The sequence below is a fragment of the Poecile atricapillus genome, chromosome 1, assembly GCF_030490865.1.
Source record: "Poecile atricapillus isolate bPoeAtr1 chromosome 1, bPoeAtr1.hap1, whole genome shotgun sequence".
Classification (NCBI taxonomy): domain Eukaryota; kingdom Metazoa; phylum Chordata; class Aves; order Passeriformes; family Paridae; genus Poecile; species Poecile atricapillus.
In genome coordinates this window covers 166,344,208-166,488,386 of record NC_081249.1, presented here as the reverse complement: position 1 = coordinate 166,488,386, position 144,179 = coordinate 166,344,208, and the positions used below count along the sequence as shown (strand labels likewise).

Genomic DNA, 144,179 nt, shown 5'->3' with positions numbered 1-144,179 from the left:
AGACTGCATTAATTTTGCAATGTTTGACCTCCATTTTGCACAGATTTTAACAGACAGGTCTCTCTGTACATTCGTTAGTCATCTGTCTCTGATGCTTTTGCTGTCAAGGACCTACCTGAGAAAAAAATATAATTCTGAAGTGTTTAGAGACAGCAGTACTGTAGCTGAAATCACAGGAGTCCTGACCTGAAACTTCCTACAGTCAGCCATAAGTGGGGATGGAGATTATCTGAGCAGTGCTTTTGTTTTGTATTTCCAAAAAGTCTGACCTGACATTCAGCAAAATTAAGGTTTTTGAGAAGCAATAGTGAATGTTGTAGGCAGCAAGCTGTCATATTTGAAACGTAATTTATTGCACATCAAAGTTCCTGTGAACTCTCTTATTTGTCTGAAATGCACCTATTGAAATAGGATCCATAAATAGCCACCAAATCAGAAAAAAGTATGAAAGAAAAGCACCATTGGCTCACATAAAATCATGTATTAAAAATGCACTACAACAGCTTCTTATGTTGGATTCTTTTTCTGCTCTAGGTTTCTTCAAGCCCCTCTTCTTTTTTTTTTTTTTCTTTTTTTTTTTTGTAGGGTTGAAGTGCCTTCCAGTTTACTAAATTATCACTTCTGCAACTGCCTTGCAAGGCAATAAATGCATCTGGGGTCAGGCCTATGCATTAAAGGAATTCCACAAGAGTGTGGAGAAGGCAAATGCCCTTGACTTGGTTAGATAACCAGGTACAGCTACCCCACTTGGCATGCATTATTTCTAGTAAATCTGGAGATCCTTGATGACTAAGAATTCAAGCAAAAATATTCTCATAAGCCCTTGGGAGAACTGCTGGCTTAGCCAATATCTATTACATGCACAATTACATGGATATTCTTGCCAGCTATATTTCTTTGAAGATGCGCCAGTACAGGCAGTATTAAAGGGGCACATCAGGTTTTTAGTTTTTTAAGACTGTTAACTCTTGCTAGCTCTGTTCATGTTTTCCATGAAAATTGTCAGTCCTCATTTGTAAATCTGTGAGTCATTAGGCAAGTATATCACATTTACATCAAAATTCTGCATGCCTACGTGCTGTGTGGATGTCAATGGGAGCTGAATTGATTGTGTGTACTGCAGGTAGGATTGATTTTAGCATCTAAATATGGCACTGAAAAAGGAAGCAGAAAACCACAACTTCTGTATAATTTAGGAATAGAGCCATTCCTTACAAAAATCTGCAAGGTCTGTGGTGCTCACTCATGTACAGTGAATTTACACTGCCCTTTTTCAACTCTTATTCAAGAATGAAGTGCCCAAAGCTGAGCACTATCTATTCTGTTCTGTGAGGGATACTCTGCAACCCTGGAAATTCACCTTAACATCTAAAAAATCAATACTTGAAGTGCTGTAAAAGTGCTGTGGAGGTTGAGAAAGTGGTCGAGCTGACCCTAATAGAGCAGTTCATATGGAAGAACCAGGTCCCCAAAAGAGCAGATGTCTTTAGGTCAGATTGAGCTGCAGATTTCCTTGCTAAAGGCCCAAGTGTGCATATGGATGTGAAAGTGATAAAGCAGTATCAGGATTCCTTCTCTCTGAGAGCATCAATTCTGAACAATTTCCCATCTTGCAGGCTGTTTGGTGTGAGAATTTTTGGTAGCCTGTAAGGGTTGTAGGTGGGGAGTAGGTTGTGTGAAAGTCCTCTCATAACTTTTAAATTAGTTGGATGATATCAACAATTCCAAACTAAAAAAACCCTAACCAACTCTCTTAAATAAAATTCTGACCACCTGTCACTTTCCCATCTACGTCCCTATCTCTTGCACTCCCTGTGCTATTACAAAAGGGAAGTGAATTAGATAAAAGCTAAACATGAGCCAGCTCTCTGACTCAGACATTGAACCACATATTGTAAGGGTTCAGGGGAAGAATTCTCAGTTGTACCAAGAAAAGAGAGAATTTATTAGTTTCTGCTGGTTTCCAAAAATGAGACAGTTTGATCTGGAACAGATCTGAAAGTCATGCAAGGGCCTCAGCAAAATTACAGAAACAACTAGAAAAACAATTTAGAAAACTTGCTTTCTTAAAACTGGAGACTTAAAGAAAATAATTTTCCATGCCTTTCACCAGAAATATTATTAGATAGTAAAACTTTCAGAGTACAAGTAATTATGAGTACTGCTTGGTGAATCCAGCCATCTGGTTACAGGATAAATATGCCATTGCAGAAACAGGATTTCTGTGGTCAAGAAAACCCTAAAACAAACCTGGCTAAACAGAGGTTCATTGAATATTTCCTAATGATTCCTCTTTTTCTTCATTTAGCTTCATTTTACACTGTTTCTCAAAGGTCTCATGAACAAAGAATTTCATTATAAAATGATTCAGAATCATGGCAAAATATCAGTTAAAGCCCAAATGAAGACCAAACTAAGTAAATATTATAGTTAGCCTCATAAGCACTGAGTGGCTGCCTGCCTGGGTGGTGAAATCCCATAGACATAGTAAATCTCTTGTTTATCTTACAGAAATGAAAATGTAGGAGGAATAGAAGGCCCTTTGGAATTACATGCTATAAAAACCCAGAAAAAATTCATTGGCATACAAATTTTTATTGGTTGCTCTGTTTACATACACTGGAGGCCAGAAGAGGACAAATGCCTTAACAATACAGATGTAGTCTGGTCTCTTGTTTTTCATACAATACTACAAGGGAAACACATCACTCACTCTTCTTGGAAAAAGCCCTTTAGCCTCTAAAGGTCTACTATGAAAGGGAGAAGTTCTTCTCCCCTAGTTTTACTTTAAGTAAATGGCATATAATTACTGAACAGCATATATGGAATGGTATGGATGCTAACTGTGAAACAGAGAAGCACAGTGCCTGTGTAAATTACAGGCCACGTAACTTTCTCAGTCTTGCCTGAGAAAGTGGCCTGGGAAATCATGAGGAGGATTTAAAACAATCCTCAGAGACAGAAAACAGCTTTGCAGGTGTTGTTTGTCTGTTCCTTGTTTTCTTTGCAGGAGAAAGTCGAGGGGTGGTGTGCCCCACTGACCAATGATGGTGATGTGTTAGTTTGCTAACGAATAAGAGTTTCCTTTCTGTACTTTCCACGTATCGGTCTATAAAAAAGACCTGAAGTAATAAACTGAGAGAAATTCTCCTGATCGACTCCTGAGAGAGTCTGTGTTGTTCATTTCGCCGTTCCTAATAGAGCGACAGAATGGAAGCTTTTTCTTCCAGGGTATTTCTCCCCTTGTGCTGTGACATCAAGGTTTACAATTCCCTCAAAGGTGGTAACTTTAGCATCTTGCATAATTGGTGGAAAGAGCACGGTGAATATTTCAGCATTTTCCCCAGACTGGTCATGTTTAAGGAGCCATTATACCTCAGCTGAAATAAGAAAATTTCCCTCTCTTCTTACCATAACAGAGCCTGATAATTCCTGCTCCACTATGGAAAACTATAATGGAAAATTATAAAACCGCCTACTTAGCTCCTTCTAAGGAGTAGTTTAATTGTGAAGTAGTAGTGTTTGGGGGTTTGTGTTCAAGAGAGATTTTGAAGGAATAATTAGAGAGATTATCTTAAAATAAGTTTGTAAATCAGTGAATAAGGGGTGAAACATAAAGTAATTTTCTGGCAGTACAAATTGAAATGATCATAACAGGTGACTAAAAAGTGGGAGTTGACCTATTCACACCAAATAGGAGACACTAGAAAAGGTCAGAGTTAGCAAAGAGTTTGGAAACAAAAAGAAGCAATTGCTAGTGCAGTAATCACAAAGAAAAGCCAGTCAAATCTTCAAAGGGTAAAAAAACCCCTTGGTTCTGAAGGGGTAAAAATGTATTTCTGAAGCCCAGGCAAGAAACGTGTGCCCCTCACATTCTGTTGATTTACTCATTTTCACAAGAGCCTGGCTGCTGGGTCCCAGGTGCAATGCCAGCCTGGGCTCCAGAGGGGCTGCCACAGGCACACAAAGGTCCCCAAAGCAGCGAGCACTGTGACGGAGTGGTCAGGACTGGAAATGCACGGCTGTGCGTGCCAGATCACACTGCTAAGACAGCTGAACTCACGAGTACTCCTGCACACGGACACCCAGGTTTCCCAGTCTCATACTGGATCACCCTAATTAACTCTGTGCTCTCTTAACAGAGTATCTGATATAAAACTCTTTACATTGCAGTGTGTTCTTGAGCAGTAAGTACCATCCTTGGGCAGCAGTTACCATGCCTGCTCCTCTGGGCTGGTCTTCCTCAGCTGGTCTCCAAGAGCTTTTACCACACCTTGCACTTAGTTTTGCTCTCTGTGAACTCTGGGCTGTTTCCTCAAAGTCTTCATCATGCTGAGCCCTATGGAATATAGGAAGAAAAATTCTTAGGGATGTTTTAGAGTGGGCTAGTCAGACTAAGTAACTCTAGCAATATTCAGTGTACTAAACATCATTTATCAATGTACCACCTAGATGCTTCCTATTTAGCCTTAACTGAAGAGCATCTCATCATGAAGCCTTTGATCTAAAGGCTTAATTAATCTTAAAACCACAAACTAGGAAGTTGTTCAACACTCAGATAGAAAATATACTAGGCATGATTTACTATTTGTGATCAGCTTAGTGTCTGTCATTAAGTTAATTCAAAATAGCACATAAAGTATGGCTTCAGCTTTGTAATTACTATCTTAATCAACCCTAATATTTCTCTATATTTGGAAATGTAGCTGACTGAAATATTCTCTTTCTAGTAATCAGACATGGGGAAGAGAATAAAAGTGACACAGCTTCAAAGGAGAGGTTAAATTTTCAAGCATGAAATACAATTTGGGAAAGGTGTCTCAAGAAGAAACGCTGCATCTGTCACATACAATTAGCACTATAACTTTTCAGGATTTATGAAGAAAACAACTTAATTTGATATGTCTGAATTTGGAGCGATGCTGATGTTGGCTTTCCTCTGAAGGACTTTGAATTAGAAAAGCAGGGGAAGGAGAGTACTTGCTGCATCCTACCAGCCTTTTGCTAGAGAAGTTGTGTGGAAGTCCCTTTGCCCTTCATTTCTGGCATGAACCTTAGGAGACAGTATGAAACAGCAGAGCCATTGGAACCCAGGAGCACTCAGTGTTATTTTTGCTCTCTTGTGCTGGCATGCAGCTGTGCCCACAAGAGCAATGTTGTCACTGCTTGCTCTACAGCTACTGTATAAACTTTATTTGCTGTTTAATGTATAACAGTGTGTTCACTGTGTAAACCTGTTCAAACAATATAAAGAGTACAAAAAGCAAGAAAGGTCAAATGGATGTGATGGGGTCCTTCTGAAAGTGCCATGGATACCATTAGATTTTAGTAGCTAAGGATATTAAACTCACATTAGCTATCTGTGTCATAGATTAACTCACTCAATTAATTAATTCATGCCCAGTTGATGAAGCTCATTCGGGCAATGACAGTCTACTCTGTACAAAGAAGCTCTTCTTTAGCCAGCTAAAAAGGCAAATTACATTTCTGCAACCTTGAAGATGAATTTTAATTAAACTTTTAAACTTTTAAAGAAAGCAATAAGGCAAACAAGGACCACTGAGCACAAATTATAAAAATATGTAGGATTTTTGGTAAGGTCTAATTCCCATCACTTGTAGATAACTAGGGTATCTAGTTCTTTGGTACTTAGATGGTTTCCACAGACTTCAGCTGTGGCATTCACAGAGCATGAAATAGATCCAGGAAGTCTCACAGCAGAAAACCTAAAGAGCGAATCGGGAAACTCAAAAGAAAATCTGCAGCTTCCAATGAATGTACATCCTTCCTCTGGCTGTTTTTGGGTCAGAGTGCAGGGGTCTGAGGGGCATGAAAGAATGTCGAAACTTATGATCAGGGCCTTTTCTGTGAAGGTGACGGAGAGATGGGGAGGGGAAGGAGAGGCGGGGGGAAGATGGAAATATTTAAGGGATAAAGATGCTTTGCCACCTCTGAGACCATTTAACCCTTCCCAGGAAGACCACCTGACACTGCAGGGGCAGCTCAGGTAAGAGAGAAGAGTTTCTTGCCCTGGGACACCTTCCTAAGGTTTCTGCTGCAGCTAAAGACTCCTGCCACAGAGCAGCTTTCACCTAGTGCCTATCTGCCTACAGTCACACACACAGATGCACACACTGCTCTCCTTAATACTTCCTCATTGGGTTCAGACCCACCAGCAAAACTGACCTGTGGTCCTTCTGACCACACCTCCCAGCTACCTTCTTATGCCTAGCTCAGAAGTATCCATCCTAAAGCCCCATCCTCTTCAGGATGAAAAAGAAAAGCTGCTCAGCAATAACTAATAATAAAAATTAATTCTATTAATTATATTACATATACATTCTATAATAATAATAATTCTTTTAAAAGAATGATGCATATAAATATCCACTTTCCACTCTCAATTTCTTTCATCATGTATCATGTGAATCTCGGATCACAATCTGAGAAGAATTGAGAACATATGGCATTCCTGGCTGTATATAAATTTGTGATACAGGGCACTACCAAGACAAAAGTCATGATGACAGATTCTATGATTGTTGCATGGGACACTACTGGTAGCTGCTTCCTTTACAGTTGTTATCTGATCACCTGTAGGTAGCTTCCCATTTTGTGCAACTCCACATAACCCTTCTACTGCAGGAATAATTATCTGCATTTGCACCCAGACTCCTTCACAATCACCTTTGCCTAAAGCTCCTATTCCCAATATCTGTGCATTAGTGTGCTGACTGGTCAAAACATGGAATATCTGGATAGCTGATCTGCAAATATTAAAGAACAGAGAGAAAATAGGAAAGAACAGAGGGAGCCTTCACTGGCATCACAACATGCTGGAACAAATACATGGAAATTCCTGATGGAGCTCAAGGTGAAAAGCTTGACTTTGTGGTACCCTCACTATTTGCAAATAGTACTAGGATGCTGCACTTTGCAATTATTCTTTACATCTTGTGCTTCTGGTAGGGAACAGAGTCCAAGTGAGCAAACAGCACCTCCAGGAGAAAGAGGGGTTTGTAGCTGACAGGTTAGAAGGTTGCCAGGTAAGAAAGCGCAGGGGATCCAACATGCTTTTTCTGCAAGGGCAAGGCAGCACTGCATGAATTACAGTTCCACTGGTCCTTCCCTTTCCCTTTGCTCACAACTCACCAACTGCAGGAACTGTAAAAAAATATTGTTTCATGTCTAAGGGCTACAAAGGATATCAATTACCTGCTTTAGACACCTACAGATTGCAGTCCATCATCTTACAGGCTATGTCTGGTTTCTTGTTGGTTTTCTTCCATTTCAGTTTTACTGGAAATTTCCCTTCTTGATCCTAACCAGAAACACAACCTTCTTCCTGCACTGTTTTTTCCAAATGTGAATTTAATTTATAGAGCAAACAACTGCACATTTCACATTACTAGATCACCTGCCTCTGCTTATGTTGCCTGAGTCCAAAAGACACGGGGCCTCCTCTGACTGACTGAGGTGACTGGTTTCCATCTCTTAGCTGGGACCAGCTGCTCATTCACACCCATCAATATTGTTCTCCTTAAACACACCTGAAGATAACAGAAAAAAACCCACCAAAGTGCAAACAGGTTTTGTAAGAATACTATTAGAAATATTTCACAGTAATTGATTACTATAATATAACATGCACCAATTTGTCAACCATTCCTTGCACTTTCATGGCATTCAGGAGTTTCAGTCCTCAGAAGCAGGACTCAGCTCTGCTGAAGTGAGTGTGCGTGGGATGGGAGCCTTTCCCCTTGGAGGCAGGTTGGTGCCTGTACATAGTCCTCCACACCCTTCCTTAATTCCCACTGGTCTCATCCCCACATCTGCTCCTGAGTGAATGAAACACCATGCCAGAACAATTCTAACAACTAGTTTCAGGTTTGCCTTTGGATGAAAAACGTTGTCAGCAAACCACTTTTCATTTTCTGAGTAAATGAGCTGAAAGTTTCTCCAAGAGATCAGCAGGTTTTGTCTGACCCCAGCTGAAAATTACTGAGCTGAGGCAGGTATTGTAAGAGTCAGACAATATTTTAAAGAAGCTTCTAAAATACTGATCCAGTTCAGAAACTATCAAAATAAAATGCTTTTGTTTTTCATCTAAAAAGTATTTGGGAAGAAACTATTCAGCAGATTCAGCAAAAGCTTCAGAAGTTGCTCTGGGCAACCTGAAACAACATGTCTGGATGAAGATGAGATTTGACAGGAGTATTTCACCTGTCAGAGGCTCTTCCCTCTTCACGATGCAGCTGACCTTCCCCTAACTAGAAAGTCTCTCTGCTTTTGTGAAAAAAGGAACGCAGGCAATATCTACATTATTAGCTGTTCCTCAGAAATTATTATCTGTACCTGATCTGGTTAATGTTTATGATAGAGTCTGGGTTTGTAACATTGTTCAACAGCTGAAAGAATATGAAGAACAGGACAGACTCTGTGCATTGGAGATAATTGACTAGACAAGGAATGAGTATCTCTGAAAAAAGGCTACATTTAGACACAGCTACTGAGCATCAGATCTTTCACAAACTGAAACCTTCAGAGCCCCAAAAACCTGACTTTTCCTTCTAGCTTGCCATCTCCGGTCACCTCCATAGCCACAATCTCCCAAAAGCTAGGTGAGTTTCTGAGGAGTAATAAAGAAGGTAGAAAGTAAAAATAAAACCATACAAGTCTCATTATAAGCAAAACAAGACTAGCAGTTAAACTTGGCATGAAAATGCATTTTTACAGTGTAAGAGATATTTCAAACTATTTTTCTTCACCAAAAGACATAGGGTAACTCCTGCCTGCTAATATCAGTGCACTATTTGGCCAGACTGTGTTGGATGTACCTGTACATGTCCAGCTTACTTGTGGTGATGGTCAAGACTAGCTAGATCTGTTTGCTACACATCCATGATCACCATCATGTAAATAGTTGCAAAGTATACTCAATGTCAGCTAAAAACTGAGCTAAATTAATGCTGAATTTACACAACTGGCTGTTTAAGTATTAGGAAATACAGAAATTCATGTGGCACTGACAAATACATCTCAAGAGCCTGTGTGCTGGTATCTTTATATTTTCCTTCAGGAAAGGCGTCATGTTGAAAGAAAAAAAGCTGGATATTTCTTCTTTCAAGTATATGAATATCTGTGCTTGGAAGTAAGACTGAGGCCTCAGAGTTTTACCTCTGGAGAAATGTAATGTCAAATCAGTGTCAGTGGAGCAGGACTTGCACCAGTCCCATCTTTCACCGAGAAGCACAGCACAGCCACCTTCATCCTGGCATTTCCTAACTGCAGGGGTTTGCAGTTAATGTGTCCCGCTGAGGCACCTGGCATGTGACAGCCCTTCCAAGAGCTCCAGGTTTTATCACCTGCAGTATCCCATTTCTGAGGTGTCTAAGTGCATAATATTCACTACATGTGGTGGATGAGACCAAAAAATGAGATTCTGGGGCAAGAGAAGACAGTGCAAATGCTGGAGATGGTAGATTTATGAGGTTTAAAATCAAGCTAAATAATAAGCTAGTTTTCAGCCTGCTGGGTATTTGTGTATCTCCAATTTCTGTAAATCTCCAATATCCTAGCCATTTCAGAGAAATCTGAAGGTGTCTGAGGAGAGGTGATGTGCTTTTTAAGGAGAGATTTCAAAGCAGAAGGTGTTTCCACAGGACATGTACAGAAGTTGATAACCCCTGAGCAGCTTCCAGAGCTTAAATCCCTTATGGACCATGTCTCACAGCTCAGGGCAGGAGGTGTACAGTCATTTTAAGCCTGCAGAAACCTAGGACCTCCTTTAGGTGAAAGAAGCAAGCATTACCAAAATAAAGATCTAACACTGAGTATGTTCAGACCACATAATTTTAGAGCATAGAAGCAACAGGTTCACTGAATCTTCATCTTTCCTATGGCTCTCCATAGGAAGCAATTGCAAAGAGACATAGAGAGGAGGGAGATTTCTCCACACATAAGATAAAGAACTGTCAACATTTGTTTCCAGACACACTTACATATATTGTGTATTCGTGGCTCAAGAAAGAAGAACATAAATGTAGTCAATAATAAATGTCTATGTGCAAGGCAAATGAGTGCATACTTGAACATTTTACAAACTGTGTTCTCCTATGATGATTTTATCACTAATCAGAGCTAGCTCTCCCCAGTGCAATCACACTTCATCTTGGGAGATGTCGCCCTGAAAACTCAGCTTCTGAGTTTGCTAACATGGTTTTCTAAGGATTTTCCCAGGAGAGTAACTGTAAACATAGATATGTGTACATTCTTTCTGTTACACGTCTTGTGATGGGCATCTCTCATGGCCAGTGCAGTGAGAAAGTGTTATCCTGACCACCCAATCCCTGGCTGTGGTCAGGAGCCTATAAATCCTGGGAGAAAAAATAAACCCTGCTCTTCCTTTCACCACACCTCGACCTGTGTCCGTGTGATTTATTCATCTTCAGCGGTAACAGGGAGATGCCTTAGCTTGTCCTGAGAGAAGACAGCAGACAGTCAGATCTGTTGAGACACTTGCAGTCATGCTTTTTGCACACATGCTTCTTGCACACTTAGAAAGTAAATTGAATTAAATCCCGGCTTCTTGACCCCCACTAAGGACATGTCTGAAAACTTGCCATCTTAATGGACATATGTGAAAGAAAATGGCCATATCAAATGCTTCTTTCATAGCAGCTTTTTAAATAGCCCATTCAAGTTCACCTGTTCCAAGGTTCACCAGTTTCTATCTCTCCACCACGTCACCTATTAGAAAATGTATCATTAGCAGGCAAGTATAGAGAAATCAAGGCAGCTACATGGATTCCTACTGGGATTCAATCAGTACTGGGAACTGTCAAAGCCTCTGAGGAGAAAAGCACAATCCTGTGCAGTGCTGCAATCCTGAGCACAGGCAGCACCATGGAGAGGTGTGAGCCACCTGCCATGGCTGTGGCGTGCTGGGAGCACGGCAGATGGCCCACCAGATTTGCTTGTTCTCAGGGTGGTTTTTGTGTGCTGTGGTCTGACAGAGCTGTGTCTGGGCAGCCAGGAGGGAGCCTGCCTGCTTCCCCTGTGCTGGCTCTGCTAGGGTGTGCCTGAGGACCAGGAAGATGACACCTTCCCAGGAACTGAGTGTTTCGGGGAAAAGCCTCATGTGGTGAGAAGCAGAGGGGAGTTTCCCTGAAGGATGAAATGCAAACCTGCAGCAAAACTGGAGACAGGGACTCCTGAGAGCATGGTTTCACAGTCATTTTTTGTTAGAAAAATAGAATAGTTTATGTTGGAAGGTCATCCAATCCCACCACCTGCTCACAGCAGCACCTGCCTGGAATCTAGCTCAGGTTGCTCAGGGCCATATCCAGCCAGGTTTTGGATGTCTTCAAGGACAGTATTTTCACAGCCTCACACAGAGATATGCCCTTGTATTTCACCTCCCTGTGAACACTCCTTCCCATAGACCTCATTGGCATTTCCCTTGCATCCCATGCCTTGCTCACTACCACTGAGCACCTCTGGCTCAGTGCAAGTGCAGTCTCTCCCTTCGCCTTCTCTTCTCCAGGCTGAAAAAGACCTGTTCCCCAGTTTCTCCCCACTTGTCTGGGCTCCAGAACCCAGAGGCCATCAGGCATCCTGGAGAGATGGCATGGATGCAGGGAGATGAGGCATCTCTGGCAGCAGCATCCTGTACTTTGCTCAGGTTAAAGCAACCATGCAACCACAGCATAAGAGAAGGAAGCAGAGTCCAAGCCAGATTTTGGAAGTGATGGAACATAATTCTCCTCGGGACCAAGAAGTTCTTCACTGCATTACAGAAAGAAACTGATGCTAGACTGGCAGTAAGGACAGGGACTCACTGCAGGTGCTCAGGGGACAGTACTGCGTGTGCATTCCCTCACTGCAGCTGGAATTCATGTCTGAGCAAGACATTCCCCCTTGGGATGAGCCCAGACCTAATGTGTGGGGCTGGCAGGGGGCAAGACCAATGCACAGCATGAAAACAAAGAAGGAACTTGAAGGTGAAGGTCTGCTGTATTCTCACTTGGAAGCACTGGAGAAGGCACTTGACACAATTGTACTTGATTTGTACTGATGTTTGTTCCAGCAGGTCACTACTGAACTGTTCCAGGTACACAGGACTGCCTTTCCTCTTGAAACACAGAGCTCCACAAATTAAATATAGCCTGGCAGGGGAGAGAGGGGTGCAGCTTTCACCAGCTCCCACACTGACATTTACTCTCAGCACTATTGTAGGAGGGACTCTGTGCTCTCTGTACTCCAGAGGGCATCATCAGAACAGCAACAACCCATTGTGTTTTAAAATGACTTTTAGGGAAATTAGTTACATATTTTAAAAAGATGAAAGTGTTTCTCTACTAGAGATGCAAGCATACAGTTCTTCTAATTTAAATAAATAAATTATTTTTGGACCACAGCCAGCCTGATTTCAAGAAAATTCATACTGGATGACTCTTGTTAAGGTTGTCAATTTACTAAAAAGTGAAGCAGTATTATTTAGACATAATAATAATAATAATACTTCTAAAATTCCAGAGTAACTTGGGTTTCAAAGCAATGACTCCTAATATTACAGACCAAGAGGACCAAATGGAAGGATTGCTGTCTTTCAGAATACCAGAGCAGTACCTACATAAGATTACTGCCTGCATAAAAAGAGAGCTACAAGTTCCTATGCAACATATTCTGACATCGAATATTGAAAGTCTCAGCAAATTTCAGGGTGGCTTACATGGTTGAATGAAACTGTTATATAGATGAGGAAAAAGAAAATAGGTATCACAGTGGGTATAACATTGGAGATTGATATAGATCAGTTTTATTTACTTCATTTTCCTTCTTGCAGTCCCATACAAATGTCAGCAGATGAATGGCATTTTCAATTGCAAGGATAAATTGCTCTTAAATAAAACCATATTAAGTTGATTGGTTTTTCCTTCACCTTTTTCGGTAACTTTACTCATGCCTGAGCTTCTGTGCTCTCATTTTGCTCTCAATGCATGTGTTATTCATCTTCAGTCTGAATATGTTTTAGGTAACTTCTGTAACCTCAAAGGTGATTTTCATTTTTTGTTTTACAGAAAAACAGGCTGCATGTGCCCACCTTTTTTTTTTCAGTCTGTAAACAATTCAAACACATATGCTAGCAGTCTGGATCAAAATTTCTACTGAAATACTCTGCTTACCTTTGCACAGGTAAAAGGAAACCACAGAAGAGAAAGAGGTAGAAGCCAGGAGGGTAAGGATTTCCAGGAGCTCCAACAGCTCTAAATGCATAGAACCCTCCATGTTGTACACATGTGCAGGCATACAGGGTGGAAAAGAGAGGAGAAGAAATGCTTGTATTCATTGCTAACCCCTGAGGAATGGCCCAGAGGAAAATCCTTCCAAAACATTCATCCTATTATTGTAAAGCTTTTCCTTCTGAAAGATCCCTTCTTTAACATGCACTACAAGAAAAGGCATTTTCTTTACAAGAAGAACATTGAGGTGCTTCAGTGTGTCCAGAGAAAGGCAATGAAGCTGTTGATGGGTCTGGAGCATGAGTTTTATGAGGAGCAGCTGGAGGAGCTGGGGTTGTTTATGCTGGGAAAAGGAGGCTCAGGGAAGACCTGATCACTCTCCCCAACTACCCGAAAGGAAGCTGCATCAAGGTGGGTGTTGGTCTCTCCTCCTGAGTAACAAGCGACAGATAAACAGGCAATGGCCTCAAGCTGGGCCAGGAGATATTCAGATTGGATATTAGGAAAAATTTCTTCACCAAAAGCATTATGAACAGTGGAATAGGCTGCCTAGGGAAGTGGTGGCATTACCATCATTAGAGGTATTTAACAGACGTGTAGATCTGGCCCTTATCATCAAGGTTTAGTGATGGAGTTCTCAGTACTGTTCAATGTTTGGACTTGATGATCTTGGATGCATTTACCAACCTAAATGATTCTATGACATATAGCACCTTTTCTCCTTGAATCCCCTACCTCCCAAGGGGATGTTCCTCCTGGATGGAAGGTGTTCACTGGGGCACTGCCCTGCAGCTTTTCCAATCCCTCAGTGATACCCACATGAGCACAGTCCCTGTGGCTGTGCCTCTGTGGGCGCTGCAGGAGCACACCCTCACATGTGAAAACAGGTGGCTCCAGGTCTGTGTGAAAGCAGGCTCTGGTGTCCTGGCCTGCCCTTCCCTGTCTGCCTTTTTGTGCCAGCCCACACCGGGAGTGCAAGGCAAGGGTTTGTCCTTCAGTCCATTGCTGTGTGGTGACAGCACTCTGGCTGAGGCGTGCTGATGCCATGGGGTTCTGGATGCACATCTCTGCCATCATCCTGCCATCCCTTCAGCAACCTCCAGCCACTACAAATGTCAGTACTGCAGCTTCAGTTTTAAAGGGGATGTCCCCAGAAATTTGCTGTTATTAATGGCGATGCAGGCAATTAAGAAATAGTGTATTGTTTAAAACAAATATGCCAAATAAAAACTATTAAAAATCTGACATAGAGGAAACAAAATACCTTATTGAAAAATACTTGATTAAGATCTGGCTGCAGCATGCATCCACAGCTGTCTTTTCCTTAGGCTCCTGTCTAGTATTATGTATATGTTTCATTTCACTCACTTCAGTTATTTCTACTGTATGAACTCATGTAGTTTACAGAAGTTAACAATGCATGTGAAGTATTTCCCAGAGTGAGTAGCTAGATTCCCATCAGGAGCATGTGTAGAAATGCAGGGGACTCAGGACTGTTCTAAGAAAAAGCCAGGTCTGGCCATGCATATACAGCAAAAATCAGGTGCCTGCCCAGAAAAATTTTCTTGACTGTTTACTCTGCACCGTTCCTAAAGTAATAATGCTTGTCTGTCCTGGTTAATGTTTTCTAGAGGACGTTTTGCTTTCATAATGCTGTTCAACTGTATAAATAAGAGAAGGAGCTGCAGGGCAGTCCTGGTGAAGACAGCAGGAGCCTTGGAAGCTGCTGTAAGTAGTGATTTTTTGATTCCTATTGAGACTTTAAAAGTGTCTCCTCTTGTTGAAGGCAATCAGTTTTAACTCTCTTCTAGGGTTGTATCTTATACTGAAATCTGTGCATATAATGAGGTTTTTATTGTGTCAACTGGATATAAAGGACAGAGGCATAACAATTGAGGCAATGAGCTGCCTACACATTGTCAGGTCACTGGAAGAGGTAGAAAGAATCTAAAAGCAGAGCAAGGTGTCTTGCCAGAAAGCAAGGTGGACTCTGGAGTCAAGAAATCCTAAAAGGGGGACTTCCCCTGTTATACCTCCTGCAAGGAATAGGCCCTGATTCATTAAAAGCCTGAGGATGGGTACCTCACACATTTTTTTAATGTATTAGTGCTTCCTTTTAAGTAATTCTGGTGATTTTTTACTGAAGGTCTACAAGAAATACCATTGCTTAGGGAATGGTGTATCTAATGTCTACTTCCATTTTAGACGAGACATTATTGAGGTAATCATCAGATTACAGGCCCATTGAGAGGGAAGTGGAGAAATTGGTGATTTTCACATGTTCAGAAGATCACAGTGAGGTTAACGTTTTTAAAGAGTCAGAAACCAGGCTCTGGTCAGGTGTCCAATGGAATGTAGAAACTGAGAACCTGGTCAGGTCTGTTCTTGCAGAGAGAAAAAATCCCCTCTATCCTAACCACTGCACTCACTCTTTTTTGTCTACTTTTTATTCTCTTGGCCTCAGTGATGCTTCATCCCTGAGTGTGTGCAGTAACTCAAGTTCAACAGCAAATACTCATGGTGGCCTGTTAGAGGAGTGAGAGCTCATGTTCACCTATTTCCAGGTAAAAGGAGGCTTTGAGGTGGGTGATGCCACTTTCTGGGTGAGTTCTCCAATGCTAAGCTGGCTCACAGAAGATAGAAAAAAGCACAAAACATCCCTGCTAAAGGATAATGTGAACTAGGCTTCCACATTTCTGCTGCAAAAGGAATTACTTTCAATTAAATATTCACAGTGGTTGGATTCTCTGAACAGGCCAATGCCCTTGGCTTGTGTTTGCAATCTCCTCAGGGGCTCAGGCACAGAGGTATCAAAACTCTGAATGACAAGAGAAGTGAATGTCAAAATGATCAGCCTGGAATAGGCTCTGGACCTGTTCAGGTGCATTTGACTAAATAAGCAGAGCTTTCTGGCCAGCCAGGAAAGCACACACGAGTTTGTGGTGCTCCTTTGGATAGGTGGTCCTGGACAAGGCTTCTGAGATCGTGTCCTCACACACAGATATAGCTAGTCAAGTCTTTCTTCTGTGATTTTTTTTTTGTGCTTGGGTGATTCTCTGCACAAGACTCTGAGTAGCTGATATTTAATTCAGAAGACACCACTGGTGGTTGTGGTGCTGTAACTTCATGTGCCCTGTGCCCTCACAGTGCTGCTTCCAGGAAACAAATTTCTCAGATTTCCTTCTTCAGAAACAATCAGGAGGGAAGCAGCACCATCTGGTGAGCAAACAGCTTTCCTATTTATGCCTTCATATGTTTTTGAGTACTGCAAACTTTCATGTTGTCTGAATGAGATTGTCAGGAAGGACCCCTTATGGGAATAGTATGGGATGAATTTTCATCTCCTGGAATATTACATGGGAATCTAGAGGCAGAAAGTTGTCTCCAGAATCTCTTCAAATCATAGAGACAGAAATCAGCCCTAAAATGGACAAAATAGCTATATCCACAAAGAAGCAAGTTTTGTCAGTCAGAAAACTCAGTCCAGCCCACTCCCAGGTTTTCTGGTGGAATTATCTAAGGTAACTAAGGTAACAGCTGATCCCAGTGCTCTCCATTTTCTCTCTGAGTTGCATGGTAGGGAATACTGTGTGCCAGGGAAGAGGAAATACATTCAGCAAATGTTATGGCCAAGTCTACTACAGATAAATTGCTGAAAACAGCGTCTTCCAAGTGCTGGCATGCTCTTGTATCATTGTCTGGTTTGATTGAAAGCTCTTCTTTAAAGCAAACTATTCTTGAACACTACAAATAAACGGCATTGTGTAACACACACAAAGAATAAGAGGCAGAGGTTAACGTGTTTCCTTCCAGGCTATTCAACAAGCCAGACTAGATTTGGAACTAGAATTGAAGTGCTTTTCATTTCTACTGCCATGTTGATGGATAAACTACTTTTTCTGGAAATTATAGAAGTCAAGGTCTTAAAGAAATTTCTGCAAACTTAACTCATTCAGTCTGGGAATTTCCTAAAGGCTTTACAGCACAGGTTCTCAGCCCTTTGCTTTTTAATAGATCATTAGCAACAATGCTCCATAGGAAAATCTGTCAGTCTTTAAGACCATATGAGAATTTGCATCTTCTCTTTCCTGCTGAAAGAGTGTTGTCAATTTGTCAACGGTTGATCACTTGCTAACCCAGAAGACACAGTAACATAAAATGAAAAAGTAAGTATCAAATATGAAATAACAATCCCCAATCACATTCTGAAGGTTGGAGGGTGCAAGTCTTATTATAAAAGTACCTTTAGGTTTCAAAACCAGGACTAATAAACAGGGTCACTCGTATCTTGAAGGCTTAGACAACAAAAAAAGACCTCTAAAAATCACAGATGCTAAGTCTTATAATCTTATGCCTTTAAAACTAACCATTACCAAGATTTTTGTAAGGTGTGAGTCATGACTCTTTACTGTTTGTGATTGGCCAGTACTAAGTAACAGATGGATGATTCAGATTCAGATTGTATTTAATTATCTGTGAATTCAGTGCTGTAATAAAATGAAATTAATTCCATGAAAGTACATAAATTAACCACAAAATGTGAACATGTTGTAACTACATAGAGAAAAAATACCAGGACAGAAAAAATTACCTTCAGAAAACTATAACTAATATCTTACAAAACCCTTACAGCAAAACCATTCTATATCCTTTCACCATAATTTTGAGGTCAAGTTATTTAAAATCCCTTTCTGCTTTGCATTCCAAATAAATAAAATTTGCAGTTTGAGGGGTACAAAGAAAAGCCTATCTATCAGGTGCTATATTTTGTAATAAATATTAAATGCGATGGGATAGAGAACAGGTGGCAACTTATGTTTAAAATGAAATGTTTCTCTTTTTTGGAATTCATGTTATTCTTAATAAATTATGACTGCAGCTGAGTAAATAGTTCATAGTAAATAATTTATCCACAGGCAGCTTCTGAATCAGCCTGCTGGATATGTGAAAATAGATTAGGCTTAGCTCTGATGCTTTTGTTTGGGAGTTGATTTCTTTTCAAAGTCTGACTAATACATTGGCTCACTGATAGCAGTTCTAAAAACTCAGAACTGGAGCTCTTGTACTGAGTTACAAGTATCTAGATACATCGAGAATTATTTCAATGTCAAAATCAGAAGAGACCAAACTATAATTTAGAACTACTGTGTACAGTAATTAAAAGTGTAGCTACCAAGAACCCAACCCTTATAGTTCTTACATTTTTCAGTAATGCTGTTATTGCAAATAGGCCTGCTTTTTAAGATAACTTATAATAAACATGTAAATGTTTGAATATTTGATTATAGCTTGAAAATGTTTTGTTGTTCTCATGAGTCTAACTGTAAGTGGATATACTAATACAAATTGCTCCCTCTGATGATATAGAGCAAGTAGGACCATAAGAACAGCACCTTCTGACAAGTCTCAAGTTGAGTCATGCCAGGGATGAAAGGTGCAATTGATGCAATATGTCTCCCTGTGCTCAATTTTAGCAAATCTGGCTTATTATCTCCCCAATCCCTGTGCAACTATTGCACCATTTCTTTGCCCTAGATTCCTCCTCAGAAATGAGGCCTCTTGGGACATTCATATCCCCATTTCCAAGGTCTCTTTTCAAGAGCTTATACAGTGCAGAGTGTCAGCTCTGCAATGAAATGTGGCTACCACAGCCAAGTGTAACACATTGATAAACGTTTCGCCCTTTGACCAGTGGAGCAGCTGATAAAAATAAGGCCTTGTTCTTTGTTAATGGCTTTGACTGCTTCTGCTGTGCTGAAAATGAACCCACTCCAATGGTTTTGTTGAAGAGACAGCGCCTTGTTTCAAGGTCTTATTTAAAACATTACATTCTTTCTATTCAGATAAAAACCCACCTATTCCTTAGAGAGGTAGGTGTTTATATCTGGTTTGCTACTGAAGAACAGCCCCCATTATTTGTCCTTTCTTTAAACAGGACACCTTATCAATCTGACCAAAAGTTTATTTAAGGATCTCCTGCCTGCCTGTTTGCTCAAATTCTGTTTCTATGCAGATACTGATTTCTGCTCACTTGCATGAATTTCCTCTTTCTCTCTGAACTCAACAAAACACCCAGACTTCTATGATGAACTTTTAAGGAATTATTCAGACCATTAGTGTCAAAAGCAGAGGTATGGCAGCCTTTCAGCTATTAGCCAAGCGGTGTTTTCTGATGAGATATGCTCCATTCTGCAGCCTGCTGAGGGTGCTATATATTCAACTAATCCATGCTAAATTTTGTCTTTGCAGGTATTTAGGGTGGGGGTGGCAGAAAGGGTTGGCGGAGGCTTGCCAGGAGGCCTGGGAAAATAAAAAAAAATTCTGGCAAGAATTGGAGAACATGGAAACTGAGGACAAAAGAAAGAGATAAGACTTTTTAATTCAGTGGTAATGACAGAATAACTCTTTCCACTTAATTAATTTACTTACCTCAGAAATATAATTTTTTTTTTTTTTTTTAATAGGATTTTAAAACGAGAACATGAAGGCCACGTTCTACCTAAGTTTGTTACTGGCTGGGTTTCACACTGCTGCCCACAGTCAGCTCCCACCCAGCGACCACAACGATCCAGACGACCCTAAACACCACATACATCACGGAGGTGAAGCGATCGCTTGCCTCAAACTTGTGCCAAACAATGCTGACTTTGCATTCCAGTTTTTTAGGGAGGTTACACAGGAGGCACCTAGTAAGAACATTTTCTTCTCTCCTGTGAGCATCTCCGCTGCCTTTGCAATGCTGGCCCTTGGGGCTAGATCATCCACACGGTCTCAGATCCTGGAAGGACTCGCCTTCAACCTCACAGAGATTCAGGAGAAAGAGATACACGACGGCTTCCACAACCTAATCCACATGCTGAACCATCCTGAGGGTGGAGTCCAGCTCAACATGGGGAATGCCATCTTTATAACAGAGAAGCTGAAACTCCTAAAAAAGTTCTTAGATGATGCCAAAGCTCTGTATCAGCTGGAGGCTTTTACAACTGACTTTAACAAACCCACAGAAGCTGAAAAGCAGATCAATGATTATATAGAGAGGAAAACACAGGGGAAAATTACTAATTTAGTCAAGGACATGGACCCACAAACTGTAATGCTTCTGGCTAGTTTTGTTTTCTTTAAAGGTAAGTCTCCTCTAGGGTTCACATTCTCACCATTCTTATCAACAAATCCAATGTTGCCCACCTCAACTGAAAACGAGTCTGGGGAAAATTTCAAATGCTCTTTGCTGGGCCAGAAGGTCTCCTAATGACACAGTGGAGGTGGTGGAGAGGAAACAGGACCTCTCTCGGCACAGAGAGGCAGCTGGAGGCCACACAGCCTTGTTTCTCTTTGTGACAGCTCCAGGAGCTCTGTTCCAAGCCACAGCCTTCCATGCAGCCTGAGCTGGGTTCCTGGGTTTAACCATAACTACGATTGTCCCATATGCTTCTAACTTTCAGTGAAAGCACTGAGACTTATATATGACCTAATGCCTCCTTTTAAATTATGCATGATTCAATAGCCTAATTTACTACATCTTTTTTTTTTCCCTTATCAGTCCTTTATACATGCACACTAACATTTATATACGGGAGAGTGACAAAATGGGGAGAACATTTTAAGGAACAAAACACTGTGCATTTCTGATGTGGGTTAGATGTGCCTTTAAGCCTGACATAACACTACTCAGATATGAGATCTTACATTATTTTATCTACAAATTGAGGCTTTATGATTGAAGTTGATAGAAATAAATTGCATGCAGTATATAAGTACACAGATTATGTTTACAGAAAGGCCATTTAGCTCTCCTGAACAGAAAAGCAGTGGTAGGTACAAAAAATACCACCTAATTATTTCATTACTGGCATCTGAAACATAAATTGAAAGTGGAATACAATGCACTCTTTTGAACAGGTAAAAGATCCTTACATTACTGTGATAGACATTCTAAAGTGTTATGTTTGAAAATTCTGTATTTAACACATGGGAAAATAGGTAAATATTATTAGTAGCCATAAAAAAATTAGTCTGTGATGGGATAGAACATGGGATATTCAGTTAAATTCTCCTTCTCTGTATCAGGCAGCTGGGAAAAGCCTTTTAAACCAGAGCATACTGAAGAAAGGGAGTTCTTTGTGGATGCTGAAATGACTGTGAAAGTCCCTATGATGCACCAGATGGGCAGCTTTGACTTCTATTTTGATGAGGAGCTGTCATGCACTGTGGTACGGCTGCACTATAATGGGAGTGCTACTGCATTTCTGGTTCTGCCAGCAAAAGGGAAAATGAAGCAGTTAGAGCAAACTCTGGACAAGGAAACCATCCAGAAATGGTCAGACCATCTCTTCCAGAGGTAATCTTCTGCCAGTCAGCTGCAGCAGCACCTAATTTATAGTATTTTTTTTCTTTTCAGAGAATGCATACACTATGAACATGGTGATTCTGGGAACTGAGTGGGTTATTTCTGGCTTGTGTGCCCTAGTTGTAAAAATCATGCAGCTGGTTGGTATTTAACTATTCTTTTGTTGATGGCTGAGTGACTTGCTGCTCTCCCAACCAGAGCAGAGACCATCCTACTCCTCTCTGAGGAATAGCAAGCCTAGATTGCTGTTTCTAAAATACTCTACGGACTGAGAGGAATGGTTTCAATTTTAAGCCAAATCCTCTGTACTGAGATTTCAGCTAGTATGTTTTTCCTTTTATGTCAGTGATGCACTGTGACTCAGGCATAAGTCGGAATCTTAAATAAAGCATAACTTACACAGTTTTTAGTGGTGCTTACAGACATGGTATGTCTTACACAATTTTCTTGCAGCATTTGGTTGTTGTTAGAACAGGCAAGTGATTAATTGTGGATGTCCTGATTTTCTGGCATTTTGTTTTGAAACTATAAATATCTAATGAGTTTCTGTTAGCTTCAACCATTGACACCAACATCAGCTAATGCATTTTACAACCTTGTTTGTCTGGGAGAGAAGAGATCTTAGCAACAGTAGATGAGTAATATCAAGTTAATACATGCTTAATTTACCAAGCTCTGCCCTAATTCACAACTAATAAGGCTGTGCAGTTCACACCCATATATCTCAGTGCATCATCACAGAAATACCAGAACAGTTAGTAAAAACATAATGGGTAGCAAACTGAATATGAGCTAATAATGTGATACCTCAAATATCAAAATAAAAATGTATCATTCTCAGCTGCAATATCTGGAAAACTCTTATCTAAATGAATTTGTGGTGCAAAGTCACTGAGGATCAATATAGAAATACGTTCTCCATGGGAGAAACTGTGAGAACCAAATGGCAATTTCTGTTCTACTGTTTTGTTGTTGCCAGTGCTGATACACTTGGTCCCATCCTCTTCTAGTGACTGGGCAGTAGCACATGAGGGCTACAGCACTGCATTTTGGGTCCCATCTGTTTTGCTATTCAATATTCAACCCAAGCTGTCTCTGGGCAGGCAGCAAAAGACCTGAGCTACCTGAAGGGTTATCACTGCTGTGGGTGACTTGGACTCTCTGAGGATCCCTGGATGGGGCAGAAAAAGAAATCCAACAGAAAGCACAGCAAGCAGGAGCTGCCTACAGACTGCTCACAGTCAAAGGCAAACTTGATCATGGCCAGCCCACAGGAGGAAGACAATTAGAGGACATGGAATCCAAATGTGCAGGCAGCAGGGAACAGACCTCTCCCGGGGCCATGTCAAATGCCCCAGTTATGCCAGAGATACTTATTTGATTTGGAATGATGGGATTTACCACAATTCTCCCCAAGCAGACTTTGTCAGAACTTCTCTTCAGCTCTCCACTTTCCTGAGGAACATGAGTTATCCCTCATCTCTGCCTGTAAATAGGGGGTCTTGTTACTGTTCTACTTAGCAGAGTGCTCTCAGATTTCCTGAAACAAAATACCAGATAAATACTATTATGACTGCTATTATTATGATTAAGAATGATAGTTCTTGTATCACCATGAGAAGCATCAGCAATCAAATTAGTGCTCATTGTACATTCAGGATCCAAACCCCTGGGATTTGACACTCATGGGAATTAAACAAATTTCTCACCATCATTTATATTGGTGAAAAAATCCTTCACACCACTCTCTGTGTTTCTCTTCTCCCTAACAGGTTTATGAACCTCTACTTTCCCAGATTTTCTATTTCTGGGAGCTATGAAATAAGTAACACCCTTAGCAAGATGGGAATTGTGGATGTGTTCACCAATGAGGCAGATCTCTCTGGCATCACTGGCACTCCAGAGCTGAAGGTTTCCAAAGTAAGTCTGTGGCTGTTGTCCCTTTCCTTTATTTCACAAATTTGCAGGAAAATCCATCAGTGGTAGCATCCAGAAACATCAGGTATGTACAGCTCCCAGCTTCCCAGCTTGCCTGCAGCCGGCAAAGCTTACAAAAGGAGATTGGTCCTTGGTGACACTGGAGATCAGACCAGATTGCTGCATGTCTGTTTTTTCCAAGACTGGTACTGACCAAGATTTTTTCTGCAGTATCTGAAACATGAGAGGAGCAACAACCCCTGACTCCTCAAGGAAAACCACTAATGTTCCCAGGCACAGCACAACCTGTCCCTCTCACCCTGGAGACTCAGTTTTGGAGGTGCAGACAAACAATTAGAGGTTGAGCCTCCATCCTTCATCCAATATTTTGGATTTGTTATAGGAGTGTTCCATAGCTCCATCCTAACCCTCATTTAAGCAGCCATGGCTACAATACAGCTCTTCTGCCTCTACTCACTTCTCAGGGGATCCCTCAAAGCAGGGCTGCTTTAAAAGGACTCTGATTCATTTCTCAAGGGGCTGTTTACTGCCCAGAGTGACTCTATTTTTTTTTTCCTAGGTTGTCCACAAGGCTTCTCTGGATGTTGATGAGAAAGGTACTGAGGCAGCAGCAGCAACTGCTGTTGAAATAATGCCAATGTCTCTTCCTCCAACCATTGAATTCAGCCATCCCTTCCTCATGCTGATTTTTGATAGAGATACAAACAGTACACTCTTCATAGGAAAAATAGTTAACCCGACTATAACTAGCTGAAGTGACATATGAATTTTGTTTGCTACTTCTAATTAAAGATGTGAAAATTCTTGACATGATTTATTTCCATTTGTACCAGCTCATATGTGGTTCTTTGTTAGTAACTGTTTTTATGTCATCATCAAAAACTATTGGTATTGACCATTACACTTGCTGAAGAGGAAGGAAGGAAGAAATTGTTTTAAATTCTGCTAGAAAATAATACCTTTTTTACCTGACTGAAAAACAAGGAAAGACCTAAGCTTTGCCAGCATTTGGAAGGAAACATTTATATTACAATGGAAGACTCCGGCTTAATACGAGGTAGTCAGCAGGTAAAATCGTGAACGTTCTTGCAAAGAAAGCAGAAGTGGTTGCAATTTACCATAAATTTATCTGAGATGGGAACAGTTGGATCAATATTGCAGGGTCACAGAAACCTGAAGCTTCTAATGGAGACAGCACGGCGAATGTGAAAAGCTGCCTTCAACAGCTGTCTGTACCAAAACCTTTTATCATTCTTAGTATCAATCTAGCAGCAAATCTTCCTGAGTTTCTTGCAGCTTAAAAGAGAGCAGGAGGATCAAATCTGCCTTGAATCTGAGGATTTTCACCACGTGTTACCAATTTGTCAGATTCAGATGGAGTTACTGACTTCTCACACATGTTTCCGTCAGTGGTGAGAGGGAGGATGTAGCTAAATGGGAAGGTGAGGTATTTGGATGGCAATTACACAAGCATACTGTCAGCTGAGATTTGTGGAAAACCTATAAACAGACTCTGGAAAATTAGAGATCTTTCAAATGCTTTTGTCCTTTTACAGAAAAAAATATAAGTAAGAAACATGTAATAAGCAAATCATCTGACCCAGGTAGGGGTGAGAGGCACCCAGGTAGAACACAGGGCAGGTTGAAGGCTGGCTGGGAACCACTTTTGGTGGACTTGCCTTGGCAACTGGTATCAGAAGGAGCACAATTGGATCTGTTTTCTCTAAAGTTGTGGGGTTTGGGAAGAGATGAAATGATGTCATGTCATTGGCAATGATGCTGGGAGCACTCAAATGGCTTGGGAAACAAACACAACCTCAGCAAGGTCTTGTGTGCCCTCTGCAAAATTAGTGTGGTGCAAAGCATTGTCTCCCTATTGCAGGCTAAAGGAAAGCCCTCTCTCTGTTCTGTGTTCCTAGTAAATACCCTCTGTTAACACGATGCTTGACGGTGCTTTTTGACTAAATACAGTCTCAGTATAGATGAATATATCAACAACTCCTAGCATCGAAGGCAGGAGGCACTGTGACAGAAATGCATGCATTCTGGCACATTCCTGCATTCTCCTCCATCTGTCTGGGTGGCTTTGTGGCCCAGTGCCCACACAGGGTAATCAACAAGGCCCCCTACCTGACTGCAGGTTTTTCATCTCCCTTCAATAGAGTTGCAGAGAACAGCTTCAGTGGGGTCAGTATCAGATGTTATCACTCCTACTGTTAACTGCTGCTAAGCAATGGGCATCCAGCAAAGCAACAGCAAAACCTTTAGGGGGTAGAGAGCTCAAAGAGCTGAGATCCTTAGTTATGTATTGAGTTCCTTAGAGTTGCAGTTGGAAAGAATTGATTTTAATAGGGTGATTCTCAGTTTACATCAAGAAGTGTGCAAGAAAGAGGGGCCACAGCTGAATTAAATATTGCTTTCTCCCTTGTAAACTAGTTTGCAGTGGATGAGGACATAAACATAGAAATACAGCATAGTAGGAGGAAAGTTGTCCCCATGTGGTTCTGGGAGAGATTTGAAGATGAAGAGAATTTCTCACATAAGCTTAATCAGCTTTTGCAGGCTGTTAATCCTTATTTTTGGAAGGAGATTCCTTCCTTTCCTACCCTTAGTGCCTTGGTGCCCTGACAGATGTGCCCCCTTCACAAGCAGGATGCTGGAATTCTGTTTTCCTCACGTATTCCAGGGAGAAGAGCCCACAGGGCAGCAGGAGGGAGGCACAGGAGCAGCAATGCTGCTGTGAGGAGCTGGCTCTTCCCAGTTCGTGCTTCTCACCGCATCTCTGATACGATCTCTCCGTGTTTGTGAAATGTGTTGGGGAGGGTACAGGGCCAGTGAGTGGTGCCAGCCACGGGAGGACAGAGTGGCGGTGAGCAGGGGTGTCTGCCGTTCCCACAGGGGATTTCCTCCCAGTCGAGATCGGCGTCCAGGAGCCGATTGCTAGACTTGCTTCATCAGGCAATAGCTCCTGCTGTACTGACATCATGCTGTGATTTTCCACTGCAGGATTTGCCAGAGACAGTGTTAAGAAGAGGCTGGCACCACACTTAGCACAAAAGAGCAGCAGACAGCTTGCTCCCTGCCTACATCCATGCTGCGCTGCGCTGTTTGCTATGTGGCCCCTTCTCATCTCTCCCCCCCATCCACCAAGTCCTAGTCCCTTAATCCTGCTCTCGTCGCTGCGAGCAACGAAACAGGTTTTCCTGATTACACTTATTCTTCTCATTTCCTCTCTGGACCAGCTCTTTTTCACAGCCTCCCACTCTCCCTCCTGCAGACTAACATTTTGTCCCTCCCACTCCTCGGCACCGTTTGTTCCTGCGGGAGGGGGATGCTGCCGGCTCAGCTGCGGCGCCTGCTCCGCCAGCAGGTCCTCCTCTCTCCTTCCCAAAAAATGGATGGCAGGAATAAACAGGGGTCCCTGCCTTCCACAAAACATTACCTCCACAAATCACTTACTGCACAGTGAGGAAGGCAGGGCTTCAGGTCGCTTGGCTATTGCCATTTGCTATGACGGGCAATGTGGGAATATAAATGAGCCAGAGACATATCTCAGGGACAATTAACGGCCAGGTTAATTAGCCATTGAAAGAGCTGACACAGCTCTAGAGTGTAAGGATGGAACTCACACCTGTGCTTGTGGCGATCCCAGGTTTGGGTGACCTGCTTGTCCTTTGGCCAGGTGCCAGTCCTGCTTCACTGACTGCACCTCGGTGATGCCATCGGCAGCAGCCTCCATGTGCTCCCAATATCCCATCCCAAACTGCAACAGCCCCTGGGCTCACACATTTTGCTGAAGCAGGCGTTTAGGGGTTTGCTATTTTCTCACTGCCACTAAGGCTGTACCTGGAGGAAGGGAACCAAAGGTGCCCTCACTTCCCACCCCACAGCCGTCAGCCTCCCTACAAAGAGGAGTCAAGGGAAGAATTCCCGATTTATTCTTCAGGCAGGTGTGATCTGATAGCTCTTGCTCAGCAGGAGGAAAGACACAGTCAGTATAACCTCTAACTTTGCAAATACAGCAGTGTTGTTGCTTGAAATGCTGTGGTCTGCATGACATTACTTTTGTTAAACAGCCCAAGCCTTGGTTCTCCGCGCTCGCCAGGCTTTGCTCGGACCTGCCCAGGCCTGCCTGGGGTTTTGTTTTAGCTACTTTGTTTGTAACAGTAACTATCCAGCAATTGAGTGCTGTTACCTAATTTGTTTCAATTTTTCCTTAGCTTCGTGTGATTGTATACAGATAGTTATGTAACCAGGAGAAATTAAGAACAAGGGGTTCCTCAGCTTAGAATGAAGTGTCTGTGGCCCTAGAATGAAAAATGAAGGCGTAGGCATGGTGGCATGGGGCTGGACAGTACAGGCAAATGATGATACTGGACACCTCAGAGCTAAAATCACCTTGCCAGAGCTCAGTCACTGGTCATCAAAGCTTTACAGACCCAGGAGCTGGATGAAAACAGTTTGGGGCATACCTAATAACTACGAGAACAGAGACTGAGTACATGGTGTATGTATCCAGTGTATGTGCTGTGGCCAAGGGTACTGTGGACCTGTGAAACATTGAAGAAAATCAAGGGGAAGAACAGGTGAGCAAATGTGTAGCAGTGATCCCAAGCAGACCCCAGAGCACAGCGGTTACATCGGGCCTTGTACTGCTCCTGGAAAAGAGGTGGCCATCCCTTTCCTTTGGCTGATTGTAGAGGAAGAACTGATGGTTTGGAAAGAAAGCATCCCCTCAAAAACACCGCTTTGTAGTCAGTCAGTGAGCTCTGCCAAGCACCTCAAACCTTGTGGATAAATGTTGGACAAAAGGCAAAAGCTGGTGCAACGGGGAAGAGGAATTGAAGGCAAGGAGCTAGCCCTGGGGGGCAGTCCCAGTTCTCCCCCAAAGACCCTCCTCTGGCCTGCCCTCCCACCAAGCCTGGGGCTGCATGTTGGGCCACTGGATGTTCAATTCTTCCCCACAGCCAGGCAGCAAGACCAAGAGGAAGGCTGGCCAAGGGCCACATCACGGAGGGGCAAGGGGACATCCCAGGCAGGAGGCTGTGATCCACAGCCCAAGGACCTTCTGGGTGACTGCTCTGGGGCTAGCAGGCACAGAGCTCTGTTGAGATCTGTCCTACAGACAGCATTTCACTGCTTTCTTTATTAGCCCAGAAACCAAAGGAAGCAGTACAACAGGCATCAGTAGGAGTCCTTTTTCTGTGCCTTGTTATCTTATCTGTTATACTGGTACTCTGTTATTCAGTCACTAGATGTTTAGCAACTTGGCCAAAAGCACCTTTTTTCTCTTTCTTTTTTTTTTCTTTTTTTTTTTTTTTTTCCCCACTGGATAGCTGCAAGAAATAAGATGTCATCGTTATTTATTCTGTTTTATCTTCAGGAGCTGAGCCAGTCAGCTACAGATTAGTGGAAGGCATCAGGATGCCTCTACTCATTGTCAAAGGAGAGCAGCTCACTGAGAAGAGATGCAGCCACAGCTGAAACTCAGTAGGTTGCTTTCTTCATGGTTACATGGAAAAAAACTATTTTAAAACAAATCTTCACAGCTCTAAATGACTATCAGTCCTATGACAGCAACACAGAAGTTGCCGTGGCAAAACCCCTGTGTGCTCATTCACGTGTCAAAGTTCCCAGCCTCTGACCAGAACTGATGCTGAAAAATCCAGTGGTGTTGGGGCACTGAAAACAGCCAGCATTTTTAAGGACACTGTGCTACAGGCCACCTGTGAATGTGGTTGTGCTGGTTATTGATTGTGGCAGACAAGCATGAGAATCTAGTTTTGTTTGTCATCGCTCCCTAGGCTATCTGGGTATAATTTGAAGCACTTATATTACAGCTTGATCTAGTTTTATCCACTATTTTATATCCTTGGGTTGGCTATGTTAATTTACACAGAGAAGCTATTTGCCTGGTAAATGGTGCAGCTGAGAGATTATCAGACTACCTACTGTGTTGAAATAGCTGGCTTCAAAGAACAGGAATTCACTGTTTAATCAATTTAACATGTTTGACCACAGGTAAAAGTCTAGCATGACTTAATAATTGTATAACATTTAAAACTTTAACAAAAGCTTCTCGGGGGATTTATTTTTTTATTTTATTTTTATTTTTATTCCTTGGGGGATTTAATTTTCAATATCCTAAAAATATATCCTGAGTCCCTTATGCAGTCATGGGGAAAAGACACACTACTGGAGTGGCTCTGCAGTGGAAATGAGCTCAGCCTGTCATGCTGGCCAGTGAGGGTGATGCCATCCCACGGAGCCCAGCGACATCAGCCAAGAAAACCTGTCTAACTCAGCAGTCTCCCCAAACAGGCAGATTGTGTGTGCATGTTTCTTGGTCAAGTTTGTGTCCTTTGGTCACAGAAGAAAAGCTTCCTAATGATTCCAGGCTTTAGTAAAATATAAATGCAAAGTTCAAGTGTGTGTTTGAGCTGGTGGCTGCAGAAAAGCTCAGCCTCTTTGGTTAGCACAGGAGATCATCTCGCTCTGGTTCTGCCCATGGCACCAGAACTGGCAGTGCTGGGGCTCTAGCTGAGGCCGCTTGGGCAGAGGAAATGGGGGTATCCCTAGAGGGGGGTGCTGATGACAAAGAGGAGTTAGGGTGAGAGGAGCCTTGGGGTTGTGGCTCTCAGCCTCACTGCCAGGCAGAGAGCCACTGACCATGGTACAGAATCCCAGGGTCATCTGTTGGGTGTCACCGAGTCCTTCCTGGAGCAACACAGGCAAGGGCATGAGGGGAAAGGAAAGACTTCCATGCAGCTGGAAGTCTGAAGCCAGGAGTGAATTTTGCTGCCATATTTGTAGGCATGATCTCCCCAGCAGAAAAAGCACCAATTTCCAAATGTCCCCTTTAACGTGACACAAGCAAACCCCACAATTTTTAGATTTTGACAGCTGAGATCACCTTATCACTGCAGAATCAAAAGACACTTGAAAGCAGCACATTTTGCTTCAGCTTAGCTCTGCCTGCCATGTATATCATATTGTAACCAGTGCAGGTCACATTTACCAACATAGGGCGTATCTCCATGGCTCCTGAAATGCATCGAGACGGGTCTCACACCTCATGCAGCTGGGGAAGTGAACAAAACCACACATCAAGATAGCACAAAATCTGGATATATTGGAGATTGCTGGGAGACTGTGAAGACAGCACTTTGTAAATACAGGTTTCTCCCCAGCTCAAATGCATCACTGTTGAGATGACAAAAGCAACCACGGGGTTGAGGACTCTGCTGCCTCCTGGCTGTTTCCCCACACTACTGAGCAGTGCTGGGGCTGCTTGGCATGCCAGCAGGGCTCCCTAGGTGGGCTGTGCTCCAGCAAGGCATGCTGTCTTCTCAGATCCCTTCCCAAGATCTGCTCTCAGGGTGAGCAGATGGTGCAATCTGGTGGTGCAATTTACCACCATTCCTAAGCAAACCCTGGCTAATGGACAGAGACACAACCCAGGTGCTCCCAGCTCTGCATCTGTTTGCTTAAGTCCTGGCACCCATGCTCAGTGATCTGTTTCTTTCCTACAGATGCACCCACACACAGACTTGCACACTGATCTTTATTGTATGGTCTGGGGACATTAAAGTGTTAACCACTGTTAATATAATTAAACCAAATTAGTCTAAAGGAGATGGTGGCTAAGGCACAGAGGAGATTCTATGAGAAAATGCTTTGCTAGCTTATACCTTTGTTTTCTGCTCTCTCGGGGCAAATTTAAGATAACGCTCATGTTTGATTTGCAGTGAGCATGCTGACTTTGCATTGTTTTTCCACCCTGTCTCCCTATTGCTTGATTTTAAACTAGGAGATAAAACTCTGGATGAAGACTCCATTGCACAGCTCATTTTTCTTTTCAGCAGAACTGAAAAAAAAAAAAAGAGGCATTTGCATTTCATGTGTGCTTAGGACAAAATTTTAGCCTTTTGCTTTTGCAACCTCATCTGTTAGAGCTTGTTTGCTTGCAGGCTTTCAGTGTCATGCTGTGGACTGGCCTCAGCAGCTGAATCTATCACATCTGCTTGAACCAGACACGCTGTTACCAGCAGAAACTGCAGCATGTACAGAATTAATTACTACAACAGTCCTTGCCTGAGCAAGAGCAGTTAAACCCGCAGCCTGCTCAGTGGAGTAAAGGAGTCATGTCATGATACCACTGTCTCATACAGAGACTGTTTATGCCACTTCCCCTGAGCAGCATGAGCTGTTCTGCTACAGGCACAGCTGTATTGGTGCAATTGCTCCTACAGGGAGCCTCCCCCTGGCTCAGCTCTCAGAGAGGGCTCAAAACACCATGGCAGGTCTGGGCACGCCAAGAGTAAGAGCTGCTGTGTAAGTCAGAGAAGTATGGGAGTCACACAGCCACAGAGGGGCAACAGACCTGATCCTGGGCTGCTAGCTAGCAGTGCAAGCTGTGAGTATTGCAAGGCTTCTCATGTTGAATTTTGGTCAAAAAGGCAGAAAGAGTGAAATCAATTTCCCAGAATTATATTCAGTGATGTGCTGAATCATTCCATCTTCTAGATGCACACAAAATGCACTAGATGCACACAAAACCAAGGCTCTGCTATGATCCAGAGGATTGGTTTAAAGTAATATAGTTCTAGATTAAAATTTTTCTTTACAGAAACTTTTGTTCTGACATAACAAATCTTTTTTATTTCTCATCTGCTGAAGAGTTTAAGAGTTTAAGCTCACCCAAGAAGTCACTCATACTAGAACAAAAGTTCATACAAGGATTTAGGATAGTAACAGTTTCCCATCACAGTTCCACTGCATTATTTCTTCAGCCCTATGTCAGTTAAAATTTACTGATATAACAAAAAAACATCCACACAGAAAACGCTGGTAGTTTTCCTCCCCTTTCTACTGGAACTCTCTATATCTTATATGTTTCTTTTTCACATGAAGAAGATCAGTTCTCTATTTCTGATGTTCTCTTTTGTGCTCCTGATGTGCTGCAGCCCATCATGTTATGCATTACCTGGGAGTGGCAATTTGATCTGGTACACAACAGCAGGAGGCTGAGCCTCTGAGCACATTGTCACACATGAGCCACATTACTCATACTCAAGTCTAAGAAGGAGTTGAGACAGGATGTCTGCAGCAGGTTAAAAGCAAAGATGTTTGTCACACCAGCCTATATGGAGTACAGGCAGGGTGGATTATCACTGGGTCTGACCAACCACAAGCATCAAAGCAGGTGCAATGACTGTATTCTTCTTTAGAATGGGAGCACCTTTGTGTCCAAGCTTAGATCTTCCAGTGCTCACAATGGCTACATTGTGCCTAAGCTGTAAAATGACTACAGCCAAGCCAAAGATCCAGGCTTGGGTGGCAAGTGTATGAACCATGATGTTAAAAAGTCTGTTCTCTTACAGTCTCTTGACAGAGTCCTCAATTCTTTGCTATTACTGCACTGTGTTCACAAGAGCACTTGTTTGCTTTTTGGTCAGAGAGAGCAAAGTCTTGTTAAATATAGCCACTTGCTCAATAAAATGTAGCTGAAATATCATATTCACCCTACGCTTATCTTCTGCTGAACAGAGATGTTGGCTGACAAGAAGTCTGACCACAGGACTGGCTGTCCTTTAGAAGGACAGTGACTGGAACTTGAAGACACCACTGTTCACTGAAGAGGAATGGGTGGTGGTGTGTAATTTAAACCTCCTGTCAATGCAAATGCTTCCATGCTCATTACAATGCCAAAAAGAAAAATGAATACCTCCATCAAAAGCAAATTATACGATGCAGAAATCTTGCATTCATTCTATAATCACATGCTGACCAAGGTTACTATCATTTACTATAAGAGCGACTTCAGTGGGATCCAAAAATTGTTTCATTATATAGGGAACAAAATAGGTGCTTTCAATCAAAAATGCCTAAGAAGGAACAAGTAAAGATGCTAGATGAGGCCTTCTGGGAGGTAAGAAGGATGTCTTGGATGTGTTCAGTCACTTATTCTGATCTGGCCACAGCCCCAGGAAGTGTCTGAAGTAAGACTGCTCCCACACTGGAGATACCACTCTCTTTAAAGGAATATATAAATACAGTGTATTATAGGCTTTTAAATGCTTCAGTTTGGCACAAAATCCTGACTGTAGGAAGCTAGGAGTCTTTCCAAGAAAAGGCACAGAGAACAGTGCTGATATTGTAGTTATGACTGCAGCACAGAAGAGCAAGATTAACCTACAGCTGAATCACCACCATGGTCCTGACAGTGAAGGTGCTTTGAGCTGACCTGTGGTCCACATCCTGTGGGAACACAACTTTCTACTCCAGGTGACCCAGAGAGTTCACTGAGAGACTGCATTGTCCATGCCAGCCACGTGGGAACATGCTGTTACTAGCCAAGGAACAGACCTCGAATGGTCAGATATGTTTCATGGATTGATGGAATCTTGGGCCAGGTTTTGAGTGCCTACAAGGTTATTTTTTCTGAGCACCATTCAATAAAGTCTCAGCTTTCTGCAACCTTGATTGTTGTCCTTTTCTTCTCTCCTCCTTCCAGCTCTCCTATCACCCTATAGGAATGCATACTTACATAAAAACTGTTAATCATGAACATATCTCACTACTCTTTGTTATCCCAGAAGTGAATATTAAGATTTTATCTACCTCTGACGTTGATGGGATTAATTTACATCTGAATCTGAAAGTAAACTTATTTGCACTGTTTTGGTACATACAAAAAGTTACCTGGCCTGCAGATTCAGTGAAACCTGGTTTCCATAACTTCTCTGGTGTGGATTATCTGATGTCTGGCAAAGATGAGCTCACCACTTCCTCCCACAGTACAGGCTGTAAAAGTGTCTGGCCTGGTCCAGGTCATTCAGCTTCATGGATTTGGTATGTTTCAGATCTTTACGATTTTGTCACAGTGGATGCAAAAAAAGAATGCTTTCAAAATATATAAAATGCAATTGTGAGAAGGCTAGAGAGAGAGAGAATGAGATAAAGAAAGTATAACCTAAATCTCAAAAAACCCAAGCTGAAAATTTACTGACTCAAAGTTCAGGGTTGGATGGCATTTTAACCAAAAAATATCAGGAACTGGGACAAGCAGTTCTGTAGTGGTCTAATAGAAACCTCTCAAAAGAGCTTTAAACTTAACACCTGATTTCCATCAGGACTGAAAGCAGTTCATGCATTTGCTCCATTTGCCAATTTTTTTCCAGTACAAATTATATTCTCACTAGCGATGTATGTGCATCCTTAAGAAGTTCCATTTCAAAGATGAGTAAGGTTGCTAAGTGACATTAGCACCTAAATCAAGGAAGTGAAAAATTAACACCTCACATCTGGCACTGCCCACATATTAAATCCAATATTCTTATGAAACATAAAGAAAGCCATGTTTGAGTACCTAAACAGCTCATAGACAGAGGTTGCTGTCCACTTAATTGTTCCACTGTCTTAATAATTTTCCTTAAGAGAAAGAAACAATGAAAATGCGATACTGTAGATATTGTCTTCAAAACATGGATGCATAGATCACAACACAGACACTGGCTTTAAAAACCTCAAAAATGAGTAGAACCAGAGAGGCACGGGCATGTCTCATGGAACAATATGTACTATAAAGTGCTGTAGCAGCTTAAACAAACACACCAAGTCCTGTATGAAAACTAATTCCTGCTTAAATACTCCATGAGACCACAGCCAGGTAGATTCAAACTTTCTTGAGGAAGAAGTGCTGGTTTTGAATATCCAACCATGCATACTCCAACAGGAAGAGATTGCTCAGTGCCAGGCCTGCAGGAGATTACTGCATTGATATTTTGCTTCAAATGGAAAAAAAAACTAAGAAACACAAGTACCCAACCCCACAATGCAGAGTTCTTTGCCAGTCACTCTGGACAGTGCAGGTAGCACTAACTTGCACTCATTTGGCACTTAGTAACCCTCAGCACATTTCACAAGTGCCAGAGGGCACCTTTTGCATGTCTGCTACAGAGGCCAAAGTGCAGAGATTTCTTCATTACATCAGGTAATTGCTTCAGGCCAGACAGTCAAACACTGCAAGTCACAGAAACTTGATTGATTATCACAGCAGTAAGGAGATACATGTGCAGTGCATATAAATACAGAATTTGGATAAGAAATAGTGGGCAAATAAATCATATTTCAAGTTCAGGTCATCAGAAGTTATTGATTGAAAAAATTTCTGCCATTCTGCACATGCAACAAAAAGGGTTTTTTTCCCCTCAGACATACCAATCTCTTACACACTTTGTAATTCCTGCCTTTTGAGTTGAGTTTTTTCCAGGAATTTAAAATAGAAACGCACTTGCATTTCACATCTACTGGAGAAACTGGAGATGCCCTCCCTGGAGAACAGAAATATCTACTAGTGCCATTTTTTTGAGTTTGTGTCTCCTGCCCGCTCAAGTCCTGTCTCATGACACAAACTGAGTTAAGGCACAGAGAAGGGCAGCTGTCCAAACACACAAAATTATCCTTCTTCCCATCTGAGAACTAAAAGTTGTGATGACACCTGCTGGCTCCATGGGGACTCAGCAAACACCAGCCAGCCCCTTCTAGAGCTCCTCAATGTTCACAGGTAAAAGTGGAGGATAAATAAATAATCGTGAATTAAAATTTTTCATTGCTGCAAGTCAGAAAATCACTGGAAACAACACTAGGAACATTAAAAGGTCATTTACTCCATCCTCTGGAAAAAAAACAGGGTTTGTGCTACTTCCATCATCCAGCATGGATGATTGTTTTACCTCTTAGTGCAAATTGATAGTACTTCTCTGGACACAGTGTTACAGTGTTTCACTATTTTTGCATTTCCTATAAAAGACTCCACAGTAAGATGTACTATTAACAGAGAATCATACTTCAATTTGTGTGTTCAAGGACAGTTAGACAACACTTGGCTGTAAAGTTGAAAGCACAATGGAAATATTTCAGACCTATTTATGAGCTGCTACAGGTTTACTGCTTTGTCCACCTTGTTCAGTAGTACACCCATCCCACCCCAGGAGACATGCAGGAATAGGTGCCTTCCAAAGAGGCTTTCCCTGCAGGAATCCTGTCACATGAACAGTGGCACAGTTGTACAAAATGTGTCAAGCTTATAAACAGTGGAGGCCTGGAGCCACAGTTGCATCCTGATGATTTCAATTATATTAGGAGTTCTTAGAGTGGGAGAAGCAGCAGTCACCTTGATGAATCAGCTTGTTGACAAACTAGGTATGTTCAGGAGACTGTACAAAGAGCTTCTTTTATAACTGTTGGAGCATTTTAGTTTATGTGTTATGAGTAATTTCACAGTGAGACTTCAGAAGAGCTACAGATCCCTGCAAATCATCACCTGCACTATTCCCATTTTGTTTAGTCTAAAAAATGTGGAAAAGGCTAGATCACATTCAGCCTGAATATTTTCATGAATTGACACTTTTCACTTTCTCAAGGGTCTCAAGGATGGTCAGTATTTCTGACTGATTTCACCTAGATCCCTCAAGACAGTTATAAATACTTGTGTCTGCCCTCAAGAAACCAAGTGAGTAGCCACTCTCTCTGGGAAGCTGGTAGAGATGCATTTAATTAAACCACAGTCTCTGTCCTGTAACCTGTAGTGCAGCCTCAGTAGTGCAATCATGCCCACCATATCTCATAGCCCACTTTGAATCTCAGCTGTGGTCGAGTTACAAACTGCTAGGTCATAACTGGGAGGAATCATAGTCAGCACAGGGAACCTAAGCCCCCATACCCTGAATATTAGGATGACTGGTTTCTTCATGGTCACAGAAGGCTTCCCAAAACTGACTGAAGAAATTAAGAGGAAAAGCAGCCACTGCAATAGAGGTGTTGCCAGCCCCACAAGAACTGCAAAAGGAAGAATTCTGTCTTATAACAGAAACTGTCTGACTATTTGGAACAAGCAGATGAATCTGCCTCTGCAGTATCTACCCCCAGGTACTCAAGAGTCACAGGGCTTTGTCAAACAGATTGGTGAGAACCTGAACTACATCATCACTGCCAAGTTTTTCAGAGTTGCATATGCATCCAAAAACAGTTGTCTGTTAGAGAACAGACGGTCTTTAGCTCAACTGCTGCCCAGCCTCAGCACTGGCACAAGCTCCCAGCAGAGATGGGACTGGGCAGCAGTGCACTTGTATTGTCCTTGCTTGTTCTGGTTTCAGAGGTGGTTTTGTCCTAAACTGTGGAAGAGTGCATTTCTGCCAGAGTCACACACTGGCAATCCTCTCCCAGTGAATCACTCTGTGAACACGTATAGCTTGGCAGAGTGTTACCCATATGTTGTGTGGAGTTTAACTGCTCAGAAAGCTCTGTTGAATCCAAAGGGCAGCTGACAATATAAATAGGAGCTGGTGGGAGGAATACGTTACTCCTGATAGTGTATGGTGGATACGCTCAGCAAGGTGTTACCTGGCATGAAAAACTAGCAAGGGCTTTGTGAGTAACTAGAGAGGAAGACAATTCTCAAATCGCTGTGCACAGCCAATACATCTCATAACAGCCTCCTTTTTTCTCTGGGTAAAACAGTATGGCCTTTGTGGTCCAGCAAAGATTAGCTAGAGATTCCAAGACTTTAAGATTTCTTCAAACCCTTCTTTTCAGTACCATCTATAAACAATCTTAATCTTTTGAATATTAAACATCAATATTGAGTGTCTTAGCTTCCAGCAGTGACCACGTGTCGGTGTCCTGGTGCAAGGAGGAAGAGGTTTGTTTGCTACTGTCACTGCAAAGGACTGCTGATTTTGCTGAGCACAAAAGGCAGGCTCTGGTGCATCAGGTTTTCCTTGTAGTTTCTTTTGGGACACAACCACAGTACCACACTCTCCAGAAGACACAGAGATTCAGAGGCACACCACAGTAATGCAGCTTTGTTGAACCATATCAGATGCAAATTTCTTCCATGCGATCAGAAGACATTTGAATTTCAAATCCAACTGAATTAGCCACAAATACATATAGACTAGGAAGGAAAAAAAAAAGTCCAGTCACATGGACAGAGAACAGAAGTTCTGAAGTCACTGGTGCATCCACAGCGGAGCTTTTCATGTTTCGGGACTAGACTGCCTGATGTTAGAGCAGGGCCTTCAGTCCATCTTATTTTCCCATATTCTTCAATAAAGAACCTACACTTGGGGCCTATTATGACTGGGATTGCTTCTAAAAGAAAGAATATTTTAAATTAATTTAAACCAACAAGAATTTAAGAAACTAGAGCCTGTAACCCCTCGGTTGAACTTCCTGAGATCATAAACCCCTCAACTGCCCCCCAGTATGATGTCCTTGCAACAAGGATACAAATCTGCTTAGGCAATGGAGGGGCAACATTCAGTTCTTAATCCCTTCTTAATCAACTCTTGCATTCTGTAAGCAGACACTCTTATAGAAGCAATACTCATCAGCAACAAAAAAAAGCCTTTTTTTAAATTGAGTCCTGGATGCCCTAAAGGTTTTAGTCTTTCTAAAATGTCCAATGCACCCATTTAGACTGCTTTTTTTTTTTTTTTTTTCAGTTCAGTGGAAAATTAGAGATTAGCACCCATATCTCATATTTCAAAGCCAAATTATTTTGCTTTTACAATACAAATTGAAATTAAGTGTTCTATCTCATTTGGGAGCATTTTTGAAATTATTTAGGAGCATGAAGGGAAGACAGGGAATTAGGCCAACAATCAAAGTAGTGGGGAGTTTAGACCATTCCATGCGATAGAAATTGTTGAATGAACTGTCTTAAAGAATGTGCCTTGCCCAACTAATAAGGCTCAAGACCCAAAGCCAGCCTTTGAATCTGTTCAAGCAAGACCAACTGAAAATTCAAAAAATTTATTAATGCCTCCCACAGCTCTGTATAATTTTTGCAGGAATATCAGCTTAGCCTACTTTGTATTTTATGGGAGAAACACCCCTCAGTGGTTATCAGGCAGTTGTTGGCAGACTGATCCATCACTGAATACCTGGCATGCTCTTCAAAGAGGGAGTGGAGCCCTGGCCTCTCCTCTCAAAGAATGGCCAAATTGCAGTGCAAGGGAGCTGGTAACACCCCTACAAATGATCTGTACCTTCTCCCTCCCTCCCTCCCTTATTCATGCTCCCCCTGCCTTCGTGAATACTGACATATTCTTTTATGTTAGGGGAAAATTTAAACAGGATTGGATACATTGTCCACCACAGTAGCTCAGAGCCTGCCAGAAAAATAATTCTCATGGGCTATTGGATATGAGGGGCCACATCCTGATAGGGTGCTGAAGGGCTAAATGCAAAGAATTTATTGTTCACTTGTTTCTCATGAAAGACAGAACATATTTACTGGAATATAACCCTCCCTTATTATGCCATTTATGAGAAATACATAGTCAGTGTTTATAAAGCAGTTAATTTATAACAGACAAAACCAGATTATCAGTCTTTGGAAGAGCAAATATTTGTTCAAAAACTTCTAAATGAAACAGACATCTTCATCTCATTTTTAAACATAACTGATTGAGAAAAGTAACAGAAGAGCTATCTAATAGGTAAGATAAGATTTATATGAAGCATTTAGATTGTAAAGGAAATATTATATTTGAGATATATATATATAATGCAATTTTTTATATTTATCAATGATTCTCTAGACGTGATGTTTTAAATGGTTGTAGACCTTAATCAGCTTCTAATGGATTTTTCTCTTGCTCTAATGCCTTTAAGAAAGAGGCATTTGCACAAAGAAAGAAGCTTCTTTCTTTGACATATTGATATTACTAGAAATAACTATTTCTTAAAATGGAAATAATGTTCACTTTGCTCTAACACACATTTATTAATGAACTGTCTGCTCTGCAAATAAAGGGAGTTGTCTAAAATTAGCAATAAGCTTGAGTCAGGCCTCAAAATACAAGTCTATAATGTACATAAATTCTACTTTATTGTTCCCAGAACAGTTTTTCCTAGTTCTAGAGGACATGCTCTATTTCTAACTACTAAAGATGAATGATACAGCTGCTGTATTGTTAAGTTTAAATGTTTGCAATCTCAGATTTACAGTGATTACTTAGTGCAACTGCAAGGTTCTTATTCCCATGTTCATTACACCCAAACCAGTAAGTAGCATTTGTGTATGTGTTTGCCTGAGGATTCAGGAATGTTTTCTTGAGTGTTGAATTGTTTGGGATAAACCTGTAAACAAGGACTTCTGTGTTTGTCCTGCCCTTTCTATCCAAAACCTGTCTGTGTTGGGAAGGCAGAGCCCTCTGGAAGGCAGCTCAGCACTTTGCCCAGTCAGACCCTTCACGTCTCCTGGGGGAAGCTGGTGGCCACTTGAGCCAAGTACTGTCCCAGACCTCTCAGGGAGAGACACAACAAAAGCAAATGTTGTCAAATGCAACATGCAGATGTTGTGCAGGAATTGCACCCTGCCTAGAAAAGATGAGGAAGAGCTTGCACTCTGCAATGCCCGGCAAGCAGTTAGGCCTGATGCTCTTTTAGAGAGAGGGACTGCTGCTGCAGAAAATCCTTTCCCTATAATTGAATATGATCAAAAGCAAAACTTTCCAATCCCTGCCTCTTCGCTAGAGCTGACTCTGCAGTGTCCAAGGATGCTTTTTCAAAGTAGGGATGACTCCCAGAGGAAAGAACCTCCTTCTTTGCTGCCAGGGCAGGTGCAGCATTGCAGCAGGAACAGGACCTCTGTGCCTGTGTACTTCCCACAGAAGTGGGTCACTACTTAAGCAGCAGGAATGCTCAGCAGTTACTGCAATAGCTCTGAACTGCACTGCTTCAGCCTGCCAGGGGACAGTGAGCATCCCAGCACTCCAGAAGTCGCATGCACTGCCTGACCAGCAAGGCAGGAGCTGAAGTCAAGTCATCCCCTTCCTTACTCCAGTCCTGAAAATCCAGACACTGGGAATCTCATTAAATATAAATCAAGGTTTAATGGGAAAGTAAAGTCAAGAAAAAAATATTCACAACATATTTGCTGCATATTTTTCTCTGTTCTCTGTCTGCCATGCACTCGAGAGCAGGCATAACATTCACCAAATCCACTGCCTCCCGATTAAGTCATGACAGCCCATCTGTGTTGCACAAAGTACAGAACGTGACCTATTATCTCAAAAGAAAATAGCACACCACCTGACTGCCAAAAGCACCTCGTGACTTGGCACCCAAATGTCTCAGTACTCACATCAACATACCTTTTCAGGACTAACTCCCACAGCCTGAATCAGCCAACTGTGAAATTCAGCTGAACTCTGAATAAATCGGATAAAACCAGCTTTCCCATATGCCAAATCACAAATTATACAATGACCGTAATTTGCTGTTACAGATCCTTAATTTAAATGGAGTAGTTAACAATTGCCATGTGATTCTAGACTGTTGAATCACTTACTACTTTAATGACAGGCCATTTAATCCATTTTTTAATCTCATTTATCCCTTTGCCCACTGCTATATAAAAGGAATCTGTGCAAGTTTGGTGGTCTTGAACATCCTGTTTAATTTACAAGGGAAAATGCATCTCCAAAGATTCTAGCCTTTCAAAATATTTCTATAAGGTGTAATTCAGCACTGCTGTATGGAAGAGAATTCATATATTGCTTTAATGGAAAGATGGATGATAATCGTATTTGTACTTTATCCTTGCAAAGTGCATTTCATTTGCAAATCTACACAATGTCTGATGCTAAGGTTTGCCTGAGGTTTCCTTAAGATCTGCCTAGTCTTCTCTGAACATTCTGTGGCCAGATTTAGAGTATATACCCTGAAGACGCAGAAAGACCACTTCACTACATCTTTTGCATTGTGAATGGAAGGAAATATAAAAAGTCATTTTGTTGCCTTTCTTTTTTTCTAGGGGAAAAATAACTCTAAAGAACTCATTATTTGATGTCAACATGAAAACAGGAATCTACATACTTCTTTTAAGTGAAATTTGTTTTGAATTCATCAAGGCTGATATCAAACCTAAGTTTCCAAAGGAGGAAAAAGAGAATAATTTCTTGGAAAGAAATAACATCAGTATTTCCAAAGAGCATTATCATCACAAAAATATCTCTAAGCCTTTTGAAGACCAAGGTTTAGAAGACTTCACTCTTCACAATTTCACTGAAAAGACTGCAAATTTTGGATTTAACCTCTACAGAAGAATTGCAATGACACATGATAACAATGTAATCATCTCTCCCCTTTCTGTGTCAGCTCTCATGAGTGTCTGTATGATGGCAGCCAAAGGAGAAACATACAGACAAATTGTAAAAGGTCTAAACCTCCATGCTGTGAAGGACAGAGTGGATCACCAACATTTACCAGCTTTGTTTAAACAACTGATAAGTAACATCACAATGAATGAAGAATTTCTCCTTGTACAAGGTATTCTTTCTTTTATTCAAAAGGACTTCAGACTCAAGGAATCTTTCCTGAATTTGTCCAAGCAGTACTTTGGTATGGAATTCCTGAAAGTGGACTTTGAAAACTTAACACAGGCAAAACTTTTCATCAATCAAAACATTAACAAAATGACCAAAGGAAAAATCCCAGGGCTTTCTGAAGAGCTGGACCACCATAGTAAACTAGTGCTTGTGGACTACGTTGTCTTTAAAGGTAATTACTCTTTTTATTTTGCAGAATAATTATTTATTAGAATCAAGACTCTAACTTAAGCTACATTAGGGGGAGTTTAAATTTAAATGCCCTGCTTTCTCTATGTGTCCAAGTTTACTTTTTTCTATTAAGCTTATTTAATAGGAAAGTACTTTTCATGATAGGGAACCACAATTCTTCTATGCTGTCTTCCACACAATAGAGTGTCAAAGAGAACAAAAAGCCCTGTATCAAACGATCTCAATCCATCTCCAAATTTTCCCTCTTTATGACAGGAAACAATATTTTATTTTCATTCAGCCATTAAAATGAAAAAGTTTTAATCACAATAGTCTTAAATGCTGGATACTGGGCATAAAATCATGGACTGATTTAACATAGTACACAAAATCACTGAAACAAAAATAATTTCTCTATTTCCATCAAGAATCATCTGCCCCAGAGAAACCCAAGTACCCAATCATATTACCTTACAGGGAGAGGGCAAGAAATACCAGTGATGGGCAGAAACCATTCCTTGGAGAAGTCAGTGAATCCCCATCCAAAATACTGGATAATTAAATTAAATACAGGATACTGAACAGCTGGTAGAGAATTTCAGCAGAGGTTACATGTTAGGAAAGGTCAGATGCTCACCAGGCATTTATAGAATAAGGAGAACATAAATTCTGAACTTGAGTGGCAACTAGCCAACCTTAGAAAAATATTTCCCTTCTTTCTGTGCAAATGAAGCACTTTATTTTGTGGATTGCTTTGGGTTTTTTCTATATAAAAAAAAATTATATACAATAAACATAAAATATACTGAAATTGTCATCCACTTATCTCAGATACAACTGACAGCCACTTCAACTAGATACAGAAAATATCCTATAGTTTCTAAAAAGAATTTAGAACATTTTTCTGAGCAAATCTAAACACACATAATTATTCAATTTCTTTCCTTCTTTCCTCAGGCAAGTGGGTCTACCCATTTAATTCCAAATTCACTGAAATGGAGACTTTCCACATAAACAAATACAGAAGCGTACAGGTACCCATGATGTTCAAGTCAGATAAAATTAATTCAACTTTTGATGAGAACTTAAGATGCACTGTGATAAAGATACCTTACAAAGGGAATGCCTACATGCTGATTGTTATCCCAGAAAAAGAGGGAGACTACATTTCAATTGAAGACCATTTGACTACAGAGCTTGTGGAATCCTGGCTTGGAAACATGAAAACCAGGTATTGCTTTGACAGCCTAATGTCAGGGGGGCCCTACTGTCTTTGATGTCTACTGCGGCAAAGCAGCAAAGCCCAGCAAAGATTAGCTGGTCTTCCTAAGCCTTTTCCCATGGTAGCATCTCTGTGGCAAGAGGTATCTACAGAGTAGAGGTCCTTTAGTGGCCTATCCACAGCCCAAGTGGCATGTGATAGTTTTGACTCCGAGGGGACAAACTTCAGCTCATCTCAGTTAAAAATGTCTCTATGAAGGCATGAATTTTTCCATATTCTTCCTTAGGTCTCCTCTCTCCTTAAATTTAGTACAGCTGAGCAAAATCCACAATAAATCTAGAAATTTATTAAACATTTCTTACCAGAGGAAACCCAGAGGAATTGATAAATTTGAATATAAAAATGTAAACCCAAATGATTCCTGTGAAATGTAGTTCCTGAAGTGACAATTCTTTCCACCAGTCAGTAAATTAGTGTGTTGCCCTGGTGTCAGGACCCTGCACTACTGGTGGAAGTATCAGTACAGAGAAGAAAATTATTTCTAGCATCACTGGCAGTCAACAGGATAGGAATTATTTTCTGTCAACCTAAATGCCAGCAGAGACTCTTCAGTTTTTTTCCCTTCTTTCTCTGTGTAAAGCTTAATTCCTGAGTAGTATGCATTGATTTATTATTTCTTTTTATCAGAAAAGTGGATATTTCATTTCCAAAGTTTAAACTAGAGCAAAAATACAAAATGAAGAAACTGCTTCAAGGTCTTGGAATTAAAAAGCTCTTTACACGTTCAGCAGATCTTAGTCATCTGACAGATCATGAATATGTAGCAGTTTCACAGGTAAGCCCACTAAAATTATTTGCTTTTTGGTTTATAAGAGTATATAATTGGCCCAGCCAAGATGACCACATAAATTAATAGAGACACTAATAGCAAAGTACCTCATCTGCCAGGTAAATGCAACCTACACATCTTAACCAGGGTGGATCCCACTTCAAGTATGAGGTGTGTAGAGGTAAGGGGTAGTGACATCTCACAGGTGCTCAACACCTCCAAAGCTAAACCCATCACAGGAGAAAAGCTCTGCCTCAACAGGAATAGGGTTGGCAGGGAATGAGCACAATTTCACAAAAACTGTGAACAATAAAAACACTGTAAATGACAGACAAATGGCAAAAGCCAGGGCAAGGAAGGAAAGTCAAGGAAATAACTCCTCATACAGTCCAAAGACTTGTGTACTTCTCAAATAATAAAGAACCTTAGAAAGTTTAAATAAAATCCCAAAAAGGTAACAGTGAGGAAGAGAAGTCAAAGCACTCCTGCTTTTCCTTCTGCATACCATGGAGGAGAAAAAACAATCTCACAGCAAAGGATTGACACAATATAATTGTACTCCAACCCACACATGATGTTGACTTTGTATGCTGAAACTTTTAAAGAACCTTTAAACAGGTAAAGGCAAGGGCAGCAAATGGCCAAGAAGACAGGAACACAGCCCCATGAAAAAGAGGAAGAGATATCTTGTACCACTGTTTAAGGGAGAGCATAGATGAATTTCAGAAGACTGACAGAAAACAGAGGCAGAATGAGAAGCAGAAGAGAATGGAAGACAAAGGACTTGTCAATCACATTGATATCAAGAAGGAATAGGTCTATGTGACCACAGATGTCTTATGAAAAAGAAACAGCTAGTGTATAAAAAAACCAATTTGGTGATAATAGAAAATTAAAAGGTATGCAAGAAAGAAGATGAAAGACATAACACACAGATATATATGTGCCCATAAGAATAGAGTGTATGGAACAAGAAGAAAAGCAATTAATTCTAAATACAAGTTCATCCATTACAGTAAAAGTAAAAAATTTCTGAAGGAAGATGAATTTATAAACAACATCCAAATAAAATTAATCTGGCACAGGATTTAAAAACACAGCTTTATAAACTTATGTAAGGAAATTGTAGCATGCAACTGCTTGTGGTTGTGGAGGGTTGTATGGCACTGACAATCCAGGACCGTAACTCCAGGAGGGGCTTCCCAGAACCACAGAATGATTAAGGTTGGAAGGGACCTCTGGAGATCACCTGGCCCAACTCCTCTGCTCAAGTAGGGTCACCCAGAGCAAGTTGCTGAGGTCCATGTCCAGACAGCTTTTGAGTATCTCCAAAGAGGAAGAATCCACAGTATCTCTGGGCAACATGTGCCAGTGCTCAGTCACCCCAACATGGAAAAGCGTTTTCCTTCTGTGTTTCAGTCCGTGTCCACTGCCTCTGGTCCTGTCACTGGGCACCACTGACAAGCCTGGCTCCACCTTCTTTGCACCCTCCCAAGGGGTATTTGTACCCTATGAGAAAGAATCCTTCTGGTGCTGCCCTTACAAGTCTCCCTACACCAAATCTTTATAGAAGCCTTTGTGATAAGCCAGTTAACAAGGTGGTATAATCAACAATTCTATATAAGTTTCAAAAACTCTCATATTTGACCTACAGGTTTTCAAAATTGCAGTGGCTTAACAAAACAATCTTTCTGGAAAGATGTAACATCCTAAGAAGAAATATTTAATGGATAAAATTGCAGTGATTTTCAGTTTGGTATGAACTATTTCACTGTACGGAAGTATAATAGCAATCTGCAGCATTTTTCTCCCTTCCTCTTGATCATGTAACTTTCATGCTGATTCTCAGCAGTTAACTCTATTGTGTTATGAAAAAAATCACACTTTAACAGGAGCTGCTAACTGATATTAGAAGCAATATGTGCATCAGCTACGAAGTGCCAGAGGAGCATTCTGTCCCTGTGAATTGTGAAAGACAAATGTATTATTTAAGATTTTGCAGTGGAAAGCTCAATACTGCTGAAGTCTTTTAACAGTTTTCACATAAGTAATTCCTACAATTAGGAGTTTAGGAGCTGGAAATCCACTAGATGACCAGGCAGTTCACCAATACAGACACTAACACAGCAGAAGCACTCAGAGGTACAAGCAGGCTGAAAGAACAAAATGGAAAAGATGAAAAAATTAAAAATCAGATTCTTCCAGGCTGCAATTTCAGTGGGAAAGGAAAATATTCAAACCAATCCAGGACTGTACTTCATTGCTCTACATATTTAGTCTGTGCTACCAAATGTACAAATTAGAAATATACAGGGGAAACAGCAAAGATTGGTGCATTTCCCTAAGCTCTCACAAAATCAGCTGTGAATGACATATCCAGCCAGTCGGTGTTTGTGACTGGTGAAAACACATTTCCTTCAATTGAGAAACTCCTTTGCACAGTTAGGTGGCAAAGAGGAGCACTCTACACAAATGCAATGGTTGCTTCATGTAAAACCCCCAATCTCTAAGTGCTCAGAAATGTGGAAAAGTGCAATGACTCCAGAAGTAGCATCCACACCATGAGCACTGTGGGCACAGTGGCTGTGCTGACTCCTCTGCTGCTGAAGCAGACAGCACAGTCTGTCTAACCCAGTCTAACAGAGGTAGATTGCCCTGAGCAGCTCATTTTAATTCTTAACAGAAGCCTACTTCAACTGAATGCCTTCACCTGCAAAAATACTCCTCATGTTAGTATTTACTTCTGTCACATATTTATTTCTGCCTTGCACTTCAGGTTGTCCAAAAGGCATTTATTGAAGTGGATGAAGAAGGAACTGAGGCTGCAGCAGCAAGTGGGTCAGAAATAATTGCATTCACGGTGCCTCCTGTAATCAAAGTGGACCGACCGTTCCTTTTCATGATTTTTGAAGAAACTTTTAAAACATTACTGTTCATTGGCAGGGTGGTTGATCCAACAGAAATGTGAATAAAGGTGATAGTTTCTATTCTTTGGTACATAAGAAGATTTATTTTTATTAATTTATTTTAGAATAAAAAACCACTGAAACATGAAATGCGAAAACCTGTTTTGTCTCCCCAGCTAGCACTAGGTCATCCTAGCAATATTTTATAAATGTCACATAAAAAGCTAACTTCATGAGGCTCAAAGCAACAAAAATGTGACTTGTAATATCTACCTTTTCAAAAGAAAACCCAACAACCACAGAAGTGAAATCTCAAAAATCAATATTTTAGTGATAAATCTAAAAGCCCCAGGCATTCACATGCCAAAATATTCAGGAAGCTCATTCCCAAACACCTCATATTCCTATCAATGTTATCTTCTGTTGCAGAGACTGAAGAGCCCAGCGACCTCAATGTTAGCAGAACTTTGCCATTTATAAAACCAGAAGCAGTATCAATCCCTAAAAGAGAATTTATAATTTTTGTCTAGAGAGCTTTATTTTATTACTGTAGAAAATGTCTGTCATGAAGTCTACATTGTGAGTGTGACCTCTTTCAAAACGTTTATGCAGACTATCAAATCACCTCATTTTCTCAGAATATATCATGTGCCTTAAAAATATTCTTTGAATTAAAAACAAAATCATTCTGAAAAGTAACTTAGGTATTCTGATTTTGGAAAATCTGGCCTGTACTATTTCATAGCACAAAGCTAGCCCTCTCCTAAACCCAGAATTTCTACCTGTAATACCATCTAGAGACCAGGGTGAACAATGTAACAGGACTCTATAACTGAAGTAAGGCAGATTTTGGGAGCAAAAAACATACCTCCATTAAAGTGGAATAAATCTATTCACAGAGTTGATTATAAAATCTAAAAGGCATTACCAACATGCTTCAGAAAAACATTTCCATGATCTAAACACAATTTTCTTTATTCAAGTAGAGCAGTGCTTCCAAGAGAATGACAAGGTCTTAAGATTTAATAGATTTTAATTAGCAGAGTCCTATATATGAAGTACGAAACAATGAAAAAGCTACTTCCAGGTTTATGCAACTAACAGATCCCAGCACTCTTCTGCTTGCTCATACAACCTTCACAAAATAATTGCCCAGAAAGGAGCAGAAGACGTTTCAAAATCATTTGGCAAGGAACTTCACAGGTGTCTATCAGTTAACACACATAGATACATCTGCTAGAGAAGATACAAAAGATACATTATAGTACAAAGCTGCTAAATCTCTAAAAATCACCTCAGTTACCATTTTTTGTCTGCCCACAGCAGCCCAGACGCTGATGTAAACCACACACAAAAGGACTTAGGAGGCAGGCTCTGCTATCTGACTATGAAGGCGCATCTAACCTTACTCTGGACTGCATTACAAATGTACCCAGAAAGAGAATCACTCCTTCCTGCCACTGGTCTGTATGAAAACCAAGAAATTCCACTGCACAGTTGACCTTCAGCTGTTTTTCCAGAGCTACAGCTGACCAGCAGGTATAAGCAGTGCTCTGAATAGTCCAAATGCATTGGTGCTGTTTAACAGAACTAATCCAGAAGTAAGTGACCCCTAAAAAGATTGCTTGGATGGAGGAGGTCTGTAGGGCAAAGGACTGATGAAATCATGCACAAGACACCAGAGGCATTTTACAAGGAAAGTGTCCAGTCCAAAAAATGATCTAGAGCATTTAAGGATTACATTGAAGGAATTTTGGGTTCTTGGGTAGAGCAGGCATTATCAGCATTAAAAAAAATTAATCAGTTTAAAATGACAGACAGGGACAGCCAAGAAGGAACAAAAGACAGACTGTTTACAGAACTCATTACATGCTTATTAAGGGGAGAAAGAGCTTCAAATCTCTAAACTTACTGATTGTTCTGCATTGCTCTAACCCCCAACACTCTCATAAAGGCATCGAAAGGGCAAACACAGTTTTGAGTCCTGTTCTACAGCCAGCTGCTCATGCTCTGAGTTTGGTCCCTGCCAAAGGTCAGGACAGACTGACGAGCCTCCTGTGGCCCCCAGGGCAGCAGCTGGAGCTGGCACTGGAGTCAGCTGTGCCTGGGGAACTGGGACTATCTGCTTGCATTAATGAACCAAGAGCACAACCCAGGAGGAGCCAGCCCAGCTCATCTGTACACCTATATCAGTACTGAATGTTAAACACCATGAAACTTGAATAAGCTTTTAAGGAAATCCATGGTTTAAAAGATCCTCCACCAGGCTGCAGAACAAACTGAAAAATTAAGTATTGCCACAGAACCTCAACAATGCCTACGACTTAAGACAGAGAATACAGCTAAACCCAACTGTGGTGTAGGAAGCTTAAGAATTCAGACAGTGCTTAATCCAAAGAAACATTTTGTACTTCAAGCAATCCAGCATTATTTCTGTTTTAAATAAACACCCTTCATAGGTAAGTGCTTTTATTTATTTTAATTAAAAAGATGCCCTGAGAATTTTTTTTTCAAGAACATGCATTTACAGCATTGTCCTAGGTTTTATTTTGAGTAAATCATCATTCATGTTTTTACATTATAAAAAGTAACCACACACACAGATGCATACACAGACCAGATCATCTTTATCATACACCAATAAATTTTAAAAACCATATGTTTCTGATATCAATATATTTATGCTGCCTCCATTTTGAAAGAGAAGCTGACAATAGCTTCATAATCTCTCTCTCAAGTATTGGCATAAATAGAACTTTTCAAAATATGATTGCATGTTTTTCCACATAAATTTTGATAGAAATACTAGCATTGATACAAACAAATGCAGATGACATCACTGAACCATGACAGCTTGCAATAGCAGCTGATTAAAACCTAGATTCATTATTATAAATTATTAAAGTGAAAATACAATTTGAAATAGCAAAATTAAAACAAGTATTTATACAACAAAACTTATGAAATAAAACTTTTTTTTTACATCTGGAGATATTTGCTTTTAGATTTCTTTGAAACTTACACAGAATTTTTATGAACTTACTATTTGTAAAAACATTAATTCCAAATTCACAGCACAATGCTTCAAAAGTCTGTTTTTTTATAGACTGATCAAAGGTTCTGGACTTTGGTCTTAAATTAGGTTTGCAGATTCTTTAAAATGTGAGATTACTTTTTCATATAACAATTCTTTCTGTTTCTTGCTTAAAATATGGGAGCTAAGAGTTGCCAAGGTTGTAAATAAGCCAATTCAATAGGGGTATGTGCATTCTAAATCCAAGACTTCAAACTACAAAGGCATAACTGAAGAAAACAAAATCTTCTCCTTAGCTGCAGCAGTTAAGAGCACATAGCTGAAGTTATATTTCATATCATTTCACTACAATGTCAAAATTCTGCAACCATTACATTGTTTATCAGAACATATTTTACAGCTTGGAATTTTATTTAAAAGATTTATTTTAAACTTTATCATTGCAGGATGCATTTTATTCAGTGCAGGCACTAGAGAGTCCCATCTGCTTCTCCCACCTTATCCCATCAGAACGTTGTTTCCTCCACTCTCTGGTTCCCTCATTTTTCTGTCAGATGATCTAGGAGTTTGATTTTCTGTTTTTGCTTCATACAAAAGAAACACACATAATATGTTGTTACTATATTATTAAATTACATAACATATTAAACTGCTATTGTGCACAACATTTTAACGTAAGTCTTAGCTGCTGTACTTTAAAAATTATGAGCTGCTCTATTACACCCACTGGAAAAGCCAAATAGACGTATTCTGAGGGCATTCTTCTCAAGAAGGGTGAAGTTCTCCACTAAGTTGTCTACAGAAGCTCTCGTAGAGATCCATCTGAGTGAGATGGTTAAGCTGGTACAAGCAGCTACTCATGGCTACAAAAAGCGCCAAAAGTCTGGCCCATTACACTGTGATCTCCAGATTTCTGTTGACCACAAGGTCATTTGGGTAGTTTCTGGATTTTTCATGCCTTAATTTTTTAACCTTTAGATACACTGTGCTTCAGTTTCAAAGAGTTGTAGCTGTGTCAATTAACAACTATTTGTATCAGTCAGAAATACTTCCAAGAATGGGGTGTAACTTTTAGAAATATTGGAAATACTAACTTGCATCAATATTTTACAGCATCATTTACAAATAACACAATATATTGCTCTGTTTCACTGTTTTAAAACTGCTGAATATTTAAAAAATGCATATATTATATGATCACCTATCAGTGTCAGGATAGCTTCACCATAGAAATGGGATGCAAAACACATGCCAAGTCCCACTGGAACCTGGAACTTCCAGCATCTTAAATGTCATGATGAAAACATAATCAAAAGCTGTAAGTAGCCAACTCAAAGTGTAGTAGTGGCAGAACTATTTCATCTTGTGCTTAACTTTCTAAGCAATTACATGACTGGATGAACAACATTACTTTAAAATACTTGTTTATAAATGTAACTGGTACATCATGCTCATGCACCAAACTGGATGTCTTATAGGTCAGTTGTGGACATCTTATAAAATACTGGTATTTATTTAGATTTATTGTTGCATAAAAATTAACTTTCTAATCATAAATTAGAAATTTCTAATAAATAAGAAACTAATTTTTATGCAACAATAAACCTACTCCCTCTTTTTACAAGATGGAAAACCTGTACCACACATCCTTGAAGAAAGTTTTGATTCAAAGTGAAATAAAATCAGCCAATATCTGTATGTCTATAGGCAAGATGCAAAATACTTAACTGCTATCTATAAAGTGGATATATTCATTGATGAATCTATAAAGTTTCTAAATAGTTTTAAATAATCACATGTTGAATATTTGCAATCATTACAGCAACATAAACTCAAGCAAAACATCTTATATCTAACAATCTCATAAAGCTGAAAACATTCAAAAGAATATAATAAAGCTACATAGCATAATGATACAAGATCAGACTGCTTGATAGAACACGGTGTTCATGATTTATGTCAATGTCTGCACTAGGATGATTCATGATCTAACTGGCAGCTCTTCAACAGGAAGTCAGAAAAACTTCTCTGCATACTAAGTAAGATCTCTTGTGGGACAAAGTACTCAACCAGTGCTCTTTCTGATTCTTCCCTATTCCATCAGGTACTTAAAGCAGGTAGTCATCTCTTCTGTGATTCCCTCATTAAGTTATATGGGTGCTGCTTTAGCAAAATTCTGGCATTCTATATGGCCTAAGTATTACCTATGACCTAGCAACTGGCAGTTACACTAAAACAATACTTCCTTGTCACCTGCTTGTGAGCACTGGGTCATGATTTACTAACTTTTCTTTTCTTGCATCTATGGTATTTTCAAAAAGAGATAAAACTTTAATTGGCACACACGTATGAATTAGTTCATAGGTAAGAAAAGACTTCAGTTCTCCACCAAAGTAACTCTGAGTTTTGAAAAACCCTGGAGCACTACCATGTATGAAATCAGAAATTCTTCATCCCTGCAAGCTGCACTATACTGTCAAAAGTGAGCATTTGCCAATATTCTGGAGAGCAATTTTATGGAACATATTTGGCTTCAGCAATTAAACAATATTTTGTCCAAACATATATCACTTCAAACTAGGAATCATTATACTTTCATTATTGTGTTATTGCTCACACATTTACTTAAAAAAAGAAACATATTAGAAGTTACCTTACTCAAGTTGCAGAGTCAGCAAACTAAAGGCTAGGTCTTTCCAGAATTGAGATGGTCAGTGCAAATTTTAATCAGCAAATACATAAACCTGCATGATGATACAGTCTAAAAAAATAGCCAATTATTATTTTCTCACCTTAGTGAGTTTTCTCCTTTAGTCAGTCCATCAAAGATTATGCTCATTGATGAGCATCTCTTCAATTGTACCTCTCACTGTACAATTGTCAAATTTTTCTCTCAGAGTGATTTCTGTCAGCTGCTTATATATTTGAATATCATTTTTTCCATCATTCAACTTAGAAAATAATGCTTCCTTGAAACTGACATTTTTGTTGTTTTGTTTGGTGTCTTTTTAAATTTAAGTGTGCATATATTTAGCACCAGGCCTGACTTCCTTAGTAAAAGAAAGAAAGTACAACTAGACTGTACTAAACAGTGCATACCTGTGACTGAATGCATTTACCATCAAACCTTCCTGTATCTGTATCTTTTAATATCTCCTTATAGAGCTGCTTCATTTTCTCATGAAAACAGTTAAGTACTGGGTCCGTTTACAAAAGAGAAATTGAATCCACAGCACAGCAGCCATTGGACCTATTTGAGAGATATCTTTTCCCAAAGGAACACAGAACACTACAACTCTTATTCAGAACTAAATGTAGGACATCATAAGCTTCCTCTTCTTTCCCCAAAAATGTTTTTCTTCCCCTGGTATATTGTCTTTAGCTTCTGACCCTATGCAGTTCAGGGACTTCCTGAACCAGACAAAGCACCCAGATCACTGTGTTTGATCAGATACCTACTTTCAAATACTCTGCTCTTAAGGTATTCATTTGGGAATGGTACATAGAGAGTTGAAGCTGTGTTTCTTACATTCCATTCTCCTGCCTGAAGACAAAAGTGCAAACTGCTCTGTGTGAGCCTTTTACTACCCCTCCTGTGTTTAAACAAAAGATACCAGTTTTAGTTTAAATGAAAGACAGAAGAACTTTTGAAATTTGGAAACGTTTTATGTGATATGAAAAAAATATATCTAGCTAATCTTTGCACCTCACTGCTTTGTGAATATTAATCCATTCATTTTCCCCAGATCCTTGTGGGACGGCAAATAATTGGAATTTCTACAGATTGCTAAAAATATTTACAACATTTGAACTAATTTTTTGGTTTTAAAGCGAGGAAAAGAGGCATAGAGTGATCAGGATGAAAGAAAATGAGGTTTTGAGCACACCTAATTTTTGAAACTATGTAGCACTCCATGACATTTTATGTTCTCAAGATAAATGCCCCATTTACCTTACAGATAGCTGAAAATGTCAGCATGTCTACTAATCTAACTGCTGACTTTGAAATGGTGCACTTTGAAATAAGTGACCCCCTAATGATCACCTATAAAAAGTCTGAAGTACTGTGGGTAGTATTAAGAAAAGCCATTAGACACTGGCAAAGACAGGGACAGAGGGCGACGTGATTTGGCACCTTAAAGTACTATTCCTGTGAAACCACTTACTCAACACAAACAGTCCATCTGCCTTCACAACTTTCCTTCCAACCTTCTCTACATTATAAAAGCAGTTTTAAAAACTGTAAGTCAGTGTGCAAGCTTGAGTTCTTTTTGGAAAATAATTTATCTTGTACAGTGAAGATGGTAGAATTCCAGCAGAAAAAAAAATCAAGTACACAAGGAGCTAAATAAATACTGTCCTGAGAATTTCTTCTTTTGTTTGTTAAACTTTTGAGTGCTTTATTTTACAATTTAGTAATTTTGTTAACTTAAAATCCTGAGTAAAGCTGGGGAGATGTTTTGGTTTGTTAGGAAACTGAAAATACAGAAGTGGAAAAAATATGTTCATACAGACATTTAATTCACCAAAACAGACCATCACTATTGTTTCCTCTTCACAGCTGGCAAACCAGCATGTTTCTTCTTTCCTATCTTAGCTTCCCATTGTAGCTTCTGTTACACTGAAGTCTACTTTCCCAGACTCCCTTTCTTGCTGTAGCTGGCTCATTCCCTTTCACCATTCTGCCTTGGCTAAAAATGCAAATCTCTGCTAGCAAAGAAAAGTCTCAGTGTGAGCCCACAAAATTACAGCTAGTCCAATGACAGTAATTTAGTTATAGTGTAAAAGGAATCTGCAGGGAATTTGCTGCTAGAGTCTACAGAGATTTGGGTTAGTATATGTCACAGTGATTTTCTATGACTTACAGTTTTAGCACAGGAGCAAAAAATGCATCTTTGATTTTGTTCTTGCAAAATGCTGAACAGCATAGGCTGATGTTTAAAGGAAAGCAGCCTGAGGGTGATGCCTAGCACTGAGTTTTTGAGTTTTTTTAAATGGCTATTCTAAGGCAAAGAAGGCAGCATTAATAACAAGTACCAGTACCAGTTCATCCTAAGTCTCAAGATTCATCACAGAATTGTTACATAATAATAGATAAATATATATAAGTTCACAAAAAGAAGGAAAATGAAAAACCAAGTAGTCTAAAAATACTTGTATTCTATTTCTCCAACTACAGGCAGCTAAATCACTGTGACTGTAGTTATTACATATGCAAGGCACTAACCTTCATTTTGTCCCATTCCACCCTCTCAATTATGTACCAGCTGAATGCAAATATGTGCAGGAGAAACAATGTGAAAGACTAATTAGAAGGTAACACCATCTTAGAAACACTTATAATTGCATACATCTCATTTCTACCCTGCTAATTTAGTATTTCAAAATCTGTGTGCAAAAGTATGATAAATACAGGCCTAATTTTACACGGCTCTTTTGAGTTTCCCTTGAAAACGTTACCCCTGGGCTCAGTTTAACACCTTGTCAACAACTTACACACTCATCTTTCGGGACTGACCCTCCTTATTGCCATTGTTCTTTTGGTTGGCTGAGTTAAATAAGTTGCGAGAACAACTAGAAGGGAAGGCAGCATTCCCACTATTACCAGCAGAATGAGTCCGGAATGAATCATCTGAAACACAGAGGGGCAGCTTAGACAAAGAATTTTGGTTGAAAAGAGTACACAGAAAGTAAACAGAATGAGCTGGTTTTCCTGTGGCAATTGTGGCATATTTCCTACGGGAGTAAACCAAAATTTTAATGGAATGGTTTCTACTTAACATTTCTTCAAGTATTTTTATGAAAAAGCCCCACTAAATAACTGGAATGCACATTTTCAAAGAAAATATTAATACATTTAATGGATGTAAAGAGTGTGATTTCTTGGGCCAATCTTTAGCTGATAAAAATTTAGCTATTTAATGTAATTCAATTGCCTAGTGCCTATTGGTGAATAGAAAGATAGGTTTCTCTTGGAAGCCATTCATCTCGATCATATCTTTAATCCTCCAAACTCTTTAAAATTTAGCAAACAGAATTGCAAACAGTAGTTTCTCTCTCTTAATCCAGTAGAAGTTTTATATAATATTAATTTTCCTCATGTAAAATAGGTGGGGAAAAACTGCAAACCCAACATTTTATGATATCTGAAATTCCAACCAGGACATGAGAAACTCAGTCTATTTTTAGTATTTTTAAATATGAATTAAAACAAACATGTAGGGGAAAACAAATCTGAAAAATACACTTACTAGACTAGCACTTAATGCCCAAACCTATTGGATATCTTTAATTTTACTTTCTTTAGGAGAATGACATCTTAGAGTATGCCTGTCTAATTGGGTCCATATATTCAATATGCACACAAAAAAACCCGAAGTAAAATACATTAAAATAACCTACTTACCACTAAAGGATAACATACAACTCTTTCCCATTCCTGATATTGAAGATGTATATCCTGTAGCAGAACTTTTACTTAAAAAAAAACCCAAACAAAACAAAACTAGGTTGGTTATTTCCAGAAGTGTTCCTCTCAATTGTATCATCCTGCTGTTTAATAGTATTGGAGGCTATTTCTGAGTTTATATGAAAGAATTAAATGAGAAAGCTATGCTGAAATTTCTTTAAGAAATGTACAAAATTAGATTTAGCTATTCATATTGAAAATAATTTTTAATATATGATAAAAGGTGGCATATATTAACTTAAAAGGAATTTATAACCATTTCTAGGCTTCAGCATGCCTTATATGATTTTTCTTCTCTCAGTTAATCAATTAGACAGAAAGCTGAAAATATAAGCCACAATTCAGTGAGCACATCACTACTTTCAGAGATCCATGAGCATTAATTTCATAAAAGCTGTCTATTAGCAAACATTTGCCTATGAGGCAAGCAATGAAGATTGTAAACATACTTAGGACACTTGTCTATGTTGCTGTATTTTGGATGCAGTACTTGAGTACTGAAAGATTGGCTTCGAACCAGCTTGGATTTTTTTTCTTCTTTGCCTAAAATTATAAAGAACATTTTTTTAATATTAATATTGCATTTCCTCAATAATTAAGAACACTTTTAAATACATTTTTCTGTCAACCTATGGTAAACGAAGGAATGAGATGATTTAAATAATTCAACTGAAAAAAAAATAAACCTTAGGTCATTATTTATATACCAAAGAGTAAAACTAAACCTAAAACCATAGAAAATACATTCAGTTCTAGGAGAAGAATCTTTTCCTCTGTGCAGTAGGTGAAACTTGGGTCCACAGATGTCAAGAGCAGCTTTCCTGGGGTTTAAGCTGATGATGTGAGATCAGTATTCCAGGTGAGTTTTTGAACTGTTCTTACCTGCTGATGTACCAGAAGAGCTTCCAGAAATAGAGAGATTAATACTTTTTGCCAACACTGATGATGTTTTACTGTCTCTACCTATAGAAAAGAAAAAAAAAAAGAAAAAAGTCCAGTATAATCCTTTCCCTCTTAAAACTTAAATTTATATAAAAGAGAGGACATAACACATCACAATCCTGGACCAAAGAGTAATAATATCTAAACCAGTAGTACCAGCACTTCAGAAATACCACAGTACTTACACTATATCCCAAAATGAAAAATAACAGAGAAATAAAACTGTAATGTATTTTATTAATAAAGCCAAAATAAAACATATATATTATATATTATATATAATATGAGGCATTTTTTCATAAATAACTTCAGAAATATATAGAAACAATTTTTATTTCCAATTTCTATATCTCAAATTATTTTATAAAGTGTCTCTTTCTTGCTCCTTCCTCTACTACCTTTGAAAAAGAGTGAAGCATGCATAAACATGTATGTAAACAAATAAGCAAACTTACGCTTCTTTTCAAACATTTTATCATTAATATTTGCAGACCTTCCTTCATTTTTCTGTTTCTCTTTTTCTAATTGTTCCTAAAAGAATAAATAATTTTCTTAGACATTACTCAAGTAAAAGTAAATAAATTGTGTTTCCAAATAACAGTTCATTTCTACTCTCTCTGGCTAGTAGTAAAATCCCTGATGAATATCCAGACAACCAATTAAGTATCACAGAAAGAAAGTAGTATCTCATTTAAAAACCACAGTCTGAAGAAAGTAGAGTTGAAATTCACATCTGTAACTTATAATTAAAATTATGCCAAACTTTTGGGTTCTTTTATACTCAAAAAAAATACAGACATTGGCAGCTGGCAGTGTAAAAATTTTCTGTAACATGAACACACTGAAAATAGAACAGACAGCGCTTTTATTTCATCCAATTCAATGAATTTTTTTTTCTTACATTTTAAGGTGTGTCACATATATTCAAACCTTATAAAGATCTAAAATTAACATCTACAGTTGATAAATCTTTATAAAAAACAAAATCAACTATGTAAAATTGTTCAGGTTCATGGAATTTATTTGCCATTCTGTAATACTACCCAGCCTAAAAGTATATTCCACTTGTGAATAGATATCACTCCAACTTCAAAAAACTATACAATATTAGTTTGTTTTCTATACCATTTTCATAATAAAGATTGTTAAGTGAACCATAATTGCTCTATTTTTTCTAATTTCTAATTTTATTTTTTTTTTCATGTATTTCTAATTACTACTCAAGAAAAGAAAGAGGTAAATAATTCAGGTCAGGGTTGCTGGAAAAGAGCTTCAGCTACTTAAGGAAACCTACTAACATATTGAGTATTAAAATCTTTAGCAGTCAGATTCATTTAAGTAGGTTGAATTCATTTTCATCTGTTTGGGACTGCAACATGTCACAGTTCACTGTATCCATCTCACATTCCCCAAAGGCATGTCTCTCACAGACAATGCTTAAAGAGGCCTTTGTGATACACAAGGGTTGCACTTATCAGCAGCCTAAACCATAAAAATTCAGGTGCTTTTCTAAAGTATAGCTGTAGAAACAGGGTAAAATTTGATGCCATCACAAAATACAGGGTAACACAGAGCATACTGGAGGTTATTTTGCCCCACACAAATACATTCAGCATAAAAGCATTAACTGTATCTACCTGAAGATTGCTAGAGCTAAGTTCAAGACTTGGAGTGAGTGTATGCAGGTCCAGAGAACAAAGCTGAACCTCTGCCTTGAGACAGTGGGAAGTGGCAGGAAGTCTGTGGGTCAGCTATATTTGCTCATACTGACCTGCAATACCTGTTGACATCAAAGTGGACCACAAACAAAGGAAACAATGATATTTTTGAGACACTCTTTAACCTCTTCTGGCTTTACTATGAAGAAATTCATTTACTACAAGTCAGAGCAACCATGTTAACAATTTTAGGATCTTCTGAATCCAATCAGCTGCTCAGCTTCTCCCACCTCAGGCTGGAGGGGAGGCAGCAGATGATGGCAGGACTGCAGCAGTCCAATCTAGGCTTTGTGGAGATGCAGTGTGTGGTGAACATACAAGCTGTGTGCTGAAGTGCCTACTGCACCTCTTGCTTTTCTCTTTTTCCTGGCTAATAGGAAAGCCTGTAACATAGAGCATTCTTCAGCTTCCTTGGGACAAAAGAAGTTATGAGATTAATTTCTTTGCCTAGGGAAGCTGTTTGTGAATTCTGAGGTATTTCATTAATCAGTTTATCATGTTATACATGGTATGTCTCAAGAAACTCAAGTTTGCTTTTCTAATTGATACACCAAAATTTAGGTAGTAAACAAAAAATGTTACATGTTACTTTGAAGGACTTAACCCTATTATAAAGTGTAAAATCAAACCACACATAGATTATGAACCTATCACATCTCTCCAAAATATGTATTTCCCCTAACTTAAAATAATTGTCTCATTAATATGTAGGTACAAACTATTTCAAAATGACAGTGCACTGATAAAATATACCATTTCCAAAAGGAGATGTTCTTGTCTCTCTTTTTCTTGATCCAATAAATCATTTTCATAAAACCTTTTCTGAAACTTCAAAATAAAATCAATTAAAATAAAAAATCACTACATGAAAATGGAAACTAAGAGTAGTTGATAAGTATTAAAGTTAGTAAGCACTTACAGCATCTACAGAGATCTCCATTCTGTCCAATTCTAACACCGTCTATAAAGAAAATTAAATGTTATTTATTATTACTCAATAGCATGCCACACTTTGAATTAAAAAATTGTCTTTTTTTACTAAATATTTTAATCCTGTGCTTTTATTTTTGTGGTACAAATGCAGTTTTAAAGTGTCAGAGAGTATTCTCAGACCCCTGCTGAGACTCACAATGAAAGGTTCACAGAATGTCTATATGAAAATCAAAATACACTCAAGGAAGCACCACAGCAAGAATAGCTTTAGCACAGTCTTAGGAACCAGGACTGAAAAAAGCAACCCAGGAATCTGTGTATAACTCTGAAAGTTCCACACAGGTTTTTACCCAGTCTCTCCTGCAGACTGGCCCTGTAAGGAAGCCACCCACTTGAGCTATTTCACTTCATGGTTTCTAAATTTGAAACTAAGCATAGGCATTCCTTAAAGATGTACTTTTTTGAATATTCATTTATAAATTTATAACATTTTAAAATCCTGAAAATGCTTTGTCTGTATACTGTAAAATACATAGACTAACAAGATACCTCTGTCTCACAGACCTGAGGAGTTTTACTAGAATCAACATTCGATCTTTCTCTAGTCATTTGCTATGTTTTCATAAATGGTCATTGAGCCAAAATCCTGAACTGCAATCACTACAAAATAACTGCAATATAAGCAACCAAGGAAACATCAACTCTCCTAAATTTCACAGAATGTACTGTACTACATCATCTTTTAATTGTTCAAAATTACATATTAGACAATGGAATTTTTTTATCTCCTGTTCTTACATTGAGAAAATCAATAGAAAGCATAACTTTAGTAATCTTAACTTTCAGTGATAAACCCAAGATAAAATGCTGCTTAGAAAGAAAAATGCTTACTCTTTTCACAATAGTCAGGACATCTTTGTCTTTCTCTTGACAGAGAAGTTTCCTTATACATAATTCCAGCTGCTGAAGTAAATGTTTATCAGTGGGAATCTTCAGAGTAGATTTTACTTTTGGCAACAAACAGCATAACTTCATTCTACAAAAAAAAAACCCAAACAAACAACCCAAATATTAATCTTTTGATGCAGATGCTTAATATATATTATTAATTATCAATGTATTGCATGCTAGCATTTGACACAAAATAATTAATTAAGGTGGTCTTATTTTTCATATGTGTTTGTTGCTTCTGTGTGGTTTCCAGACATACTGTTTTCAAAAAATTTCTACAGATCGTGAATACAGTCCATAAACATCTTTGGTTGTCTGGGTTGGTTTATTTAATCTAGAAAAATAAGGAGACCTCCAGATTTTCCAAGTGATCTGCACACCTAAGTTTAGCAGTTACCCAAATACCCTGGAAATCTGGTACAAAGTCTCACCAAAAATCATGTTACTGCAATTCCATACAACTGCAAAGATGAAAGTCTATCAGATAGAGAGAAAAGAAAGCCCTTTTTTCCCCTTCCTTATCCTCCTGTTTATGTCTGGAGGCTGCCCCTGCTTGTGCTGTTCCACAAGGCCAAGTGCCAGTTCTGCCCTTGGGTCACTCACAGCAGCCCCACAGCACTGGGGACAGAGTGCACAGAGTGGCTGGGAAGCTGTGGGATGGAAAAGGACCTGGGGGTGCCATTTGACAGCAGCTGAACACGAGCCAGCTGTGCCCAGGTGTGGCCAGGAAGGCCAATGGCATCCTGGCCTGTGTCAGCAGTAGTGTGGCCAGCAGGAGCAGGGCAGGGATTGTCCCCCTGTACCCAGCACTGGTGAGGCCACACCTCAAATCCTGTGTTCAGTTCTGGGCCCCTCATGACAAGAAAGACACCGAGGGGCTGGAGTGTGTCCAGAGAAGGGCAACAGAGCTGGGGAAGGGTCTGGAGCACAGCTCTGATGAGGAGCAGCTGAGGGAACTGGGGTTGTTCAGCCTGGACAAAAGGAGGTTCAGGGGGAATCCTGTGCTCTCTACAACCACCTGAAAGGGTGTATTGCTGGGTTTGGTCTCTTCCCCCAAATAACAAGAAATAGAACAAGAGGAAATGGTCTCAAGTTGCTCCAAGGGGGCTTAGATTGGATATTAGGAGCAAGTTCTTTACCAAAATGTTTGTCAAGCACTGGAACAGGCTGCCCAGGGCAGTGGTGGAGTCACCATCCCTAGAGGTTATTTAATAGCTGTGGTGCTCAGGGATATGGTTCAGTGGTTGACTCAGCAGTCTTAGGCTAATGGTTGGACTTGATGGTCTCAAAAGTCTTGTCAAACCTAAACAATTTTGTGGTTCATTCCCTTGATTCTGAGATATTGTTTCTAAACTGTTTTTATAAAAAATGTGTTCATTGCTTTTTATATCATTACCAACAAAATAATCTGCAGATTTAATTAAAAATATTTCATGCAACTGAGGAAATAAAAATTCCTTCATTTGATCAGACTGTAATAGCATGTAATAGTGACCAGTTTTAATCTGCAGAAATAGATTTAAAAGAAACACCAAGAACAATACATGGTTATATTCTCTCAGAGTCAACTGGCTTTGGATCAGAGACAATCCTTTGCCAGACATGGTAACTCTGATAATAACATTCAAAAAAATTTCCTTATATTAATTAATCTCACCATCTTTATATCTTCAAACTATTTTAATCATAAATTAGTCACAATTTCCCATTACCATGAGTTACACCACACTGTAGAAATCCAGAATAGCATGTCCCTAAGTCTGTTTTAAAACCATCAGCTAACAGCGTTTAACCTGTAAACTTCACTCCATTGGAGACAGTGCATTTCTTTTGTACAAAAACAATCCAGAAAAGAATTAAGACAAAATGAATTTTAATGTCAGCTAAGGGATTGCAAGTTAGTTCAAGTTTCCATTAAATTTTAATATTGTATCAATAGAGCTTTTAATTAAAATATTTGTTAAAAGGAATAAGCTCTTTCAGATTATATACAAATTTAGTTTATTGTTTTAATATAATCCTCTTAATTTAATGACATGAGACATGAATGTTAGTCATCATACAAACTGATTTAATTTTTAGGATCCTGCTGAGTTGAAATGTGGCAGCTATACTAAACACAGTGTCTATTTAAACAGTTTCACTTAGTAATAAACAGTATGTGGCAAAGCTTACTAAGTGCACACATGTATGTGCAAATTATGCTTACATAAATCTCTGTGCAGCATTAATATTAGAAGTTCAGATATGTTAATGATGACAATATGAATAACACACATCAGAAACAAGATTAAAAGCATAAAATCACACAAAATATGTGACAAAAAAAGGAATTGACCTTCCTATTGGTAATAACTGCCTGGTCCCTATCTGTTTAGAAAACAAAGAAAAAACATTTACTACAAAAATAACAGGAAAAACACTGCACAAAAATGAATAACAGATCAAATTCCCTAATATTACTGTATTATTTTTCAATTTTCCTTAACAATGAAGTAGATACCCTTTTCCATAACATAAAACCTGTTCTACATTGTTTAGTTCAGACTGCTGCAAGAATTGTTTGAGTGTTTCACTTTACATATAGTGACAATGAAATGGATGGGAATTAAAGGAGATTGAAGTTGCATTCTCTCTCTATACCCATGAAACACCATATTACTTTCTTCCCATCTATTGCTGGCTCTCCTCTGCCTCATTGATCCTTTCACTCCCAAACCCTGGTGCTTTTGATCAGTCTCTCAAACACCCAGAATTGACCTGCTTCTGGGATTTTATAGCACCATTCCCATACTCCCCTGCATCTTTAATACTGGTCATCCTGATGGCTCTTTATGTTTTTACTCAAGTCCCATTATTTAAGCAAAACATAAAACTTCTAACAGTATTTCTTAATATAATATTTAAAGTATTTATACATTTTATTTATATATATTTAAAGTATTTTTATATATAAATATTTAAAATATTTAAAGCTTTTTTTTCTGTAACCTGCTACATATTCTTCGTACCTGACATTTGCCACTGGGTCATGTGTAAGTTCAAGCACAGGTAAAAAGAAGTATTTACAGAAGAATGATTTTGAAAACAGTTCCATAATGAATTCACAAGTATCTAAAAACCGAAGTCTGTTCCAGTAACTTTTTCCTTGACCCAATTCTGAAAAACAAAAATTTGCAGATGTTATCTGTCAAGTTTTCAATGTCAAATAGAAAACATTTCACAGGTTGATCTTTAAGTTAAAGATGACAATCACAGTCATCAAAAGAATTTCTCAGCCTATCTCAGTTCTTTTAGTAAAAAATTAAGATTCTGAATTCAATTAATTCTGTCAGTGATCACTAGAAAAAGTGAACTAGCTACTGTGTTAAACAAAGCCCTGTTTGCCTTTCAAATCATGTCAGAGGAGTATCAAAATTATTGTGTAAACATTAAGGAATGTTAATGGGAATTGTTAAAACTTACAAGCTATATTTAAAACACATAGCATACACCAAAACATCAACTTTAGGTGACTGATAAATAAATTAATTTCTGAGATTTATTCAGCACTTCTTATGCTGAAGCCTCTAAAGAATTTTACTTCTCACAGAGGAACTCTGCTTTTCATATTGCAGTGCCCAGAGCTTAGTAATTTTGGCTATAAGAGGTAGGGTTGGAGGGGTCTTGGCATATTATCAGTTTCTGCATTGCCTCTTCCCCAATCCTTTTATATAAGCTCCAGATATATTCCTCACGTATGCACAGTACATTTTGCTGGTGATAATATGAGCAACTGAATGTCTTCCAAGCGTAGTCCCTCCAATGATGAAAGGAAATTACACTGAATAAATGAAACTGTAAATAGATCTTCAGTCAAAACTAACTTTCATTTCTCAGTAATGGAGGAAAGATCATCTTACGTTCGATCAGTTTCTGGATAACCTCATGTCTCTGTTCTTGTTTGCGATTGTAGCGCAAATAAACGCAGAGAGTCCGAGCAGCTGCTTTTTGGACTGGCAGGACATTCTTGAAAGAAATACAGGGAACACAAACATATCTGAAGGAGTATGACTAAAAACATATATAGAATCAGAAAAAAAATAGCTAAAAAATAGCCTAACTTTATAAATTTTGAAATAAATGTCATACTGTAAGGGAAAATTAGGAAGTTTGGCCAGTTCATGAGACACCTGCTTCTTTATTCCTTCTGCCCAACTTTGAGATTCAACTATTTTATATGCACTGTAAAATATTCCATGTTTGCAAGGCACCTTCTGTATTTCAAGTGTTAGAAATAAAACTAACAACATCTTCTCTTACAACAGTTTTATTCTTGAATTAACCCAGTAAAATTTCAGACTAATAGCTCTAAATGATAATTTATTTTAGAAATGCAGAGTTTTCCATAAAGAACAAACACAATGTAATGTACGGAATCAGGAAAAAAAAAGGCATATTTCAGAGGAAAAAGTTTTGATTTAACTAGAAACAAACTGATGATGAGCACAAGGAAAGGAAGAAGTCTTGGGTAGGAGGAAAACTGTCAATCCAAATTTTGCTCCTCAAACAGGGGCAAGTATTCAGTGAAAATTCTCATAGAAAAAATGCCACAGCTTGCTATACCATATGAAAGGGACAGTATTTTAAGATTTCTATAACACAGGAAGTACTACACATAGCAAATATCTAGTGGTCTAACATGCATTAACAAATAAAAACAAATGAGAAAGCAACAGGTGAGCTCACATTTGTCAAAATGATTGTCAACATCCTTTGAATAAAACGGTAATAGATCTGATCACTTGATATGATATGAGGGAGACATGCATATTTTTGTAGTAACTTCTCATGCGTTCTCCATTTTAAAGAAGCTGCTGCTCTCTGTTCTGCTGTTGTTAATGCAGGAATCAAGTCAGGAATAGAAAGTAACTAGAAGCAGAAGGATAAACAATAATTTCATATTTTCAAGCTGTGTGTCTTGTCACTATGTTTAAAAAGTTAATCACAACAATATAAGAAAGGAAGACTAATCCAAAAGTTATTTCACTACCTAAATACACTTTCATCTCCAATCCCTTCTCCTGACAAAGGAAAACTAAACACCGTTCTCTTTGTAACACCCTTTTATAGATATTAAGACCATTATGCCAATTCTCCTCAGCATTCTCTTTTTCAAACCAAATGAATCCCATTTCTCTTTTATCCTCCTTATCTGAGCAGTTATTGTTCTCAATCCCCTAATTAGTTTTAGTAGGAATTAATTTTAGTAGGAATTATGCACCTTTTCTCAGTAGAAGGCAAAGAATTCATAGCAGCCAAGCTAAATTCCCTTTAGCACTAAGAAAAATGAAAGACTACCACACCTGACATTGCATTTGCTATATGTAATATATATTTACAGCTGTAAATATATGAAAAATTCAAATTACATTGTCAAGTTCTGACTGTAAAAGAAAATAAATTTCTTCAATTCTTATATTGCTGCAAAATCTCAATTTATCCATACATTTAGGAAATATGCTCAAAACCAGCATCCTTTCTGTTCCATCTTAGAGGTGAGGAGTCATGGAGTAGACCATCATCCAGAGCAATATACAATTAAATTAGAAAAGGTGGGAGCTGAGTACAGATTTCTTAATTCAGTGTCTTTACTCCTGGAAATAGATTTCCTTCTAGCAGAAGCCTGAAAATGACACCCATGAGCAATTCACACATCAATATGAAAGAGATTTAAAACATGTATTAGCTATTGTTCCCTTAACATGAAACCAAATTTTGTTTTCACTTAACTGTGGTTAATTAGAAAAAGAATGCATATAAACTGTTCATTTTCATATTAACTTTAATATTTCCAATTTTTTTTAATATTAAAGTTTATAAAATCAAGAAAATTTAAAAAAAACAAACAGAAACTTCCTATTTCTCCAAAGCAGAAACTAATCATGAAAGCCTTTTCCTACAAATTTTGTCTGAAATTTCTTACTACCTTCATTTAGAAAGAAAATTTTAAAAACCCCATGAGAATACCCACCTTGCTTTCTGATCCACTGTTTTCTCCTCCATTAGTCATTAGTTCAAGGATTTCAGGAAGGTGACCTACTAGGGCATCTAATACCTATTTAAAGAAAGGCTGCATGAAAGAGGTCTGTAAATGAACTCAGCTCCATTTTCAACTCTCACCAACATATCCCTGCTGACACCTTTCAAGTTTCTGCTCTCATGTTGAAAAAGAATGGAGATTAGTTGCATTGATTAGTTGCATAGATGACTGATATTTTAATGCAGTAAGTAATATAAGTATTACAGGTCTCTTTTTTTATATATGTGATCAGACAAGTTTTCTAACTGGAATAGTCTAACTTATTACTGGAGTAACCAGTATCAGAGGAAATGGTGATTTTTTTTCTCTAATATAAATGTCTCTTTTTTCCATCCAATAAAGTATAACTATGTTAACTCCAGTGTAACTTTTCATGTTATTTTCAATGATTCATGTTCTATGCAAGTTACCTTGGACTAAAACTCTTTCTATAAATCTTGATCTTCAAACCATACACAACTTCTTTATCTCCTCTTCAATTGGACAATAAAAATAAAACAAAGCAAAAGACCTTGAATCCTATCAACTATTATTTTAATATAGTACCAAACCGAAAGCTTTTTTAGAGTTTGTAAGGTAAAAAATAATACAGCACTTAAAACTATTTAGAATTAGTATTTTTAAAAGCTAATAAATTTAGTGTGGTTTTTACTAAATTCAAACACCTTCCTACTTTCCTCCTTTTTATTCACAGAAGGCTGGCATCTTTATGCACTGTCTGTGCAACAGAAGTAAAAGCTGTTAATCATTTCAAATTGTTACTCTACTACTAATTGTCAGTGAAGAGTTATTAAACATGAAGATAATCTGCCTCGATGTAACAAGCCAGAAAAGTTCCAATAAAAGCGTATTACCTCCAGTGACTCATCCTGTAATAGCGTAACCAGTTCTTTATGTATTGTATACACATCAGAATTTAAAAGCTTAGCAACCTAAAAAATGACAGTAAGATAGCAAGGTGAAATATTCTTTAGTTCCATGGCACAACACTGCTTACTTTACAGCAAGCATGAAGAAAAAAGTGTTTAATATCAGCTTCCTAAAGTTGTGTACTTTCCCACTGATCACATTAAAAATATGCTTATATAAACAACATGAGTCAAGAAACAGGTCTATTATCTATCTATGAAACATGCTTTTAGAATTAACTCTATTTCACATTTACCAAAAATGTTTTAGGCTGCACTGCAAGGGTAGATATTTCACTGTGGAATATTCAAATGTTGTGAATTAGGAGAGTTAAGAGTCAGCCTGCTGCATAATTTACAGAACATAAACCACAAAATTTTCTTAGCCTGTGCTGGATTTTAAGTTTCCCCAACCTTCCACCTGAAGTTTTCACTCCTTACTTCATGAGATTCATAAGTCTCATGTAAATTTTTAAAAAACACTAGCACTCCATCTCCATAATATTAAAAAGGTTTCATAGCAAACATAACAAAAACGTGAGGAATGGGATTTTTTTGCCACAATAAATATCTAGATGATGTTTTTTAATGTTTTTTTTAAGCCAAGCAAAAATCAGAACTTGCTTCCAATCAAGATGAAGCTTTAAGGAAATGGCTTCAGGGACTTTTATTTTTTGGAAAATAATCCAGCAAGCAGGGAATGACATAAATTACTCATTTTTGTCTGTCACATGGCTGCCTAGTTAAGCTGTTAAAATTAAACCAATGAGAACTAAATGTACATTTAGGCCAAGGTGTAATTTTACAGTTTCTTTAAACCAGCTAAAATAATATCCTTATATTCAGGCAGTACCTTAATAGTGTTATACAGCTAAAGCAAAATATTATGTAGAATTAGATGTTAATTTTACAATTTCAGCAATTAGGTTGGACTATCATTCATTAAAACAAGGCATTAATAGGTAACAAGATGTATGGAAATCCGTGCATCTTTCTTACAGTGGTGGAAATAAAGCCATTTTCCCCTCTACTATTCATTTAAATATTTTCAAAAAACTGCTTAATTTACCAATTTCCCCAGCAACACAATGGGATCAAAGCTGAACTCAAAGACTGAAACACAAAGATTCTCAGTGAAGGAATATGAAAACATTGAAGATTTCCCTATATGGTTTCTATATTCAGGAGAGTGTATTTCAATTTCTGGTATTCACTCCATATAGTTAATATTACCTATGCATTTCTACATTTTTTAAATTTTTGAAAATAACAGAGTAGAATTTATATAAGCTGAATAGAAATATAAGAATACAGATGCTCTTATATCTGCATAAATTTCCAACTAGTTTCATATTAAATTGAGCGTTTCATTTAGATTTGTTCCACATAAATACTCCTTACTTACACCAGCAAACTACAGTTCTAAGAGTTTTCAGGCACAAAAGGGAGCATTTCCTTTCTCCCATTTGTCTGTTTTCTAATACTATTGAAAAACTTCAAATATTATAGTTACATAAACATTTGTTTATGTTTGTGGTACTAAATCACCAAAAGTTTCTTCCACCTTTTGCTTCTTACAATTTGACCTAGCAGTAATCTCTTGTAGCCAAATGTCACACAACTTAAATAAAATGTGTGTATATGGGCTGTACACAGAGGTTAGAAGGAACCGAACACCCTTGACGAACTAAATAATTTCAATACATTTTCTCAAGTCTTTTATTTTTGGTTGAACAGTCACAAACGTAAACTTAAAGAAGAAAACAAAACAAAATAAATCCAGGTGAGTTTGAGAAGACTTACTTCAAAGAAGCTTATGGCCATGGTATATCTGACAGAAACTTCGGGGTCATGACAAAGGCAGAAAAATATAGAATAAAGTTCTAAATGGAAGTTCTTTGGATCCACAAAAACAATCATGGCCTGTGGAAGGATAAAGTCCTTTTTTAACAACACAGCTAAAGGATGACACTAGCAGAGATTATCAGATGAACTTGAGAGAGAACAGATTGTTATTTTAAGAAGGAAGTGTGGAGGTTCTGCTAGCCTTGTTAAAACACAGGCACCAGACAAAATCCAGAGTTGAGAACTAAACCAAATTTATTTATTTTCCAGACATGCTGCAGGCTGTTTTTCTGAAGATAAGGACTGAAACTATGAGATAAAAAAACTTCAGATTTATAAATATTGTTAACATTTCTGTACTCTAGCAAAAACTGCAAAATGGATACTTCAAAAACAAAGAATACTTCAGCAAGCAGCAAAGCAAGAATCTGAATTTCACTATGATTGTCTTTGTACATACCTTGGTTTTGCTCAAACAAATCAACAGATGTTTATCTACATACAGTGTGCTTGCCTTTAAAAGGCAGAAGGAAAAATAGTTTTCTACTGGCTCTTGGTGCAAACATGTTTTCATCGAATACTAATGCAAAATGTCAAAATATAAAGTAGATTTACAGAAATATGACTGGTGTATTTAAATACCTCACATAAAATTGAAAAGACTTTCTGTACTCAGGCAGGAAGATGACTAAAACATCAACCTGAGTATTCAGTTTCAATCTCCGACTCCCTAAAATGAAGTGACACACAATGAATGTCAAAGTGTAGATTCAAGTGGTTTTAAACTGGAGACTGTTTCACAGACCTTTTCCCAAATCTTTTGTGCTAAACATTTGGAGAAAATGTGTAGGAGAGAATAAGACCAGTAAATTGTTAGACCAACATTTCTTCAGTCAAAATTTGCCAATAATTTTCTGAGGGTCTGCAAAGAATAGTACTTCCTGCTAACTCTTTTGGACTCTGAAACTTTGCAGAAAAGAGCTAAAATCTATCTAACAATGAACAATTTGGCAATAAGTCCTCCATCACTTGTATAGTCCTATTTAGTGAACTATATGAACAACACAAATTAATATTAAACTTTCAATTACTGTTACTTACTGGAAAATTGTAAGCACAGTTTTTCCTCACTGAAATGTACTTCTTTTCCTGCTCCAGAGTTTGCAGATGTAGTTGATTATCATTATGCCCATTTTCCTGCTGTAAACCCAGTGTGGAAAGTTTCTTATAAAATTCCAAAAACCGCAAGTGCTGTTCAGGAGTAAAAATGCCTCAAAAAAAGAAAAAAAACCAAAAAAACCAAACAAAACAACAAACTTTCCTCATTACAAATGCCATTAATAATAAACCCAAGCAAATCTTATTTTAAAATCTATCTAATATCTTGATTTTATCCTTCCTCCCCCTCCCACCCCCATTGAATCTAGCAGAGTATAATCAGTACACACAAGTACTCAGAACAAACTGGAATGTAACTAGTAAGAAGAATTCAAAAACTACAAGTACATCAGTAATAAGAGAATAATCAAGAAAAGGCTCAAATTTCTATTTCAGCGAGGGAGGAAAGCTATCAGTGATTGGTATGAAGAAGGCTGAAATGCCAAATAATTTTACTTTCTTTTTCAAATTCCACTAATTTATTTAGGCTGAGTAAAATTAATAACTCTGACAAAGATTCAAGCTTTAAGTAGAGAAGCAACAGGTCAGTGGATCTTAAACAAAAGGTTTTCAAAATGTGCAGTCAGATGTGCTTCATTCCAGCATTCAAAATGCTTAAGTCCTAGCTGTTGAAATCTTAAATAATTCAAATAACAGAATAGGAAAAGGCTGAAGTGGTACTGACATTTAATAGCTGGAGAGGGAAAGGACAAACCATTTAATTAGGTAAGGGAGGTTACTTTCATATGTTTGAAAAAATTGAAACCAAAAAATATATAAAAAAATCTACTATTAAATACCAACACAGATACACATACACTCCCCCAAAAATAATAGCAGTAGCCAACATGGCAAAAACAAAACTTGTCAAACTGATTCAATTTCCTTCTAGTATGGGATAACAGGACCTGTGAAACAAAAGAGGTAGTAAAGGTCATGATTTTCACAAGGAAATAGAAATGATAGATTAAAAACTACAAAAATGCTCCAAAAACTGCTTGGAAAAACAACTAAGAGAAAATTACCCATATACTACTGACAAGACAGGAAACTGTAGAAAACATGTTCTATCCTAGTAGTACTATTCAGTATTTTCACTGGTTTCTGAAAGCATCAAACAAGGACAGAGACTGCTTATTCCTCAGAAGACAGTTTAAAATGATCTTCAGTAACTGGACATATGGTCTTAAAACTTTAGACTATAATTCCATTAAACAGCAGTAAGGTGCCATGCTTAGCCTGATCTGCATCACCTGCACGAGGGCAGGAAAGAGAAAGACTAAGTAGCGGCTAGATTTTTTTAAAAAGGCAATTTTTCATACTGAAAACTGTGAACAGCAATATATCTGGCAAGACATGTGAAGTAACCCTTTCACTTGATTCAACTGACCTAAGGTGTAAAACTTCAAGAAAAATATGAATTTGTCAGATGGAAAGATCAGGAATTAGTCATTCAACCTAGAGAAAAGAAGACTGGGAAAACATGATAAACACAGGATGGACTGTCCTAGCCCTCTGCTTCTGGAAATAACGTTTTAACACCGTGGAGCAACCATTTCAAGTAATCTGTAGTGAAGCAATGGTCACTTTGATAGTCTTTAACATAATCATGAAGGCTCATTTTAAAGAGCTGTAGGAAAGATCAAGGTTTTTAAAAGTCATGGGAAAAATTATAATGTAAAGCCATGATTCTGTTCCATTCCTCCACAGGTAACATGGTGGGCAGAATTATCAAGAAATATTGTGCTGTGATCAAGTGAAAATTCAAGCAAAAATGATGGGTATAAAAATTATGAGTATAGATTTGGACTCAGCTGCAGCTGGGGAATCCACATGGCATTAGATCTCCTTTCTCCCCTGAAGTTCCTTATGGACCACACTCTGCCCTATGCCTTAAAAAGGAGATCAAGCACAGAAATGAACAAAGTTAACATCATAATGTTTTGAAAGGTTTCTAGCTTCAAAAATTCAATCATACAAATCACAGGCTCCAGAATACCCAAATAAATCAGTCAAACCAATAAAGATAAAACACCATGTTTCCATCTTTGACCCTGTCTAAACAAAGGAAAACCAGCAATAAATAATACACAGATAGTCACCCTAAGAGGAAATTTCCAAAATCTAACTACCATTTCATTTGATATACTCAAATCTGGGTATTTTCCAAGGGGTTCAAATTCTCCAATCTTCCCTCATTTTTAAGCTTTGTAAAAAGAAATTAAATCATACCATATAATCCATTACACAGTTTCCCTAAATGGAAAGATAAAGAAACTATGATAGATTCATCTGCTTTGAAGGATTTTTCACAGAATGATTTCACTAATGGGAGAACAGTTTGACTCCGATCATCTGAAAAACAAAAGACATTTTTACAGTTAGCCATTTGTCAACATTTTAAAAAGAGCACAGAGACTGAACCTCTGTAATAAATTGAGAAAAATTTCATTTAACATTCTCAGAATTACTTCTGGCAGGCACTCACTGAAGGTACAAAACAAGAGGTAGAGAGAATGATACTAAATTTAGTACCTTCCCTGTTATGTTCATTTGTTTATTTGTTGTTAGTGAAAAGGCATCCCCCAGTAAAGGATGAGGCAGAGAATAAATAAACAGTCACTACCTTCTCACTCACCAAGAATACAGAGAGAAAGAATACTGCAGCACTCCTACAACAAGATTTTCTACAATAGTAGGAATACAGGGAGATCAAGACTGAACATGACTGCAACAGTAAATAGAAAAATCAGGATATGCTGCACGTAATTTTTTAAACCTACTGAGAAGTGTTTCAAAATCTTTTGGTATACAATAAATTCACGGAGAAACAAAATAGTTAAGGACACAGGAAAGAAATTAAATCATTTAGAAACTAAAGCCAAATCCAAATCCTCTGCGTCCTTATAAAATAAAGGAGCAAATGTTTGAAGAAATTTATATCTTTGGACTTAATTTAAATAAAATCATTGTATTAAAATGTTTGAGTTTTAAAGGGATCATGATTTGTTTTTGGTAGATGAACAGCAAGATTCAGCAAATAATTGTGGCTGAACAAAGTTAGGTTGGGCTGAAGAAATATTTTGATATTGTGGGAGAGAAACTCTGGGATGACTTTTTGGCTCATCTACCTTCAAAAGTGTTCATTTTCTAGTTCAGTCATGAAAACAAAACCCACGCAAACCTAATTTCTAGAAACATTCCTTAAAGACCTGCAAATAACCCCTGATTGCTTTCTCTAAGCTTCTTACAGTAATTCAAAGCAGTAGCTACAGCAAGGAGTGGGGAGGAGGAGTGAAGACTGAGAGGTGCAAAGAGAGGCACAAACTTGATAGCATCAGTACAAAGGCTCAAGAATTAGAAAATTAAGCTACTATCATACTTACTGATACAAACACTAACTGCTAAAAAGTCTATTTACAGTATTGTCCCCAAAACTGTATTATTTTTTCTTTTCCTTATACACTCCTCTTATGGCTTAAATACAACCATATATTGTAGTAATTCATCACCAAGTTCCTGTACAGTACATTTTTGTTGAGCTAACACTTTGTATTCTGTGCACTGATAGCACTACATTAATTAATTAAATACTAGAAACACAATAATCCCATAATTTATACAGCTGTTTTACTCATTCCGTTTAAGTATATTATACTAGAACTTGGAATATGATAATTGATTTCATGGACAACTTCTCACCTACCTTAAAACTTCCTGAATATAAAGCACTGCAAGACATGAAATACAAGGAAATATAAAGGACAAAACAACGAACAAAACAAAATCTGAAATGTCTGAGTAACGCTGTCAGAACAAAAAGAATTTAAAATACTATTATAAGATGCACTAGACTAGTACTAAGAATTGGGCTAGTATGCCTATATTAAATTCCTACCTGCATCAAACATATCAAGCAGATTCACTAAAGTCTCAAAGCTGCCAGGCGTACACTGCTGCCCTCATCTCTGGCCAGTTCCACTAACTCAGGAAGCACCACGGTTTTTGTTAAATCTGTCCTGCAACATGAAGCAAGCAGTCAAAAGAAAACTTACAATGAAACAATTCTGCCACTGCAAACAGAATTCTTCCTTGAAATAATCATTTAGGTATTTTTTGGGTAGTCAAGAAGAAAAAACTGACAAAGCCCTAAGAAAATTAAAGTTAAATAAAAACTTCCAGTCAATCTCAGGACTTTTCTTCTTTATCAAAGAAACATGCAAATTTTAAACGTAAAACTTTATCATTTGCTTGAAAAAAGCACTAAAATTAGCTCAAAATAAATAGAGGAAATGAAGTCTGAAAAAAAATCAAACGACTCCTGCTATTTCACTGTATCACTAAAAAAATTCTCATGCTAAAATATGCTCAATATGATGGTCCAAAGCCAAAATTTAATAAGTATAAGCCATGTTGGATTGAAGTGTCTGGAAATTTTATACATCAAAGATAAGCCTTCTTTACAGAGAACATCTACTGCTCAGAGAAAATGCGATTTCCCAACTAGTCTAAGCACTGGCTTTTGGCCTTGGTTTTAAAGTAGTAAAGAAAGGGTTCCACTTGTCCTTTTTTGCTTTGGTACAGACTGACCTACTAATATAGTGCTAAATAACTCCAGGATGCTGAAATAAAAATGCTCAAAATATCCCTTCTGATCAGACTAAAGCAGTAACAGCTGCCCCTTTTGTAAGTCAATATAAACAATAATCCTTCAAATGTTTATAATCAGCACTAAAGTTGTTTGCACCTTACAGAGATTATTATATGTACCAGCAAATCAAGAGGTGTTAACAGCATTCCTCCAAGTAAATGATTTAACATTCAAATAAAATTATGAGAAAATGATAGATCATTTAATGACAATAACATTAAATAGTAAAAATATGCATTTGGACTCTTGTCACATTATACCTTCGATATTTACCTGAAAATTTGCTCATATCTGTTTAGTTGTTTTTTTATTTACCTACTACCTATTCATCCTCAGCATGACACACTGGAATAGCTTCCATACTGAAAGTGCTCAATATTCACCATTTCTCATGAGATTAAATCATCTAAAGCATTGAGAAGGGATAAAAGAGCTTCAGAGAGAGAACAGTCAATACGAATACATTAATGCTAAGATTAAAAGATGGTGAGGAAGAATCAAAGAAAAATACACAGGACAGACTGCTAATTATAACAAAGTATTTAGCCAATCAAACCACTATTCTAAGGTGGACTAAATACCCAATAACGCTGTCATTTACCACTGCATAATACCTATGATTTTTTTAAATAAATAAATAGTAGAATAAGTGAAATTTAGTTCATTTTAAAGACACTAAACAGAATTATGAAAACTTCATTTACAGTATGATAACTTGTTAGTATAAGATCTAATCTATCTCTGCTGTCTAGCACTGGGTAAGGAATGTTACTTGATAATTTTTCAATTCTGTAAAAAAAAGTTACTGCTGTTTTTTCCTCCCTGATAAAAGGATAGTAGAGAGACCCTGAATTTTAAAATATTTGTTCACTCTGAGACCAATCCTGAGTGTAATTAACATTTTCTTTTATTAAAGTTCCAGACTTTTTCAATCCTATGTGTGAATACTGAAGGCCTTCAAGCTTCAATAAAAGTTGATACTGAGCTGAAATTTCCTTACAAAGCCATTTAACATCCTTTCTCAAAAAACTGCAAAATAATTATTAAAACTGTTAATACTTGTCAGAATTTTTAAATAATAAAATTATTTATTGATAATAATCCATCATCAATGGATAATCAAGATAATTTCAAGAAGTTACAGATATGATTATTTACAAAAAACCTGCTGGGTTTATGGTTCAGCAATAACCTTTACTCTCTTTTACTATATATTATAACTCTCTTTTACTATAAAAGAGAAGAAAAATCTTGATGTGAAAAAAGAAACAACTTCCAACAGCCAAGTACTAAGAACACATCTGTACATTTCAAATTCATTCTTGAATATGCATGAATTCAGCAATTTTAAAAGGAGCTTTTAGGTTAACATTTTAGAGAAATATTTTGCATTTAAGATCAGTCAGGCAAATTCCACTCACCCTATTCCTCGAGCTACATGTTCCAGTTGCCGACACATGCAAGTTCTAACTTCATATTCCACATCCTGGCACAGTGATTTTACCAATGGAAGAACTCTCTTTTAATACTAAAAACATGAACATTTTTTTAGGAAAATATAGAACAAGAATATATTAAATCTATTGAAGCAGTACTGAACTTTACTCGTTTATCCATATATTACTAATTTATCACACACAGTAAATTATTTTTCTGATAATCAGCAATTAGAAAAGAATATAGTACATTGGATGCAAATATGTGCTCCAAAGAAACAGGAAAAGGAATATTTACTGTCATTATAATTCGCTCATATTTCATCTATAATTTCTTATAAACTACAAAAATAGTAGTAGGCTACTGTAGTAGAATGCTGTCCTCATTTAATAAACATTTTCAGTACAACTTCTGAACAGCCACTGAAAGAATAAAAAGATTATACAAATGGAAATGCAAATCCCAATTAAATGTCTGTAATACTTCACCTTTCATATGCAGGTATCACCCAAGACGTAATTAGGAAGAAAGGAGAAAAAGAATTTCAGATTAAAAGCTTGAATATTGCAATGTCTTCAGGCAAGTAGACCAAGTATTCTTGTAAATCAAAGGCAGATACAAAATAAAAATTTTGAAATTTTGAAACACATTATTTCAGTAAAAACACATATTACAACTTGACAGAATCAGCCATTGTGTTTCCTTTCACTTCCCAAGGTTCTGTCATAGTTATTCATTAAAATATCTCTATAAAAATTCTTATGTTACTGCAAAACTCAGATAAATAACATGCAGCAATGACAAGCAAATTTGCAAGCCAGCTTGCATTCATTCCAGTGAAATTTAATTTACTTCTTACAGAAATATTTAGCTTCAAGTTTCAAAAATTGTACAGTCTTGGAAGTTGGCATTTTAGAATATACTAAATTAGGGGCTACATAAAAAAAATTAAAATAAAAAATAAAAAACTTTTAAACTTGGAACACTGGAACAGAGGGTAGAAAAACTAATGTTCTATGACAAGGACAGAATATAAAATAACCTGGGAGGAACATCAAATACAATTTTTTATTATAATAAAATTTTTATGAGGAAAAACTGTGCCATTCTGCAGAAGAAAGTGAAGATATGCTCATATATTGCCTACTCCTGAGGATAGATCTGTCTTCTGGGCCTGTACCAGGAGCCCTTCTCAAAGGGGAATGAGAGTGCATCCTGAATTTTACTCATTCTGCCACATTCTAAACCTCTTTTTTCAGGCCTCTGAACTGCACTCAGAGGTCTCTACCAGAAGAACAAGATGTCTCAGAAAATTCTGAGTTATCTTCTTAAAATGTAGTGGCTGTGCAGAAAAGGTGCTAAGACCTGTTTACTGAAATGAGGGGATTCCTGTTTCTGAACAGAAAGGAATCGTTGAAGAAACACCACAAAAGATGTGTGTTGATTATTAAGACTACTAATTAACACTACTGTATTTTCACATAAGATTCCAAGTAATCCCTAAAATCACTTATGTCCATGAGTCTGTAACTTCAAATAAATAAATGCAACTGCTATTCTGACAGTCCTAGAGATTTGGAATATAAAGGTTTGGTAACATTCTCAAAAAATACTATTCTACCATTTCCATTAACTTTTGAATGTCAACAAGTACAGTCTAAACAGCAAATGAAGATTTAAGTACCTTTTGGGCACCTTTTGGGTGCTTCCAGTTCTTTTTTATTGAAGAAAAAAAAACAACCCATAATCTAAAGAAATGTATTCCTAAATGTCTTGTCATATTGTCGTGTTATGCTGAATTCTTACATTTTGGGGCAGATCAAAATAATTCGTAGAGTGGACTTCTTCAGCTAGACAGTCTGGGAATTTAGTGGCCCACAGTGGATTTCTATTGTAATTCCAAGTCATGCTATACAGATTGCCCAGACAGCAAACACATTTGTTGGAGAGGTCCTAGTACCATAAACCTGGGTAAACTGACCAAGGAATGTACCACACCAACAGCTTTGGGCAGATGAGTGAGTCAAATTTACTTTCATCATTGCACCCTCTTCTGTCCCAACTCACAGAGACCGAATCCAAGGGCTGGGTAGTATCAGGGAACAGCAGTAGTTCCTGATATATCTACATTTTCATTAGGGATAGAAAAAAACAGATCTCCATGCTAGATTTGGTTACATAATAAAAAGTTACATATGGAATTCCTCTTCCTGTGACAAGAAATTCTAAGGAGATGAAGCTGTGTTTTGAGCCTGTAAGTTTGCAGAGAAATCCACTGTGTGGCTTATTTTCTTATAAGAAAAACAATATGGAAGAAGGGCATGAAAATGTTATCCATTCAAACTGGTGAAAGAACATACAAATTCAAGTTATGAAATGATGAACATCAGCAAGTCTGAACACGCTAGTTAAATAATGAAAGGGATCTGGAATTGAAAATGAGCATGAAAAAAAGCATTTCATTTTTGCAATAAAGTCTACTTTTCTTCTAGTAATTTTTGTCCACTAACAAAGAAATACTGGTTTACACTCTGGAATGAAAATATATTGACACTCTACTTACATATGAGCTTCAAATTTGTTAGCTACTTTTCCCATGATTTTACAACTAACTAAGCGGGACTGAAGTGTTTGAGAAAGCTGTGCTTTGGAAACAAGTGGATTCAGGATCTACATGGGGAAAAAAAGAAGAAAAAAGAAGAGAAAAATTGTGAGCATTAAATAAAGTATTCCTCTTCTTAAAGAAAAAACCTAGAAAAACATATTCCAAATGTCATTAACCTCTACAGTGAATTAATCAGTACTAACAATAATGGTGCCTATGCACATTAATAGTCGATTTTGTTTAAATGACATCTTTAAAATTACACTGCAATTAGATTTTGGAGGTGACTAGAATAATTTCTCTGTGTTTCTTCCAACCTAACTTTTTACCCTTTAGAAGTTGATTTTTTAAACGGTTCTGGATTCTAGTCTTATTTTAATGAGAATTTTTATACTACACAAACAGTCATATATTTAAATCTCCATATTGTTATAAACACAATCAGTATATCTGCTGCAAAGCTTTTAAACTTAACAAAATATGAATACTTAAAAGTGAATAAATTAGTTGACTAAAGGGGATTGGCATTATAACTTGGTGACAGATTTTCTTTTTCTTTCTTGAGCTACACAGCGAAAAATTAAGTGTTTGCAGTGCATTAGAGTTTTGGTATACCAAGAACTACTGAAATACACTAAGGAATGGATCTCCAGCATCCAGTTCCATTTAGCAGATATTGGAATTTTAGTCCAATAGTAAACAAAATGTAGTTTCTTCATGAAGACACGGAGTGAGATGCTATCCTGTAAACCAAAACAGGATGCAGGAAAAGATGTTACTGAGAATATAAAGTGCAGTGGAAGTGTTACAGTGGAATGTAAGTAAGTGCTGGCTTTATTTGCTGAAGAAAACTTCTTTTTTAGGGTGACCTTCCTGTCTCACCTTTTCATGCATTTTCGTCCCTTAGAGTGTGTTCCACAACCATTACCATCTTCACATGTACAGTGAAATTGCCACAGATCTGACTGAGGTGAATAAAACTTGCAGGGAAATACAATCTTAAAATCTTAATTTTTTTTTGTTAGCATGAGAGATTAGAATTACCTCATGTCTGATAGTTTCTTTTGGTAAAGCTTCTATTACAGCAAGGAGAGTTTCTAACCATGCATTGCTGACACCTATTTAAAAGAAATGAGTTACATGTGATGTCTCATATTGTACATACAACAACTAAACCAAAACACACCAGTTTAACAAAATTTGCTCTTTTTACACATGTCTTCAAGGAGCTATGTACCTGAAAGCCACTATATTAACATTCAAGACTTCAGAGTAAGAAGTAGGATAGGTAAGAAGCAGGATAGATAAGAAGCAAAGTCTGCCCCCATTTCTTTTCCATTTCCAATTTCTATATAAAATTAATAACTAGTCTGATTGCTTTATAAAGGTAATTCCCCTCACTTAGAAGCATATTCTTTTCTTATGCCCACTGAAACTTTTGAGTTGCACAACAGCCCTTTTTTTTCCCTTTGCATTCTAAAATTACTGTCAAAGAAATTACAAAAAAATAATCAACACAGAATAAATCTCAACCATCCTCCCTCCATTTTCTCAGCCACAAAATGTTGGTACTTCAGGAGAACCTCAGACTCAGAAACAACTTTGGAATTTAATCCTTCAAGCAAAGTGAGAGTTTTTTTTTGCTTCAATCAGAATTACATTTAAATATTAATATGAAAGTGGTCATCATGCAAAAATCTTTTCATTCATGCAAGTCTAGATACAAAGTCACAGTGATTTCAGTCACTGTTGACACTGTATTGTGAGGCCACTAAGGAAACAAAACATGCAGAGGTCATCAGCCATCAGAGTAGCTGTACAGCCCTGACCTGCATCTCTGTGTTCCAGGTTCTGGAGAATGATGTGTAGGAAGGAGTGGGAGTACGTATGAATGGACACCGACTCCTCTTGCAGAACAGTCAAAAAAGAAACAGCAGCTGTTAACTGCATTTCCACTCCTGCAACATGCAGAACCTCCTGTATAATTATAAATTATAACAATTTAGAGAGTGAGGCAGAAATGTACTGAAACAACATCCAAATTTTTGCATTCACTTAGAATTAATATGCAACAACCTCGGTAAACTACAAAATTTGCTGTAAAATTATTTTCTCTTAACAATTTATTTTTTTATGTCAATTTATTGGAGACATTAAATTTTCTTGATGCATCATAATATATCATGAATCTTCTAAGAAAAAAAAAGTTACTTATAATATTTTTTGTGACTTTAAGTTTCATCAAGGCAATGCATGCATTTTCCTGCTTCACAAAATGAGAGGTAGAAACACACGAGCCAACAATTGCACTTCTGCTGTTTTTGCACACGAAATAAAAAGAAGTATTTCATTCATTCATTGATTCAGTAAGAGATACTAAAATAGCAGAAGGCAATTTAAATTTCACCCCTTGACTAAAATGGAATGTAAATGAAAAGTTCATATATATAGTCTTAAGAATAAAGCAAAATACACTAGAATATTTATTTAGCTAACTAAACATTTAGTGCTTCTGAGCTCTGACACATAAGAATTAACTGGGTTGTCTTTAAAATCATCTATTCAAATTTAAACAAAGTTAATATGTTGAAATGAAATTAAATATTACTATTTTTTTAATTTAGAAATGGGCAATTTAAATTTTAAATTTCAGATGCACAGACCTTGCAGGATGCACAGACCTTGCAGGATGCAATCTTTGGCATAGCATTCATTGTAAGTATTAGTAATTGTAAATATCAACTAAGTGAACATTCCATTTGTTTACTTTTCTAAGTGTGTCTTTTTATTTTGTGAGAAAATAAAATGAGTTTATTTTTCTACTACTAATGCATTACACTCATTTTAAGAATGATGGCAAATTCAATAGGAGTCTAAAGCCCATAATTTCTACTTAGCACTTTATGTATGTGTTTCTGTTTCTTTTTTTAAGTGCTTGATATGAACAGTGTTTTCTCAGATCACTCACCAAAAATCAGAAAATAAGCTGGACTTTTAATTGAAAATAAAAATAAGCCTGAATAAGATTTAAAAAAAAAAAAATTTTGCACCTAAGTGCATGGTTGCTTATGGACTGCACTCTTCACTGGGTTACAAACTGGCTGCAGTGCCGGGTCCCGAGTGTTGGTGAATGGAATTACATCCAGCTGGCAGCCAGTCTCTAGTGGGGATCCCCAGGGCTCAGTGCTGGGGCCAGTCCTGTTTAATATCTTAATTAAGATCAAAGCCAAGGCAAATGGTCGGAGGTTCAGCAAAGGCAAGCTCTGGGTGCTCCACCTGGGGGACACAAACCCCATGCAGTGTTACAGGCTGGGGACAGAGCAGGTGCACAGTGGCTTTCCTCACTGAAAAGGTGGTCAGGCATTGGAATAGGCTGCCAGGGACGTGGTGGAACCACCTTTCCTGGAAGTGTTCAAAAGGCATGTGGATATGGAACTCAGAGTCATGGTGGAAACAGTGGTGCTGGGTAAACAATTGGACTCGATAATCTTAGGGCTTTTCCAAATTTAACATTTCTATGACTCTAAGCATTGCATATCAGAGGAATTTTGCTGAGAAAGTAGCTTGTAGAGAACATCTGAGAAAGTATTGACTTAGTAAAAACCAAGAAGTTTTCATTCTACAAATGTCAAACCATCTATACACGCAAATGTACAATTATTAGCTTATCTTACTTCAAGGAGAACCATAACTTATCTCTCAAGACTTGTCTGTTTACAACCATGTTTCTTTCTAAAAGGATTCTCGGTGTCCTTGCTCCCTCAAATGAAAAAGAGAAACAGCACTATGCTGCTTTCCAACAAAACATTTGCTTTCAATACCCATGGAACCTCCTGCCCCCTTCTTTCCACAAACTTTGTCCTTGTTCCACTATTGCTCTTAAAGCCACATCCAAGAAAAAATAAGGACACCCACCAATTTTGTATTTTGAATATTTTTGGATCAGAATACCTGTTCACATACTTTTCAGGAATTCTGGCTTACACTTGTTCAGAAAAACATCACCAAGAGAACCAAGAGCACTGTCTACACACTGGATGCTAACACAGCAGCACACACCAGAAAATCATGGAGCAATGCCTGGTTAACAGTTGAACTTGATGAACTTAAAGGTCTTTTCCAACCTAAATAATTCTGTGATTCTATGAATTCCATTTTCCGTACATATTCACTTTGTACGCAATACAAACAGGGTTACTTACCAACAAATAAAGTTCCCAAATAGTCTGCTCCACTGATCCACATAACTCTGGATAGTCATGTGTGAGAACACATTCTCTGGATGTGCCTCCTCATGGACCTCGGGAGACATTGAAATATAAATTTCTAGATTGCTTACACACCTGCCTGCACTGATGTTTACACTCAGAACTGTACAGTTCTGCATTTGGAAATGTATGGGTCTCCTCTTTCCATTTTCATACAATCCAAGCTGAGTAACTTAAATTTACTTAATATAAATTTATTTATTTAGAAACTGATGTATTTTTCTATACATGGATACTCCACAAATTTTCACTCCAGACTAAAAAAGCTCTCCCTGTCTTATTCAGACAAGCATATTTAATGGAATTTAAGGGTATTAGCATGTTCTTAACTATTCTAATGTCTACAAGTTAAACCCAGGCATCAAAACTTAAAATTTAGAAAGCCTGGTTTACTCCATTAATTGGAAAAAAGAAAATTCATCTCTAGTTTAAAAGCACATTTTGTCCTGCAACAACAGAATTCTCTTGAAAGAATGCTGCATGCAGAGATATAGTCAAATCATTTAAGTAATTGGATTGGTATGATAGAAATTTTCATTTAAGACTAAAAGACACAGAAATAATGGAGATTGCAGAAGCTCAAGGATACAATGAGAATGGATCTTAAAATTAATGTTAGGTATAAGGAAGGATGAAAATCATCCTAACTTTTCTTAAACTATAAAATCAGCTATGGAAAAGAAAAGCTTTCAAGAGGAGGCTGATATATTAGGAAAATAAGTAAGTATGAAAATGAGTTTGGAACTAATCAGACAACACTGAATAAAGCTTGATGTATATACAACAACAAGAATAAGCATAGTTTGCTGCAATCACAGCATTTGGAAAAATGTCTTATTAGTCATTCAGATAGACACCTGCAATCTCCCTCCATCACTTTAAGTTGCAGAGCCCAAAGATGGAAAGCAGGAAAAATACAATTAACATCATTTGAAAAGAGCCATTTTGTGGACAAAGAGAAATGCTTGTAAGAATGTCTAAGCTTTCCCTAAATCTGCATTTCAATGACTTCCAAGGTTCATGAGGAGGTGCATGCAGAAATCCAGAGTGGAGTTCTCTATGCAGAAGAACACATACAAGGATGCAATTTCATTTTAATGGCAGAATTAAAAAAAAACAACTTCCTAATCTCATTACATTGACATCTAAATTATATACTGTATGTTTGTTTAAATAGCATAACCGAAGTACTGACACTTAATTCAATAATTACTTATGTATGTCACATTTATAGATGTATTGATTTTATTAATCTCAGACCTAAACCACTTATGTTATAGTGTCTTTGATATAATTTTAATTTAGATTTCACAGAATAATAAGCAATATGCATCCATCCATTTCTATACTTCTAGAAGTAACTGGATTTATCAAATTTTCACAAATGAAATACAAATTTGCAAGGTATTCAGACTGAACATTCCTTGCATTTATTTCTTTCTTTATCTGCTTTATCCTCAGCTCTAATAAAAACATTCATTTTGCTTTGGGTGTCTGCAAGCATGCTAAATAACTACACTGGTTTCTTTATGCAATTGTATGGTGACAATACTTTCAAACAAACAGCCTTCTGAAACTACTACATAACTCATTTTTCATGTGCCAATTTGATTTCACAAATGATTATTCCCAACCTAAAGAAGTAGAACCAAGTGCAATAATTTAAATCAATTTATTTCCCTGCAATGGAAGATTACATCTGCAAGACTCTAATCACAGTTGAGTTCAATTATGCCTTTACAGACTATAAAAGTTTAACAATTAATGGTCAGGATGATTCCTCCAATAAAAACAATGTTAAGAAAAAAAATAGGTCAAGTTAATGATGTCAAATGCTGTTTTGCAGTTAAAAGTGCAGTGCACATGGGTAAAACATCACTTTACTTCTATTACAGATAAATAATATTAGATAACAGAACACCATTGAAGAACTGTCTTTATAAGAGCATTGCCATGGAAAGGAACTTAATTCATATACATTCCACAAAGTTTCAGTTTATAAAGTTTAAACTTGAAATGAATGCTTGGATTTAGACTGACCTCATTATATTTTACTTTTACAGCCCTGTCGGGAGCCCATTAACTTAGGTTTCATTTAATTTGTCATCTAGGAAGTTATCCAGTTTGGGTTTAAATGACACTGTAAGATGAAAGCCACACTACTTTTCTCAGTAATTTTCTCAAAGATTGATTTTATTTATTATTAAAGTTCTCTGCTTCATTTCAAATATTTCTGTCTTCAATTCCTAATGCTTCTTTCTCCGTACACTGTTTTCAGTTGAATGTCTTTAATATACAGGAAGATACTTTTACAAAGTAACTAAGTACAGCCTGATCAAAGATCACACTGAGATCCTGCTCCCACTGTACAAATACTTTCCAGGCTCCAGGCCCTATTCATGCAAATGATCATACTTTCAAATATTTTCTTCATCTCTATATAAAAGAAAACTTAAAACTAGAATAAAAAACTGTATTCCCATACTAGACTTTTTATTGAAGACAGGCCAAGACCAGCACTTCTCTATGGCTTGAAAAATAAGGGTAGAAAATCCACATTGTTTCTTATTCCCCCTTAATTTCAGGAAGAATTCTGCTCTCAAAGTAGAAAACCAGAGGCAAAAATAGATTGATGTATGGTAAAGCATAAAAAAACAAATCATCTTTTCTTGAAGCCAGTAGATTGGTTTAGAAAGACTGCATGACATATGTCAGATTAATGTCATTGTAACTGCAGGTATTTGGTGCAAGTTGAAGGGTTACCAATTACTTTGAAATTTCAAGTCATTTTTCTCAAAGCACTTTTACACTTACACATATTTAAGCAAAACGCCTATTGGCCTGTATCTTATAGCACAGAATGCAACCAGAAGCAGTTCACCGTTTTCTAAACAATCTGTCAGTCTACACCAGTCCTTAGTCCTGAGGAGAGCTTTTTCTTGACTTGGTATTTGCTGAATCTAAATAATCAGACAAAAGTAGGAACAGCTCCTCTTAAGGAACAGAAGTCTCCTGAGATCACAGATGTTTCAGGAGATAACATGAAGTTGAGAGGTGATGTCTGATATTCACAGAATGCTTAAGGCTGGAAGGGTCTTCTGGAGGGCATTTTCTCCAATCCCCCTGCTCAAGTAGGGCATGTTACAGCTAAGACATGCCCAGACTGCTTTTGAATACCTCCAAGGAAGACAGTAACATCTCTAAGCAACTTGTGCCACTGCTCAGTCACCCTCACAGTGAAAAACTTATTCCTGATGTTCAGAAGAAATCTCCTGTGTTTCTGTTTGTGCACACTCCAGCAAGAGTTGCAGTTCTGTCACTGGATACCACTGCAGAGAGCCTGTCTCTGTCTTTGCTTTGTTGGGTATTTGTAGACATTGATAAGGCCCTCTCCAGCCCTCTTCTTCTGCAGGAGTCCTAGGGGTCTTTAGCATTATTAAGTTTTTCATTTGCATTTGTGATTTAGTTTGTTCTTATTTGGCCAATGCTGCTTCTTAAACCACACTTTAAATGAACTTGTACATTTCTTCTGGGGAAGGAAGGGTTCATTATCTGGGACAGAGTGGAAATACAGAGACAGGTATCTTCTCCACAATCACAGAATCATGGAATGGTTTGGGTTGGAAGGGACCCTCAAAAGTCAGCTAGTCCTCCCCCACAGCAAACAGCAGGGACACCTTCCACTAGACCAGGTTGCTCAGAGTCCCATCCAGTTTGACCTTGAACATTTCCAGGGATAGAGCATCCATAACTTCTCTGGGAAATCTGTTCCAGTGCTTTACCATCCTCATGTTAAAAAACTTCCTCCTTACATCTAGTCTGAATCTATTCTTCTTTAGTTTAACCCCATTGCCCCTTGTCATATCTGAAAAAGCACTGCCAAGAAGTTTGTCCGTATCTTTTTATAAGCCACTTTTAAGAACTGAAAAGTCAAAATAAGGTGTACCCAGAGCCTTCTCTTCTCCAGGGTAAACAACCCAAATATCTTTTATAAAAACATATCTCTATATAAAATTACTGCATAAAATTACATGGTCAGCATGCATTTATCACAACTAGCAGTGACTTACTAAAAATATGGCGGGCAGAATGTGAAATTGCACAGACAGCTAAAAGGAAACTATATTCTTCTGGACAGCACCATCAAGATCTTAATGTTTGGATGAAAGGCTATTGAGAACATCAGAATCAACCATTATGCCTGGATAGTCCACAAAAAGAATTTTCAAAAAGCTGTCAAAACACTGGTAAATCTTAAGAACATTTTAGTAGTATTAATTCTACTTTCTTTTTCCCCCTGCTGTAACAATTTTTTAAAAACTATATCTGTAACACTTCTTAAATTCAGTGCATTAATGTGGAAGACCTACTGGACATACACCTCCTAGAGATTGAGCTTGCAATAAAAATGGGATTTTTTATTCCTTTGTTAAAATACTTAAACTGTCAGAAATAGATACATCCAAATCTCAATACGCAAAACTTACCCTGATTTTTGGTAAAACCCGACGAAGTGTCTCTGCAGGATTCTGTCTCATAAGGACTGGAAGATTTGCCACCACACTTGTTCCTTGGATATCCTGGCCAGAACTTACAAAAACATAAACATACAATACATTACTCACTATGATGATTACAAGCTCACAGCTTTCATTAAAAAAACAAAACCACGAAAAATGAACCTATACTATTCAGGCTTTTCATGCAAGCAAAGAGAGGCATTATTTTTTTTTTTATAATATGTGGTTGAAGACCACATTTTAAAATATCATCCTGTCAAGCTATTATATATCATTTCCTACATCGAATGCTTTAAATTTTAGTGTAGCTTTGCATAAAAATATGAAACTTTTGAAAGATCTTTTCAAACCAGATGATCAAGGCATTGGTTTCATGGAATCTTTTGCCTTACAGCAACACAAGGGATAAACCATAGGAAGTGGATAAATAGAAGATATACATACAAGATGTAAACTTGTACAAGATGAAAACAACACAAAATATACAATATTTTAACAAAAGTCTACCATTATTTCCTTTTGAAGGGAAAGCAGTCAGACATATAGTCATATGCACATAAACATGATTAAAAATGGATATAAAAACTTGGTTAAATTACAGATCTTGTACCTTTCTCCTCATTCTGTCTCTTTCAATGGTATCCCACAATTGAAAAAGGTAACAAAACAAAAGCAGGATGGGAAGGAAATCGTAGGCAGCAATGAAAAAAAGTATGAGGTGAAAATAAAAATTACTCAACTGGATCAACTCCCAGAATAGAATCAGACACCAAGAGGGTCTGGATGCCAAAATTAAAACTAAAACTAAACATCAACGCATCCTTTTCCTTTGGCAAGGCATACATATCTTTGTGTTATCCAGTAGTAATGCAAAAAAGCCAAGGTAATTTGGAGAAGCTATTTAATTAAAATTTTATTCATTTTGTATCAAGATGGAAGAAACCCTAAGTGCTAAAAAAATGCAAACAAAATGCTAGTTTTATCCATCAAAATGTAAAGAAAAGGGAAGCATTTCCCTTTAAACCAGAAATTCTTAGTTTCTGGCTTACTGCCAATTAAGAATGTGAAGCAGGAGGCATTTCAACACCTACACACTGTAATTTTCCAACTGCAGATTTTTCTTCTATTTCTACCAAATTAGCTGCACCATAGATTTTCTTTAAATACTGAAGACTTCAGAATTACAGCAAATTATTGCTAAATGCTCAGATGTACACATTTTTGTACTAATAAACAAATTAAAATAAATGCTAAATCTTTTCTTCAGAGTCATAGTAAGCTCAGTGTTATGAAGGCACTATTCCTTTATTAACAGTGCTAACTACAGAAGAACACAACAGAGCCCTATACTTAGAAGCAATTTAGCTCAGCCTCTTTTGTGCTAGCAAAATCCACATACCATTTAAATATAAAACTTCAGGACTCATCTTCTGAGTTCATCCTACAGGAGATCCCAGTGACTTAGCAATGCTGGGAATCCTTATGCAGGGAGGGAAGCTCTCGGGCCCCAGCACTCCTAATATTTCCTTCCTCTGCAACAGCAGCTGCTTGCTGCTGGCCAGGGGTCCCAGACCTGGTCTAAATGCAGGACCCATTGCAAAGCACTTTTCAAACACTTCTCAAGCATAAGCACAGCACTAAGCCTTCTCCCTCTAGCCCCTGGATTTGCTTTTACTTGTTTCTTCTACCATAGTAAAATGAACTCCACATAATATTTGTGATGTCTTGAGACAGAAGCAAATCCTCCTAGCAACCATTTACAAACATATGAAGGACAAAAATGTGCCTGCAAGTAGTCAGCTGGGATTTGTGAAGGTGAAATCAATCCTGACCAGCCAACTTGACATCATGATGACTGGTGGAGATGATGAAAGTTGTTTAGCTTATTTTAACAAGGCTGTTGACATTGTCTGCCATCATATCTCCATAGATAAACTGATGAAGTGCAAGCTGGACAAATAGAAAGTGATGTGGACTGAAAACTGAGTGAACTATTGTGCCTAAAAGGTTGTGATTAGTGGAAAGGAAGCCAGCCACAGGTGGTTTACCTTACTGAGGGCAATAAAGTTTTCATTAATGGCCTGGGTGATGGGACAGAGTGCCATCAGAATGCCATGTCTCAGTATGCAGATGACACAATACCAGGAGCAGTTGCTGACAGACCAGAATAGTCTGGTCACTCAACAGGCTGGAGAAACAAACCAACAGAGATCTTAGGAAGACCAGCAGCAGGAAATGCAAGTTCTGTAGCTGCAGCAGAACAGCCCCATGCACCAGTAGAGGCTGGGGGTGAGCCAACTGGGAAACATCCAGGAAAGGACCTGGAGGTCCCAGTGGACCCAAAACTGACCCAGAGCCAACAATGCATTCTTGTGGGAAAGGTAGCTGACAGTATCCTGGGCTGCACTCAAGAGCATCACCAGCAGCTCAAGACACATGATTGTTCTTCCCTATTCAACACAAGAATCTCACAGACAGGCAGCAGCGAGTTCATCACAGAATTTGTGCAGAAGCTTAGACAACAGGGATCTTTAATCTTCAGAAGAGAAAGTTTGGGGGCCTTATTTGACATGTATAAACTCTGATGCCAGACAGTAAAGAAGACAGAGGCAGATTCTTCCCAGTGGTGCCCAGTGATAGGATGCAAAACAATGGGAACAAATTCAATACACAGGAAATTCCACTTAAACCTTAAAACACCCACAAATTCTTCTGTATCAGAGTATTCAAATATTGGAATGAGTTGCCCACACAGATGGTGCAGTCTCCATCCACAAGATTCAAAATCCTGAGTTCAGGACAAGGCTCTGAATATACTGCTCTAACTGACACTACTTTGAGGAAGGAGGTGGACTAGATGATCTCCAGAGGTCTCTTCCCACAACTATACTACAATTATGTTCAAGGTATGTGTTGCAAATTTCCCAAACTTTCATGAAGCTCATTTCTTACATTAATTTTTAAAGCATTTTTAACAACTGATTCTACAAGATAAGAACAAAGAAAATTTTAAAAGTCCCTGCATACTCAATTAGAAACATTTCTATCTGGAAATGGATGGAAGGACTACAATTTCTGCAGCATGAAAAATGAACATTAGTCACAGGATGTACTGCAAGACAATATTACCACAAAGGATTTTGAAAAAGAGAAGACAGATTTACATTTCTCTCTCCTTCATTCACACTAGCCTACAAAACACAACAGCAGGAGCAGAATACAGTATTGAAAGGAAGACTGAGGTACAAAGTTTACCCGAGCTCTAACTGAAGCTCCATCTGTGTAGAGGCTTTTCTGTGGCTAACTGCACCAGTTCAGCAAAACTGATTTGTTAAATGGCCATTGTGGAATTAACCACTGAAGTCTGTGCTCTGTGTAAACAGAAGTTCTGATGAATGGCTGCAGGGAATTACAGTATTAACACCCCTTAAGTGACACTATTTTCAGTGCAAATATCATGTTCTGTGTTGGTCCAAATCTGAATTTTTTGAAGACAGAAGTAAAAATTTAGCAACCTCAATGAGTGAGGGATTAGAACAGCACAGTCAAAAAAAAAAAAAAAATTTAAGTATTCAATAACTAACTGAGTATTAAGAAAATGAAATTCACAAACACTCAAACTTGAAAAAGGGTGTCCCACAGTTGTGGGAATCTTTGGACACATTCATAACTCATCTGGACAATGTCTTGAGTAATGTGATCTAACATCAAATGGCAGCAGACTTGGAAGCTGGCTCTGCTTTAAGCAGGGCATTGTACTAAATAACTTCCAGGGGTCCCCAACCACCTAAAATATTCTGTGACTGGGATTCATAAATCCTATAGTTAATTTCCTATTTGTATAAAAGCTCAGTATCTGACAGGATTTAGCCTTTTCAGAATTATTCGATTTCAATTCTCCCTCCAGGATTTCTGTTCTCCTGTACAATCTACTGCTGCCAAGGCAAACTAGAAATCCCGATAAATATTTTTGTCAATAACATAAAACTGTGTGGCTCACAAGACTTCCTTTGAGAATCACCTTTAATTTATTGTGAAGACTTTTACATAGCAATATTTTCTATGCAGATGGGTAGACACAGACTTAAACCTTTTACACTGCTTTCTAGGTACTAGTTCTTCATAATAAAAACTAACACTTTTATAAGATTTTTGATTTTTTGAGGGGTTTTTGGGTTTAAATTTTTTCTTTAAATAATTTTAGGTTTTTTGAAAAAAAAAAAAGGGGAAAATCTAGAAATTACAAAAATGTGTTGAAAACACAAATATTGATGTGTCATTTTATGACTAGTTTTCATTTTATTCTGAAGGGAATATTCCTTGGACAAAATACAACCTAGTATTTTCTTTAAAAGTACAAGTCTTTCTTTACACTGGTATAAAGCAGTAATTTTCCTTTTATTTCATGTGAGGTATGCTTACATTTCAACTACACTTCTTTAAACAGAAATTATGTAACAGGAGAGTCTGAACATCTCTTTGACATTTATTGTAGCAAGTACATTATAAATATACTCTGTCCCATGGAAAAATTTGTCATTTTTTTAAAGTAACTTTCTTTAAGATCCTCAGTTGAACACGGAGTTGTAAGCAATATAATTATTAGCACAGTCTTGAATCTATTTATTACAAGGGAGTAAACCTGCAGTAAATCCAGAGTAAATTAGGAGAAGATACTCAGAGATATTTCTTTAAGTAAAGAAACTTTGTTTGTAGCCTTCTATAACTGCTGAAAATAAGAAAGAATAAAATTAATCTGAAAATTTAACTCCAAAATAATAGCAATGTTCAAGACATCAGAAGTCCTAATAATATCATAGGCTGAACATCTCCTTGCAATTGACATTGTAGTCCTTTCAAAGTAAAATCTAATTTTCAAAATCACTTTCTCATTTTGATCTTCTACTTAAGACATATGCGGCCATGATCATTTCAGAGCATATCTGAATAAAATCTACATGGTCTATTTATTAATTAAGAAGAACCTAATCTGATTTTAGTATAGATCTGAACTTGTACCACTGCAAGTGAAACTTCTACTGTAATTAAAGTGAAAACTGAAACTTGAGATTTAGCTGCATAGTAGATCTATATTCACAGCAACTTTGTTTACCAGGATAGGTTTGGTCAACTGAAGTCTCTTATTTCTGTTTCCTTGTTGAATATCTGTCAAAGAGAGAAAGGAGAATGTCTAACTCATACAGATAGCCTTTTCTGTTTCTGAACCAAGATAAATGCATTATGATGACACAATAATTTCTTCCTAATATCATCAGTTTCTGAGTTTATACATTAATTCTTACGAGTAAATATTGAGCTTTTCTCCCTTGAATTTTAAGAAAAGTTTCAAGAATGTGAGAAGTGCCTCAAAGGAACACATCTTTCCTCTCAAATATTATCCCAATATCAACATTACAATCTCCTAGAAGACAGATTTTTTTTCTTCCTTAGAGGGCTTATGACACATTTTGTATGGTTTCTGGGTAGAATTAATTTTGGATTTTTTTATTTTGAGTCTGAATGTGAAAATAAAGCCAGTCTTTTTACTTCAAGATTGAGATATTGCCATTTCCCATTCCTAGGTGATATAGCAAAAATTTACTAGGAGCTGGTACTATCTTTCATTCTGCCAGTCTTCACTCACTGATCCAGAATTTATAATTTTCACATTCAACAAGATTTGTCATGTTCACAACATGCATTACGTGCTATAAGAAGTCTTCTGAGAAAGTACAAGACCTGTAATTTTTCTACACTAAAAGTGAAAAGAAAAAACAAACAAAAAACATAGATGCTAACTGAATTCTAGAAGGGTGAATTACTTCTATTGACCTAAATTTTTCTTATAGTCTAATTTAGACACAGGATGTCTTTTCATTCTCCAGTCTTATTTTTTCTATCAGTATACTTCATACACACAGAGAGAAAAAACTTTAAATGACCTAATAAGTATTAAAATCTACTTAAGAGTCTTCTTCAGTTTGTGGCTCTGACCTATGTGGAGCACTATAAATAACAGATCCCAAAACTCCCACTTTATTACTACATGTATTTCTAGCACGTCTTCTCAGCCTTTCTGACTATAACATATTCCATCTTGTATCAATTCCATACTTTTTTTTTTTCATAGCAGCTCTAATCTAATAGTTGTAGAAGCTGATCAGAACTTCTAAAAAAAAAAAAAAAGGAAAGCTGTAGCTGTACATTTCAACCTCTCCTTTCTAAACTGACTCACAGGTCTAAAAAACTTGTTTATTTTTTTAAGATTTATTGACAGCTCTAACAGAAACTGCCACTTCACCTCAACCCTTGCTATGAGTCTTTTCAATCATGAAAAAACAAATTATGCTATGCTAAATCCACTTGCAATTTCTCTGTATGCTATTAAGAAAAGCACATTAAATGTTAGGAAAACAACTGTTAACTGGTCTTTCTGCCTATATCTGCTTGGCTTTTTAAAAATATATTTCTGCATATGCAAGTGTTGAAGACCAGAATAATGAAAAACACCTGAATAACCCTAGCCTTTTAAGAATTAAAGTACAAGTAGAACTTCTTATGGATCTTCCAAAAAATTCAAACTTTTTAGAATAGGCTTATAATCACCGTAACAAAATCATACTAACAGTAAAAGACAGACAAATGGTAAACAAAACGTATTTTGTACATGAGTTGACCAGCCCTTTTTACCAAAATCACAGAGACTGGATCAAAAGAAAATGCAAATGTAAAAGACCTATAGAGACACTATAAATAACACTGAGAACAGAATGAAAGTATTAGCAGAGTGACTGAATGAAAAGCCACAACAAAGTAAAAATAAAAAAGGATAAAGAGAGGGTTTGAAGCTTTTGATCACAGCATTTTCCTCATATGCAAGAAAATCATAACTAGATATCTTAGATATATTTTATATAGGTATTGTAAGTAAATAGGCATCAGATCTAATAATACAAGTTAAGGTTATGTTCTAACTGTGGGCTCTGAATGACTTCCAACAGTTCCTATTAAATTTCTTTCAAATTACTGCTGTTATACTCAAAGGACCTGATGACTCAAAATAAAAAACATAATCAGAAAATTAACACAGAACAGTGAACTTACTCCTCATAAGAGCTAGGTTTTAGACAAGTTGGAAGTGGAAAAGCTTTGCTGGTTCACATCCTATTTATTATTCAAGGAGTATACACCGCAGTAATATTCATATTTTCAAGAATATTGGACAGCTACTTCAGACTGATGCAATTCCACGCATCAGCATACGTCAGACAGCTGACTCTCATGCTGCTTTCTCATATAACAAAAGCAACCACAGATCAAAGGCAGCTTTCTGAGATAAATACACAAATAACCAAAAACTGCTTCAATTTCAAGCTGTTCCTGATTCATGTTCTGTCAAACAAAAAAGTGTTTTACTGGCTTTATGTTCACTTTGGAAAGTAGGATAAAATTCAGCTATTTAATTAAATACAAGAGTTAGAGTCATGTCTCTCAAACAAACATAAGATTTGTTCCATGTTGGAATGGACAACCAAACCAGGTCATACAATTAACACAATAAATAAATTGAAGTGGTGACACAAGTCTTTCAAATTTCCAGCTGACAGAATAATTTCATACACTAGATAAAAATGAGCATTACATACACATCTTACATATTACATACATCTGCATTCTTCATAAAACTATTATCAGCACACCATCAGAATCCTCCTGCCTATCTGTGCTGGTTTGGGTTGGGTTAATTTTCTCTCCAGGGGCTGGTATAGGGCTGTGTTTTGGATTTGTGCTGAAGACAGGGTTAATATTAAAGAAATATTTTTGTTACTTACACAGGGCTTACACAGAGCCAAAGCCTTTTCTGCTCCATGCTAGGGAGGAGACTGGGGGTGCATGGTAGACTGGGGGAAGACACAGACATGACAGGAAACCCAAACTGACCAAAGGGATATTCCAGAGCACATGGATCATGCTCAGTTTACAAAGTGTGGGGGAAAAGGAGGAAGGGGGGAACATTTGGAGCGGTGGTGTTTCGCTTTCCAAGTCATTACACACGGTGGGGCCATGCTCTCCTGGAGATGGCTGAACACCTGCCTGCCTGTGGGAAGCAGTGAATTTGCTTTGCTTTGCTTTGCTTGTGTGTATGGCTTTTTCTTTCCCTATTAAGTTGTTTTTATCTCAGCCCACAAGTTTTCCAGCTTTTACCCTTCTGATTCTCCCCCAGTGAGTGAGTGGCTGGATGGGGCTTGGCAGCTGCCTGGGGTTAATCCACAACACTACTCCACTATGTTTAGATAACTGTAGTCCTAGTAGCACTCTCTATCTTCAAAATCCCTACAATAATCTTAAATAGCATTTTATTGCACTATTTTTTTCCTCACATAGTCATATTAACTTATTTCTAGTGGTACAGTTATCCCAGAAAGAGTTCAACGTTCTGCAATGGAAAGAATAAACAAAAGCATTTACCAGTAATTCCACCCACATTTACTAAAATTAGTCCAGAATTATCTCTGAAGAAAAGAATATCTCTTTCCTTTGAATGAATTTCAAATATGCTCAGCTGCATACATCCTTCTCAGCCTATATCCACTGTTAATCTCCAGAATTTCTGGCTTATCTATTTACTACATTGATATCAGTATCATTCTACGGAAGAAAATGTAACACAGAAAAAGAAAAATTACATTAAAAAACATCCACTGATATAATAATATTTGCATGCCATTCCCCTGCCCTCCTCTAAAAAATAACTTTATTAACTGATCACTAAAAGGTTTGGGACAACAAATTTTTAGTCTAAGCTTATGGTGTAATATTAACACAATATATTAATTTCCTGAACAATACTTTTATTAGCTATCTGAAGAGACATCCATGCAAATGGATATTGACTGGCAGAATTTACCATAAACACAGCCCACCATGCTTAAGCTATCAATGTTATTCTAGTGCATAAAGAACTCTGAAGTTCTATACAACTTCCCTTGGGCCAACATGGTCTTTACAAACATCACACAAACCATCTCAGTTGATATTCAGCATGCAGTCCCCTGAAAACAATGAGCTTAAGGCAAACTCTCAGTCACAGCAATGAGGGCAAAGAAAACATAAGTAAGAAAGGGGAAGGAATAACATTTGGGGAAAAATACTCACATCCTTTACCAAAAAGCAGTAAACTGAATCATGAAAATCTCAAATGACCTATCAAGTACTAAACCCTAGTTAGAATCTTTTTCAGCTCATGGGTTTTATAGGTGTGGGACATTATACCAAATAGAACCAAAAGCTGCCATGTCCTAACTGTTCATTTAAAAAGATGAAAATCAACTTCCTCATTTAATGAGAAAGTAAGATGAGACACTGTAGAAGTTTTTACCTAATGTCTTCCAATTTTCCATAAATATGTAAGATACAAAAATCTCTATATTAATTTTATTGATCTATCTACCCTCTAACACATCATTCTCAAATAGGTGGGACAGTTTAAGTGATCAAATCACAAGTGTATTTATCTGCAATAAGAGTCGATTTTTACATACCAGCATGCATCTAATGAATTATTACAAACTCATGGTGCAAGTATTTTCTTGCAATACAATAAGCATACAGGGTTCAAAAGAATTTACAAGTAACCCTTAAAATATACTTAAGTTTGCTTTACATGGTGAAAAAAACAAGAAGAAACAGACATACTCTTGGGTTAAAACCTATAGTAAAGAAGCAGGTTAATTTTAAGTAGCTATCATTATTTTCTCCATTAATTTAGTGGCTATCAATTGCTGCAGTTGAAAAAAATAAAATTAAATCTTACCCTGAATCTAACATAATCTATATAACTATAATCTAACTAACTTCTAGTTCCAAAATGGCAGAGAAATGGATGTTCTAATCCTGAGCTTTGAAATAAAATTGCATAAAAGAGATTAACTGTTTATAACAGAATAATTTTGGTGCGAGCAGCAATCAGGCAATGACTCATGTTTTGCTATTTAATATGGACATAAATCCTCCCCCTCAAAAAGCTCAATTACAATTTCAGCAGTGAAAATGGCATCTTTTCTGTTTTTCCCTTTAAAGACAGGATTTTTATCTCCAAGCCTGCCCAAGAATGTAAGCAATATTATGATGTAAAAAAGTGTATTAAAGCAGATGCCTTTCACATTTTTCTTCTACAAATGTTTATTCTGCCAGAAATAATACAATCAATCCCTGCTTACAACAAAAATAAAATTAGCATGTTTAAAGCATTTTCTTTCTGTCCCCAGTTGAGCTTTCTCAATACATTCTTGGTAACAGAAGTTACCAAGCAATTTCACTGAGGAGGAGGGAAAAAAATCCCAGTATATACTACTTTAGAAAATCTGACCACAAGCTGGTCAGCTGCACTTCTCATACAGCACAGATAAACAGTAATTCATTCCATTTTGTAGGCATAAACTACTGCAAGCAAAATGCAATGGTATTATTGAGTGCAACACCACTTCTGCTGTGCAGCTTGTTAATATCAATTGTGTTATCAAATGCTTTGATGCACCTTGAATCCAACTTTCCTGGTCTATTCCATCTGGTAAAGAGAAATGCTTTGGAATTAAACAAGCAGCTTTGAACAAACTTTATTTAATAGCAGCATAAACTTGTGGCTGCAGTGCTTAATGTTATTCTTTGTTGTTCAACAATAGCAGAGGTGGGGGGAGGGAGAAGCTAACTGATACCTACCCAAATTAATTTACTGGTTTTACTTCAAAAAATGTGGAATTTTTACTAGAGGTATAATTGACAATTTGGACACAAAGCTACCTCGATAAACGAAAGAAATCCCAAGTCCTCCAAGGTTTTTTATTTATACGTTTTCTCTTGGACTGTCACATACAACCCTGTGGAAACTTACGTAATTTTATTTAAAGTTACATTGCTTTACCATTTAAAAAACTAAAAACAAATTATATCATTCTGATTTAAGATAGACTGGGGAAAGAAACTGTCGTGGTTTTAAGCTAGTAACAAAAAACTACTTATAACAAAAATTCTGGTTTGTTTTTTTTTTTTTTTTCCCTCACAATCAAATAGGAGATTTAACTCTAAAAACTTACAAGAAAAATGTCCTAGGAAAAAATACTGTATTGGTCTGTTTCCAAAGTTAGATGTATTTTCATAAATGGGATGATTCTTTAAAAATGGTAAGGACAAGAAGAATGCATAAATTACTTTTTTCTCAATTAGAAAGAATGTAAGACTATGCTCTTTAAGACTGCAGCCTTTCTTCACCACTATACATTATATTGACTTAGCAATGTGTGTCACCTTCATTTATATAATTTTACAAATACTGTCAGTTAAAAAAAAAAAAAAACCTGAAGTCTTACAACAAGTCTCTGTTACTATATAAACTTGGACTCACACACACTTAAAATGCTGCAATTCCATTCATGCCAGTTCATCTATCCCTGCTTATATACTGCCTAAATCTGACTTTCTTATAGTAAATTCAAGAACAAGTGGAATAATGTGAAAGTAAGCATTACATAGAAACACTGAGGCTAAACTCACATTGCAATATGTTTCTGTAAACAAAGCAACTGCAGTTTTGGAATTATGCAATGACTAAGAAGTACTGGCTATGTGTAGTCTGTTAGGAAAGGTAATATATAAGGGATAGAAGGGCAAGACATTTCCAACAACAGTTAATGAGTTCAGTAAAGCATGCAATTACACTTGGTCCTGCTCTGAATTGATACAACTGACAAGGAATGACTCAGCTACTCTGTACATGACAGTTGCACACATTCTCAGAACCCACAGTCACGTAACATGGAATAAACAAAACTGCTGCTGGAACAACCGCTACCAAGATACAGGGACATATTCAGAGCCTGATATTTTAATTTCTTAACATTAACCCCTCATAGGGTGATGTCTTACAAAGAAAAATATGCAGAAACATTTGTATAAATGTAAAAGAAGCTAAATAGAATAATTTAAGTAAGAATACCTGCATCAAGAGTCCATTCAAATAATGACATGGATGTGAAACATCTGTTACCTTTTGCTTATGTGCAAGTATCAGGCAGCAGCAAAAAAAGCTTCAGACAGATGTATCCAGGAGATCTAGAGGAAGTTTTCAAGTGGTTCTTTGTCCCTTTCTTTATTCTGTTTAATTACCACTCTTAAACCAGAAAGACATTTTTCTTCCATTTACAAAGGTGGATAGGCCATAGGGAATTAGCATTCAAAGGCAAGGATTCCATCTTGTCAAAGAGTCTCCATGAGACAGCAAGGCTATTGATGGAGAGAGAAGCAACTTCAAACCGCAGTGAAAGTGATGGCCATGTAAAACTGGTTTTAACAGACTTAGGCCTAGGAGTTAGGAGAGCCCTGGTTTTCAAAGTTTGCAAATTATACTTTTACTGCTCAGACTGCAGACACATCCATGACCTGATCTAGGAAGATAAAGGTACATTGCGGGGAAGGAGAGGAGAATCAAGATATTAAGAATGTCAGTAACACATTAATTCTCAAAGGGTGAATTTCAAGAACAACTCAGTTATGAAAAATTCCCATCAATGTGTTTTTGTATTACTGGTCTTTTTTTTAAAAAAATCTTTGCCCGAGGATATGACTGTCTTTGGCTAGAGATTCTACTTCTGGCCTCAGTTTTCATATCTAAAGTGACCTTCTTATTCAGGTACAGAGTCCTATAATTGTGTATAATTAAAACAGTTGGTTCTTTAGCAGTAATATGGATTTTTCCAGACTATGTCAATATAAGCCTTTGCTATAGAAATCATTCCAATTTCCTTTTCTGTTTGTCCTCAAGAACTACAGAGAACTTCTCTTTTACAAAAAAAAGCCATCCCTAAAAGATTAAATAAGATGCTCCTACCAATGCTGAGGAACTTCTCAATGAATAATGTAGACCTCTTTGAGATGCTTAGTTTCAAGGACTGTCTATATTCCCATTCTATTTTCACGGTGAAAAAAAAATCTGTCTAAGTGATTAAATGACCCTGGTTTTGTTTCCTGTGACATAAAGCTCTGAGCTCCAAAGCTTGACAAAATCCAGGTTAACCCAGTGCTGGCATTTAGAGTACCAGCTGGTGGAACAAGTACAAAAACATTAATATTACTAAAGTTAACTCTAAAAATAGCTAAATGAGCTATTATACAAGTTTACCCTAGAGAGCAGGATTAATTTTATATCTCAACAAAGCTATTTCTTGTCTCATTCCAAATTCTTCTGTCATAGCATATCTGCTAAGGCACAGATACAGGCCCAAGACTGCTGTCCTAGTTCCTGAAGTCCCAAAATTATAGTCAGAATTTAATCTCAGTAAAACAACTTCCATTCACATAAAGTTTGCAGTGTAGCAACATGAACCAATATATAATGAAGTTCTATCTACTTTGCTTTGTGGAGATACAGAAAATCTTTTAAACAACCCTGAATGCAAAAACTTTGGGTATATCAGCATATCAGCACTGAGTCACTCTTCTGAAGAGTCTCAGAGTACCCTGACTATTGGGACATGTAGTGGTGCATGCTACTAAACTGCTTTTACGGAAAGAGTAGCTGAACCAGTACTAACTTCTGTTTCTTCTTTGTGCTAGCAAAATACGGAGTCAGAGTCAAGGGCCACAGAAGCATCATATCATGACACGTGAAGGGCTCCCCATGCCTATAACAAAGTAGTCCTCAAAACACCAGAAGGAATTTGCAAGAAAAACATGTCCAGTAAATAAGGAATTGGTTGGATGTTCACATTAAGAGGACAGTTGTCATTGGCTCAGAGATGGACATTAGTAGTGAGTGGTGTCCCTGAGAGCTCTGTACTGGGACCAGTGTCATTTAGTATCTTCATTAATGATACAGACAAAAGGATTGAGTGCAGCCTTAGCAAATCTGCTACCAGCACCAAGCACCAATGCACCTGCGCATTGCTGGAACATCAGGTTTAACACGAACAAGTGCAAGGTGCTGCACCTGGGCTGGGGCAACCCCTGGCATCAACACAGACCAGGGGATGAACAGATCAGAGCAGCCCTGCTGGGAAGGATTTGGGGGTTTGTGGGAAGGTTTGTGGGAGAGAGGCTGGATGTAAGCTGGCAATGTGCACTGTGCAATACCCCAGAAAGCCAGCTGTATCCTGGGTGCATCCAAAGCAGCGTGGCCAGGAAGGCAATGTGACTCTGTCCCTTCACCTTGCTGTCATGAGACCCAACTGGGAGTGCTGGGTCAGGGTTCCTCAGCAGAGAAAGGACATCAATGTGTTTGAAGAAGTCCAGAGGAGGGTCACAAAGACAACTAGAGGGATAGAGCACCTCTCCTGTGAGGAAAGGTTGAGAATGCTGGGGTTGTTCAGCCTGGAGAAGAGAGCAGCCTCTTACAGAAGCCTTACAATACCTAAAGGGACCCTACAGGAAAGTTGAAAAAAGACTTTTTACAAGGGCATGCAGTGATAGGACAACCAGAAATGGCTTCAAACTGAGAGTAAGTTTAAATAGAATTTTAGGAAGAAATTATTTACTGTGAGGGTGGAGAGGCACTGGAAGAGGTCGCCCAGAGTTTCCAACAGTGGAAGCATCCACAGCCAAGTTGAATGGGGCCCTGAGCAAAGTAGCCTAGCTGAAGGTGTCTCTCTGCCCATGGCAGGGGGTTGGAATTAGATAACCTTTGATCCCTTCTGACCCCAGCCATTCAATGATTCTATAAAAACTGGCTAGAGATTTGTGTTTTGGTCACTAGCATACAACAGTCATTATTTTACAGGGTACCATCAAGTGAAAGCATATTCAGACTAGCCATAATAGACAGCTTGATCTACTCTCTGAAGAGTCTGTACTTTTGATGTATTCTAACACAATACATTACATTTTCCCATCTAAATCTTCATAGAATTTCCATTGGATGCATTTCCAGGTCCTGACAAAAACTACTCCAATACTATCGTCTCTTGCCAAATGAGGCAAATGATAAAATTTAAATTAGTAATATTGAGCAATACAAATAAAAGCTCCTTATGTGCAGAAAATATTTCTATAAACACATGGAACTTTCTAAGGAAGGTGATATAAAGAATTATTGTATTTATACATTAATTATGTGACATCTAAAATGAACTGCAACTGTTAAACTTATTTATTAAATGCCAGTGCTCATCCAAACAATAACAAAAGAAACTCATTCTCCTGCTGGGCAACATGCTATTTATGTATGGGATCCATCATGCAGAAAGAAAGGAATATAGCAATATCTAGCTAAATATTTCCCATGTCAAACGTTTCTAGGAGAGGATGATAAAGGTTTTCCCAGGACAACAGAACAATTTTTAGAAGTTAAGAAAACCCACAGATTTTTCAACTGTGTTTGATATCCAAAAACATATTTGTTGAATTACAAACACCTAGTTTCTCCTTATTATGCCATGAGCAAAGATGCTCTGAAACACAAATATATTTGACATCTCCAGAGAAGAATCTGACAACATAAAAGGAAGAGCTACCTGGTCTCACACATCACAGCTCAGACAGACTTCCAAATCTCACGCTGACCTGATCTCCCTTCTATGACCAAGTGAACCATGTAGGGGTGGTGTAGGGTGTGGCTATAGGCTATGTGGACTTCAGCAAAGCCTTTGACACCGTTTCTCACCTCTTTCTCCTGGAGAAGTTGACAGCTAACTGCTTGGATGGGTGTACTGTTCTGGGTTCCAGTGTTCTGTTCAGCTAGGTTAAAAACTGGCTGGAAGGCTGGATGCAGAGAAGGGTGGTGAATGGTGCCCCATTCAGTTGGCAGACAGTCACTAGTGGTGTTCCCCAGGGTTTAGTATTGGAGACAGCCCTGTTATCTTCATCGATGATCTGTACAAGGCAATCAAGGTCAGTTTGCACATGACACCAAGCTCGGTGGGAATGTCACTGTACTGGATCCATGGGCTGAGGCTAGTGGTACGAGGGATTCAACAAGTCCAAGTGTTGGATTCTGCACTGGAGTCACAGCAACCCCACAGGGCAGAGTGGCTGGGAAGCTGTGTGATGGAAAAGGACCTGGGGGTGCCATTTGACAGCAGCTGAACATGAGCCAGCTGTGCCCAGGTGTGGCCAGGAAGGCCAATGCCATCCTGGCCTGTGTCAGCAGTAGTGTGGCCAGCAGGAGCAGGGCAGGGATTGTCCCCCTGTACCCGGCACTGGTGAGGCCACACCTCAAATCTTGTGTTCAGTTCTGGGCCCCTCATGACAAAAGAGACACCGAGGGGCTGGAGCATTGAGGGCAACAGAGCTGGGGAGGGGTCTGGAGCACAAGTCTTTTGAGAAACAGCTGAGGGAGCTGGGGGTGTTTAGCCTGGAGAAGAGGAGGCATAGGGGTGACTTTATTACTCTCCATAGCCCCCTGAAAGGGGTTTGGAGCCAGGTGGGGATCAGCCTCTGCTCTCAGGCAATAAGAGACAGGACAAGAGGAAATGACACCAAGCTGTGTCAGGGGAGGTTCAAGTTGAAGATCAGGAAGAATTTTTTCACTGAAGGGGTAGTTAAGGCTGCCCAGAGCAGTGGTGGATTCTCCATCCCTGGAAGACTGGGCATGGCACTTAGCGTTACAGTTTATTTGACATGGTGGTGTTTATCCAGAGGTTGGACTCAATGACCTTAGAGGTCTTTTCCATCTTTAATGATTCTTTAAGACCATTTATGTCAAAAGCCATGTTATATAAACAACAGCTGATACTTTCTATTCTCTGGTCATTTCAACCAATAATTTACTTCACAGATTCAAAGTATATATTCAAAATTAGACAAAGAACTAAAACAAGAACTAAATCTGGTGTGCTATTGACAGGAGAGTCATCTACCAGCTACCAGCAGCTGCATTTTGTTTCACACTTCGTTGGAAGCAAGCATCTAAAAAATTTGTTAGAATTAGCATGCTAATCTGACTGAGATTGTGTGGCTGCAGTAGCATCAGTGCTGGTACACAAAATTTATCAGTAACATGCAGTCACATAATGAAAGAAGAGGAGAGGAGAGCTCCTCTCTAATATCAGGAAAGCTTCTTTCAGTTTAGCTTGACTGTGAAACAAGACACCAGGAAGCTATAACTTCAACACCATAAACCAGCCAAAGTCTCAGACATTTCACCCCCTCCCAAGCATTGTTCCCATTCTGCTATTCAATTCCTTTGTGCTGGCATAGGTCTTTTTTAATGTATACAAAGTCCTGGACCACACAGTCGATCAGTTTTAAAACTAACCGTCATTTTCAGGGTTTGCCTCAGGTAAAGTCCCCAATGTACTATGCAGGCAAAAGGGCAAACATAGCACAAACACTAGAATAGGGAGAGGACTGGCACTGCCATCTTCCTGCACTGTAGCCTGAGAAAGAAAACTGAAATGTAGACTCTTCTCTCTTTTTTTTTTAATGTTTCTCAATGCACTATATTAACTCTGCTCTGTATATTCACAGCTGGTTCCTCAGCTGCAGCTTCAACTCAACAAATATGATTAACAGAAGTATTTGCACAAATCTAAATTTAAACAAAAGTATGTGACTTAGCAACACTTTTGGAGTCTACAGGTGCACCTTTTACTTTAAGGTGAAAGAATCAATTTTATACTCATTAGTTTATTTGCATAACACATTCCAGGTCAAACAAATAGTTAATCTGTCCAACTAAGTGAATCAGAATGAAACTTTTATAAAACTTAAGTTGCAATTTGAAAATTAAAAGATGGGGAAAATGAAGAAATACCTTTTACATTGATATTAACAGCTTGGCAGGACAGATGGAAGAACTATTTTCCAATATGCTGAGCATTACAGCTTGACTGTTCAGTATACCATGTATGCATTAGGACCATAAACTGTTTAATTGGAATAGAGTGGCCAGTTTTCATGATTATGTAACACACAAAAATTGATACAATGCAGAAAATCAACTCCTAAAGTTACATGTAAATGAAAGCTTTCATTAAAAATCAAACTAAGTGATTTGCCTGCACCTACAGAAAAATTAAATTTTCCAAAATTAACACCATCACTAAAAACTAGCCAAAAAAAAATAAAAAAAACCACAAACTTTTAAATAGTAGAGGTTTTGACATTCACAATCAACAACATATAATGTATTAAAAGATGCTTAGAATTTGAGAATGCACTAGCTCATCAAGGGCAGCTTGTACAATGAAATACCACTTTTCTTGTTGCTGTGGTCTTTTTAAGTTATTGTAAGTTTAGAGGCACTGAATTCTTTCCAATCTAGACAGAGCATCTATTGTGTCTTCAAGAACTGTGTTAAATGTTTTAGAAAGGGATTGTGTAGTTTTCTACACTGATAGATAGGATCTTTCCAAAAACAAAGGTTTTGTTCCCAAGAGGGTGAATAATTCAATCTTCCACCTTGATAACTCATTATTACCCTGTTATTTTGAGTAAGACACAAATGTCAAGGTCTGGAAGCTTTAACACAAAGCAGGCACAAATGAAACAAAACAAACAAACAAAAAAATTAGCTGAATACAAAATCATACAGTACACACAACAATGTAAAAGCCCTAGGGAAATCGATCAGAAAAGTCCTCAGAAAACAAATTACCCTGCAGTGCACATGTTAGTAAGCATCCAGAACCATATTCTCATCAGGCAGAGAATACCTACTTTGGACTGTATACCATAAGAGTGAGCCACAGTAAGACAAATTAATGTAAGTAATAACATGAATCAAGCATCAGAAAACGTAGAAACTAAGACTACAGGCAAAAGTTCACAGCAAAAATAAAAATAAAAATTAGTGTCCCTGAGGGTGCTTATTGCCACTGTCGTAGTAGAGGTCAGGTTGTGCTGAGATGGAATGCAAATTATTCAGTTGCTTCAGTGTGTTCTGGCAGCTCCTCTGATCTACTGATAGTTTTATGATAAGCCATCAATCTTGACAATGACTTGGTTGAGACACACAGCTATTCTGCTGTCCTTGTTCTTCTGTTAGGCCAGCATTATGCAAAGCACAGACAGAATACAACTATTCAGTGACTCCTGTTAGAGGCTCCAGAAACCACTAAACACACAAGCTGAAGCTCTAAAACATGGATCTGAGACACTCAAATGCCTCTCCCTCCCTAAGCCCCTAAACCCATTTGGTTTCAATGAGAAGTTCATAAACATCTCTGACAGTCTGGTCTAAGGAAGCCCAGCTCCTCTACCAGAATCAAGGTTAAATGAGATTAAAATAAATTACAATCCACTTTGTTACCACATTCTTATTAAATAAGAATTTTCTCATTCTAATTGCAGAGTGTTACCTAATTAAAACCAAGTATTCTGGGCATCAGTGATTTAAACCAGAAGCTCACTTATGCTCAAGTCATATTAAAGTAACCCTAGCCACCAGAAGAGCTGCTATATCCCTTCCTTTTGCTTGCAGAACTGTTTGGATATCCACATGATGTAGCAAATCAAAGAGTTGATTTATCTGAAAATCAGTGTGATTAGAAATTATCAGCTTTAGCTAGATCTTCTTATCAATCTACCTCATTACATAGTTATCTGAAAAATAGTACCTGCAGAAAAGGGGGGACTGAAAGCAAAGACATTCACTAGAAATAATGAGAGAGAGATTAACTTTTCAGGATTATCAAAATTACAATTATCACTTTAGAATGTGAAACCAAATTATGATAGGTAGCAAAAAAAAAAACAATTACAATGAAATTATCCCAAAGGAACTGAGATCTCACACAAGTTCAATGTATCAATGTACTTACCATGTGCTAAAAACGTTTGCAAGTATATAATTACACCATACTTAAGAGAACACAATGAACAGAAATTTACAAAATCTGTGACCATACATCATGGCTAGACAGACAAGACACTGTAGTGGCTACAAATACATACCAGATGAGCAAAACAATTCACTGTAAAATATCAAGAAGTAGAAGACCACAGCACAAACTCTGCAGTACTAGTGACAAATCAGAAGCAAAGAACAGAAGTAAAAAGAGAATACCTGATGAAACTCTGAGAATTGGGAAATTAATACCTTCTCATATATACAATAAGCAAGAATCAGTCAAAAGGAAAAAAAAAAGAAAATCTATCCTCTCCAACTTGGATCTCAATGTACCCATTTTCAGACTACTATAGTAAAAGACTTCAGGAGCAAAAATCTTCTAAAAACAAGTATCAAGTAAACATACAACAACTCTACATATAAGCAAATCCAAGTTCAAGGGTGGGGAGGAGAACTTGGGGAAGGTTTTAGAAGGAAAGGATGACATAAGAGAAAAAAGCGGGTGAGCTTTTTTGTTCAGATTGAAAGTCTTTAAAATGTGAAGACTCTTTCTGAACTTTCCCAGAAAATCATTAGTAAACATTAGCTTTGCTGTAGCATACAAAGGTTTCAGTCAGTATTAATCAACTCCATTACACTGTACAAGCAACACTGAAATACCTCAGTACATTTAAAAGCTTCAACTTGCAGATTAAGAGTGCAACAAGCAAATTACAGTACAAAAGACATTGTGACAAAAGTAGTATTTTGATGTTATCTGTAGATATTTAAGGGGAGAGATTTGCGTTCCTTTACTGTTTTTGTATATTTTCAATGTATGTGGAGGTAACACCGTCCTTTCCAAATGGGATACAACAAAGGTGTCATTAACAATTTGTTTCAATCTTAGCAAAGCTGTCTCTATAGACAGATTTTCAGAAAAGGCAGTGGCTTTTTGGATAAGATCAAGAAGAGTCCCAAATAAGGAACAACCTGAAGGACAGTGAACAATGCATCTGTGAGAAAATGAGGCACGGAAAGACTGGACTGTCATCACCATCAAACAGCAACAGGCAGGGATATTGTATTAAAATAGATGAAATATTCCTGACAAGCCAAAAGTGCATATTCTTGTACATTATATAAAAAGTGCTACTGGGTTACAGGCGGCTTTTCAACTCTGCTTTTACTCCACTCAGTACAAGGACAGCAATATGCTATTCTACAGCAAAAGCTTCCACTGGATTATTGTATTAACATACCTGCACAGTGAGACTACTTTACAAAAAGCCTATCAAGCAGAGTTGAATATATCTTTCAGCAATGAGAACAATGCAGAGGAAAAAATGAAAGTGTCATTAAAAGAAAAAGAATGTTATGTCTCAAGAACAGCTGCTTGAGAAAATCAGATAAAGATGTCAGGAGAAGGTCAAGGCCAAGTTGAAAAGCAATTAAGATGAAAGATATGAAGTGGAACCTTTTGCCATTTAAAAAGGCAATCATCTGGTTAGGACATATATGCTGGAAACGTGATCTCTAACTGGAAATAGAGCAAAGAAATTTACTACCACACTGGAAAAGAAAAAAAAAATCACCTATGCTGGTTGTTGCGAGTAAAACCCAGAATGGATACGCATTCTTTCAGTGATATGTACCACATGCAAACTGTTTCCTCTGAATTTCCCTACAGTAAACAGACTGCATTGATTACAACAACTAAGAGCAAAGCAAGTTTTAAAATCCTCTATTTAATAAATTTCAGCACAGAAAAAAATACCCAAACCACAAACAGAAGTCAGTATCAAAAGCAGTATCTGTGGACATAATGCCATGAACCCAGAAAAGAGAAAATTATATCACAAAGAAAATCTATTCTAAATACTGAGCACAGGCATAGACTAGAAAAGCACTTAAAATAGCAGAATAAGCAAACTGAGAGGGAGCTGCAGCTGGTTCTCCAATTACTAGGTATTGTTTAAAATTGCATATTCAACTCAAAATCCCCCAGAACATTCGTACTCTCAAAGATGGCTTACACAGTAGTTGAAAGATCCATATTTTAAATTACCAAATTTAAGTTATTCAAGTAGCTGCAAATAAATCTTCTTTCAACAAGAAGAAGGAAGTAGAATGAAGAAAACCAGAACAGAGGGAAGTATTAACACAGTATCTTCTACAGTAATTTCTAAGGACTACAGAACTTAACTCTCAAGTTTTCTCTTCTGAAAGTCCAAGCACACACAGGATGCTGGAACAGCTCTGTTACCAGTCTGTGTTAACTGCCCATGAGTGAATATTTGCTTAGAGTGAGTATGAACTCCCTGTATTATTTGTGTTAAAAACATTAACATTCAGGGAATCTTGCAAAATCAGCTGTAGGGGAAAAGATGATTAAGTACAACTCTGTGCTGGTGAGGAGCATATTAAAAGCTCAGAAATTCTTATACATGTACACAGACATCCCATTACAGGGTGATTTTTTAACAATTACAGTACCTATTTTTATCTTGCCTATATGCTTAACATAGTTGAAGGTAAAAGAACTAATAGAGAGAAAATTAAAGGAGTGAAGAGTAAAACACTAAAAAAGCTGTATGTAAACATGATGGTCAGCAATGTTTCACAGCAACATTTTAGGAAATACCTGAGTAGAAAAAGAGCCCTTTCAATATCACTGAGTTCTTCATCAACTGTCAATCTTTCTATTTCTTCTGGTGTCTGTCAAGTGTGAAATAGAGATTATGAGTTTACAATGCCTTACTATTTCACTGTTTAAATCTTAAAACAATCCCTTTCTCCCCAAACATACAGGGCTGGCTTTACGAGTAATTTGAATTTATTCATGAAACCTCTAGCCAACATTTCAAATTCAATCAAATAAATCTTTCACTAGGAAAAGATGGAATGTCAGAGTACAGTTTCAAGTCAGACACTATCACTATTAAACATGCAGCATATAAATTAATCTGAACACCCAAGTTAGTTTATTTGTTCCCATCTTAATATTCTTATGCTGAAAACATTAAATCCCTGCTCTATAGAATCCAAGATTGTTTATTATAGAATGACTGACATTTTGCATCCTGATGCCGTAAAAAAAAACAAACTAAAAAAAAACCCACCTAAAAAACAACCAGAAAAACTATCTATTCACTTATTTGTGCATAATTAAAACACACACAATTTAAAATGGATTTTGAAGCAGTGTTCTTTTTCGAGGTATATACCTTCAGGCTCCTGCGTACTGGCCTTTCTATAATAGTTAGTTCCTGCAGGTCTTCTATGTATCCGAAAAGACTGCTATGACTAAAATCCATTTTGGAGAAGATTATTGGGCGCATGTAACAACTAAAGCCTTCGGCAGCCGACGCCGTCCCCGAGCCTCACATCGCAGCGAGGGCGGCAGGACCGAAGCCCCGGGGCGCTCCCGCGGCCGGCAGCAGCCGCGGCTCGGCGCACACACTGCGGCAGCGCCCGCCGGCCGCCGCCCCCGCCCAGCCTCCTGCCGGCAAACTTTCTCCGCTCCGCCCGGGCGGGCAGGCGGCGGGGCCGGCGCCCGCAGCCCCGAGAGCCCGCTGCAGCCGCCGGTGCCTCGGCGGGCGGGAGTTTCTAGCCAAGTTTGCCCTCGTCGCCGGCCAGCCCTGTTCGCAGCGAGGGCGCGGGGACCGGGGTGTCCCAGGGCGCCAGAGGGGCAAGGCGGAGCCCTGGGCTGCGGGCTCGCTCCTCGCCGGCGGGGCACGGAGGACAAGGCGCGGAGCGGAGCGGAACAGCCCCGCCGCGGAGCCCGGGTGCCGCCTCTCCGCCCGCCCCGGGAGGAGGGACGGTCGCTGCGGTGCAGTGACGCTCCCCGCCCCCGTCCCGCGGCGCAGCCCCTCGGCTCCCTCCCCGGGTGAGCGCCGCAGCCCCCGGCGGGGCAGCCCCAGACAGCCGAGCCGGTTTCCGCGGCAACGCGGCGCTAGCGCGGCCTCCGCGGGGCAGGGCAGCGGCAGCACGGAAGGCGCGGAGGCGCGGCCCCCTCAGCGGCCGGCCCCGCGCGGGGGCTGCCCCGGCCTGCGGCGCTCGGGGGCTTCCCTCGCTCAGCTGCGGCACCTCCGCGCCCCGGCGGGGCAACCAGAGCCAGCGGCGCTGGGACCCCGCACCGGTGTCGCCCGTCTCACAGCTGCGTCAAAGCACAATTACACCGGAGAAACTGATAACAAGTGCTGGTTTTAATGAAAAGTCCAAAGCAGGCTGCTCCCCCCAATGAATGCTTTTAGATTAATGTTTAAAAAAAAAAATAAATTAGTTCTTTGGCAGTAAATTGTGCAACTCTGACGAAGTCATCACTTAACATTCTTGATAAATTCTTACTCTTCACCTTTTGCATTCTAAACCCAGGTTACACCACTCATACAGCAGCAGCACATATTTCCATACGGATAGTTGTCCTGATACATGCAGTTAGGCCTTGGATGCCTTTACCATTTAGGCTGACAAATGTGGACTGACTTGGGGGTTGAAGGGAGAGTGTTTTTTTCAAACTAAAAGTATGCTAATTACCTGATTCATGTACAAATAAGCACAGAGTCTTTAAAAAGTAAGAGAGCTCCTTTTGGGGTGGGTTAGTGGTACAAAATACATACAGGACAAGATTCATCACACAAAGCTAGATGCAGCATTTACTGATACACGTAATTCACTGGACTTCTAGACAGTGGCCTTTGCAATGGTTATATGAACACATCACACTCAGACCAGGAATCAAAAACCCTGAAAATATTTCACAAGGGCTTATTTGAGGGGTGCAATGCTTTTTTATCCTTGTGAGATGCCCACATGACCAAGTAAGTTTTGTTGATAAATAATTAAAAGTAATTCCAGAAATCCTAAAGATTACATGATACTACATAGTATATTGCCCAGAATTTTATTAATTTTTTTCTATGACTGGCAAGTACCTCAGCTTTTATCTAGCAAAAAATAAACATGGTCCCCTATGTGTTACTTCTCTGTCTTCCAGTTAGGCCAAATCCTGTGCTCAGATAAACCAGTAAAACATTAAAAAATTAGAGCATCTCCATTAATTTCAATTGTAAAACAGAATTATTAGCAGGAAAATCTAATCCAATATACATATAAATAATTAAAGTGTTATGTAATAGAAAACTAAAACCATTTGGAATTTTCAAGGCATGATGATGAATTAAAAAGAGAAACACTTTTTTGAACATCCTTTGCAAAATCTTTTTGAGCATCATTAGACAGCAAGTACAATAAATAGCTGTTACTGAACCAAAGTTCTCTCAGAGTAGGTAAGGAACTAGCTCTACAAGAGGAAATAAAAAAAGTTTTAGACAATGCTCCCTCCTCAATTTTAGAATCCTGATATGCAGGGTTCTGCTAATGGTAATTATAAGGAAAATATACTCAATCCCAAACGCAGTTAGTTAGGAAAATCCTTTTGCAAGTTCTTTCACAGCCAAGTGCTGGTTACTTCACCTTGGAAGAAGTTCTCACGAATCTTAGAGAACTTCTGAGATCAAAGGTATTTTCTTTTGCATGCCTTGAATAGGAACTTGTTTTCAAACAAGGAATTTACGAATTCAGTTTTAAAGACTGAAAAATATGGAGTTTAAATATGCAATTAGGTTGATTTCTCATGTTACATTTTACATAAATTTTGTAAGCCACTAAGGAAGAGAGTTTTTATAAATGTGTAAACATTTAGAAAAACATCTCTTTCTGACTGCCTTTAAAAAACTGTCCTAACTCAGTCCAGGCAACTGAGTAGATATGATTCTCATTAACTTTAAAATTCATAGATATGTCAAAGAGATCTACAAATATGAAAAATGTGAAAAGCAGAATAAAAAAGGTATTTTTTTTTTTCAATAAATATATTTCTGGACTAGAATAAAGATCACATAAGGAATTAGATTGAATATATCTCATTTTGACCCATACATTTGACAGAAAAAATAAAGCTTGCATATTTTGTTCTAAAACCACATATAAAAAAATTAATCCCCTCTGATAATAAACCTGCAGGCAAGTGGTCTCTCATTCTCATCTGTGATTAAAGTCACATATGACTTGCCTTCCACTGCTGCTGCTTTCAGCTCCTCCCTTTTCCACTCCTCTCTTCTCTCAAATAAAGCTCTACTCTCAGCTCCATTCTAACCTTGTTATAGCTATTGTATTAGAATCAAGAGCTATTTCATGCTGCTTTAGTGAAATCCAGAGTGAATTGGAACCTTCATTTTAAAACAGGAGCTGTGTAACCTTGAAAAGACAGTACCAGGCTGATTTCAAATAATCTTTCCTTGATGAAGACAGCTGCAGAGCACCCAGGAAAGTGGCACCCATACCTAGCAGAAGAAGAGAGAGTGTTATTCATGCCTTCTGAAGCAATGAGCTCTAAATTCAATGCAGGTGAACACAGAAGAAAAAAAAACACAACATAGATGGAAGGACTTTGTACCTGAAGGATTCTTCAGGTACTCTGACTCTACCTAAACATTCTGGGGTGATTTGTCAGGTTGGACAGATGCACAGTTCTCCTTTGCCACCTAGCAGTTAGGTGTCTGCCTTCTGGAAACTGCTCTGAAAAAGTCATGTTTCTTACTGTACCTGTTACACATCCCAAAAGCATCTACCTGTAAATTAAGCTATTTGCAGAGAAAGTGAAAACTTGTGAGGTCTCAGAATGTATTGCAATGCCTGAATCAGCTGAAATATGAAGGAACTGGTTTGGGATTTGGGGAATACAGAAAGACATGCCAAGAAATGCTTTCAGGCAAAATGTGTGTACTCCTGATTAAGAGCCAGAATTTGATATGCAATAGCTAAACCAAAAAAAAAAAAAGGAAAAATTCAGTGAAGTATTTTTTAATTATGTTGGGAAAAAAAAAAAACAAACAAAAAACCAAAATCATTCTTCATTTCCCATTTTCCCTAACTTAACAGTCCAAAGAAAAATAAATACCATTTCATAACGTACACAATGTAGGTTATGCACTGTGTAATTACTGTTCTGCTCAGGACTCAGCACCTGAACTGTGCAGAAATTCAATCCAGAATTGTGTCTGTTCCCCACCACTGAAAGACAGCCAAAGCTGCAGCAGCTGTCGCTCACCATTTCCAAATGAGCGACCTCTGACTGGAATTGTTTTTTACAGTCCACCAGACTCTTAAAAAATGCAATTTTGATGTTCAATCTAATCCCTTAACCTCACAAAACAAGATTGTTTTTATTCTATTTGTACTCCAAGTAAAAATGTAGCCATGAACAGTGGTTCTGCAGAAAACCTCCATGTCAAGGCAAACCTGTTACAAGATTAATATAAAAGAAACATGCTCAAAAATATGAATCTATCTCAGAACAATTCTTGGAATGTAGCACACACAAACCTCAGCAGGAAAAAGATATTATTTAGCATATTTTCCAGTTTGTTGCTTAGAAACTGTTGCTTCATCTCACTATTGTCATTTGCAGAAAAATTTTGATTGTTCTTTTGCCATTTTGGTCATCTCATTGTAACAGCTGTATAATATATACATTTAATGTATAAAAGGGTTATGAAGAGAAAAGCACTGGATTCCGTTCAATGTGCTTTCATCTGTAGCCTGATCTCCCAGCCTCTTTCCTGTAACTTGGTTCCCTCCAATAAGATCTAAAAAATCAAATTGATTATTTTACGAGAACACAGAAAATAAATTTATTTTTATGTAACGTATAAAATCTGTAAGATCGCAGTCATTATGTTCACCCTTTCTCTAAGAACTAGAAATGTTCTCCTACAGTGTCTAATCTGCTGCCCTCTCTCCAAAAGTAGTTAAAAGCACATGCAAAAAGATAGAATAACAATAGAGAACATATAAAGTGTTGTTTTTCTTTAAATCTTCCAGCTATTTCTATGATTTTCTTACCTGGCAGCAGGACCTAATACACAACTGCTTTACAAAGTTTAAATGAATAATTTTCTATTGTAAAAACTGGCTCTGCTATATTCATAACAGGAAGCTGACAAGTCCAGTTCCTTGCTATGACAACGATGAGCATTGTCTGTCATACTCATGTCAAATATTATATTAAAACTAACAACTTTTTGCCTTCAAGTATTCTTTACTCATTAGTTGCCATAGAAACATAAGATTTCCTACCTAATATTACTGTTGGCGAGTTTACCAAATTTCTTCTTGTTCTGGTGTCCTTTACTTTATTCTTCCTTTCCTGGTATTTAAAGACTGCAGTCATATCTGCTCTAATCCCGGATTAAACAAGCTAAGCTCAAAGTTAGTTTTAACTCCTAAAACAGGCTGTTCATTCTCCTGACCACCCCAGCACTTTCCTTGGCATCTACTGCAGTTTGATTTCACCTCTCTTGAATTAAGGTGATCAGAATATAGTACTGAAAATAAAAATATATGGGAAATAATGCCTCTTGCAAAGAATGAATATCTGTACAGGAGTTAGCATACCAAATATACTACACTGGCAGCTTACACTTAATCTTGTGATCAATTACTATTGTCATCCACAATGACCTAAAATTAATTAAATCCAATCTTAATGGTATACATTCTCAGTATTAGCTTTAGCTGAATAGTGCTGTACTTTGTATAATACAATTCATCCAATTATTCTGGTCCTCAAGGTCCTTTCAATCGGCCTTGATATCATAATTCCCCTCTGTATTAAAAACTGTGTCATCAGCAAATTTAATATTGTATTGCAATTATTAAATAAGATTAGTCCACAAGACTTTAAGAAACTCAAGTAAACCCCAAATAGCTGAAAGGTTAATCTATTAATATACACACCAATGTGTTCCCCCAGAAGACACATGCATTTCCCTTCCTCTTTAGCCAACTTCTTTACCCTTGAAGTTCTGTCCTATTCCTTTTTCTCCTATGAAAAATACTTTGAGGTTGTCCAGATAGATTACTTGCACCTTTATTTTTCTGCCCAGAAAAACAGTTACCCTCTTAAGGGACAGGACTTGATTTCCCATTTCCCCTTGGATCACCAATATTGACTTTTATTTAATTTCCTGTTATCTTCAGGAAGTTTCCTTTTGTATTCTTCCCTTGAAAATACATTCTGAAGTATCTACTGCATCTGATTGTATTTGCAACCATTTAAAATGTTTTTCTCATACTAAATGGAGTTGTCTGTGCTATTCTTCAATCACACAGAAAAATCTTCATGTTGATAAATCTGTACTTGAAGTCCTTGCTACCGTAACTAGAGTTAAATATGCCAATACCCTTAAATCTCATGCTTACAGATTTTCTTGTTCTCCTGGTTTTACATATTTTGAACACATTTGCTGAAAGAGGAGCATGATGTCTAACAAAAGGCTTCACAGAGGTAAGAAATGCATTTGTGAAGTTGGAAGAACAAACAGAGAAAAAGTAAAAAAAAAAGGCAGCACAGGCAAAAGGGTATAAATTTCCAAAGGAGGTTTAACAATAGAGAGTTATTATTTCCATGGTGCTATGATCTTGGTGATATGATCTTGTCAGCCCTAGAATGGCATTCCAGAACTCCTGAAAATGACAATAAAGGCCTTAAGCCCAAGAACCAAGGCTTCACCTTGCCACTTCAGGACCAGGAAAACAAGCCTCATCTGGCTGCATGCCAGAAAAGAGAGAAGAGTGAATTTTACAGTCTGCAAAGCACAGGAGGCATCAGGTCTCCCACTGGCCAGCAGCTGCATGTTTTTCAGGTGCACACTGCACTGTGAGTATTAATATAAATCACAGTATGGTGACATTCTTTTGTTAGCAAAAATAGCTATCAAAATCAGTAATTAAGCACATACCTGCAAGAGATAAAAAAAAAAACAAAACAAAAATCAAGAAGAGAGAAACCAAAGAATTTGGTTACTAAGTGAAAGCCTACATCAGTTGCTGACATGCACATTCAACTGTTACTGGTTCTGAATTCAGCTACATGAATCCCAAAAATTAAAGGCATTGGTCAAAACAATCTCTGGCTTAACTTTCCTTAGGAAAAGTCTTCCATATTTTATAAAAAAATCAAAATACTAAGAAAATACATAATATCTATTATGTAATACTGCACAGTGGACCACACCACAACCCCTGATCTGCAGGAATGTAGATTTACAGCTGGGAAGAACGAGATCTGTTACCAGGTAAAGTTCTGTCATGAGGACATCAAACACTTCAAGTTTTCTTGGGGTCTCAGACATACTGGCTTAAATAGCTTGGAAACTATTCAAAAAGTACCAAAATATGCATGTACTAACATGAGTTATGCAAGCAAATGACATAATTCATTAACTTATTAATACACAATTCACAATTTCCTGGTATTTAAATAACTGTTGATCTAAAGAAGCCTAGGGGGGTAAAGCAGGCCTGTTTCATTTGTCATTGATATTTTTACTAAGAGCTCACTTGGCACTGTTGATAATGGAATTGTATTTACCAGGGGTTTAACAGCTGACTCTCTGTTAGGACACGAAGGTGAACTTCTCATTGACAAAGCCTTGTCACATCATATCAAAGCTGCACCTCTTTAAGGTCATAAAGGCTCAGAAGGATTAACGTTACAAAGGCTTAGAAAGATTATTGTTGCTTTAATACTAAGCAAATGTTTAGTTCCCTTGGTTATCCCATTTCAAAGCAACTCAAATAACTGAAGGCTTCTTGTACAACCAGTTCACAGCGTGGCAGTGAGAAAGTTACCATGTCTTTGTAGGCTGTTCTGAAGCCCATTGCTTATTACAAACAGGCACGTCCCTTCTTTCAAATTGAGATTTAGGGCCTGTAATTCAGTCCCTCAGTCTAGAATATAGAGCTCAATACTGATCAAAAAGAGAAGTCAGCTGCACCCCTCACATGAATTCTTACTAAAAAATCAGAATACTCTATCTCCTGTAAAAACATGTCCACAGTTACGTTAAAAAGTATAATTCAACATAATTTGGCAAGGCATTTCCATATTAAATCTTTGACAAAGCTGGGAACTCTACAACTATGAAAGGACATATAATTACACCTAGGAGTAACAGCTAAGAACTCTTCTGTCCAAGTTTTTTTCATTATTTTTATTCAGCCTGTTAAGTCAACCACACCAGAATTTCAGAATAATCTGTTTCTTCTGCTTCTGAAACTTTACTTTTGCTAACATGCAGTAAATAAGAAGAGAGAAAATGGGAAAATTGTAAACAAGCTCTTCTGTCGCTTACAAATTTGACGCTAAACAACCTGTAAAGAAAGGTACTTTCAATGAAGGAATGCATGTAGACTGCTGAGACCCTTCATTAAGGCTGGCATTAGGATCCAGTCCCAGGTCCTATCAGTGAGACAGTCCTGCCAGCCACTGCTGCCTCCAGCTCAGTACTATGTAAATAAAGGTTGATGGCTGTAGTGTCCAAGGTAAAACTTGATCCCTGAACTCACTTCTTGACTGTCAGTGATTTAAACTCATCTCATACAGAACATCAGATGCTCTTTAGCTTTGCTCGTGGAATATGAATTGGAAGAAACTCCTCATATTGTGCATTGGTAAGTAATAAATTATGATTACCTGGAACTGAAACTGTCATTGAAAATCTTTAATATGCTTATTTATGCACTTGCCCTTAAAACATTAAAAAAAAAAAGTAGAGAAAACAACCTTCTGTTTTCCCATCTTCTCACAGAACCAGGAAAAACCTGAAAATACCGAAATGAAGATATAATTGCAACTGTTGTTGTAATTGTACTTGATTGTACTTAATTGTACAACCGGACTTGAACAGACTGTCCTAGTTTCTATCACCTACAAAGCTCCTGGTTTTTAACTCACTCTCCCCATCTCATAGCAAAACGCTCTTCTGAATATCAGCCGACCTTTCAGAAGAAAACAAATCTTTCATAATAATTTATGACGCACTCTTCCTACGGCAGGATACGGCTGCGAAAAGCATGGATCACACAAGAAGCAAAAAGAACCTTGCTGTGACCTCGGTGGTGTTTGCTCCTTTTCTGTAGCTATTTGCAACTTCTCTCCTAAATGCCTAACTATATCCGTACCCAGCAGGCCCTTTACTCTTTACAAACAGGCCCACACGAACACACAAGGAAGATCTTTGTTCCCGAATGCGCCGTGCCGCCGATGCGCAGCCCCAGCTGTTGCTTTGGGGCTGCCATTCCAGAGGCCTCTCCCGCGCTCCTCACGGGACACTGCGCGCGAACTCCCATCCCGCCCGGCGCCGCGCAGTGACGTCACCCGCCGCGTGACGTCACGCGGCATGGCGGCGCCCAGGAGCGCACGCGGGGGGCAGCGGTGGTAGCGGCAGGCCGGGCCCGGGCAGGCCCCGCTCGCTTCCCCTCCGCTCCCCTCCGGTCCCCTCCGGTCCCCTCCGCTCCCCTCCGCTCCCCTCCGCTCCCCTCCGCTCCCCTCCGCTCTCCTCCGCTCTCCTCCGCTCCCCTCCGGCCCGGGGCTCCCGAGTGCGGTAAGCGCTGGGCGCGGCGGGGGGAGCAGTGGCCGGAGCTCCCGCGCGTGGCAGCGGAGGCCGTGCCGGGCCCTGCCGCGGCTCTGGCGGGTGGTTCCCGGCTGGGAGCACTGCGCGGCCTGCGGGGATTTATCCAGCGATTGTGCTTTTATCTCCGCAGGTGTTCCAGGAGGACGCGGTAGGCCTGGCCTGTCTGTTGTATTTAGTTATATTGTAGCTTATGAAGTTATTTTTAGCTATATATGTATGTTAGCTGGAAGTTATTGACGTATTTAAAAAAGAAGTGAAATAATTATTCCAATAATTCCCCGTTTGCTTGAATATCAAGGTAGTCTCCATTACTTGGATTTGAAGGCCTTCTTTTTTATTTCCTCGGTTTCCTTTTTAGGTAAAAAATGAAGGCCAAAAAAGGAGGGAGATTTAACTCTTCCTTTAAATTGAAACGGAAAGGCATTGAAGTAGTAGGAGAATGGAAAAGCGTTCAGATCGACCCCAATCTATTTGCTGAGGAGGAGTTTCGAGATATAGTGTGCTTGGAGGAGCTCACAGAGTACAAGCTAGTAAGTTCTTCCAGCGTGGGGAAAGTGAAAGAGAAGAAGAGAAAGGCTGAGAGTGCTTCTGAAGAAGGCAATGAAGAGGTGGAAGAACCTGCCGTCCCTCCAAAAAAGAAAAAGAAAAAAAAAGATTTGAGAAGCCAAACAGATAAAGGCAATACTTCTAATACAGCAGAAAATGATGTGCTGGTTGATAAAGTGGTAAAGTGTAATGAAATGATTGAAGATGCTAATTCTGAAGACCATGGACATGTGACTGTGAGCATATCAAGCAGAAAAGACACTCCAAAGAAGAAAAAAAAGAAGGTACCTAAAAACAAGGCTTCTCAAGCACAGGAAGACCTTCCATCAGTAGTTACTTCTAAAAAAGTCAAAAACTGGACAACAGAAGTTTTATCTGCCACAAATGATCAAAAAGCTGATGTGTCTGCATGGAAAGACCTGTTTGTACCTGAGCCAGTGTTGCAGGCCTTGAGCTACCTGGGGTTTAGTGCTCCAACTCCTATTCAAGCCTTAGCCTTGCCTTCTGCCATTCGGGATAATATGGACATTCTTGGTGCTGCAGAAACAGGTACAAATCTGTTAATCTGATCGTGTATGCTTGGAGCATCCCATTTCTCTTCTGAAAATTTAGCCCATGGTTTCAAGCTTTTATATGCAGAAAAAGCAGCTTTTATATATTAGAAGAGCTTTTGTCTTTTGTATGTCCAGCATATTAGTAAAATTTTAAAACTTTGTAACTTACAAACATGGGAATGACCCATCTTTAAAAGAATGCAAAGCTTTGAAGTGTCACTGTCTCTTTTCCTGTTTCTCAAACTGCTTCCTGTTTTGGGAATGGTAAGGTGATACTCTGCAAAAGGCAGAAGTAATGAAGCAAACAGGGTCTGACCCTGTGAGGCAAATGCACGAGAAATGAGGCAAAGCAGAGAACCAGGTTCCTGTGGAGATAATTCGTACTAGTGTGGAGCAGTGAATGAACACTGAGCACAGCGTTAAGCGTGAATATGACCCAGGTCCCAGAGCAAAACAGGCCCACCCTGTGCTTTGTCCCCTGGCTTTGCCTGTATGTTGTCACCAGCCCTTCTTCCTGCTTGTGCTTAAAGTGAGTTATTATGTTTATGGTTTGAGAGGTAAATTCATGAGCATTGAGACTCATTGAGCATTGCTAGCCTTTATGACATTTGTAATAGCTCTTTGTTTACTTAATGCTACGAAGTCTCAGAACATTATGTTCCCTCAAACTTCGTGGTTCGTACCTTTGAAGTTTTGTCTTTAACAACAGTTTTTTCCCTTGAACACCTAGAGACAGGAAGCACCATTGGAAGCTGCCTTGCTTTAAAAGCTTACTTTGTACTGTTTTCATCTGTTCCAGTTGCTTTATCTCACTGCTTCTCTGTAAAGTCATTTACTGCTCTTGAGCAAGAAGGTATAGTAACTAATAAGATATGCAGTCATTTGCATATTTATTTTAATTAGAAGCTGTGTTGATGCTATTAGCTTTAGTGAGATTAAAAAACCCTGCAGGGAGTGTTTTTAAAAATGGAACTGAAAATTTAAGTGGTGTTTTTATACTGCAAAAAAGTGCCATTTTGGCAGTGCTGGTAAGCAAATTCCTCCCTAGCTGCAGAATGGAAAGAGTGGTTGGTGGCAGGCTGTGTTGTTGCTTTATAATCTTGTATAAGCCTGAGGTAGTAGGAATGTGTTTTGCTCATTTATTCTTTCATGAGTGAAATCTGGATTCACTCCAGAAAGTCCATTGGTCGTCATGCTTCTGCAGAAACTTGGGAAATGTGAACAACTGCCTGTCTGGAGGTGCTGCAGTTGGGAGAGGCTGAAACTCTTCTTTCTATATCCTGCAGCACCTCTTAGCATTGGGCCCGAAGGAGGAATGTGTGAAATTAAAGAACTATTAATCTGTTTTGGTAGTAACATTGGGAAATCCTGCAAGATTTTGATATGGCAGTAGGTCCTTGTGCAGATCAGACTAAGGGAATGTCAAGGCTTGTTGTTTTTGCACTGGGTCTAACCCTTCCTGTTCATTACTATGTAGAACTAGTGAAGTTTCTGGTTAAGGAGCCAAATCTATGTGAAATTATACAATATGAAACTTTTCAAAAGAGCATGAATTGGTGTGAGCTGTAGTACCAAGGCATTCTTTCCTCCTGGTTTTGCATGCCTGTCTATGGTACATGGTTTGTATGTTATAAAGATAACGTCCTGTGAGGTGATAATTGGTTTAATTTGTGGGTGAATCTAGTACCTGCAGAATAGTCCTGATTATCAGAGCCATAATCTGTCTGGGTGCATTACTGACATTTGCACCAGCAAACTGCATTACATTTAATTCAAAATCAGCAAGTGTTCTTCACCTTAAAAACAGATATTCTGTATTACCAGAACATTATTGTATAAGTGCTCTAAGTACAGGTTATAAACATTTCCTGTTTCAAGTGCAGACTGAAATCATAAAACACCTCCCAGCCATGCTGGAAGGTGGATAAGTGGATATGAGACTTTGCAGCAGCACTGGTGAGGATGATGACGCTGGGCTTATTTGTATTAACTCATATTAAGGTTCTCCCCTTAAATAGCCAAAATTCTGTGTTGCTGAATTGGCAAACCTTTACAGCTTTTTGATATGGACAGGAATTGAGATTTCCAGAGGATTGCTTTCCAGCAGTGGCCTATTACAGGAATTGTGTAATAGTGTCTTGTACTCTGGATGCTGCTTTCATGATTAGCAAACTGCTACATCTGAAAAGCTTAACTGGGGTAGATGTGCTACCAGGCTTTTCCTAATGTTTTTATTACTGACAGTTCAGAAGGGAATATGTGGCAGAGATGCAACTTGCAGTAGGTACAGTAAACCTTTGCAATTGAACTTGCTTTTGACAAGCCCTGTGTCTCCAAAGTGGGCTCTCTCTTTTAAATTAGATGTATGTGTTCTGATTATAAAAATGTGACCCAGTGCTAGATCAGGAAATTAGATGGTGGAGTATTTAAAAATACAGTATCTTAGAAAGTTGTAAATACAGGACTATAAATTGAAGATAGAAGCTAATCCTTAAAGTGCTTTCCAGTTTGTCCTTGGCCTCATTTGCTATTCCTTTATTTGGAGAATGTTGATTAGAACTTTCAATTAGGGCATGGTATTCTCCTTATGGGCATACAGTTATTTAAAAATATCTTGACTGCAACTGCAGCTTTTAAAAAACAGTTTTAGAACAAATAAATATGTCTGACCTGCTAGAGATTGGAAAAATACCTGTTCCCCAGGAACAGAGAACAGCAGGTGTATAAAGGGAACAGGAGAAAAGGTGCTACTGCTGCAAGTTTCTGGTCTTCTAAAGATAATGAGTTTGCATCTGTTACAATGCTGTGTTTTAAGAACAGTGTGTGATTGGCTGTTGCTTTTCTCATCTTTTCAAATAAATGAGTTGTCAGTCTGTGTTATTCTTGTTTGTTTTTTTAGGAAGCGGCAAAACGCTTGCATTTGCAATTCCAATGATTCACTCTGTGCTGCAGTGGCAAAAATCAAATAACTCAACAACTAGAAATGACAGTATTTCTAAAGAGTCCCATCAGCATCATGATGAAACAAGATGGGAAAATGAGGATGAAGTAGAAAAAGTAACCCATCAGCAGGCTGAAGATAGCAGAGATGAAGATGATGCATCTTTCACAACAGGCTGTGTGAAGGTGCTGGAAGATGTTGAATTTGATTCTGATAACAAGACACATACTGTTGACTCCCATAAAAACAGACCTCTTTTAGGACTGGTGCTTACTCCTACAAGAGAATTAGCTGTACAAGTAAAGCACCACATTGATGCAGTTGCAAAGTTTACAGGTATGTAAATCCCACAGGCCGTGTTCCACAGCCAGATTAGACTGTTTTTGGATCTTGGCATTCATGTTGAGTCAGAATGTGTGCCGCGCTTTCTTCCATAAAATCATGAAATTGGTGTAGCTTTTGAGGGGTTAGAGTTTATAGCCACTGATGTGTAAGAAATGCATGTCAATTCTTCAGCGAGATGCATGTGGAAATAAGTAGTTAATGTGAGCTGTTTTGCTTTAAAATGTGTCTTCCTTCAAATAGGTATTGATTCATGTTCTCAAAACACAGAGTCACTACTAGATACCTGGCGACAACTAACTTTGTTCTAGTTTTGGATAATACAGGCTATATCTAATTAATAATTTCATTATATACAACATTTTGATTATGTATAATAATTTCATTTTTAGCAATTATATTGACTTTGTATATAATGTATATGTATAACTTTGTTCTATCTAATGATAAAAAAAGAAGTTATGGCCATAAATATTTAGGGTAGATGGCATTGCTATATTGTCTGACTTACCCACTGCAGCAGTCAAGCCTCAGAAGCGTTACTGAGTAACATGCTTGACAAAAGCAATTCCCCCTCCTCTTCCTCTCCTTTCCAAACCAGAAATCAGTACATCTGTTAAGTGAATGAGTGAGGACATGAAGCTGTTGAAGACGGCAAGTTTTTCCCAGTTCTCTCCACTTCTCCAGTAGCAGTAATTGTTTTTTATTAAAGAGGATATGTAGTGCAACACACTGCTTTTAAGTCTATCTTTCTTTGGTGTCTTTATGTCCTGCTGTGCTCATCAGTCTGCATCTGATTACAAGGCTTATTTTAACTTCTAGGCTGAAATAATCAATTTATGTCCTACAGTTCTGATAGAAGCAGTGCTATTTATATATAAAAATCCGCTGCCCAAGTGATAATATAGTTGCTGCCGCAGGAGAGGAGATATTTTGATGTGGACTTTATTGCCTTGAACTCGCTTTGGGAAAAAACACTGCAGTGGTGTTTCCCAAGTAGTCCAGAAGAGAGTTCAGAGGAAGCTTGGATCCTGGAAGGGTCTTGCACAGTAGCATTGAGTTTATCATGGATCAGTGTATTCTTTGAAGAAGTAGGGTGAAATAAGCCATGTGTGGAGTCTGCTTCCAAAGATAAACTCCTTCTAGTACCCCTGCAGACTACTTAAAGCTAACAAGGTCTGTGCTACTGTGACAGAATCATTAATCGGATGGGAGCGTACTTGGTAGGATTGTGCTATAGCAAATGAGCAGTTATTTAGCAAGACAAGTATTTCTCAGTCTTATTCTTGAAAGGATCTTCTGGTTATTCTTAGCAGGAATATGTTTGTTCATGCAAATATAATTGAGAAAACACAAGACTCTGAAATATGTGTAAACACAACTAACAGCTATGGATGTGATTCTTCATGCTGTTGAAAGACAGGTCCACTAATTCTTAGCATCTAACTATAATGAGGATTTTTCTGTAAAACTGAGTGCATTTCTGTATGCTCAGTGTTACATAAAACCCCTGAAGTTTCCTGGCCAAAATGCTTGTTGAAAGTTGCAATGTAGACTCTTTAAAACACTTCAAAATGTAGATATATATAAAAACATTCACTGGTAAATTAGTGAAATAAAATCTGTTATTTATACGTTCTAGGCATTAAGACTGCAATATTAGTAGGAGGCATGGCTGCACAGAAGCAAGAACGTGTACTGAATCGAAAGCCAGAAATTGTAATTGCAACCCCAGGCCGTCTGTGGGAGTTAGTTAAAGAGAGACACCCACATCTTTCAAATCTTCGTCAGCTCAGGTAAAGGTACCTTTTCAGATAACTGCTGGATACTGAACTGGGCAGTCCTGCATACTGGTTAGGTTTACTATCAGATTAAATAATTTAGACTACACAAGATCACCTATTTCTGTGTCAGTGTTTCATTGAAATGCACATTGGTTATTTTGATGGAGGGAAATGTCAGTTAAAGGCAGTAGTAAAAACCTGATTTTTCAAAAAGAAATGCAGAAGGCTACTGTAGCTGCCCCAGCATACCTGCTGTTCCTTTTGGCTTTATATGCGTAACATCCTTTATGTGTTTAGCAAGAAAAGTTGTTCTTAAATGCATCAGGTTGGAATTCAGCTGCACAAGTGTATTTTCACTGTGTGTTCTCTACTTGACAGGTGCCTTGTGATTGATGAAGCAGACCGAATGGTTGAGAAAGGTCACTTCTTAGAGCTGTCTCAGTTGCTGGAAATCTTAAATGATTCACAGTATAACCCTCGACGACAGACTTTTGTTTTTTCTGCCACTTTGACTTTAGTCCATCAGATTCCCACAAGAGTTTTACAAAAAAAGAATGCTAAAAAGATGGACAAGAAGACCAAACTGGAATTGTTAATGGAAAAAGTGGGAATAAAGGGCAAACCCAAAGTAATAGACTTAACAAGGAAAGAGGCTACTGTTGAGACTCTGACAGAAACCAAAATCCACTGTAACACAAATGAGAAGGACTATTACCTCTATTACTTTCTTCTTCAGTATCCAGGAAGAACCATGGTCTTTGCAAACAGCATAGACTGTGTAAAACGCCTCAGTTCTCTCCTCACAATCTTAAATTGTGATCCTCTTCCTTTGCATGCCAATATGCACCAAAAGCAAAGGCTGAAAAACCTGGAAAGGTTTGCTGAGCGAGAGAGGTGAGTTCATTTTCAACTTCCTAGCAAAGAAAAAAAGAAATTCCAGAAAGGGTCATGGGGAAAGGAAAAAAATCTGTTAAGAGTAGGAGCAGGTCAGGGAAGTTAGCTGAGCATGTGAGTCCCCTGTTCATAAGCCCAAGATATTATCAATTCAGGATGAGGTTTCACAGTTAAAGTGGTGAACTGGAGCAAGTTCAGTGGAAGGCTATCAAGATATTCAAAAAGCACTGGCTCTGCAAGAGAAGAGTCTGAAGGGGCTGGGTGATTGTATTACCTGGGAAAAGTATTTTCTGGGGAGCTAAAGGCAACCCTCTGACACCATAAAAGACAGTTATTCAGAAGATGGAGCCAGGCTTTTCAGAGTGGTGCTTGATGGGAGGATGAGGGGTAATGGGTACAAGTTGAAATAATAGGTTCAGGCTGGATATGAGAAAGGGCTTTTTCACTGTGAGGACAGTCAAGCATGGGAGCAGGCTGCTTGTCTTCAAGTTTTTTGAGGCTCAGTTGGATAAAAGCCCTGAGCAACCCAGTCCAGTCTTGCAGCTCATCCTGCTTAGGGACCTCCTGAGGTACACTGGAGCTTGAAATAGCCTGTGGTCCTGGAGCTTGTTGCTGCTGAAGGAGCTGTCACTTGCTCTGTTTTCAGACATGTTTTTAGAACTGTCCTGCACAGCTCTGTCCATGTCCTGGCTCTGCAGCTCATTTGATCCTCTGTAAGTTATTGAATCTCCCTAAACCATCAGAAAACTAATCACTTACTAGTCATTTGCAGGTTTAGTTACATAAATCCGTATCCCAGGGGTCAAAGTATCTTTGAGCAATGCAAAAGAAAGGGCAGTTGTGCCTTTCAGCAGTAGTGGGCATCCAGGGCTTACCCAGGCAGACCTGTCCTGCCGTTTTAGGAAACATTGTTTTGGGTTGTCTTTGGCATGGCCTTTGGGAGGAGATTTTTAGTGTCATTACTTCCATAGTCCAAAAGCCTCACAGTTTAGTCCTGCTGTGAACTGCTGAATGCTGTCTGGGAGTTGTTAATAGATTAAGTCTCTTGTTAATAGATTCAGGCATGGAGAACAGAGGTTGAATTGCTGTGATGGAGCTGCAGCATCCCTTGGCAAATGTATTGATAGCATTTGCATAGGTCAGGTGAGGCGTTTTCAGAGACTGCAGATTTTCAAGGCAGGAAAGAAATCTATGAGACCATCTCTCATGGCCTTCTGCAGATTGCAATCTGCAGAATTTTCTGTTGTTGTTTCTGCTTTGAACCTTGTAGCAATAGAGTATGCAGTCAGATGCCATAAAATCATAATAAATTTCCATTTGTCATTCCAAAGTCATTTCAGTTGCTGGAAGATGTTTTTAAAACAAACTGTTCCATATCCTAGGGAGACTTTTGTTTCTGTAGAGACTGCTTATATAAAAGAGCAACTTTTGTGAGTAGTAGATCTTGTCTAGGGATAAGGAGAAATAGTAATTGTTAGAACAGAACTTCCCCCTTTATTTCTAGGGTTTAATTTACTGAGAGTTTGAATGCAAATTGGTAGAAGATACTTCACCCCCAAAAAATGTTATTTAAATAACATGTTAATGTTAATAATGTGATTTTTCTCAACTGGTAAAGCTTTTAATAACATGTCTGTACTGCCAGAGGACCAACTGTGTTGTTAATGGTGTGGTCATAGCAAGGTAAAGAAATTCTTTAAAACCTGGACAGTGCACTTAAAAGTGTAATGCAGGGACACATAACCCCCCTTCCTCACAGAATAGCAATTTTTTCTAGCATTCTTGTGAACTGAGAGAAGAAAAACATAGGAAAACAGGATCCAGCAAGGTAGTGCATTTATTTATTAAAAACAGAATAGACTTGCTGAAGGCAACATTTGCATTTATAAATTTTACTTTAAGAATTATTATTTCAAGACTGTTCTTGAGGTAAATTGTGTAACTGTAAGGGCAACCAGACTGCATATATTCTACAGATAATACAGTATAAACTTGTTTGTTAAACTGCTATGGTAGAATTCTAGGTTGCTGTATTTTATGTTCCTTGGCAAATTATTTACTCATCAATTTCATGTTTGTTAAATTTTGTCCATTTCTCAGCTGTGTCCTCCTGACAACAGATGTTGCAGCTCGTGGTCTTGATATTCCTAATGTCCAGCATGTCATCCACTACCAGGTTAAGCATTTTTAATGTTTTTCCTTTTGCTATTTTGGTTTGATATAAGTTTTTGCTGATCCTGAATGCTGTAAAACTGTAATTCTTGGTCCCATATATAGCATGGTCCCAAGTATTGAGATTAAATCATTTAACTGTCCTTAGTGCTTTATACTTAAAGATCTCATTTCTGCAGTGACTAACTGCAAAAGGTAGCACTTTTTGAATGAGTGATTATGTATCAGAAATTATATAATATAGTTATGATCCTCCTTGCATTTTGCTTACCATTGATATCCAGTTACTCAGCCTTATAACTCTTCTCTGAGGACACATAAAATATTTTCCTGTTTTGCAAGTGAAATGACAGAGGGTCAGAAGTAGGTTCACAAAAGAAGATGCAAGGAAAAGTTCTGGATCAGAGAACACAAAGGGTGTCAAGACATCATCTTTTACATACTTTCACCCATTTTCATGCAATGTGCTGTCTGTGTAAAACTCCATATTCTTCTGCAGCATCTTATCCAAAGCATGCCAGGCTGCTGGCAGCTGTCCATGGCCAGCTGCATGCTTCTCTGAATTCTTGCAGGTCCCTCGTACTTCTGAGCTCTACGTGCACAGAAGTGGCCGAACAGCCCGAGCTGCCAATGAAGGCCTCAGCCTGTTGCTGATTGGTCCTGAAGACTTGATCAATTTTCGGAAAATCTATAAAACGTTGGAGAAGAGTGAAGAGCTGCCATTTTTCCCAGTTGATGCCAAGTGCATGACTTCTATTAAGGTAAAGAAATAACAGGTTTTTTGCAGCCTGGGTAGTTGCTTGCTTATTTATATTACTGGTATTATACTGCCTGTCATATTCTTTCCAGGTTTCAGATGAAGTTTACACTTGAGGATCTGGATTTTAAAATTAAGTTAATTACACTTTATATTTTTTTTTTAAGCAATATCTTTGATATCTCCTCAATAACTGGCCCAAGAAAGGTGTTCAAACATAAACATCACTTATGTTTTTCCAGAAACAGTATAGGGAGGTGAATATGTTTTGTGGCTGTGGAGCTGGAATGACTCTAAGTACATTGTTTAAAGCCTCTTCCATCTAAAGTCTCTTACAGACTAGAGAACAGTAGCAGGTCCAGGGATATTCAGTGGTCTTCACCTGCCTCTTCCCATCTGAAGTTGTGAGTTGTTCGCTTTTCTAAAAGTTCCTGTTCTGTGAGGCCACAGCTGCCACTGAACCCTATCAAACTGAGTGTGTTTCCCTTTTCTAGGTTATTACCCATTTTAAAGAGAATTCAGCCATTCACTGACTCACAAGATAGACAATGGTTAGAATTTACAAAACACTGTAGACACAGCAAAGTGTCTAGTCACTGCAGATTGTCTACTTCTTGAATAAGAGACTATTTCATGTTTCAGCATTATCTTAAGAGTTTGGATGGTCAGTCATATACAAATGGGACATATTTAAATACTAGATTTTGAAGGACTCCAGGTGGGGTAGAAATGTCTGAATATTGCACAGTCACTGAGAACAAGGAAGAGTGCAAGCAGTCAGATAATGCAGCAGGTGTCTTCTTCATGGTATTCTGATTCTGGGTTACCTAATTGGATTGGACTGAGCCCAGGGTCTATCCCAGTGGCAACAGCAGTATCCTCACCTTGGGAATAATGACAGCAAGTTTCAAAACCCAGGCTTGATGCAAATAGGGTATTTCTTTCAGGAGATGCAGCTTTCTGAAAGAGGAAAGAAAATCAAATAAATGCTTCCACTGATAGATTTTTTTTCCTCCTCTTGGTAGTAATGAAGAGAATCTGACTTCCATCCCTATCTCCCCCACTGCCCCCTTCCACTCACTAAATGTTTCTAGTTAACTGAAAGAAAACTCTTGTTTTGAAGAGTGTTGCTTCAGAGGTTCCTTTTCTTGAGGAGTTGTTCTTGGCTCTTATCATTCTCCATCAATTAACGGGCAAATAAATACCGTTTCTACACTTTACTTTTCTTGTCACTATGATCTCACCTATCTGTAATAGTGCCCCTCTCCCCAGAAGAGATTTTTGTAATTGTAGTTGCGGGACTCCAGCCTCATAAGCCCTTGCAACAGTCAGGTCTTATTTACGCTTTGGCCTGGGTTTAATCACAAAGTCATTGTAGTTGGAACTAATAGTACTGCTGGTTCTTTATGTCTGTCCTGTTGGCACACTTCTTCCCTCCTTTTGAATGCCTTCATTCAAGTTCAGGAAAAGTCTGAAGGGCTTTCACACTTGAGAGGAATAGAACTGTTGAACCAGGATAAACTTAAATAGGACTTAAATTTTACAGAGGTGGAAAAGCTTACTTTAAATTTCTTGCAGTGATCTAAGAAGTGACTGACTTAATAGTCCACTGCAAGTGTTACTACTTGTATCTCTGTTGTAATTACCGTGTCAGCCCTGGCTGCTGCTGTTACTGTGTAGCACCTGACTATTCAGATTCCTGCATGGCTTTGTTTCATGCAACTGTAAGCATATTCCAAAGAGCAGAATTTGCTTCTGGTTGGTTCACATTTACTGTAAATGCAGATTTTCTTTCCACAGTGAATTAGTTATTTGTTTGTCCCAGCTGGAAGCCTGCAGGTCAGGTTGTTTGCTGGACATGTTTGTTCCACCTGTGTGCTGCTGGGAAGAAGGACAGGACATTCTGTCCTGTGCCTAAACAAGAACCAAGTGCATTCCTGAAAATATGATCTGTTCCTTCCGTATGGCCTGCAGGAGTTTACTTTCTTCAGAGTAAAATGAAAGCAGTGGCTGCTCCTTACTGCTGAGATTAATAACTCTGAGATCAAGCTGTACTACATAAGTATGTAACTTGGAAATGTTTGGTATGATGTTTCTCAAGTGTTTATAGTGATTCATTCATAGAATGTTAACGTTCAGATATGTTTAATAGCCAGATTCTATCATGGATCTAAGGAATGAGACCGCTAGTGAATGATGATGTGTTTATTAGGTGGGGCATCTCCTGGGACATGGGTAGAGGGCAGAAGTGTCTCTGCACCCCAGTTGCATTGTAGTGCATGCTTTCAAAAACCCTGCTAAAGTACCCCACATTTAAACATGCTCATAATGTTTGAATGTACTTTCATTGCAGGAACGGATGAATTTGGCAAGGCAGATTGAGAAGGCAGAATTTTTCAACAGTCGGGAAAAGCAACACAACTCCTGGCTCCAGCAAGCTGCAGAGGCTCTTGAGATTGATCTTGATGATAACATGTTGATGGGCAAGTAGAAAATGTTTTTTCATGGGTATGCTCAGTGGGGCCCATAGTGCTGGTGGCCAGAAGAATCTTCACCGTGGCAGAGAAGCTTCAACAGCTGCAGGGCAGGGGTGGAGGGGAAGGAAAGGAGTGCTGCTGATGCGTGGTGTTAGTGGTGTTTTCAGGATGATTGTGCAGCAGAGAGTGCTGGAGCTGAGGGAGTGAGGTGTGACAGTTCTGGCAAGTCACAGACAAGTCTACATGTAGGACAAGAACTGCTGAGCTTCTGGCAAGCATTTCAGAGTAATCTAAGCAGCCCAGTATGTCCTGATTGAGCCTTGTCCCCTCTTGTCACAGAGAAGGCTGTTTCCACACTTCTGCTTCTCTCTCCCACTCTCTTGTAGTCAGGCATCAGGACAGGAGCCTGACAGCTCTGTGTGGGAACACCCAGGAAGTGCTAGGGAACACCAGATATTATGTGAGCCTTAAGTAGGTTGAGCTGTGTGGGCTAAATGGCCAATACATATATTGAAGTTGATGAGGTTTTTGGTGGTTTGTTAGAAGTAAATAATTTATTACATTTTTAAAATTAAATATTTTGCAAGCTGTAGCTGAGAGAATGTCTAGGACTGTACAACTGTGAGTGGCTATTAGTTCAATGCTGTGAAATTTTGCAAAGCTTAGATGCACTGTAAAATGCCCCATTGTGTTCATATTCTGGGAGCTGAAGTTCTTTGAAGGCAGGCTGAATAGCTGCAGAGGTCAATTCAGATTAGTCTGGCTCTAACCTGTTAGCTGCTAAATATGTCAATGCCTTAATTTTCAACGATGTTTAGATTAACGTCTTTCTTTATTCATGCCTGGACTAGCTGGTTCTCAACCACTTTGCAAGCAAACACTAACCATCTCTGTCTAAATTGTTCAGGAGTGCTTTCAGATAATTAGCACTCTGCTGTCTTGTTTTGACATAATCTGAGTATGCTGTGCTTTGGAATGAGTTTCCAAACAGTACATCCAATCCAAGTAAGTTGTGACTCTCAAGTGAAACATTTTGTAATTGCAACTCAGAAACTTGCCAGGTTTATGCTTTAAAGTGTACTTATTATTTAATACTTGTGTAGCTTCTTGGAGTCCAATTAAACTCCCAATCATTCCTGCTGTAAGTGAAGTGCCTCTTACACAGTTACAAAAGATTTAGTAATATGCTTTCAATTTTACCTTAGAGCAACCTTCAGTTCATTTTTCTCCTTATTTCAGGCCTTAACTATGGTTACTCAGTAGTCAGGATTCTTCTCAATCTCATTACTTTGTGAACAGCCTGGGTGATTTGAAAATGTCACAGGTGACTGGCAGTTGAGTGACCTTGTTGGAGAGAGAAAGCTTGGGTCAACATCTGCCCCTATCACTAGAAAGGCCTGCAATGCAAGTTTTTTTCAGGTTGTAACATTCTGTTTCTTTGATTTCTGCCCCAAGGAAGAAAAGCTAGTGAGCAAGAAGAAAGCCAGAAGCAAAAGATGCTAAAGGGGATGAAAAAACAACTGAAACATATGTTGTCCCAGCCACTGTTTAAAGTCCTTATGAAAACCAAGTACCCAACACAGTCTGGAAAACTACTCTTGCCTCAGACATCAGTGGGTATTTCAGCTCTAGGTGCCATGTCCAAAAAGCAAGCCAAGAAGAAGAAATCAATAAAATAAATCAGATAACAGCCAGATCATTGAGTGTGACAAAAGCAAGGACTGTCCTCATCAAGGCTCTCAGTGCTTATGGAGGAACCCAGCTAGAAGACAGACTGTATAAAGATGTTGCCTGTATATTGGTTGTGCAGACACAAAACAAAATGGTGATTTAAAGGGCACAATTAACATCTGGTTAGTTACAATTGAATCTTGTCTTGGATCTTGGTTTTTATCTTCTTATTTTTTTTCTTAAATCTCTATATTAATAGAAGTTAATTAGTTTTCACATAGTTCTGATAGTTACTCCATTTTGTGAGATGGGTAAGAGTTACTGGGTGGAATTCACTGTGGGCATACTCTACTGATAAAACTTGATTTGAATTTTAATGTCTTTGAAGGACAGGGGAAGGTCGGCTATATACAGTGCGAGTACAGTCTGAGCTGGTGGTAGTGGGAGGTTTGGCTTTTACTGCCTCCAGCTCAGTGTGAAAGGCAGAAAATACAGATAATGTTACCAGTAAGTCCACAGTTCTGGTTATGGAAATGTCCCAGTTTTCATTCTCATCTGATAATAGTTCTCTGTCCTGTTCTCCACCAAGTTTAATTCTCTTAGTCCTGTGTTAATACCTTTTGAATGTGGAAAAAAAAGGTAAGCTGGCAATGGGCAAGGACTGATCTTGTATGTCAGTCAAACGTAGATTTCTGAGGAGTAAGTGTTTCTACTCTGTTTTCTTGATTAATTTTTGAAGTTAAGCTGGTATTTGAAAACATGTTAGAACCATGATCTTCGCTGTAATGGAAGAGGTCATGTTTTGAAATGTCACTTTTGAAGATTGCTCCTTGATGATTATGCTTTTAAATAACTTTAACCTGATCTGGGAAAATATTTTTTAAAACTGTTTTTAAAAATATGTCAGAAAAATATATTTTGATTTTTTGTTAAATTATATCTGCCATAAACTCAAAAGCCTGTGTCTGTTTTCAGTTACTTGAGATTTCTTAATCCCTTATAGCTGATGCTGTTTACACTTAGCAGACAAGGAGAGGGGAAAAGCACCCAAAAGATAAGACGGGAATCTGTGTTGGTGGGAGGACATGTAACCTTCACCTGCTGGCTCTGGATGAGGTCTCATTTCTGTGTCTCAAACAGTGTGGAATGAACCTGTGTCACTGCCATGACAAGAAGCACTAATTTATTCAGCTACTCAGGGAAATTTGTCTGTGGAGTTGAGTGCCCCCTCTAACCACTTGCTAGTTATGTGAGAATAACAAACTCCTTATTCTTTCATCTGTGTAAATAATTGAAGCCCTCTATCTCTTTTCTCTTGTTTTCATGCATTACTGAAGGAGAGCTGTGACAATGTAAGCATAAGCATACAGAGCTTGTCAATTATATATGAGACTTTCCTTGCAATGCACTGTCTCATGCCCTTGGGAGCAGAGGGGAAAGTTTTGGAGAGAAGAGATGGTAAGGTTCTGTTCCTCTCTCATATGAGGAGACATTTTTGGAGTTAATGTGACATCAGAAAAATAAAAACAATTTTATGACAGTTCCTTGTAAAGAAAGCTGAAAAAAGGAACTGAACAAAGGTAAGCATGCCCTCATTTCTCTCCTGTGCCAATTTAATCAGACTCTTACATTACGAAAAGGAAACTTATATTGGTATTGCATCCTGAAGGGTTTGAAGACCAGGTAGGCCTTTCTGCATTTTATGATGCATTTCTGTTTCCATTTCATTAACAAAATCAAGGCAGGATCCTGACAGCAGAATTCAACATCTCCCTGTCTGAATCTGCATGAGTTTTGGCAATTTCTAATTCCATGAGATCATGAGGAGAACTGAATTGGGGGACAGTGAGAGTATTGTTATTTCATTTCTATCATTGCTATGAAGTTTTTCAGCTGCTTTTGTTTCCCTGTGTTTAACAACCCAGCTCTTACACTCCCAGAACACATTCCCAGCCTACTGTCTTGCCATGTCTCCCCAGGATGGAGCATGGCACTTGTGCCCTCCTTGCTGTCTTCACAGAATCATAAAACGTAACATCACTGTGCCCATATAGCAAACAGTCACATCCTCTTGTTTTCTGAACACTCCAGGGATGGTGACTCCATCACTTCCCTGGAGAGCCTGTTCTGATGCTTAATAGTTCATGTTTGCCTGTGGGACATGCTCTGGGGCTGGTTTTCTTCTGCAGTCACATGTGCTCTGCATGAACTCTCAATGCTTAAATCTACTGATGCTGCACCCCCACAGGAACTAAAGCAGAGCTTGGACCCTAAAAATATCTCAATGTCTTAAAAAGAATACTTGTCTAGAGCTCTGAAAGCTCTCTTGTGACTGCATGTTTTGCCTCATCGTTATCTTACCCTGAGTTTTCTAGCTAGAGGAAAAACCTTATATTTTCTTCAGGTAATTAAAAAAAATTGTTAAACCGATGACCAAGAAAGATTAGCATTTAGCTGCCTCACTCCTATGTGAATGAAGTTACTGCAGAAAGAAAGGACAGTAAAGCAGAATGTTTTCTCTGTCTCTGATTTGCATGTGTATTACTGGTGCAAATTAGACATGAAGAATTTTACTTCAAGTCCATATGGGCAGTGTAATCTTAGTGTTTATCAAATACATAGTATCAAATCTAATGTTTTCTCTAATGATCTGCTGGCACAGCAGTTATCCTGAGGCCTCAAACCAGTAATCTGGCAGTTTATGTCTGCTGAAATATCCATAATTAAAGGATTTATTAAGTCTATTTAAGCTGTCAAAGCAACTTCCAAGTAGTTTAATAAAAGCATGACTTCAGCAGAGTGATGGTAGGGTACAAACTGATACAGAGCAACCAGTACTAACCAGTACCTAGCAGAAAAGTGAAACAGTAGCTTCTGAACCTTCATTTTTATTTTCTGAATGCATGAGGCCAGTTGACCTCATCCCTGCCGCAGAGTTCCTGCTCTGTCATCTCTATAAAGAAAAGGAAGAGTCCCTGCAGTTTAAGGCATATGCTGAGGAGATAGTTTGGACAGGATCTCACGTATTAGACAAGAGAGTTTCCTGACATTCCCCATGCCTTTTCTCTCTTCCCCTGTATGTTAATAAAACAGCAAATTAGCAGAGCAGAAGCTGGAGTGGTGCCTTGCCATATGCCAGCAGCCCAGGCACAGGGCTGGCCATGTGGCACAGGGGAGGTAATTCACACCTTCCTGAGAGAGGGCTGGGTACCACACACTTACTGCAATTAGTCTGCATCAGGTTCCTGAGGGGAGAGGAGATAGGAAACGGACACTTTTTGACAGCCTCACCTCACACAGCCTGATACAAGCAGGAAAATATGGTAAGAAACACTGTACTTCCCTATGTGTTGAAACGCCTACTGCTTTGTCCTGTGCTAGCAGGATGAGTTTTTTGGATGCCTGAGCTATTCCAGACTTTTTGATGAATGGTTTGGTGAAAAAAGGAGCTCAAAGACCATTAAATGAATGACTGATAATATAACAAGCAACAATCTGTAATATCCAGCAGTCATTGCAGAAAAGCAGGATGTTGTCAGTGGTCACAGGTTTGGGAAGTAGAAGGGAGGCACAAGACAAAAGAGCTCTCTTTAGGAAAATTATCCTGGTTCTGTAACCTTCTATAGATCCCCTCTATAGCCCCCTTCTGACACTCAGGAAGATGTTGTCTTGATACTGCTCTGGCCTGTGAGAGATTTTCTATTTCAGCTTCTTTTTGTGGAAGGTATCGCAAGGCTTCAGTGTTTTCTCAACTCAGTCGTAAGCTCCTCCTGGGGTTGGCCTCCCAGAGTGAGTAAGAAAGAGGAAAATAATCTGTCACTCCTGTGGCAAGTTTATTGGCCTGGGGAAGCAAGTGAGTAATAGCTGCTGTGCTTCTTTGCCTTGGAGTTCAGCAGCTCTTGCTGTGGAACTGGAAGAAATTGTAGCCAGTTTCCAAAGCAACCACCTTTAGATGGTATAAATTGCCAAATTTCTGTAGGTGAGAGCTGCACTTACAGAACATAAACACAAAACCTGGCTTGGAAAAGGAGAACTACAAAATACATATGGGCAATATGCAATAATATCTCAATAATAAAACTGGTTGAAACCCTCTGTCTTGTGCCTTTTTTTTCTTGTAGATGTTTTTGTGTCCCTGCTATAAATTCGATAATTCGTTCTTCTCCATCTAAGAGCTGGTCATAGCAGGGACAGAGGTGGCAGATACAGCTAAATGCCTGCCAAACACTGTTTCTGCTGGTGGCATGAAGAATTTCTAATAGCCATTTGATTCCTAAAGGCCTTTTCAAAGCTACCTGACTACAAATTCATTTTTGAGAGTCTTACTCGAATATTCTTTTCCCTCTTCTGAGGACTGTGAATGATAATGTGTAGTTGTCACAGTGTTCCTAAAATTTTACAGATGTTGTTTACTATTCCTGCTGGAAAGTGAAATCTTCTAGCAGGTTCTATATTTTCAGGTATTCCATATCTGGTAAGGATATTTTAATCACTCCCACAGTAATAGTTTTCCTGGTGGGAAAAGTTTCTATCCATTCTGAGAGCTGATCCATTATTACCAGTGCTCATAAGATGCATGTCAGCATAACCACTTTGAAAATTGGGAAAAACTAATATGATCATATTTCAACCTCTTTTTTGTGTTTTGTGTTGGAAAACTTTCAACATGTGGGACAAGAAATCACAATACTTTTAATTTATATATATATATATATATATATATTCTGGGTACTGCCCACATATTTTCAATCTGGTTAACAATTGCTACTCTCCATGTATTTTATCATGAAACCACTTAACCATGCTCATGAAGTACTTTCTTGGTAGAATAGGTTATCTCCTGATAGTCCAAATTCCAGTTTCATCTTTCACAGTCTCCCAACTTTCCCATTGAGCCCATTCTTCCTGAGTAACCTCTGCATATATTTGGGCTGGATTACTGATCTCAGGTCAGCCGTCAGCAGAGGGAGTTACTATGGTGGCACACTCCTTATAGGTTGTTGGACAGCAGTTTTAGTTGCTTTATTTGCCAGATCATTATTGGTACTGCTTTTGCTGGACCCTTTGATTTGGGCTGGACAGCACACTACAGTAATTTCTCTTGGAGGCTGAACAGCCTTCAGATTTCAGTTCCATTAGAAATATACTTTCTTGCTGAGGTAAAGAACCTTCACTCTTCCCATAGCATACCCATTGCACGTCACATTTCAAAAATTTACTTAGAATAAGCATAAACACTGCTGATCTCCCCACCGGGCTGCTCTTGCCAACAGTTAATTCATCAAGGCTAGTAGAGGTTCTGCTTCAAGTACCTCTGGCTTTTTCACCGCTGCATAGGTTACATATAATTTTTCATTCATGTAGCATAAAAATCTGTCAGTGATAAGGGTTAGAGTTCTCTAGAGGCTGATCCAGCAGATCTTCCCGTGTGCAGTTGGAGTGAAACACAGCCTTAGCACAATCATGACTGGGCTCATCATCATAAGGAGCAGGCAGGAAAGTTGCTGGATTCAAAACTACATCTCTTGAAAATAATATTATTCTCATTTAAGAGAATTAAATTATTTTAAATCATAGTGCTGTGCCGTTTGTGGGGACAATGCTTGCGTGGCACGTTGCTTCGACACCAGCTTTACTTCATGCGGGACATTCAGGGGTGAGCCGGGGGTGATGCTCTGCTGCTGTCCGTGCCAGCCGCCGCTCCCGAGGCTGCGTTTCCACCTTTCTCCCGGCCCCGCTCCCAGCTCCGCTCGGCGCTGCGCCGCGGGGCGGCGGTGTGGCCACGCTCTGGAGGAGCTCTCACACAGTTCTAAGGATTCGGAATAATTCAGCGATCCCAGTACAGGAGCAGAAGCCCTTTAGATACTTTGGAAATCCTTTTCTCTCTCTGGACCCCCTTGTATAGGCCCCCCTCTCTCTGCCTTTGTAGCTTCTCCCCCAATATGCAGGGTCTGCAGTAGGCTACTGTGCCTAAAAAGTCAAACAGTATCTTTCAAGCCATTTCTAAAGAAATTGAAGAATATAGTATGAGAGCCAGTGGTCTCTTGGGGCAGGAGGGTCCATGTTAGTTGTTGATTTTTCCATATAAATGCAAACAGAAGCTGGCTGCCTTCTGCTGCAGGAATGACAAAACCTAAGATCCCTGGAGGAATCCCTAACCCAGATCAAACCCCTCAAGTTATACCTGTACCACCCACCACTCAATCCAGTCAATTCTGGTCAGTGGTCTCTTGATTTCTTATTATTTTTCACTCTTGCTGGGCTGGCCTTCCTCTGATCTTGGAATTGTTCTCTTGGAATTGTCTCCTTCCTCTTTGTCCTTCATTTCACTCACACCTGCTGGATTCTGCTAGTTCTGTGTTTGCAGCATTTGTTTTCTCAAAAAATTTGCTCTTGGTCAGCCCTTGCAGCCTAGAGATACAAGTGCTTTAGTTGCCAGTGCTAAGTAATTGATGCTAAATGAATCTATTCAGAAACAATAGTTAAATGTCTTCTGTAACACATGAATAAGGTATAAAGTGCAGTCACTGCTCTTTCTTGTCAAGGAACTTCTAAGCTGGCCCAAGTGAGGCCATTTCCACTGTCTAAGTTCTGAGATAATGTCAGTGTGGTTTCGTTGGAAGTTAAAAATATTGTGAGAATTGATTTGCTGAAATATTTCTTGCTAATTTTCTTTCCTTTCCTAGGTTCTCAAAACCTCCTAAGTTCCAGCTGGGAAAAAGATTTATTATTGCACATATATGCATACATGAACATGATTAGGAATAACATCCCTTTCATAAGAGAAGTATTCAAAAGTCTATTTTCTAGTACATCATTCAACTATATATGTGTATATACATGCACACAGTGTGACTTTTTAGCTAATTAAACTATGTATTTTTATATAAGAAAAAGTATTATCATTATCTTCATTCCCCCAGGAGTTGTTTGTTTCATTCATTAAAAAAAAATGAAGTATATGTTTACGGAATGGTAACTGAAAGTGAACTGGAAAAAGTGTTGCCATCACAGATTTAAAAAGTAACAAGAAAATGTCAATGTTCTATCTCAACTAAATCTGAGCCAAAAAAAATGCAGCTTACTTTAAGTCTTGAAACAGGATTCCTGATATTGTCTTACATTTTTTTCTTCCTATTTTCCATACAAGGACAAGAAAAATTACATTGATTTATTGGCAAAAAAAAACCCAGACAACAAAAAACATGAATGAAGACTTGATATTTGGGGTATAAGGACCCTAGGAAAGGTCTATGAAGTTGAAATTTAATAATGTTTTCCTCTTTTTAAAGTATTATCATTGTGACCACAAAAATAAACAGAGTAAATTTATAGGAACTGTTTAGTTAAAAAAAGGTACCACCATTTCTGTACACAAAAGCCCTTTTCTGTACACAAAACCCATAACCAGGGACAACTTCCTCCTTCGAATAAAGAGAATGTTTGCAGTTTCCATTATCTGACATTTACATTTTACTGCAATTGTTGTCTTGTTGTCTAAAAACAAAACAACCAAACCAGATAACAAACTAAAAGCCTAGACTGGGAAGGGTTTGTCTATCGTATATAACTGGAAACTGTCTTTGTTATTCCTGTATTTTAATTAAACTGTTCCTTACACAGATGGTGAAACCAGAATTCAGTTCATGATGAATTATGGCCTCTGAGAGCTGAGTTATGGTGCAAGAGCAAACAGCCAGACATTGATTTCACTGCTGAGCAATCAATACAATAAATTAACATTTCTGCTCCTTGGTGTACTTATATTTATGACTATTTCATATGCTCTGAAAAGCAAGTCAGGCACTTGTATACACGGCACTATTTCCCCAGCAGAGGACTAATGGACAGGGCACAGGTACACACAGGGCTGGTGAATGTGCCTTGCCCTACACAACAGCCAAAGCAGAGGACTTAGGAGGAAGCAGTTCGAGGAAAAAATTCTTGTGACATTGCAATTACTAGAACTTCATGTTCTTCTCTGCTTTATTTTTAAGCTATTAGCACAACTTTTCAGATGAGTTAATGTGAAAAGTAAAGACTTATTTAGAAATATTTATTAAATGCCTTAGAGTGTGTGGAGGGAACTAGATTTGAGTGGCAGCTTTGTAAGTGGTGCTTGCTAATTCCTGAGAGCTCTCATTAGTTACCAATCCCATACTATTAATACAGCCAGACCCACCAGCTGCAGACCAGGTTCCTGTGTGCTTAGCAAGCATTGA

The 144,179-nt window shown here is 38.3% G+C and overlaps 4 protein-coding genes across 9 annotated transcripts; 3 read left to right on the top strand and 1 right to left on the bottom strand.

Annotated features, from left to right (window-relative positions):
• Window positions 1–14,894: 14,894 nt before the first annotated feature.
• Window positions 14,895–24,337, top strand: LOC131590961 (alpha-1-antiproteinase 2-like). Of its 3 annotated transcripts, none has more exons than XM_058861390.1 (6): window positions 14,895–14,972; window positions 15,709–15,826; window positions 19,709–20,368; window positions 21,312–21,582; window positions 23,364–23,511; window positions 24,089–24,337. In XM_058861390.1, exons 3-6 carry the CDS (start codon window positions 19,726–19,728, stop codon window positions 24,281–24,283), a joined length of 1,257 nt encoding a protein of 418 aa, XP_058717373.1. In that variant the 5' UTR covers window positions 14,895–14,972; window positions 15,709–15,826; window positions 19,709–19,725; the 3' UTR covers window positions 24,284–24,337. The 3 variants fall into 3 exon arrangements, with proteins under 3 accessions (XP_058717373.1, XP_058717366.1, XP_058717379.1); XM_058861383.1 differs by having other exon boundaries at window positions 14,896–14,972; window positions 15,709–15,808; XM_058861396.1 differs by lacking the exon at window positions 15,709–15,826 and having other exon boundaries at window positions 14,916–14,972.
• Window positions 24,338–42,363: 18,026 nt separating this feature from the next.
• Window positions 42,364–48,159, top strand: SERPINA10 (serpin family A member 10). Its single transcript, XM_058854162.1, has 4 exons — window positions 42,364–43,104; window positions 44,061–44,334; window positions 45,013–45,160; window positions 47,931–48,159. The coding sequence occupies exons 1-4, from the start codon at window positions 42,399–42,401 to the stop codon at window positions 48,120–48,122; spliced, it is 1,320 nt and encodes a 439-aa protein (XP_058710145.1). The 5' UTR covers window positions 42,364–42,398; the 3' UTR covers window positions 48,123–48,159.
• Window positions 48,160–50,524: 2,365 nt separating this feature from the next.
• PPP4R4 (protein phosphatase 4 regulatory subunit 4) lies at window positions 50,525–113,106 on the bottom strand. Its single transcript, XM_058854176.1, is given in 27 exon segments — window positions 50,525–51,678; window positions 56,591–56,726; window positions 57,501–57,571; window positions 58,013–58,106; window positions 58,446–58,526; window positions 58,961–59,036; window positions 60,977–61,051; window positions 61,143–61,184; window positions 62,048–62,192; window positions 65,119–65,266; window positions 66,010–66,115; window positions 66,836–67,018; window positions 68,121–68,204; window positions 69,044–69,121; window positions 70,901–71,020; window positions 72,044–72,213; window positions 74,333–74,455; window positions 75,999–76,040; window positions 76,043–76,119; window positions 78,173–78,270; window positions 80,236–80,241; window positions 80,748–80,858; window positions 81,838–81,911; window positions 82,623–82,770; window positions 89,549–89,651; window positions 111,982–112,055; window positions 112,565–113,106. Coding segments are annotated over 27 exon segments (2,604 nt in total). The 5' UTR covers window positions 112,679–113,106; the 3' UTR covers window positions 50,525–51,653.
• An 8,464-nt stretch (window positions 113,107–121,570) lies between these two features.
• Window positions 121,571–136,873, top strand: DDX24 (DEAD-box helicase 24). Of its 4 annotated transcripts, XM_058851911.1 has the most exons (10): window positions 121,571–121,789; window positions 121,950–121,967; window positions 122,178–122,914; window positions 125,819–126,196; window positions 127,845–127,998; window positions 128,365–128,880; window positions 130,981–131,056; window positions 131,625–131,813; window positions 134,163–134,292; window positions 135,742–136,873. In XM_058851911.1, exons 3-10 carry the CDS (start codon window positions 122,185–122,187, stop codon window positions 135,963–135,965), a joined length of 2,397 nt encoding a protein of 798 aa, XP_058707894.1. In that variant the 5' UTR covers window positions 121,571–121,789; window positions 121,950–121,967; window positions 122,178–122,184; the 3' UTR covers window positions 135,966–136,873. The 4 variants fall into 4 exon arrangements, with proteins under 4 accessions (XP_058707894.1, XP_058707878.1, XP_058707869.1 ...); XM_058851895.1 differs by lacking the exon at window positions 121,950–121,967; XM_058851886.1 differs by lacking the exon at window positions 121,950–121,967 and having other exon boundaries at window positions 134,163–134,296; window positions 135,746–136,873.
• The last annotated feature ends 7,306 nt before the right edge of the window (window positions 136,874–144,179 follow it).

Bases quoted from the DNA above. Each gene is read 5' to 3' on its own strand.
- LOC131590961 (XM_058861390.1), top strand. From the start codon at position 19,726: ATGAAGGCCACGTTCTACCTAAGTTTGTTACTGGCTGGGTTTCACACT. The intron at 20,369-21,311 runs GTAAGTCTCCTC...TCTCTGTATCAG, and splicing joins TAGTTTTGTTTTCTTTAAAG to GCAGCTGGGAAAAGCCTTTT. The intron at 21,583-23,363 runs GTAATCTTCTGC...TCTCCCTAACAG, and splicing joins TCAGACCATCTCTTCCAGAG to GTTTATGAACCTCTACTTTC.
- SERPINA10 (XM_058854162.1), top strand. From the start codon at position 42,399: ATGAAAACAGGAATCTACATACTTCTTTTAAGTGAAATTTGTTTTGAA. The intron at 43,105-44,060 runs GTAATTACTCTT...TTCTTTCCTCAG, and splicing joins GGACTACGTTGTCTTTAAAG to GCAAGTGGGTCTACCCATTT. The intron at 45,161-47,930 runs GTAAGCCCACTA...CTTGCACTTCAG, and splicing joins AATATGTAGCAGTTTCACAG to GTTGTCCAAAAGGCATTTAT.
- DDX24 (XM_058851895.1), top strand. From the start codon at position 122,185: ATGAAGGCCAAAAAAGGAGGGAGATTTAACTCTTCCTTTAAATTGAAA. The intron at 122,915-125,818 runs GTACAAATCTGT...TTGTTTTTTTAG, and splicing joins TCTTGGTGCTGCAGAAACAG to GAAGCGGCAAAACGCTTGCA. The intron at 128,881-130,980 runs GTGAGTTCATTT...TCCATTTCTCAG, and splicing joins AGGTTTGCTGAGCGAGAGAG to CTGTGTCCTCCTGACAACAG.